Below are 101,874 nucleotides of genomic sequence, written 5' to 3' on the forward strand. Positions count from 1 at the left end.
CCACTAAGTCCCAGATCCTATGAAGACTTACCCACATGCTTAACTCTTTACACTCAAGGAGTCCCGTTGACTTGAATGGCCCTACCCATGTGCTTACAGTGAACTATATGCATGAGTCCTTGAAGGGCCAGAGCTTTCTTTAGGAGAATGTGTGTGCTGGGGGTGTCTCTTCTGGTCATTAGTCAGAGGAAGAGCTGCCACTTCGAGTTTGTGCAACACAACAAATGGCAGCTCAACATCACAGCATTGCATTGGCCCAGCATGCTGCAAAATGCTGACCTTGCAATATCAGTTTGAGAGTCTCTCTACCTCTCCCCTGACCTGTAAGGAAGGGACTGAGGGGTTGTACCACAGGCCAGGATGCTATATTACAAACACAGGTCACAGTGGATGGACGCCTTCTTTAAGGCAAGCAATCCACCCTACTCATCCATCCAGTTCAATCAGACACCCTCCTGCCTCCTCATCACCCTGAGCAAGGAAACAACCACACTCTTTTTACTTACTTGGACCATAAGCTCTTTCAGGATAGGGGCAGTCTTTTTGTTCTATGTTTGTACAGCACCTAGCACACCGGGGTCTGAGCCCATCACTTGTGGCTTCTAGGTGCTACCACGATAGAAATAATAAAAACTCCCCCTCCTTTCCCCTTATGTTTTGTAAGCTGGAAGGTGGAGGTACCATGTCCACCAGGGAACCCTTCAGATCTCAAAAGGTCTGTACCACTCCTCACACTCAGAACAATAGAAGGTAAAAATAGTTTCAGACAGAAGTCTGATTTTACATTGAATGGTCTCCCTTTAATTTGAGACTCTAACTGAGCCATTTTACCTTTCTGGGGGATTTTGTGATGGTGTTTTTAACTCTTCATTGGGAGATTCCTTTTCATCTTGTACAAAAATTATTTTTCACCATACAGGTCCTATGTTCTTTCCATTATGCCATAGTAGGCCTGACTCTATTCCTGCTCCCACTGAGATCAATGGCAAAACTCCGACTGATGTCACTGGGATATAGATCAGGCTCTATATTCCTATCTATGCCTGAGATAAAACCTCATATCGCTGCTTCTTTTAGTCTGAAGCATGCAAGCCTAACGCAGAAATGAAACAACTTGCAACAATGTGGTGCCATTTTTTTTTTATTTAAAACCACACTCCAATACCATAACTGTGGAATGAAAAACAAAGTCTACCAGTGAGTCTGTTGGTCTAGATTGTATGTGTTTAGAGAGAAAGCAGGTGAAAATAAATGACCTGTTGTTCCAATGCAATGACAAAAACCACAGTTATAATGGCAGGCAATGCACAGGGTTTTATATTGCTACGCAACATATTGCTATATATTGCTAACAGAGTCAATCTGCAACATCACTTGAGAAATAATGTGGATGGTATTTACAAGTGCATCCCATAAATTCTATTTTACTCTGTTGATTATAATTCCAAGAAGTTTCACTGGCATATATAGCATTTTAAATATATACAGTAGATAATAATTGATGGGTTACTATTAATTATATAGTTGTAGCAGTTTATGAAACCTCAGGAGCATTGATAGTCTTGTTCATATTTCCCCCATTATTTTAATCTTATATTATATTACAAAGTGTAGTAATAAATATTTGGTAAATATTTTATATGATTTAACACCTTACAGCTGTAGGCAGCATTAAATGTTACGTGCTTACACCGGCACTTTAGCACTGACATTTCAGCAAAGAGTGGCCAACTTGAAAAGGTTAAATGCCTAAAAAAATTATAATGAAGCAAAACATGAAGAAAAGTATAAATTACTGCATAACAATAGTAACAAGCCCTTCATCATTCGTCAGCTGTCTGCCAATGGCTGGGTAGATTGTTGAGTGCATTCCACTCAACGTCAGCTCTCAGATGGTTATGACGTGACCACTTCTCACTTCTAAATGTTTGTGTGTCATTTAATTGTTACCTAAAACAGTAAGCCCATGAAAACTAGCCCTTCAAAATGTGACAATACATCAGCCATCTCTTGTATTATGTACACTGATGGCAAACATTTATGGAAGCTTCTTCTTACTTCCACCACATTTTTACAAGGTCGTTCCATTGACATTGGCGAAGTTACTCCTGATTTATGACATGTAGGCGAGTAAAGAACCAGGACCAGTCTTCTTTCATTATACCATTAGGTTTGCATAATGAAAGCAGAGTCTGATTCTATTCCAAGTTGTATTGGTATAAGTTAGATGCAACTCCACATAAGCTGATGGAGCTGCTGTGGTGGAAAACTTATTTAGAACCATAGAATCATAGAATATTAGGGTTGGAAGAGACCTCAGGAGGTCATCTAGTCCAACCCCCTACTCAAAGCAGCACCAACACTAACTAAATCATCCCAGCCAGGGCTTTGTCAAGACGGGCCTTAAAAACCTCTAAGGATGGAGATTTCACCACCTCCCTAGGTAACGCATTCCAGTACTTCACCACCAGCCTAGTGAAATAGTCTTTCCTAATATCCAACCTAGATCTCCCACATTGCAATTTAAGACCATTGCTTCCTGATCTGTCATCTGCCACCACTGAGAACAGCCTAGCCCCGTCCTCTTTGGAACCCCCACCCCCTTCAGGTAGTTGAAAGCAGCTATCAAATCCCCCCTCACTCTTCTGCAGATTAAATAAGCCCAGTTCCCTCAGCCTCTCCTCATAAATCATGTGGCTCCAGCCCCCTAATCATTTTCATTGCCCTCTGCTGAACTCTCTCAATTTGTCCACATCCTTTCTGAAGAGGGGGACCCAAAATTGGATGCAATACTCCAGATGTGCCCTCACCAGTGCCTAATAGAGGGGAATGATCACTTCCCTCAATCAGCTGGCAACGCTTCTACTAATGCAGCCCAATATGCCATTAGCCTTTTGGCGACAAGGGCACACTGCTGACTCATATCCAGATTCTCGTCCACTGTAACCCCCAGGTCTTTTTCTGCAGAACTGCTGCTTAGCCAGTCTGTTCCCAGCCTGTAGCGGTGCGTGGGATTCTTCCGTCCTTAGTACAGTACTCTGCACTTGTCCTTGTTGAACATCATCAGATTTCTTTTGGCTCAATCCTCCAATTTGTCTAGGTCACTCTGGACCCTATCCCTACACTCCAGCGTATCTACCTCTCCCCACAGCTTAGTGTCATCCGCGAACTTGCTGAGGGTGCAATCCATCTCATCATCTAGATCATTAATGAAGATATTGAACAAAACTGGCCCCAGGACCGACCACTGGGGCACTCGGCTTGATACTAGCTGCCAACTAGACATGGAGCCATTGATCACTACTCGTTGAGCCTGATGATCTAGCCAGCTTTCTATCCACCTTATAGTCCATTCATCCAATCCATGCTTTTTTAACTTGCTGGCAAAAATACTGTGGGAGACCGTATCAAAAGCTTTGCTAAAGTCAAGGTTTATCACATCCACCACTTTCCTCATATCCACAGATCCAGTTAGCTCATCATAGAAGGCAATCAGGTTGGTCAGGCATGACTTGCCCTTGGTGAATCAATGCTGACTGTTCCTGATCACCTTCCTGTCCTCCAAATGCTTCAAAATAGATTCCTTGAGGATCTGCTCCATGATTTTTGCCAGGACCGAGGTGAGGCTGACCGGTCTGTAGTTCTCCAGATTCTCCTTCTTCCCTTTTTTAAAGATGGGCACTATATTTACCTTTTTCCAGTCATCTGGGACCTCCCCCAGTCGCCATGAGTTTTCAAAAAGAATGGCCAATGGCTCTGCAATCACATCCGCCAACTCCCTCAGCACCCTTGGATGCAGCGCATCCGGCCCCATGTGCTTTTGCATGTCCAGCTTTTCTAAATATAGACACCTTTCTTTCCTGTTCTTTCACCGCTGAGTGTTGCTCACCTCATCCCCATGCTGTGCTGCCCAGTACAGCAGTCTGGGAGCTGACCTTGTCTGTGAAGACCAAGGCAAAAAAAAACATTGAGTACTTCAGCTTTTTCCACATCATCTGTCACTAGGTTGCCTCCCCCATTCAGTAAGGGTCCCACACTTTCCCTGACCTTCTTCTTGTTGCTAACATACCTGTAGAAACCCTTCTTGTTACCCTTCACATCCCTTGCTAGCCGCAACTCCAGGTTTCTTCCTGCTCCCTCAATAAGGCTTCTTTCAAATACAGGCAGCTCTCCTGGACTCCTTTCCCCCTCATATTAGCCTCCCAGGGGATCCTGCCCATAAGTTCCCTGAGGGAGTCAAAGTCTGCTTTTCTGAAGTCCAGGGTCCGTTTACTGCTGTTTGCCTTTCTTCCTTTTGTCAGGATCCTGAATTCGACCATCTCATGGTCACTGCTGCCCAGGTTGCAAACCCCTTCTACTTCCCCTACCAATTCTTCCCTGTTTGTGAGCAGCAGGTCAAGAGGAGCATGGCCCCTAGTTGGTTCCTCCAGCACTTGCACCAGGACGTTGTCTCCAACACTCTCCAAAAACTTCCTGGATTGTCTGTGCACTGCTGTATTGCTCTCCCAGCAGATGCCAGGGAGTTTGAAGTCCCCCATGAGAACCAGGGCCTGTGATCTGGAAACCTCTGTTATTGTCTGAAGAAAGCCTCGTTTACCTCATACTCCTGGTCTGGTGGTCTATAGCAGATGCCCACCAAGACATCAGCCTTGTTGCTCTTGCCTCTAAACTTAACCCAAAGACTCTCAACAGGCTTTTCTCCAGTTTCATACTGGAGCTCTGAGCAATCATACTGCTCTCTTGCATACAGTGCAACTCCTCCACCTGTCCTTCCTGAGCAGTTTATACCCATCCATGACAGTGTTCTAGTCATGTGAGTTACCCCACCAAGTCTTTGTTATTCCAATCACATCATAGTTCCTTGACTGTTCCAATTCTTCCTGCTTGTTTCCCGGCTTTGTTGCACTCTCCTTGTGTTTCCTTCTGGTATCTCACTTCCCCACTTACCTCAGGTCTTAGGTCTCCATCCTCTGGCGAACCTAGTTTAAAGCCCTCCTCACTAGGTTAGATGCTCTTCCCTCTCTTCATTAGGTGGATCCTATCTCTTCCTAGCAATCCTTCTTCCTGGAACAACATCCCATGGTTGAAGAATCCAAAGCCCTCTCTCCGACACCACCTGAACAACCACACATTTACCTCCACAATTTGATGGTCCCTACCTGGGCCTTTTCCTTCAACAGGGAGGATGGACGAGAACACAACTTGCGCCTCAAACTCCTTTATCCTTCTTCCCAGAGCCACATAGTCTGCGGTGACCCGCTCAAGGTCATTCTTGGCAGTATCATTGGTGGAGAAGTAGGAAGGGGTAGCGGTCTGACAGCTTGATCTGTCTCGACAGACACTCCATCATATCCTGAATTCTAGTTCCAGGCAAGCAGCAAACTTCTTGAGTTTCCCAGTCTGGACGACAGATGGATGACTCTGCCCCCCTTAGGAGGGAGACCCGACCACCACCACCCATCTCTCTTCTTGGGAGTGGTGGTCATGGAAGCCCCATCCCTAGGGCAATGCATCCCATGCCTTCCAGTCGATGGGGTCTCCTTGTGACAAGAAACAAACATGTACGACCTTTGTTACATTAATAAAGCCATGTGTGGGAATCTGGTTATAACTCAGTTTATAGCTGGTTCAGATTCTCAGGTGTGGCCAAGTTGCACTTGGCACCAGACGTGGGTGGTGGACACAGGCAGCTTCAAACTAGTTTATGCTTCTCCGATACTTGTATAGCTTGTCACCTTTTCCCTGGCCATGCCCTTAGGCCAAGGGAGCTGGGAGGAAGTAGCGTAGGAGATGCTTTGGAAGCCTTGTGTTATTGAAGAATTCCCTCATACTGGGTAGGAATCCAGCAGGCTAGTTCCAATGGGTTTAAGGTGGTTTTGAACTGGTCAACTTAATCAAAGTAGAATAAATTAATCAAAATTGGGCTAATTGTTTCAACTTGTATAACGACTGGATGTTGGTCAGACTGTGATTCTATTCCCACTTATTTTTTGCATATCGTTGAAGTACAGAGTTACACCAGGGTAAACCCCCCGTAAGTGAGATCCAAATCATGTCTTTCATCTGGCCAAGGTCCAAGGAATATTAAAAAAATTGAATTTAGGACCCACTCCCGCCTGCAGACTGCCCTTATGACTAGGTTTAGCATTTCCCACAATGTCAATGGAACCCCCTCACAGTAGAAACCACTTCATGAGCCCGCACTTAATGGTGGCAGGCCCAGCCCCATGTTTAGAGCTAGGTTAGGCGAAGATTGTGGTGTAACCAAGTTCTGAGATGTGAATACATTTGTAGCATCAAGTCCAGGGCCGGCTCCAGGCACCAGGCACCCAAGCACATGCTTGGGGCGGCACCTGGTAAGGGGCGGCGGGGGGAGCGCGGCGCGGCATTCTGCAGGGGTGGGCGCTCCGGCGGCGCGGCGCTCGGCGGGCTCCGGCGCTCAGGCGGCACTCTGGGGGGGGTTCCGGCGTCGCTCGGGGGGGGGGGGGCAACGCGGGGCTCGGCGCTGGGGGTCCAGCGGCACTCGGCACGGCGGGGAGGCGGGCTCCGGTGCGCGGCGCTCTGGGGGGGGTTCCGGCGGCGCTCGGCGGGGGGTGGGCTCCGGCGGGGGGGGCAGCGCGGGGCTCGGCGCTTGGGGGGAGGTACGGCGGCGCTCAGCACGGTGGGGGGGGTGGGCTCCTGCGCACGGCGCTCCACGGAGGGGCGGCGCTCTGGGGGGGATTCCGGCGGCGCTCGGCGGGGGGGGAGGCAGCGCGGGGCTCGGCGCTGGAGGGGGGATCCGGCGGCGCTCGGCATGGTGGGGGGGCAGGCTGCGGCGCTCGGCGGGGGGTTCCCGCAGCGCAGCACTCGGTTGGGAGGGTTCGGGGGGGCGGCGCTTTTTTTTGCTGCCTGGAGCAGCAAAAAAGCTAGAGCCGGCCCTGATCAAGTCACAGTGCTTACGCCCATCTTCAGCTTTGCAGTAAAGACTAGTGTGGGATGTAAGTGGCAGAAAGGGCCTCGCACTGACTCTGTGGATTTGGGTGGATTTCACTGTTAAAGCAAAACAAGAGGAACACAAACCACACAATGGTCAGGAACCATCACAAAAACCATGCTCCTTTGTTTCAGGTTTTCAGGGTGAAATCCTGATATCAATGACAAAACTCCCATTGATTTCAATGAGATCAGGATTTCACCCTTCATGTGCAAACGCAGGGCCAGCTGAATTCTCTGCTGGCATAAATGGGTGAAGCACCGCAGACTTCAATGGAGCTGTATCCATATATACCAGCAAAGAACTTGTTCCACTAAATGGAGCAAAGAGGGAAGTTAACTCTCATCTCTGTGAGTTTTGGCTCTGATGCACTCAAGGTAGGATAATGGCATGACATTGAACTCCACGCTGACAGGTGTGCCACTACCTACTTCATTCTGTAACTACAAACCCGTCTGCCAAACTAAATCAATTAATAAATACATATGGAAACATTATCAATGTAAAACTATATTTAAATTACTTTCTGAATAGCTTACAGTGGAGCCTCTAGCACTAGGAATGATTCTATATACAGCATATATAGTTAAGTTTTGTAATGAAATTTGGATTTCACTTATCATTCACCTAAAGTCATGGTACATTTCCTATATTACTAAATTCTGCTTTCTTAGAAAAATATATCTAAAATATATTTTATATCGCTAAAATATCAACATGTATAACCACAAGCCCCTAGTAGTTGTTTTATATATATGCATGTCATTTTCTACCATTTATTTTCCCCTTCAATTATAATATACATGAGTCTAGTGGTTTCTAAACATAATATGCTGTACATATGCAATTGTACTCTCAACAGGTCACTGGCATTGTTGAAAATGTTCTGGTTTAAACATGTTGAGTTTAGGGATCAATGTCAGATGGGGCTATTTTTCACTGATGTTGGGGAGCTTTGTCCTATCTCACTCAGGCACATATCGGGGGGGAAGGTGGGGGGAAAATAGGGCTGTCATCAAAAACCCTTTGTCTACCTATTTTGTCACCACCTCCCCCAAAATATTTAAGTGTATCCAGAGCTGTGAAATAAGAAAAGTATTGTCTCATTATTTGGCTGTACTCCCCCGTCTGGCTGTATCCATTTGTTGTCTCTAGTCTTATACTTGGATTGTAAACTCTTTGGGGCCAGGAGGGATAGCTCAGTGGTTTGAGCACTGGCCTGCTAAACCCAAAGTTGGGAGTTCAATCCTTGAGGGGGCCACTTAGGGATCTGGGGCAAAATCAGTACTTGGTCCTGCTAGTGAAGGCAGGGGGCTGGACTTGATGACCTTTCAAGGTCCTTTCCGGAGATAGGATATCTCTTTTTATTTGGGACTGTCTTTTTGTTCTGTTTGTACAGTGCCTATCACAGTGGGATCCTGGTCCATGACTAGGACTCTTAGGTGGCAACACAAATAATAAGTAATATTAATAACAACAACTTCACAATAAGTAAAGATAAGTATCAGGCAGAGAACATATTTTTGTCACATTTCAAAGTAAGGGTTATATCATAAATTGCAATATTTCATCTCAGGCTGAACTACAGCTGTTGCATATTTGGCACTCCAAATAAATATCCTGTATGCAATCTGTGGAACTTTATTTAGAGAAACCATTTCTTTCACAGAAAAGTAACTCTAAGCAGAGTGAACCCTAACTGAACTGGCACACCTCAGTGCATTGCAGCAATCTCTAACCTTCACTCTACTTCACTATAAATGGAGTTTCACTGTACGCGAGTTCACAAGAAGATGACTTCACTGCATGCAATATAGCCACCTATACACAGGGGTCACTACTGACTCTCCTTATAATAAAGACACCACTGGTGGGTTATCTAATCTGTTCTGGAATATCCACACAAATGGTGCCCCAACGGCTTCACTTGGGAGCCTGTTCCATTGCTCAAGTGCTCTTGAGCTGAGACTGTTTAGCCTCAACTTTTCCTTCTTTAGCTTCAGGATTTGTTTGTTTTTCATTCTACCATCTTCTGAAACTGTGAATAATTCCCTGCCTTCATTGACATTATCACCTTAAAACTATTTATAGACTGACAAAATTCACTCCTAGCCATCTCTATGCTAGACTACTTCAACTTAACCGTATCAGCTTCTCCTCAGAGCCTCCAATGCTTCTACTGTAGCATCTTTCCCTCCCAATATCTTTGCTAAACCATGGGGACCAGAACTACATGCAAAGGGGAAGTCTCTAATCACACCATTGTAAATCAAAAGTAACTCCACTGAATTCAGGAAGCCTGGTTTTCCACTGTGTTGGAGAAGATTCTCAGCTGGTACGAATTTGCCTCTTGAGTGTAAAACCAAACCAGATCAAAATGGTTGGGTCAATTCTGACTACACTTGCAAGGTCGAAGGTAGAGGGGAGAGTGTCAAAAGTCAGAAACAGAATCAAAGGCATCAAGGACCTATGCTATCTAAACCGACAAAGCAAAAAGGGCCCTCATGCTCCTTCCACCCAGGACGGGAACCTTTGCTTCAATTCTGCTTACATTGCATGAGCAGACACTTTTCGAACTCTTCAAAGGCTGGGGATACTGTTAACTTTTTACATTTCAGTGCATGTCTTTCTTCAATTTTTTGGATACCATAAAAGTTTCTGTTTAATCTTCTGCCAGCCCTGGTATCTCTTGCTATATCAGAAACCTTGGCAGAATTCAATTTTTATTTTTTTATTATTTTGACAGATAATATTGGTGTTTATTGTTAAGCCTTTTTATCATTTTACATTTTCACTGATGTACAAAATGATGGGTTTTAAGCATTTTTTTTCTATTTTTATCAATTTAAATGTGCACAGTTGTGGGAAATTAGGGACAGGACCAGGAAGTACAGGGTTCAGACAGGAATTGTTTAATGACAATATATATTGAGATTCAAAAAGTTAAAGAGTTATAACTGTTAAAACACAAATTGTCAGCATCACATGTCAAAATGTACAAAGTCAATATCCTTAAATCAAACACTAATACATTCTCAAGCAGCATTTTTCTTACTTTGCCTATCTGTAAATGTCACCTATGGAAACATTTTTTTTGTCAGTTTATGTGGGTACGATGAAATCAACGTTTACGAATTAAAAGCTAATCCTTCCAAGCCTATCCATCAGAATGAGCTTGTCCCCTCTTCTAACCTTTCAGTAGCCTTTGAAATCCGTACAGGAGGCACTTACAGCCAGGGCTGGCTCTGGCTTTTTTGCCGCCCCAGGCAAAAAAGCCTCCCGCTGCCCCCCGCCCCCTGGCGGGGAGCGTGGCGGGGGGGCAGCGAGCCCAGCCGCAGCCCTGCTCTCCCCGGCTGGCAGGAGCACCGGGGGGAGGGCGGCGAGCCCGGCCGTGGCCCCACTCTCCCCGGCCGGCCAGAGTGCTGGGGGGAGGGCGGTGAGCCTGGCCATGGCCCCACTCTCCCCAGCCGGCCGGAGCGCTGCCGGGCGCCCCAACAGCCCCAGTATGTTTAAAACAAAAAACAAAAAAAACCCAACCCTGAGCGCCGCCCCCCTCCAGGTGCCGCCCCAAGCACATGCTTGGTAGGCTGGTGCCTGGAGCCGACCCTGCTTACAGCTTTATGTTTGGGTTCCATTTTCTCCATTGTCTATGTCTACATGACAAGCTAATCAAAAAGTCTTCACATCCATATGGCCTGTGTGACTTTGCCATCTGCAAGCTGAACTGTAACCTTGAAATAGACAGCAGGGCTAGATCTCACTGAGCCAACTGAGGTGCCCAAGATAGGTAAATATTAAAGAATAATGCTGTCCTGTTTAGGACTGGAATTCAATAATTTTCTTTATCCAGGAGGCATTGGAAATAAGTTTAAGTTTTCATGACTTTACCTGACATCACTTTGAATCAGGACAGTTTAATCTGAGTGTGCATATAAGGCATATAATGAGATATGTGAATATATAATATCATTTATAATATTTATTCAACATTTGTGTTAATGTTTATGCATAAAACCAAGAAGTTCCTTAACATAGCTAAGACACTGAATTACTGAAAATACCATAAAAAGATCTTTCAGAGTCATATTTCACACTCATTCATGCTGACTTACTTTTACTTTTTTCAGTAATTTGACTCAAGTATTTGGGCCCCAGCCAGGTTTACAACAATCACAAGTGTGGATCTTATGAGGAAGTTTTATAAGATTTTCATACACTGTCCTTGTGAAATATGAATTTTATTTTTAACGGTGAGCATGATCAACCATTGGAACAAGCAAGCAAGTGAAGTGGTGGAGTCCCCATCTCTTGTCATCTTCAGATCGAGACCGGATGCCTTTCTGGAAGATGTGCTTTAGCCCAACACAAATTGTTGTGCTCATGAAATACCATGGCCTGTAATAGACTAGATGATCTAATAGTTCCATCGTGCCTTAAAATCTATTAATTGGATGAGATCTACAAGGCCTTATTGGGGTTTACATAAGTTACCTGTATTTAAATTAGACGTAATGCTTAAGGCCCTGAGTCAGGAAAATATCCCTATCTAGAACATGCTTCACCTACCACCCGAAATGCAGCCACTTCTGGGGTGACACAACAACTATTTAACAATATATAGTAACACAGCTAATTGTTCAGGGCAAGAGATGAAGAAGAAAAGTTTGAAATTGAAGGAGAAATGTAGGCAGGAACCATGAACCCATCCTCGCTGGAATTTGGCCAGAATCCTGGTAACTCTTACTACTATCATGAACTCTGATATAACAAGTCTCCATTTGTAGGGCCACAATCTGCAGCTCTCAGTCCTTAGTTAGGCTAAACATCCATGGACATGAGTGGAAATATAGCCTGACTAAGGACTGATTAAGAGATGCAGAATTGTTTCATCGCCAAATACCTGCACCTTGCAATGGAAGCCGGATTTGGCCCTCAGTAGGTTGCACTGTGCAAATTGCAGTGTTGGTAACACTGAAATTATTAGGGAGGAAAAATCCCAGCTTCCCTTCCAGGACTTACTCAACTCATTTCCTTACTTAACTATGTTGAAAGGGGGAACTATATTCTCCCTCATTCCCAGCCCAGGATCTACAACATACACTTTTCAGTCCCTTGTCTGAAAATCAATCGATACAGTGAGAACTGTTTATAGTGCAGCTGTGGAATGACAATATGATAAAAGCACCACGTGTCTTCTGGGTGTAACAACTCGTCTCAAACAGGCTATTAGCTGAACTTCTCTCTTAAATGTTGCCTTTCCTTCAAGGATTGGTTTAGGGGAAATTTTTGACTCGTAGAATTATTTTAGGAATAACCACATTCTTGAGATTTTATATTAAATATGAAAGCTGCTTTCATTTGAAATTAATTTATTTTGCATTTTAATAAGGTTTTCTTGATGAAATAATATACAAACGTCAAATATTTACCTTTAGTGTCTGTCTGTGTAATGGTGCCTACATTTCAATGGTCAATCCAGAAAAGAAGCGGAAGGTGCTGTCTGAACCAAACTGTAAATAATTATTATGGAAGCTGTGTGTGGGGGTTTATAGTTAAGGTCAGGAGCGAGCTTTGCCATTGTATATATAAAACCAACATCATAAGGAATGGGTATAAGAGCGATGAGAGAGAGAGAGTGTGTGTGTGTGTGTGCGCGCGCGGTGGGCATGGAATATCTGTTTTATACATTTGACCTTCTGCTGGTTATCAGCATTTCTATAACATTGCCCAGCATTTTCGCGCAGCATTTCTAGTGCTTAGAGATGGGCAAACTATTGTACCAATAAATTACTGGACCAATTTAACCCCTTTTCTTATTTGTGGATTTTCCAGGAATAGACTTTGCTTCTCTTTGTTCATGATTCAAGATTTCATTTGCAAATGCATTTCAACCAGAGGAGCTATTGGCAAACACCGCACTTCAATTTTGGCTCTTTGTGGTGCATGATTAATTTCTGCTCCTTGGATTGGATAACGTTGATAAAGAGGAAGAGGGAAATCAAGTGATTTCAAGATAGCCTTACAAATGCATAGCATGAGTACTCATGAGACTTTCACTTTCCATGTAGAAAAGAGTCACTCATAGTACGTGCACAGAAAAATAAATAAAAAGGGGTTTGAATCCAGCCAAAGTGAATTCACAGTTTTCATTCAAATGAATATTCTCTGTATTTTCTTCTTCTATTTGCCCAGCTCTAATGTTGATACTCCAGTTAGGGTGAAAAATTAGATGGTAGTATGTTAGAGGGGAAAAGAAATACTAAAATAAATCTGCCATTGTATTTTACCTAATTTGCAAAGGAAGAAACTGAGAAGAAAAGGATTGTCAGCATGTTTCCATACGCCTGTCCATATGCCGTCACACCTCCAGGTGGGTTTCGTTCATTGCTGTTGGCTCTCTATTTCCAGATATCGTATACAGCCTACAGGAAGGAAATATATGGTCATATTGCCTGAAATAACCTGGCTTTATAAATGATTACAGTTCCATTCCTTCAGATCATTTTATTCATCACCAGACATACGGAAATCCTCACCTAAGGCTAGAGCAGCCCTTCTGCAGATATAAAAGCTGGGAGAGACTGTAAAAAACCTCCCTCCCACATGGAACCCCAGTACAAAGGCTAGACACACACTCAGTCCTTACACTCCCCAAGCCCTTCCACATGAAATATAAGGTCCAAAACAAATATATGGACTAGCAGAGTGGTATTGTGGCAGAGGGAGACAACCTCCATTAAATCCGGTTGATAAGGTGGTTCTTGTTTCCATGTAAAAGAGAGTTGTAGACTAGGGATGCATTCTAAGGCCTGGCCTACATGGCAAAGTTATATCGGGATAGCTATGTAGGTGAGGGGTGTAAAAAGCCATACCCCTGACTCATGGGCGGTGGGTATCAAAGGCAGGGGAAGGTTCAGCCTACCCAAACTGTCTGCGTGGCCCCACCCACACTCCACCCCCAGACTCCCTCCTGCTTCCCACCACCAGAACTGGGCAGAGCCAGGGGGCTATAGCCCTCCCACTTTTTGAAAGTGGATGGGCCTGGCCCGTCCACTTTTTGCCAGAGCAGACCCCACCCTCTTTCTGTCCTCTCCAAGGCCCCATCCCCAGGCCATGACAGCATGGAGCCCGGGCAGCTGTGGGGAGCCGCAGCAGACCCTTCACCTGCCTGGAGTGCAGGGGGTGGGGGCTGAGAGCAGCCCCCAACCCGTGTCCCCACCCCCTGGGCTCCCCGGCCACCTGGGGCAAAAGGAGGGTCCGCAGCTCCAAGCTGGCTCCCCACGGCCCAGCATTGGCTGGACACGGGGGCCTCAGAGCTGCAGCCCGGCCACGGTAAGAGCCACGCAGGCATCTGTAAGGAGTCACGGACTCTCCGTCTGCCCCGGGCGGGCAGGGAGTGGGATGCGGACCGGGGACTGCTCAGGCCCCCCGCACCATGGGCAAGTAGAGGGTCCGCCACCACAGCTCCCCACAGCTGCCCACCCAGCTCTAATCATGGCTGGACTGTGGCTCCAAGGCCCCTCCACCTGAGCCTGGGTCCCTCCACCTACCCTGGGAGGGGGCCTGGGACACAGGCAGGGGGCTGCCTTTGCCGCCACCTCAGGCAGGGGCCCCACCCCACCTCCCATTTTTGGCAGGGATCCGGTGCCCTTGCTCCGGGCTAGTGCTAATGGGGGCCGGCCTGCAGCTTGGGATATTTAAACCTAGGCTGGACAACACGCAGGAAAATGCATTATAGGGTTCAGTTCCCTAATTGGTAAGGGAATGGATGATGAAAAGGATCTGATCTGTAATTTCTATCATTCTGTGAAAAATTCCATTTTGTACTTCCGCACCAGAGGATGCTGTTGGAATCTGAAATGCTGATGCTTAAATCTCCCAGCATTGCTGGGCCCTCAACACCATTCTCCACAGGCTTAGTGGTGAACAACAAACTGACATTTTTTGTCAATAAGGAAAATAAAATGCATAGCTGGTGCCAACACTTTAGCATCCCATACAGCTAAGAGGCCAAATTCTGCCTAGGATACACCCAATGCATTCCCATGGACACTGCAGGCTTGTAAGGGCTGGTTTTGCCTCAATTGTATCATTAAAGCAAATACCTTTGAAAGATTATTTTTTTAATTAGGCACTTCTGTGAATAAGAAAAACACCTGCATTTAGGGATAGATCCTGGAAGGTGCTGAGGACACACAGCTCCCACTGACTTCACTGGGAATTGAGGGCATTCAGTACCTTTCAGGGTTGAGTGCTTATATTAGGTAGGATGGCAAGAGCATGTGACTGATTCAAAGCCCATTGAAGTGAGAGGGAATCTTTCCATTCATTTCTGGTTTTTGAATCAGGACCTACACAAACTACTTCTGTGCTTCAGATGACAAACTGATCACCAGTTACAGCCAAGAAGAAATTGTCCCTCATCTTATACTACAGATGTGGTACAGCTAAGTGTATTAGTGGGGGGGGGAGGGTGAAACCTTCCTATACAGTATCCAGCACTGGCCACTAGGTAAAAAAATAAGAAATTAGGCCAGGTGGACCATTCCTGTATTCCAGGATTGCAGTGCTTACGCTCTGTAAAGATTTTGGAGTAAGGAAATGAGTATCCAGACATTAAACTGTTTTCAGACTGCCCACTTTTTTCCAAAATTTACCTGGATTTCTTCAAAGAGCTCTTCTTCTGAAAGGAGCGGCAACAGGAAAATTTACAATCAATGACCTGGTAAATAATTGGGTTGTACATAGCTGCCGATTTTGCAAGCAAGGTTGGGATGACTGAAACTTGAATGGGCACTGAGTCTGGCTGTCCAAAAGCTGACCACACTGATACCACGGCATATGGGATCCAGGCGATTAGAAATCCTGCACAGATCAACATTGCCACCTTGTGAGAAGAAAAAGAAAGGAGAGAGTACAGTTACTTAAGCGAATGGTCTTTATTGATGCACCGCACTGCACATTACTCGTATTTCCCAGCGTTGCAGACAATGGGAGGGTGCATGCAACAAATGGAAAAATGACCCCCGCATCAGATAAGGTCTGCAGTATGAACCAATGCTGTAATTTATTTCACTTTTCCTTATCTATCTCCAGCTGTACTTTTGCTTGACATCTATAGAACAAATAGGGATTCTGTTGGCTCAAATCTTTCCTTGAGCTCATTAGGCCAGACTAAAACTGAAGAAACTGAACAAAAAGTCAGTGAATTATGATTCTTTGAAGTTAAATTAAATAAATATTTACTACATATATATATAAATAGAGAGAGAACAAAGAGGGGGTGATATGTAGAAAAGGATATTTATATATATTCTTTATAAAACAAAAATCACCTTGTTCTTGGGAATTTAACACCAAGAGAAATGATTTGAAATGCCAAAGTCCTGGATAACGTTCAAGTGATCTGGGCTCATTTAAAAATTTGTGCTGCTTAAGCCACAGGTTTGGCGCTTATCTGAAATACTTTTCACTTCTACAGCCTCTTCCCCCAATTGCTTTCCAGATACACATTCACTGAGCCTCACAACACCCCGGAGAAGCTGGAAGTATTGTTTTGTCTCTATTTCATAAATGGGAAACCGAGGTCCAGGGAGACTGAGCCCCAAAATTTCAAAGTGGGGTGTCTAAGGCTTGAAGTCAGTGAGAACTGGCTAGTGCTCAGCACCTGTCACTATCAAGCTACTTATTGAAAGGCCTAAAGAGGGATTTAGGTGCCCAACTCTGTACACCCACGTCTGAAAATTTTGGCCTAAGTGATTTGCCAAATCAGCAAATGAGCCAAATGAGCAAACCAGTGGCGAAGATATGAACAGAATTCTGGTCTCCTAGAGCCCAGCCTTACAGTGAAAGCTCAAGGCCATTCTTCCGACCACTCATTTGAACCTCTTTGCAATCACACTACAAACCTTGCAAGACCAAGGTCTCCAGAGAGATTTCCAGGACTGGGCTGAAGTATTTCCTGTTAATGTTTCAGAAAGAAAACTAGGTTGCTATCCAAGTGTTGTGTGTATGGGAGGAGCTATAGCTCTCTCCTCTCTCTGTCCCCCATTGCCAGTCAGTGCAGAGAGGACAAAGGACTAGGGAGAGGAAAACAGACTGCAGCAGCTGGAGTTAACAAGGATTCTACCTCCCTTGCAGGCAGTGCTGATGTTGTGTGACGGCATCACCAGCACCCTGGGAGCAGCTGGCAATAGGTAATGGTGGAGGGTTGGTTGTAATAGGAGGGTTAGAGTCAGGGCCAGCTCCAGGCACCAGCCTGTCAAGCAGGTGCTTGGGACGGCCGCTCCGGAGAAGGGCGGCACGTCCAGGTATTTGGCGGCAATTCGGCGGACGGTCCCTCACTCCCGCTGGGAGCAAAGGACCTCCCGCCGAATTGCCGCCGCAGATCGCGATCACGGCTTTTTTTTTTTTTGGCTGCTTGGGGCGGCCAAAACCCTGGAGCCGGCCCTGGTTAGAGTCCTAAGTCGGCCTCATCTTCTCCCTGTGCCCCGGATGGCATCCAGAGAACAAGAGGCTTCTAAGGCAGCTAATAAGAACCCTTCCTATCTTCCACTGAGAAAATGCAGACAATATGATTACTTTGGAGGGTGAACAGGTGAGAAACTGAATGTGCATTGGTCACTTGCAAAACACATGCATTGACAGACCTATAGGGATAGCCATAACTGTTGTATTTCACTGGTCCATTCCAAAATGACACTGCTGAGAATTTAACACTTCTATAGATTTTTTTAAACCAGCTCATAGCAGGGATCTCATTCTCTGTTAAATTCTGACGTTTTGTGAATAATTTCTATAGAATCCTATTTAATTTCTGCAGAACCTCATTGGTTACATTCCTATTAAATCGTAAAAGTTTTTCATAGGAGGTGAGGAAAAGAAGATCTACATACAATTTGTTCAAAAGTCAAAAAATACTCTAACTGAGCTAAAGTTTTGAGTCATTTATTTTACCTGAACAAGCGTGCCCATACCTATATGTAATATGATACAGGTTCCATATTGCATCACATGATATTGTATTCTGAAGTTCATGTTTGACAGCACTACCATAATTCATATGGTATTGCACAGCATCCTAATAGATAATAGTACATGAATAGTCATTTGGGAGAAGTAATTAGAAGGATTACAATACAAATCTTCAGTGAATGCTCTGTTCTCGAGCCAGCTAAAGCCTTTCAGATATTGTGTTATTCTCAACCTCTGTTCCATGTGTTGATATTCTTAGTGGATGTGGTTTCAATATTCTTGAAGAAGTAAATTACATAAAGATTTTAAACCTCCCCCCCCACCTTTTTTTTTTTTTTTTTTTTTGCCATCTAACATTCACGAACCAAAAAGGGAAACTCAAATTCAACCCCCTTTTGAAATTTTGAAGATGGATGATGGGATTCCACTTCCCAGACCCAAACCTGCCCCAACATTTTGGGTTCCAGATAGGATCCGGAATTGGATGGGACATAGTTTCCAGTGTACAGATCCACATGAATGTCTGCTCTTCCAGATGACAGAGATCTCATAACAACAGCTGATTTCATATTTCTGTAATACTGGATCTAAATCTTCGAGATTTAGAATCAAGATCTTTGCACAGAAGGTTCTATAGAAGTGCAAATTATGATTGTAAAAGCCGCACTGCAGGTATACTGTATCTCTGTAAATAAGGCCATCAGAATTTGGGGTTCTTTCTACTATCAAGGCAGCAGCAGCTAACTAACCAAAACTATTCCCATGGCTGTGTTAGCTTGACTGTTTATGCTGCAGGTGGTCTGAATTCCCAACGATGTTTTGGCTTTGTATACTATGTAGATACATGTTTATCAGAAGGAATTTTAAAAATATATTAGGAACAAACAAAATCTTGACAATAGTATTGGCCCGTGACTAGATGGAAGTGATAGAATTATCAATAGTAATGCAAAAAAGGCAGAAGTGTTCAATAAGAATTTCTATTTTGTATTTGAGGGGAAAGAGATTATATAGTCTCATCATATGGTGACGATAACACTCTTTCCATTACACTAGTATCTCTGGAGGAGGTTAAACAAGAGCTATGAAAGTTAGACATTTTTAAATCAGCAGGTCCAGATAACCGCATCCAATAGTTTTAAATAGCTGCCTGAGGAGTTCGCTGTACTGTTAATGTTGATTTACAGTAAGTCTTGGAGCATTAGGGAAGTTCCAGAAGACTGGAAGAAAGCTAATGTAAATGGGATGACTCGGGAAATTATAGGCCTGTCAGCCTGACATCAGTCCAGGGCAAAATAATGGAGTGACTGGTATGGGAATCAATTAATAAAGAATTAAAGGAGGGTAATGTAATTAATGTAAATCAGCATGGGTTTGTGGGAAACAGATCCTGTCAAACTAACTTTATATCTTTTTTTTTTTTTAATGAGATTAAAAGTTTGGTTGATAAAGGTAATGTTGACATAACATACTTAGACTTCTATATGGCATTTGACTTGGTACACACATTTTAATTGGAAAACTAGAAAGTTATAAAATTAACATGGAACACATTAAATGAATTTAAAACTGGCTAACTGATAGATCTGAAAATGTAATTGTGTAAATGGGGAATGATCATCAAGTGAATGTGTTTCTAGTGGGGTCCGCAGGGACCTACGCTATTTAACATTTTAATCAACGACCTAGAAGAAAACATAAAATCATCATTGATAAAGTTTCAGCTGAAACAAAAATTGGTGGAGTTGTAAATAATAAAGAGGAGAGTTCACTGATTGAGAGCAATCTGGATCTCTTGGTAAACTGGACACAAGCAAACTATATGTATTTTAATACAGCTAAATGTAAATGTATACATGTAGGAACAAAGAACGTAGGCCATACATACAGGATATGGGACTCTATCCTGGGAAGCAGTGACTCTGAAAAAGATGTGAGGATCGTGGTGGATAATCAGCTGAACATGAATAGAGTCCTGCGCAGATACAAAATTTGTATCCACATCGAATCCACGATCCGAAAAATGATCCACGGATATTGGCAGATATAAAGCGGATATCCGCAGATTTGCAGGGCTTTCGATATAAAATTTGGATCCGCATCCATCCACGATCCACAAAAATGGTCTGCGGATATCCACATCTGCATCCAGGGATGCGGATCTCTGTGGATATAAAGCGGATATCAGTGGATTTGCTGGGCTCTCAACATGAGCTTCCTGTGTGTCATCATGGCCAAAAGAGCTAGTGCAAGTCTGTAATGCATAAACAGGGGAATCTTAAGTATGAGTAGATATGTTATTTTACCTCTATATTTGGCACTGGTGCAACTGTGAGTGGAATACTGTGTCCAGTTCTGGTGTCTACAATTCAAGAAGGATGTTAATAAACTGGAGAGGATTCAGAGAAGAGCTGCATGAATGATTAAGGTATTGGAAAACAAGTCTTATAGTGATAGATTCAAGGAGCTCAAACTATTTAGCTTAACAAAAAGGTTAAGGGGTGACTTGATTACAATCTATAAGTATCTACATGGGGAACAAATATTTAATAATGAACTCTTCAGCCTAGCAGAGAAAGATGTAACCCAATCCAACGTCTGAAAGTTGAAGCTAGATACATTCAGCTGGCAATAAGACATGCGTTTTTAACGGTGAAGGTAATTAATCCCTGGAACAATTTGCCAAGGGTCGCGATGGATTCTCCATCGCTGACCATTTTTAAATCAGACAGGATGTTGTTCTAAAAGAGCTGCTCTAGGAATTATTTTGGGGACGTTCTTTGGCCAGAAGGTCAGACTAGGTGGCCCCTTATAATGGCCCCTTCTTGCCTTAGACTCTGTGAATCTATAAATCTATTATATGCATTGCAACCACTTGTTAATTTCAGTTCATTTCCAAACATGGAAAGAAAATAAATATGTAACTACTAGTCAGTGTGTTACAAGTCCCGTCCCTCCCCCCATATCCGAGCCACTGAAGATGTGATTCTATTTCTGGAAACTTTGTCTCTTTGTCTCAGGCTCTAGAGACTGATGGTTTTAGCGCTGGAGGTTCCCAGTTAAATCCTCCAGTGTCAGCCAAGCTCGTGGCTGACATGTTTGCCAAACAGAAAAAGGGTACAGTCAGATTGTCACACTACTATATTCCCAAGGTTCTGGGAGGGTTTCTTAAAAAAAGAACTGCAAAAATAAGGCCGGGGTAACCAAAAATTGTGACAACGGAGGCCATCTTGGCATTTTGTCCGGACCTTAATTTTTATAAAAAATGCATTGTGAATCTTAAAGAAATTCACATGATCACCACATTTTCTTGTACGTGTATCTTCTTTGATAGAAGAATACAAATTTTCCATAGTTTTATTTCACCAGTAATAAAAACCCGCTTTTCATCTATTTATTTTATGGCCCCCTTCACAGTGATACCTGAGTGCCTCACAAACATTTTTAAATTTATCTTCATGACCACACCTGTGAGGTAGGGAAGTATTATTATCCCCATTTTACGGATGGGGAAACTGAGGCACAGAACAATCAAATGATTGGTCCAAGGTTACACAGCTTCAGACTGGACCCCTCTCCGGGGTCTCATTTTAAGTGCCTTAATCACAACTCCATCCTCCCCTTCCTTCAACTGCGCCTTGCAGATACAGGGAGAGTAAGGGCTGCAACTAACATCGCAGGCAACCACAATCTTGTGCTTGTGACACATTAGAGCGTCACAAATATTCAGTACCAATTATAGGATCTATGGTTCTTCCCGCCTGGTTTTATGGTCTGACCGTTTTCTCCTACCTACCTTGGTCAATTTAATTTCCAGGACGTGATTGTTTTGAATCCTGGTGTCATAATGAGCAACTTCTTTGGCGGACGACTTGACTTTTGCAATGATTTTAACATAGGAAAACACAATCACTGCAGTTGGGAGCAAGAGGCAAAAGAAGAGAATATTCAGAATAAATGCCTGTCCAGCCACTGAAGCCTGAGCCAGCCACCAATCCAGAGTGCACGAGGTTCCAAATGGCTCGGGAGCATAGTTCCCAAAACCAGCAAATGGCACCGTAGCCCAAAACGTAGCGTAGGCCCAGATTATTGCCAGGCAGACAAAGGCATGATGTCTCTTAAGCCAGGTACCTGGAAGATAATTCAACAATTATAGTGGCAGATTATATATATTTGGCTAAAGACAACTTGAAATTCTATACCTGCAATTAAGAGCTAGTCAGACCATTTACGGCAAACCATTTCTTCGCTGCATTTGTCGCTGTATTATTGTTGTGAACCTCTCTTGGTTTAACTGAGAAAGGTATAGAAAGATGCAATGGCTGGAAGTTGAAACTAGATAAATTCAGACTGGAAATAAGATGTGTGGTTTTTTCCAGAGAGTTTAGCTAACTGTTGGAATAATGTACTTAGGGATGTAATGGATTCTACGACACTTGGGGTATGTCTACACTCCATCTGGGAGCATGCCTCCCAAGTAGACAGACTCATGCTAGCCTATGCAGAGCGTGGATGTTGCAGCATGACAACAGTGGCTTGGGCTAGCCACCTGGGCTCGGACCCAGGGGGTTGGGCAGAATTGGATATAGACAGCTAGACCAAGCCACCACGTGTAGCAACATCCATGCTGCTATTTTTAACATGTTAGCTCATGCAGAGCTAGTGCAAATCTGTCTGCCTGGGCTGAGAGGGCACACGGCCAGATGCAGTGAAGACATACCCCTGAAGTCTTTAAATCAAGACTGGTTGTATTCCTAAAAGTATGTTCTAGCTCAACCAGAAGTTATAGGCTTGATGGAGAAATTACTTGGTGAAATTCTATGGCCTATGGTATACAGGCGTCAAAGCAGATGATTATAATGGTCCTTTTTTACCTTAAAATCTATGTTTCTCAGTTACTACTCTCAGTACCATGGATTATTACAACTGAAATAATTATAAAAAATCTAAATTTACTAATTTACACTGTTCATATTATTTCTTTATTTCTCTTATTATAATATTTACTTGGACTATGAAAATAGATTAATCAAAGTAGTCAATTGTGTTCCTAATCCTGTTCACCTTCCTGGTGAACACCTTCAGTGCTGCAGTGTTTGGGTTGCAAACACTGCAAAAAATTGTTTCATAAATGAAATTTTTAAAAGCGCATGAAAGCATTTCCACTGAAACTAGATTTTGTAAACTAAATTACTGTTTGGGCCTAACCTGACCTATAGGGACTTTCCCACTGCTCTGTGGGATAGGTAGGATGACCATACATCCTTTTTCAGTGAGGACTGTCCCTTTTTTAAGCCCTGTCCTGGCCATCCCGACTTTGTTGGCAAAAGTGGGCATTTGTCCCATTTGCTCTTACTGACTTGATCAGTTGGCAACAGTAAACAGGACAAATGCCCACTTTTTCAAAAAAGTGGGGTGTGATGCAGAGGAATGTGCAGGGGGAGCAGTGATGCCAGTCATGCAGCGGGGGGCAGGGCTTGGGCAGGGGGCAGGCAGGCAGGGCTCAGGCCAGCCCCACGGGAAGGGCGGGGATGGCTTGGGCCAGCCCTGCACAATGTCCCGCTTTCCTTTTGGGAAATATGGTCACCCTAGGAATAGGGAACATGATTCTTATACATTTCAGCTTAATGCTTCTATACAAGTCTCCAGTGAGGATGGGGAAAGAAAATCGCTATATAGTGTCACTCAATGCAAATTTCCTTCTTACCGTAAGTTAAATGACAAATTTTCAGGTATCTATCCAGGCTGACAGCTGTCATGGTGATAAGGCTCCCACAGCCAAAGAAGAAGCCAGCCCATCCATACCAACGGCAGCCCAGCCAGCCAAACACCCATCGGTGAGAGAAGAAGGAAATTATACTAAATGGTTTTCCTACAACTACAAAGAGGGGAAACAATGGGTCATTGGAAAAGTTGATGCTGTCAAAATAATCTTTTAAAAAAAAAATCTGTACTCAAAATACAGGACACTGAGGGGAGATCAGTGATAATGTAGGCATCTTCAAACATAGGGTAGAGTGAGGTAATTGCCTTTTGCCCAGGAATAATATCAAACTTGTCAAATTTGCAAATATTTTCTGGTTGATTAAAATTGTATTTTTCAGTAAATAAACTATTCATCCGAACAATTTTGCCCTGTGCTAGTCACAGCATTACATAAGCATAAAAAGGCTGAACTAATCAAATTAATTATTTGTTGCAAAGTATTCACTCCATGTTAATTATAGGCCTTTTACACAAAGGTATAGGGAGATTGATTTGGTCAAGGGTCATACTCTATGTCTGGGAACGGGGACTAGAATTGGGAATAGAACCCAGAAGTCCTGATCGTAAAATGCTTGCTCTAATCACAATTCTAAACATACTGTGAGTTGCACACTACAGGCATGCATTATCCAGTAGATGGCATCAGAAATGAATGCATGTTTGCAAATGTCACCAGCAGGCTGATATTTCACTATTAAATGAGTTGGATTCACAGGGTATAATTGATGTATGAGACTGGAGTTGTTTCTTGCCTATCTGGAATTCGTTTGTTGCATTTCTAAGTGCTACAGATGGAAAACAGCTAATGAATCATTCTAGGGGGTTTATCTTGACACTAGAGCAGACATTTTTATGCTAACACTCTTAGAAACAAGCAAATCCCACAGCAGAGACTTATTTGTATATCCACAGGCTGATCACTCAGCCAGAAAACATGAGCTTTCACAGATCCTCAGACCCAATCATGCCATTTCCTGGAATGACAATGACTTTTCTGTAAGGGTATGTCCAGACTACCCGCCGTATCGGCGGGTAGTGATTGATTTATCGGGGATCGATATATCGCGTTTCGTTAAGACGCGATATATCGATCCCCGAACGCGCTTCCCGTCGACTCCGGAACTCCACCGGAGCGAGCGGCGATAGCAGAGTCGACAGGGGAGCCGTGGCCGTTGATCCCGCGCTGTGAGGATGGGAGGTAAGTCCGAATAAGATATGTCAACTTCAGCTACAGTATTCCCGTAGCTGAAGTTGCGTATCTTACATTGACACCCCCCCTACTGTAGACCAGACCTATGGTGTATTAACAAATGAGATATAACAGTACTGGGATCTAACAAAGTTTGGAGCCGCCTTTTCCTTTAAGCTATCATTTGTACCACACTGATGACACCCTGTGGTCAGTTGGGTGAATATCAGGTGTGGATTTCAGGTGGATGTCCTCAGGCTCCTGCAGTCCAAGCCATTTTTTTCAAAAGGGGTGTACAGTTCTTCTCCCCAGGTGTGTAAACCTCTCATGAGTGTAATGAGAATTGCACAAGCATCAGATTAAAAAATAAAGTATCACCAAGAGCTAGGTACCTCCACAGTGCTGCACAGTCTTCTAAAGGGTGTCTATTCTCACCCCTAAACATATTCAGATTGAGAGTTGGGCATATGGGTCTTTCCCTGGGTTGCTTCTTCTTTACAAATTGACATGGACAGTAGAGCATGGCTTTTTATAGGAAGGAAAAGAGGCGGTGTCCCAGTCTTAAAAGGGTAACTAGGTAAAAAATTATTAGATTTGAACATCTCAAAGCCCTCGACATTCCTGACCCCTCATTCTATGGGGTTTGTTCAGTATGTGGTTATATCCCTGATATATATAACATTTGGTAGAACTGAAATATAGCGTTCTTCAGCTGTTATGAAGGCTGTTTTGTATTGATCATGCCAAATTGTACAATGTGAGCTTCTGAGATTTGAACCTGCATGGGCCCTTTGCCTGATTCAAGATCGCTGGAATAGCTCATATTTCTCTTCATTTTCATTCTCTTTCCAGAGGATTTGTACCTCCCTAAAATTGCTCTGTTATACTCTTTCCGATCTTTTTTTAAATGTGGAAACAATGGAATAGAAACAGTATGGGCTGAGTTCTGTTATCACAAGCACACCCTGGGCTCCTACTGTCATATGGGGGGGTCCCATCTGCACAACGCAGAGTAGAATTTGGCCTCACATATCATGGCCAAAAAGAAATAAAAATAAAAAGGCAGGAAAACTAAAAGAAGAAATAAAACACTGAATTACCTGAAATCCCCAAGTCACACACGGCTAAATTGACAGTCATTATCTCAGCAGGTCTGAGCTTCTTCTTCCGTTTCAAGGACATATAAAGAACATAGCCATTCCCAAAAGTTGAAAGAACCCCTGTAATAAAAATATCAAAACAAACTGCACTTAAACAAAATTGCTGAGAAACGCTTCCCCACAATTCTTTGGCACAACAGTGTCATTATTTTCATTCTGAGCTTCACAGTTCCAGAGAGAGAGGTCAACAAACTAGAAGGAATTCAGAGAAGAGTAACAAAAATGCATACTGTCCAGGTGGGTGGGATTAGGGGACAATCACATGGAAGGCTGTAAATCAAAGAAACTGAAGAACTATGTGTGATAGTGCATTAAGAGTGACAGGTTGGAATTAGGTAAGGGAGAATTTAGATGCAACATCCACAAAAAGTGTTCTAACTGTGAGATAATAAGCTATGGAATAGTGAGGCATCATATCATTTAAATCTTGACAGAACAAAGTCCTGGAGATTGTAGTGCACTCAATCCAATCCCATTCTGGGAACTGCTGTGGTGGAAGGAAAAGTCATCCTCTGGGGGAGCGCAGGCGATATTTGAATTGCTTGTCTCCACTGCGGGTGATCTAAGGAAAAAAGCAGCTTTGATTTATAGCCAAGGGACTGTAAGAAAGTTATAAAAGACAAAAAGTGACTGCTACGTCACTGCCACCAAGCCCATTCAGCCAGCCAAACATAGGCTAGATATAAGTGGATGCCGCTCTTGTCTTGTTTTAAATTTCCAACGAGGACAAATTCAGCATGAAATGTGCCAAACATTGGTGTACAGTAGATGCCCCATATAAACTTGTTAGAAATTAATGTGAGTACAAAAATGGTGTAACTGGCTTTATTTATTTTTAATCTTGTCCCTCTGCAACTCACCACACCCCACCCCTCTTCTGAATCATAGCATCTGTCCTCCTCCCATTCCCCTACTGACTCCATTTCCCTTTCCTGGTTACCTGGACCCTCTACAGTTCCCACCAGAGAAAAACCAGTGTACCTCCCACCAAAGGAGAAAAGCAACGTCATGGACCATGGTAGCAACTAATAAGAGGATGTAACAAGGCATCTCAGTAAGCAATTTGAAACAACTTCAGTGGTGTAAAACTATACACAGTTTAATCCCAACCCCACCGCCCCAGGGATAAATCCACATTGACTTAACAGACAGTTTAAACACATTTTCCCCCCGTATACAATCATCCACAGCAGTAGACCTGCCTGCTCCACTTTTAGACCTCATTTTCTATTTCCACAGAGGATTTAGTTCCAAAACATGTGCGCACTGCTTCAGCTTTGGGTTTCCTGTTTCCATTTTTATTTGAACATAAAGATTCATTTCTGACATTCATAAAAAATACATAACAAGGAGCTTGATCATTATCCTATTTAAATCAATAAGATCTGGGCTGTGAACTCAACTAGAGTATATGAAGCCAATACGAGTAAGTCCAGGAGCATTAAAAATCATGTTAATTCATTTTTATATTGAGTTGAGCAGCTGAAGGGAGGTAAAAGGTAAAGATTGTGGTCAAAATTAAAGTGACCACAATCAAATGCTTAAAATATTTGAAAAAATGTAGTGAACATTATAGCATAAATAAATGTAGCAATTTAGAATACAGTTGTTCCAGTTATAGGGCTAGCTGCAGCTCTGTTCCCTTTCTGATTTCTCGAGGTACATCTCCGCATGGTTGGGTCTTGTGCTCTTACCTGCCTCAGGGTAGAATCACACGATTCCTCCACTCTCAGACTATGACCTGGGCTACAGTACGATGTGTATTAACTGTTCTTACCCTGCAGATCCGACTGAATTCTGGCACCTACGATTCTTCCCTTCAGGAGCCAGTGACCAGTGGTATATGGTGACCAATCAGCCTTTTTAAACAAAAGTATTGTTTATTTAGCAGTAGGATCAAAGCATAAGAGAAAAAGGATTTTAAAACAACAGTCTACATGTGTGTCTCTCTTACCTAAAGCCATCCCATCCCAGAATGAAGACCTAGAGCTCGTCTATACAGTGAGGTAATGCGCACTACGGGAGGGTGGGGGCGTGATTTGTAAAGTGCCCTAACTGGTCCAAGTAGACCCTGTAGGTATACTTTAACATCATGCTGTTTTTCTATGTTAAAGCACACTAGGGAAATTTTAGTGTACAACAGCAGAGTCTGCATGGACCTATTAATGCACAACACATTAGTACACTTTAGAAACCAGAACCCCCATACAGCTCATTATCCTGCCATGTAGACAAACCCCTAGCCTAACTTCTCCATACAACACCAGCAGGCTCCTGTACCTGTGTCTGAGTCTGGTCCCACCTCCACACCCTCCCACCCCCTTTGTCCCTGATCGACTGCCCTTCTTTAACCCCCCTCTGCCCAAGTCCTTTGCTCCCCTGCGTTTGGCAGGTCTTGGTCATTCCTCATTAAACCAGTTGAAGGCTGGTCAGAGACAGAGAGTCTCATCAAAGCTAATAGTTCTGCCATCATCCCTTAACAACTCGTAAGTGTTTGCTGATAGGAGGCTATCTTGAGCCGTTCTTCTCCTTCCTGCCTGCATCCAGAAAAATCTCTATTAACTTTAACCAATATAGTCATACACTAAATAACATCCCAATAACCAGGCTGTAAGGATCTGTGGACTACACCCTAGGTGTGCAGAGCATGGGTTAGCTGATGGTCCCACAATGCCACCAGGAAGTAATGAAGTGCTGTAGCCGGGGAGCACTGTGGAGAGTAAGCGCCACAGGAAGTACCGCCCAAAGGACCCAGAGTAATGGTACCCTGCAGCGTGCTGATTGGCCAAGTGCCCTATTTCACCCTGGAGGGTGGCCCAGGAAGTTGCCTGGGCAACGATATGGTTTTCAGGCTTGCTGGGACCCCAGATCTACCTCTGATCTCCGGTCTCCAGTTCTGGCCTGAATCTGATTCCAGCCTGGTACTGTCTCTGACCCCAGCCTGACTATGACCCTGACTTTTCTAGTGATTCCTCCAAACCCTGCTCACCGACTACTGCCCCGATGTGTGGACCCCAGTCCAGCTGCGATCTCTAAGCCAGACTGCCTACGCCCTGGTCCCTTATACAGGCCAACATATATTACTCATAAATTATCACAGGGCAGCTCCAAATCCATCACAATCACCTAGGAAAGAAAGAGAGGAATGGAAAAGACCCTAGCTAGAGCTGTGTGAATAACTGATTTTGGGAGGGGTTCTTCTGGCCATACAGAAAAAATAATAATTTTGGGTTGACCCTAAACAAAATTTCTGGTGAACCCCCAAAATTCTCTCTCTCACTCTCTCTCTCTCTCTCACACACACACACACACATACACACAAACCCTTTTGTTAAAAATAAAATTGAAATAAATTTCAAAATGAAAAGTCAAAATGTTTCCGTTTCAAAATCTTCAATTAAATATTTCAGCTTTTTTTGGAACACTTGGTTGGTTGGTTTTTCACACAAAATTCACTCAGTTTGACACTGTCACAGGGTAACTGGTGAGCCCAATTCAGACAATGGGTCTGGGATACATCTGGGACTATAAAAGGCCATCAGAGGACAGGAAGTGAGAGGTGGAAGGGAGTGATGGGGACAGGAAAGGATGCCACACCAGAGTGGAGCTAACACCTGTGGTGGTTCCCTGGAGCAAGGGGACAGATGCTCAGGGAAGCCGCTCTGGGTCGACTGCTCCAGGAAGGGAGCATAGCTGACTAGACCTGGGAAGCTGTCATGAGCAGAAGCCCCAGAGAATCCTGGGAGGGGTGGCACTGAAGCTAGGGTTGCCAGGCATCCATTTTTTAACTGGAACACCCAGTTGAAAAAGGATCCTGGCAGCTCTGATCAGAACGGCTGACCGGGCCATTAAAAGTTCAGTTGGTGTGGGACTGGCAGGCTCCCTACCCGGCTTTGTGCATCTCCCAGGAAGTGGCTGGCACTTCCCTCTGGCTCCTAGGCAGAGGGGTGACCTCGGGGTTCTGCGCACTGCCTCCACCCTGAGCACTGGCTCCGCAGCTCCCATTGGCCAATGGGAGCTGTGGGGGCGTCGCCTGCAGGCAGGGGCAGTGCGCCCTGGCCACCTCTCCACCTAGGAGCCGGAGAGACATGCTTTCTGGGAGCCACCTGTGGTAAGTGCTGCCAAGAGCCTTCACTCCTCACCCCACCTCCTGCACCCCAACCCACTGCCCCAGCCCTGAGCCCCCTCCTGCAACTCAAATTGCTCATCCCCAGCTCCACCCCAGAGCCCACCCCCCCATGCACTCCAAACCCCTCAGCCCCAGTCCAGAGCACTCTCCTGCACTCCAGATCTCTCATCCCCAGCCCCATCCCAGAGCCCACACCCCAGGATGCAGCCCTCATCCCCTCCCACACCCCAACCCCCTGCTCCTGCCCGGTGAAAATGAGCAAGTGAGTGAGGGTGTGGGAGAGCAAGCGACGGACGGAGGGATGGAGTGAGCGGGGGCGGGGCCTTAGAGAAAAGGCAGGGCGGGGCATGGCCTTGGTGAAGGGGTGGGGCAAGGGTGTTCGGATTTCCGTGATTAGAAAGTTGGCAACCCTATCTGAGGCCTGAAAGAAAAGAGGTGAGTTCGAAGACTGTTTTCTATTGGTTTACTTGCCTTTTTAAGAGAATAAACCTTCTTAAAGGAGACTGGGCAAGGCAGCTAGTGTTTGGAAGCCCAGCAGAAGCCCTGCCCTGCAACAGACATGAATTTGCAAATGTTTCAGATGTCCTGAATTTGGATTTTTCACTGAAAAAAGTTTCAGCTGAACATTTTCACCCAACTGTAACCTTAACAGAAATGTCAGACAGTACAAAAAATACTCATTTCTCATTGATTCCAGAGGAGTTATTCACAATGGGAAATGACACAGGATTAGAACACTTAGAGTATACAACGATTGAAGCATTGAAATCTGTTTTAGCTCATTGTGGTTAACTCTAGGGTTAAAACACCAACAAACAGAACTTAAAACACATCAGTTCTTATCTTCACTGTGCGTTTTACATTTTATTAGTAAACATACCTTCCAGATTAGAACTTGGCAACATTTTTCAGACAAATGGTTTAGTCACCAAAAAAAATGCACTTTCAGTCGACCCGAAACTGTTCATGGAATGGACACAAATTCATGGAATAATTTAGACTAAAATGAAGTTTTCAGATTAGCGAAGTCCCAGGCATGTAATTTAATCCCTCATAATAACAATGAAGAGTGAGTGAGTGAGACTATAGCCTGATGGCTACAGCACTCTTCTAGTCTAAGAACATAAAAATGGCCATACTGGGTCAGACCAATGGCCCAACTAACCTAGTATCCTGTCTTCTGACAGTGGCTGCTGCCAGATGTTTCAGAGGGAATGGACAGAACAGGGCAATTACTGAGTGAGAGATGCAAGCTCAAGTCCTTGCTCCATTGGCTATTTAATTATTATATAAAGTGGAACAGCTTCAAATAGGAAAAAAATTGCAAGGACTCTACCCAAGAGTATCACATAATCTAACGACTAGGGCACTGTCCTGCAATATGGGAGACCCAACTTCATCTCTCATCTCACAGAGGTGAGAATTGAACCGTGGTGTCCAAACATCCCAGGTGAGTATCCTAACCACTAGGCTAAGGGTTATAAAGAAGGGCACTTCAGCTTCCTTCTCCATCAGTGCCTTAAAAAAATCCATTTTGGGTTAAATGAAATATGTTTCATTAGACCAAAAATAGGATGGTTTTTTTGATTCACTGAAATTTTTCATAGTTTTTTGGATTTGGTTTGATCCAAACCAAAATATTTTTTTTAATTCTTCAGAACTGCCAGTGAACTGAAAAAGCAGTTATTTGCACAGCTCTGTTCCATATAATCCCCCAGTTAAGTACCTGATGCTATTTCAGTGATATATAAGTCCTTGTGAGACAGAAGGCATCCCCTTCCTCACAGTTCATTAAACATCCTTGTGCAGATGCCCACTATCTACACCATTTGGAGCCTTACTGTAAATAGTTAAATTGTTAATCTAATGCAGACAATAAATCTTCCCATTCTCTTTATCCTTTAATCCTTGCTAGCCTCATTTCTCATGTGGATGTGTATGCAACTATAATGATGAAATTCATTGTTCTGGCTCAGTCACAAAGACCTATATCTCTGAAATAACATCAGGTACTTAATATCAGATGAGAGGAAGTCCTTCACGCTAAGAAGTTCCTAGAGGGTGGTTCCACTTTCAATGGCATTTCACTCAGCATTTTGTTGTGAACTTCACATCTACTTTGTTGTGTACAACTGTCATAAGACAGTATCTGGGATTTGCTCAGTGAGGGAGAACTTGTACTATTCATAATGGCTATTATTGTCTCTCTCTGCTCACCAACTGGGGACTCACAGAGCCTTGGCTTGGAGCTGCCACTCTACCGTCACCCTAACTCCACTTATATTGACACTGTGGGGTAAGTGATTCCTTAAAGGGGAAGCCTCTCCTCACTATCTGGCCTTTCAGAGACCTGGTCTACCCATCTAGATTGCCCTAACTGGACATCCTGTGAAAGAAAATCATGAAAGAAGAAACCTAGTGTATCGGTGTCAGAAAACCACAAACAAATTCTACAAACTTGTGCCATTTTCATGAAAGAGGCACAAAGAGTTTAGCAGTCCTCCACCGTAGAAATAGCAAAGTCTACCAGACCATAAATAGTTTTGTGTACCCAAAGTGTCTCCATTCAATCCCAGAATACAGCACCTCCTGCTGCAAGGAATTATAATCCTGTTTCATCAACAGGATCACTCACATCTGGAATGGCTTCATGGGCCGCTGCAGATAACAAGCCAGTCACAGAACCAGAATCACATTGCCCTTCTGCCAAGATTTTAGCCCATTCAAACAAACAGAAGCCATGGAGACACCAACAGGAATCGGGATCACCATCCTGATTCTGATTCCTGCCTCTCCTACATGGTAGAAGAGTAGAAAATAACAGAGATCCTAATAATAGAGACTATCAACATCTCCTTTATGGAGCAGAATTTGACGCACTCCCTAAACATACAATAGTCCCACCAAAACTAAAGAGACCATTGACTGATGCTAGAGACCTTGCAAAATATTATTCTTTATCTAGCCCCCATTTTCTAAGTAATCTGATTGAAAAGCTAGCAAAATGCAAGTAGTCTCCAATGCCACCTGTGAACTACCCATTTCCTCTCAGAGAACTCATGACCTCCCATGATAGCTATGTTCAACAAGAACAAAGAAACCATCATCCAACCAGGGAACAGGGGTGCTGGAACAATTTTTATAGTGGGGGTGCTGAGAGACATTGGACCAAACTGTAACCCCTGCATATGATGGAAACCCCTGCAAGCCAGGGAGGTGGGAACACCCAGCACCTAGTCCCAGCACCTATGCTGGGGAGGCTCCTGAATGAATGAGACAGAACTCTGACAGGAGTTGGACCCTAGACTATGGAACTCAAGATCATAATAGATCTGAATGATCATGAAACTAACCACTTTCAGAATTGAAGGCAAATCTAATTTCTTTCATTTCCTTTTTCCCAGTCATGACATCCAGCTGTCATCATTGCCCTGTAGTTCTGTAACAATAATTATGTTATAATTATATATGTAAGCTGGGGAATGGTGGGGAACTTTCCTGGCTTCTGCTTTGGGCTATTTAGGTACCTGACTATGTGAACTAGTATTCAGAGGTGCTGAACACCTGCAATTCTAGTTGAAGTCAATGACGACTGTGGGTGCTCAGCACCTCTGAAAGCCAGGCGACTTACTAGATGCCTAGCTATGGATTTAGGTGCCTACATTTAGGTACTTAAATTTCAAAATTGTTCAAAATATTATGGGACTTGGGTGACCAATAACAGGTCTCGAATAGAGGATTCCAGACAACTAAACTCAAGTGACTTCTCATTATTAGCAGTACACAAACAACCCAGAGGCCAAAATGTGTTTGTATGTCAAATAGTTTTATTTACTTCAAACTATGACAATTCTCAAACAGGGAAAGGGCTAAATTCAGCAGATGCATTTTTTCACAATGAACAATTTGTATGTGTTTACTAAACACTTTTCAAGAAAGATAAAATCTTAAAAACCACTATGAAGTATTGTATAAGTTATAATGCAATTATATAAGGCAGTGGCTCTCTACCTCTGAGAGAGCTAGTTGGTTGCATGGTACGGATTCTCTTTCTTCGCAACTGGTAAATTGTATTAAAAGCACTACATTGTTTTAAACAATTTTTAGCTGTCTTAATATTTCTTTTATATGTAAGCAACTGTTGCAATTGCTGTGAGGACATTGTGTGAAAGTGAAGGAGAAAAGCGGCAGTCTAATGGTGAATGAGAAGGGAGGTCGGTCTCTAGGATATGCCTATCAAGATGTGGTCTACACTATGAACAAGTGAAACTCCTGATTTAACACTTTCATAATTGGGCAAAGATCATCTAATCAGAAAACACACTCATCTACAAGCAAAATCATTATAATTTGACAAATTGTATGTCAAATATAGTGAGGCGGGCAATATGGTTTTTATTTATGCGTACACGTCACCCCATATACCAACATTGCTATTAACAGAAACACAGGGATTGCCATTCTAGATCAGAACATTGATCCATCTAGCGCAGTATACTGTCCCTGATAATGGCCAGTAACAGATGTTTCAGAGGATTTACTTTAATGCTTCAGAAGCCGTTTGTACTGTAAACTAATGGACAAGATAATAGGTTGCCTTGCTGTTTACCAATCACTATTCAATATGCTTTACCCAATTGTTGACATTTAAATAATCATTACTCTAATCTGAGTTAGTACACACTGCCGTTAAGATACTATAGTTTAAACCTCAGAGATATTCTTTCTACACCTGGGCAAAATTTTTCGGACAAATAGTATATTCGCCAGAAAATGCAATCTTGGGCTGATGAAAACTATTCACAAATTCAGGTCAAATTTGGTAAATAGTTTCAGTTGAAATATTTTCCCGAAAAAAGTCAAAATGCTTTGTTTTGATTTTGACTTTTTATTAAAAAAAAGAAAATAAAGAAAATAAAATTCTGAAATGAAGGGAGATTTTTTTAGATGAAAAATCACAACGTTCCACTCTGGTAATGTTGAAATGGAATGTTTCAACATCACCAAAGTGCTTCATTTCAATGTTTTTCTAAGCCAAGTTTTGTAGAAATCCACACGTTCCCATGAAATGTTTCAATTACAACAAAACAGCATTTTTCAAGGGAAGACTTATGTCAGAAATGTTCTGGCCAGCTGTAGGTTCTATGGGCAAATTTAAAGAAATCCCCTTTGTAGGTTTTTAGAACAAGATCAGGGCCTTCAGGCACTATCATAATCCAAGCAACCCTCCTCTGGCACTGCCAAAGACAGCACCAGCAACCCTTCTGAGGGACTGAGATTTCAGCCAGAAGATTTACTTACTCACAGATCCCTCTTAACTGAACCAACGATAGCTTCCCCTCTTCCACGTCTGCAAAGTTGTACTCTGCAATGTGCTGGGGATATGCACTTTCTATTTAAGTTTGGGGGCAAATTATGGGAGGAGGGAGGCTTATGTCTTTATAGTCCTTATTTTTGTTTTGAAAGTACTAATATACCATGGGAAAAGACACCACAAAGCGGTGCACAGGGAAATGGCTGGCATGAGAAACAAAGACTTGCTCAGAATGATTTATTAGAGTGAATTTGGTGGAACATCCTTAAATTATTATCTTCCACATAAACATGGACACATGAGAAGCTGTGTATTTTAATACAAACAAAAGTCTACTGCAGTCTCCTATGATGACGAGCTAACCAGATCAGCTACAACAAAACCAGGTTCACTCAAACCTTGAATTAAATCAAAACCATTTTTATACTGTACAAAAATTTTGTTGAGGAACCCTTCCCGTGGTCTCCAGACAAAAGGAGATAAGGATAACCTGGCATGGCTCCTTTCATGATCTTTGTGAGCCCCGCAATCTCTCTGTAATACCCCGCATAGACATTCTACCTTTTTTGGACACATTTGTAGAGCCCAACATTTTTTAATCCCCCCCAGCCACATAATTGAAAGCTCACATGCTTGGAATCAAGTTAATGAACACTGGGGTCTATAGCATCAGAGCAGAAGGAATCTGAATTCAGAAGTGTGGTGTATTGAAAACTATTAAAACTGATCTATCACTTTAAATTCTCAGTGGTTTTCCTGGTCCTTCTTGCAGCCAGGGAGGTCTGCAGGGAAGCTGGCTGGGATCGAAGTCAGTCAGAAGACAGAGCCTAGAGTAAGGGGCGGGGGGCGGGTGCCTCTCTATTTTAGGGAGTCTGCTTTGTCTTTCTCTGTTTGGGGTTCTTCTGTGTTATTCTGAATTCTTAGAAATAAAGAAGTGTTACATTGCAACCGTCCAGCAAGAGTATTTTATGCTTCTAATCTAACTTCTCTGTTTGTTGCCATGAAACAATCAGAAACTCAGAGGCCTAATAGACAGTGTGTTGGCAGCATTTTCACTAACTCAAGATTACCATGTCTGAGGCGGGGCTGACAGGGTACAAGGGCCAGGCAGCACCTCCAAGAGCCCTGGGGGATGATCTGGATGCCAAGAAAGGCAACAACATTGGTTCAGAGTTAGTGTGGGCATTAACAGTAATTTTTTGAAGTGTTTCTTGCTTAATATCCTAATGACTAGATGATCACTCTACTTTAGTATCAGTAATTCCCTACTGATGCTAAAGACACAATGCTTTGCTTCTTCATAGAGGCCACTTTTAAGGGCCCCCACACTTCTCTGGGCCTCTACACATTGGCAAGAGTGCGTCCATTCATATATGACACTCACAGGCCATCTTTGTGGGCACACACTTTCAGAGGTTCCACTGAAGTTTTATTTGTAGAGGATTAGGGTTTGTGGGACCTAAGATGGAGAAATTCTGGTTGTGTGGCCTGGTTTATTTTATGCAAAGTTTGCTGCTGCTTTTCTTTGTCTTCCTCTGATAGTATTTTTTATTATTTCTCAAAGCTGCTTAGAGCCTGCGAGAGGTTTTTTTTTTAAAGTTTATATATTGAAATCTATATTAAATACAATAATTTTTAAAAGATAAGACAATGTATTTTGGAAGGAATACTTTCAACCACTCTGAGGCCTACATAGTTCCTGGGATCTCAATAAACGTAACTTACTCAGGAAAAAGACCCGAGGGTTTGTTTGTTTTGGACAACTCACTGAAGACATCTGTTTTCACAGCAGCAGGAAAGAAAAAAGTGGGGGGTAGCAAACAAAATGCTAGGATGCATAGAGAGCAGGGAAAGAATACTGAGAATAGTGTAACGGCACTGTGTAAATCAATGGTGTACCTTACATGGAATACTGGGTTCAGTTACTGAAACCAGGAGACCCATTCTAAACACACATTCTGAGCATACTCCCCTGATTTATAGAGTGACATTATACTACTGAATAACAACATATAGAAGAGATGCCAAGAAAGGCAACAACAATTACTCAGATCTTGAAGAGACTTTTGTAGCAGAAGAGATTGAAATATTAAGCTTAAATAAATAAATGGAGATATGTTATCTCCTAGAACTGGAAGGGACCTTGAAAGGTCAGTGAGTCCAGCCCCCTACCTTCACTAGCAGGACCAAGGACTGATTTTGCCCCAGATCCCTAAGTGGCCCCCTCAAGGATTGAACTCACAACCCTGGGTTTAGCAGGCCAATGCTCACACCACTGAGCTATCCCCCCTGAAGTTTGTTTTGGGAGGCGACAAATAAGAGAGGGTCTGATAGAGGTATATGATATAATGAATGATTATAAAGAAGGTAAATTGGAAGCCCCTGGTATTATGGAACCAGGGGAAATGCAATGAAAGACAATAAATATAAAACCCATACATGTAGAAATGTATTTCTTCAACACATGCAGTATCATTGAGACCAAGAGCTTAGCAAGACTCAAATATGACTGTGGATACTCTCATTATCCGTATAGTTATATTAGATAGATCTTTTTTAAAAATGAAAGGGGTATAAACCCCTATGCTATAAGGGCAGAAGCCAGCCACTAATTGTCCCAGGCTAGGAAACAACTTCTATGAGCAGCTTACCAAATAATTGTCCTTTAAGGATTTCTTGCATTTTCCTCTGACACATCTAGTACTGGTCACTGTCACAGATAGGATACTGGACCAGATGGATCATGGTTTTGATCCCGTCTGGCAATACCCATGTTCCTATTACTTAAGTTCCCCACCCACCATCCCACCACATCTTTCTTTTTACTATCTGGTGCACCACAAATATGACTGGCTGCAGCCTTCTTTGCGGGTGCCTGATAGACCATGTAGTGACTTACAACACCATGAACAAAATAATTAAAATAGCCTTACCAATTACTGTTAAATAAAATCCAGCTACTATGTCAGCTTCCCTAGAGAGTTTTGATGCAAAGGGGTCTTCATCCTGGAGGTAATGAGGAAGATGGTCATCTTGGGGAGAAGTGCTGTGATTTGATGCCATGCCACTCACGTACAGATTAGCAGTGTCTGAAAAGTGAAATAATGGAGTCAATAGTAGATTACAATTGCCACCAGGAATCACAATGGAATTTTTGTTTACATACAGAAGAGCGCAACCACATAACCCTATCCCCATCTATGGTCTACCAGCTCTCCTTTCATTTCAGAGTCCGGTTCAAAATTGCACTACTTGCTTTCAACCCTCCCCGCAGCCCCCGCCAGAGTCTTCCTGCAAGTTACTACTTGACTTTCTCTATGTAGGTACAGTACTTACTTAATATACCTCAGCAATGTCTTTACACTCCCACCCTTCTGTTCATGTGGCAATAGACTCTCATCTGCCTCTTCAACCACCCTTACAACTCTCAATCCAAGCACTTTCGCACAAGCAGCTCCTTTTATATGCAAAAACAGTAGTATTGATCCTACTTACACGACATATTTAGTAAATAATACTTTGCATTTGTATAGTGCTTTTCATCCATACATCTCCGAGCTGCATGCTAAGATGGGTTTGCATTATCATCCCCATTTTACAGATAGGGAAACCAAGGCACAGAGAGGCTGTCATAATGAGTGAGTGATGCAGATTCAGAACACAGATTTGAAGAAAGGTGCAATGCAAAATGAAGTTGTATAAGCTTTATTCTGAAAGTCAGATTTCACTTCCGTATCGATTATGTTGTGACGGTCCAAGACAGGTCCCTCACACTTGATGTCCGTCAAAACCATTTCATGCTAAAAGAGGGACCTAGACAAATTAGAGGATTGGGCCAAAAGAAATATGATGAGGTTCAACAAGGACAAGTGCAGAGTCCTGCACTTAGGACAGAAGAATCCCATGCACTGCTACAGACTAGGGACCGAGCGGCTAGGCAGACGTTCTGCAGAAGAGGACCTACGGGTTATAGTGGATGAGAAGCTGAATATGAGTCAACAGTGTGCCCTTGTTGCCAAGAAGGCTAACAGCATTTTGGTCTGTATAAGTAGGAGCATTGCTGGCAGATCGAGGGACATGATCATTCCCCTCTATTCGACATTGGTGAGGCCTCATCTGGAGTACTGTGTCCAGTTTTGAGTCCCACACTACAAGAAGGATGTGGAAAAATTGGAAAGAGACCAGTGAAGGGCGGGGTCAGCTCTAGGATTTTTGCCGCCCCAAGCAAAAACAATTTTGCCCTCCCCCCCCGTTTTTTTCTTACCCCACCCCTGGCCCCGCCTCAACTCCGCCCCTTCCCCAAATCCCCAGCCCTGCTTCCTCCCCCCAGGCTCTCAAGCCTAGGAGGGAGGGAGGGAGAGGGAGAAGCAGCGCGTGCACCACGGCCACTCGGGGTCTCCCCCTCCCTCCCAGGCTCTCAAACCCAGGAGGGAGGGGGAGATCCCAAGCGGCCGCAGCGCGCGAATCAGCTGTTTCGCGCGCCGCAACCGCTCGGGGTCTCCCCCTCCCTCCCAGGCTCTCAAACCTGGGAGGGAGGGGGAGATCCCGAGCGGCCGCGGTGCGCGAACAGCTGATTCGCGTGCAGCTGCTCCTCCTCCCTCCCAGGCTCTCAAACCCGGGAGGGAGGGGGAGATCCTGAGTGGCTGCGGCGTGCGAATCAGCTGTTTCGCAGGCCGCGGCCGCTCAGGATCTCCCCAGGTTTGAGAGCCTGGGAGGGAGGGCGAGCAGTGGCACGTGAGCGGCAGCAGCGGAGGTGAGTTAGGGTGGCCGGGGCACATTTTTAGGGGCGGCATGGCCCGCGCCAGAATGATGCCCTAAAAATGTGCCGCCCCAAGCACCAGCTTGTTTTGCTGGTGCCTAGAGCCGGCCCTGGTGAAGGGCAACAAAAATGATTAGGGGGCTGGAGCACATGATTTATGAGGAGAGGCTGAGGGAACTGGGATTATTTAGTCTGCAGAAGAGAAGAATGAGGGGGGATTTGATAGCTGCTTTCAACTACCTGAAAGGGGGTTCCAAAGAGGATGGATCTAGACTGTTCTCAGTGATACCAGATGACAGAATGAGGAGTAATGGTCTCAGGTTGCAGTGGGGGAGGTTTAGGTTGCATATTAGGAAAAACTTTTTCACTAGGAGGGTGGTGAAACACTGAAATGGGTTACCTAGGGAGGTGGTGGAATCTCCTTCCTTAGAGGTTTTTAAGGTCAGGATTGACAAAGCCCTGGATGGGATGATTTAGTTGGGGATTGGTCCTGCTTTGAGCAGGGGGTTGGACTAGATGACCTCCTGAGGTCCCTTCCAACCCTGATATTCTATGATTCTATGATAAACGGGAAAGCAGGGGTATTCCTGCTTATAAAGCTTCTACAGAAAAACTTGGACCTAATAGCCCCACTGAGACTATACATTCCCTACCCCTGACATCTCAAAGGGCTACTGAGTCCAATTCAAGTTCCTGGTTCTAGATATTAGAGCCCTTAATAATCTGGGATCAAGCCTCAGAGTTGGCCTCTGCACTGCAACCCTCCAAAACCACTGCACTCTCAGTGCCACAGTAATTTTCAGGGCCTGTTCGAGCTGTTAGCACCACCTTTTTAGTGACAGGTCTTGAGCTAGGAACACCCACCCTACCTGAGAAAATCAGAAATATGCTTGAGAGCCTGGCCACCTTTAGTGTGCCATCCAAACCTATCTTATCGCAGAAGCCAATACTCAATAACAGAAATGAAGGAGAAGAAAGAAGGTCAAGCTAAGGAAGAAAAAAAATCAACTGCAAATGGAAAATTCCAGGAAACCAAGGGAAAAGCCATTTTTGTTCTGAGGATCCATGGGGTTGCTTCATGTCATGCTCTATAGACTATGTGTATCAGACCATTTCTGGAGGAAAACTGGCTGAGGGTCCCATGGGAAACGGGGCTGACTAGGAAGTCTTACCAGGGGGAATGGCAGGATGGTAACATGTGACAAGCCTGACAGAGGCTGATTGGCTGATCATGGGCTCAGTCAGCGTATTTTTATTTTCACTGTCTCAGCTGACCAGTGGCCAGAGTCTGCAGTGAGTTAAACAGGCCAGGACAGCATCTTATGCAAAACTGGACAGAAAGTCAGGAAACTGGGATCATTCAATAGTTCCAGAGGCACATGGTAAATCTACCTAATAAGTAGAGCTGATTGGGAATTTTTCTGCAAAAACTTTTTTGCAAGAAACCCTGATTCGAAACCAAAATTTTTTGTGAGAAAGGGATGGTTTCAATTAATTTCTTGTCTTGAAAAACTTTTTGAAAAAAGTTTTGAAATAATCAAAACTATTATTTTGGCTTTTTAAAACAAAAAATGTCATTTTTCAGTTCAAAATTACTTTTTGTTTTGAAATTTAATATAATTATAGTAAAAACAAATACAAAATAAATAAAAGATTGAAATCAAAATGAAACATTTTCATTGACCTAAACCTACATTTTTTTTCTGAATGTCCTGTTCACAAACCTTTTCAATATTTTGACTGTAGGATTCCATTGTTGAAGCAGATCGTGGTGTCCAGGATGTTGATGCTGATGTGGGTGTGTTCCAGAGATGGTTTAGTGGATGAATGGCAGTTGTTGGAGTTTTGGTAGAAATCTCTGGGGGAGTTTAGGTTTCCTGTCTAGAGGATGAAAATATCATTTATGTATCTCAGATATGCCATTGGTTTCATGATGCATTTGTCCAGAAATTCTTCTCCAAGGTGGCCCATGAAGAGAATGACATACTGGGGAGCCATCCTAGTGCCCATTGCTGTTCCAGTGTCTTGGACAAAGTGTTTATAGTTTAATGTAAAATTATGTGTGAGGATTAAATGGATGAGTTTGGTGATGTGTTTGGGGTGGCTATTGGATGCTTGTCCATTATCTTATAAATATATAAGGCCAGCAACAATGCTATCATTGAAATGAAATGTTGGTATCTAGGGAGGTTACATCCACGGTTGCAAGGATGATGTTCTGAGGGAGGCCGTTCATATTGTAGAGTTTCTGGAGGAAGTTGGTTGTGTCCTGGAGAAAGTTGGCCCTTTGTGTGATGAGTGGCTTAAGTATGGCTTTTATGAGTCCCAGTATTCCTTCAGTAAGAGTGATGAGGCCAGATATAATAGGTTTGCCTGGGTTCCTTGTCTGTGTATCTTGGAAAGCATGTGAAAAGTCCCTGGGATGGGCTCATGGGGAATGAGAATATAAAATTTCTCTTGTTGTTTGGGGGAGAATTTGATGAGATCCTTAAATTCCTTGGTAAATTGTGGTGTGGGGTGTTCGTTGAGTTTATAGTAACTGGTGTTGGAGAGTTGTCGGTTGGCCTCCTTGACATAGTCATCACGGTCGAGGACTATGATGGAGCCCCCTTTGTCTGTTGGTTTGATTGCTATTTGGTAGTTGGATTTCAGAGGCTGTCTAGCTGTCGTCTCAGCAGTGGAGCGACTGTGGTGGATGTGATGTTTGTTAAGGATTTCACTGTCAATTTTTTTCCTGAAGCAATCCATGTAATGATCCAGACTGTGGTTCCATCATCCAGTCAGATGATTCTGTTTTCTTCTGATTGTTGGTGAGGATGTGATAGTTGTGGGTGGTGTTGTCATTGTTGTGTAAGAATTGTTTGAGGCAGAGTTGGTGAAAGAATTCTTCTAGTTCTCCACATGTTAGTACGGTATCAGGTTCTGTGAAGGGGCAGAAGATCTGTCCCCTGGAGAGATAGGCGCCGACTTCGTGGGTGCACCACGGCTGGAGCACCCAGGGGGAAAAATTGGTGGGTGCTCTGCACCCACCGGCAGTTCCCCATCCCGCCCCAGCTCACCTCCGCTCCGCCTCCTCCCCTGAATGTGCCACATCCAACTTCTCCCTCTCCTTCCCAGTGCTTGCTGCAGCGAAACACATGTTTTGCCTGGCATGTGCTAGGAGGGAGGGGGAGAAGCGGGAATGCAGCACACTCAGGGGAGGAGGCAGGGAAGAGGCCGGGCCGGGGCTGGGATTTGGGGAAGGAGTCCAATAGGGGCAGGGAGGGGGCGGAGTTTGGGCAGGGATTTGGGGGAAGGGGGTGGAATGGGGGTGGGGCAGGAGTGAGTTGGAGCAAGGCCGGGGCCGGGGGAGGGACGCTCGAGCACTCACTGGTGCCAGGAAAAGTTGGTGTCTGTGCCTGGAGATACAGATAACAACACTGGTTGGGGTAGTGTAGAGGTCTCAGGGTTCTGCCACACCCATCCCAGCAAAGAAGTAGTGGAGAGGTCCTCCAAGCGGCCTAGAGTGGTTGTGAGGATGCAACTAATCAGAGGGGCTGCTGGAACTGCCAATCAGGAGCCAGGAGGGCCCTATAAAAGGAGCTGCAGAACACAGCACCAGTTAGTTGCTGCTTGGAGCTGGAGAAGAAAGGACTGCATGCTTGGCAGGCTGGAAGAGCAGCAGGACCAAAACCAGTCTGCTGGCAGGGGCCAGGGAAGCGAGAGAGCTGGCTGCTGGGACTGAGTAAGGACTGAGCCCAGGGAGGGCCACAGGAAGATAGTGTCTCCAGGGAGGAAGCCCTGGGGATATGGCACCATACCAGGACTGGGACTACTTAAAGACTGAGCCCGGGGAGGGTTAGAGAGACACCACCAGAGGGGTGGACTGTATACCTCAGAAGGGGTCTGTTCTGGTTCACATACAGACAGTAAAAACAATGAGGAGTCCTTGTGGCACCTTAGAGACTAACAAATGTATTTGGGCATAAGCTTTTGTGGGCTAGAACCCACTTCCTCAGATGCATGGAGTGGAAAATACAGGAGCAGGTATAAATACATGAAAAGATGCGAGTTGCCTTACCAAGTGTGAGGTCAGTCTAATGAGACAATTCAGCTGACAACAGGATACCAAGGGAGGAAAAATAACTTTTGAAGTGGTAATGAGAGTGGCCCATTTCAGACAGACAGTGTGTGTGATTTGGGCGGCGGGCTGAGTCGCTGAAAAAACCATCTGAGAACCACCTAAAGGGGTCAACAGAACTGAAAGAATGCAGACACACCCAACCAGAGAGGGCACTCTCATGAGGTTGGTGCCAACCCCATTACAGGTAGTCTTGATAAATTGATAATGTTGGGGTGTCATGTAGTGTCCATGTGGTGGGTCCTGGTGCCATGGTTTCTCCCAGAGGTGATGTTCTGTGAACTGTGAAGTTGTTGTAATTGGTTCCACTTTTTGTTTTTGTATTAGTTGGCTTTCCTCAGGTTTTTTGATAGCTGTTTTGGGTTTCTTACAGTGCGTAGGAGCATGTAATGATTTCTTGTCTGAGGTGGTCCCTTCTGGAGTATCTGAGATGCAGTAAGTAGTTCCTCAGTTTTTTGGAAGTCCTTTTGCAGACCTGTTCAGCATATTTGGAGTTGTATGTAGTGATCGGAGGGTTATAGATGGTGAAACCCCTGCGGATGATGTTTGGGGTCCTACATTTGCTTAGTAAATAGATGTCGCTGTTAAGTTTTGCTTCCTTTTTCTTGATATTGTGGAATTTCTACTTCAGAAGGCAAAATTCGATATCTTCCATTGTACCATGCAGTGCTGTTGTAGCCATGTTAGTTACCGGATATTAGAGAGACAAGATGGGTGAGATAATATATTTTATTGGACCTTTTGTTGGTGAGGTAGACAAGCTTTCAAGCTTACACAGAGCTTGTCTTCAGTTCTGGGAAATAGACAGTCACAGCTAAATACAAGATCGAACAGATTTTTAACATAAGCAGTTAATACATAGTTCAATGGACCATTCAAGGTGAAGTGGCCCATTATCTCTCCAGTCATAGGGGGAAAGGAAAAAAAAGCTGGGGGGTGGTGGTTTAAGTGGGTTATAGATTGTTGTAATAACCCCTACAATCAGCGTCTCTAATCAGTCCATGTTTTATACCAGTGAAGCAGGTTAGGTGTTCATTACAAAGTAGCATGTTTCCCTAATGTAGACGGGACCTAAACTTTTTTTTTAAATTCACAGTCAATTCCTTGGGAAGTGCTTACTGTGTGTGCACTTAATCAAATCAAGAGGGGGGGAAATACCTTCTTTTACTTTACTCAATGTGCTCAGAAGATGATCGAGAAATAAACTTTTCTCTACAGATCTTTAACAGCTAACATTTTGTTTTTCTCCAGGGGAGACAAATAAGGGTATTTGTCTGGAAAAATAACTCTCCCTGTCTGGCTTTCAACATCGCTCTATATTTATAGTCTCTCCCTGCACAACCACCAGCTCAATAATGTGCTGCTAAGGATCCTGCAGTTCAGCGAGAATGAACAGCTTTCCGCTATCCATAACCCCCACAAAGAAATATGTTTTGTTATCTCACCTAGTCACTCTCTCTACGGCCTCTTCTACAACAGCCACATGTGATGGGGAAAAATGTACCAGACAAATAAAACGACGGTGGAAGTCCTCTAACGTCTGGACAACTGGTGTCCCATTCTCTAGCTGCTCCACACACACAAAAGACAGATCCATTCAAAGAAAATCAGACACCAGGAGCACACACTGCTCCATTATATACCGATAACCCCCTATTAATACAGTAATTACATATAAGTTATCCACGGGAGATGTGGTGGTGTGCATTTTCCAAAGTGAAAGAAGTTCAACATTGCATTATGAATTAGTCATCTGGCAGTAAGATTGTTATTCTGACTGTAGATGTTTATTTCTCTCCTGCCCCATGATGCGGAAATAAAAAGTTTAGAGTCCCAACACAAGCCAACAGAGGAAACCTTGGAGTGACTAACACGTGGCAAGAAGTCGAATGGTGTGCCAGAGATCCCAAACAGGTAGCATTACACCCTATATCTACGCCAGAGTTGATTAATTTTAGGAAAATATGTTGCAGATATACAGGCCATTTAAAAAATAATTTGATTTATTTTCTTTAAAATCAAAAACATAATGAAGGGGATAACACAAAAATTCAGGGAGTGGTAAATAATGAAAACGACAGGTCACTGAACCCTTCTTTACTTTCTCTCCTATCTCTGCTGTGCAGTGTTGCTTTACACTTTTAAACATCTGCTATATTTTAACCTTGAAGGTAGCTGCATTTATGTGAATGGGGAAATAATTTCCTCTGTGTTTGGAATCTTCCAGCCCATTTTGGTTGCAACCTAGATACATAATATCAGCATACATAGGGGCATATTCTCCTCATGTTCTGCTTGCAAAATTCCATCGGCATCAACAGCAGTTCTCTGTATGGCACACAGGAGAATATTGTCTAGATTTGTAAAGCACACTGTTATTCTTTCCAGATAAAATGTACTATAAAAATTAGAGATTATATTTCAAATCTGCAGCCCACATTCCACTCCACCAAGAGGCCCCCGTCAGTAAATCTGGTTCTTAAATCGTCACCGTAGGAAAGGTGCAGGTTTCCTGTACTTTATTGTGTGAGAGAGACCTGGATTAATTTTTAGACTCCTGCAATAGCAGATGAGAGCAAAGATACATATCTATTAAATGTAATTTGCAGCTACTTAATACAGTTAAAACTGAGCCTTGTCAAGTTAGCACCTATCACTAATTAACATTTTTTGTGTCCCCTTTCGCAAAGAGAGAAGGGTTTTGAGCTGTCGATAGCTTCTGGAAAAAGGCAAAATCATCTTCAGAAAACTAACAACTGTCCTCCTATTAAACAGCTTGAACTCTTTGGTCAGGACGAAGGAAAAAAATTTCTATTGTTTTCATGTATATTTTGCACTGCTGCTACTGATAAACAATTTCTGCAGCTGTTGGATAAACAGGTTTTAAAACAGTTATTAATTTTTATTTCTTAACCATTCCATGTAGAATCCTGTTTTAAAATGTGAACTTCTATTAAGAGCTCTAATTTTGGGGAGAATTAAATTTATGCGACCTGATAATGGCTAGCTAGGTGTAAAACTGTGATCAACCAGCTAAGATTTATGCTCAGCTAATTATATTTATTATTTTATCTTTCCACCCCTTCCAACCCCATTTGTTTGTCCCATCCACCTCTTACATCTTGCCTTTTAGATTCTAAGCTCTTTGGGGCACCGACTGTCATTTATTATAAATTTGTACAGGGCTTAACACAATAGGTCCCAAATGCTATTGCAGGATGAATCACAGAGGAGTAGGGCTCAAAAGGACTTCACAAATCCATCCTTCCATGCTGAGGCAGGATTAACTATACATAGACCATCTCTGACAGGTGTTTGTCTAACCTGTTCATAAAAATCTCCAGTGACTAGAATTCCACAACCTCCCTTGGTAACTTATTCCAGTACGTCCCCATTCTTATAGTTCAAAAGTGTTTCCTAATATCTAATCTAAATCTTCCTTGTTTCAAATTAAGGCAATTACTTCTTGTCCTACCTTCAGTGGACATGGAGAACCATGGATCACCATCCTCTTCATAACATCCTTTTCCATTTTTGAAGACTGTTATATACCCCCACACGCACACACACAGAGCCTTCTTGTCTCTAGACTAAGCATGCCCAATTCTTTCAACATTTCCTCATTCATTATTATTACTTTCCTTGAATTGGAAGTAAATGTTGCAAATCCACATTATATAAATGATCCTTGTTAAATTTTCAAAAAAGCACCTTTGTGCTTTCTCCCATGTTGTCCCTCACGTTTGAGAGGAGCTCTCCATAAACATCCACAAAACCACATCATTGCCCTCCTTCAAATCCCTCCTAAAACTCGCCTTTGCCATGCTGCCTACAAAAAACTTGACAAGGATTAGGTTTCAGGTGTATCAAGATCACTGTCTGTCATGCTAATATTGTCTCATTGTTTCTCTGTGCTCTCCCATCTGGCTCTATACATCTGTTGGTCTCTTGTCTTATACTTAGAATGTTAAGCCAGTTGGGACAGGGGCCATCTTTTTGTTCTGTGTTTGTACACTGCATAGCACAAGGGGATCTTGGTCCATGACTCGAACTCAGAGGTGCTACCACAAAACACAGAACAACAATAGCAATACAGAATGCTGGTGTGAATAATTTATAAAATAAGTATAGCAGATTCACCATTTTTCTAATGATACATTTTTCAGAGTCACTTTTTTGTAAGATTTATGAAAATAAAAGTTTTACAACTCTGAAAATGTGTTTTTAATCCTTATGGAACATGCCTGTAGCATTTAAAAGAGGTTACACCAACAGGATTCTATATAAATTACTATAAAAACTGAAAGGCCAGATTTTACCGAGTTCAGTAAGATATAGGTGTTGCACAGATGGAGCCGGTCAATAATTTTTTTTTTTTACAAAATATTTATTCATCAGATGATACCGATTGTCAAAATGTAAACTTTTGACAGAAATGTATCTGTTTTGACAAAAGTTTTGTTAAGCAGATTTCTCAGATTCAGGATGGAGTTTCTGATGAAAACCAGAGAGAGGGGCAAGACCTCCTCATCATGGCTACAATACTCATCTGAGATGTGAAAAACCCAGGCTCAAGTTTCTTCTCCGCCTGATTCAGTGAAGAAACTTGAACCTGGGTCTCCCACATCCCACGTGAGTTCCCTAAACATCAGACTACTGCTATTCTGGGTTGGGGCTCTCACTCACTTGTATTCAAACTGTTCCATCTTATGTAAATAAATATTCACTGGGGAGAGAGAGAGAGACTGACTCTATAGGCTAGTCCTTGCTCACTTTCTGTTTTTTCATGAAATTTTTTGAGAAGTCTGTAACCAAATGCTGAAACCTCAAAATTAACAGGGTTCAAAAAGGAATTGGATAAGTTCATGGAGGATAGGTCAATCAATGGCTATTAGCCAAGTTGGTCAGGGATGCAACCCTATGACTGCTAGAAGCTGGGACTGGACAACAGGGAATGGAACATTTGATACTTGCCAGGTTCTGTTCATTCCCTCTGAAGATCTGGCACTGGCGCCTGTGGGAAGACAGGATACTGGGCTAGATGAATCATTGCTCCCAGTATGGTCGTTATGTTCTTATGAAATTTTTCATTAAATGGAATTTTCCCAAAACCAGAACAGCGGGGAAGGCCCAGGCTGCACCAGTTCTTACAATGCTTTCACTGGTATTAGTGTGAGTCAGGTGGATGCTCTTTGCACTCAGTCATGAGCCTGGCTATGTACATGTGGAGCGGAGCAAGTGGCACCGTCTTCCAATACCAGCCGAACTGGCCCAGGGTTGGGGGGGGGCGCAGTCACTGCCAGGCTGCTACTCCCCACTTGAAGCAAGGGGGAAGCATGGAATAGATTGTGACTCTTTGGAGTCATTGTCAGCGTCCTGCCCTGCTCTTCGGATTGCAGAACTACATACTGTACCTTACTTGGGCTGGACAGCAAGGTGGAAATTCAGCCCTCAGAGATTTAAGAAAATGTCAGGAATACCGTGGTGTTGGTACAAACCGGGAAAGAGAAAAACCAACCTCATCTCATTATACAAAAAATGTAGCATTTTAAAAATGGGCTATTTTTTTAAAAAGTTTATCTTGTTGACTGGTGGAGAAGGGAATGCAGCCTCTTATTACAAAAGGCCTACATTATCCTAAAATAAGGAAACGGTGCCTTTTCTTACATCCAAAAAGGAACCCTAATATCAGGGGTGAAAGTAACTTGAAGGACTTACCGGTACGCTGGAATCCTGAGCAGGGGTCAGGGCTGGGAGCACTGGGCCCTTTAAATCACCGCTGGAGCCCCGGGCCCTTTAAATCGCTGCCAGAGCCCCGGGGCTCCTGGCCGCTGCTGCTACTCCGGGGCTCCGGCAGTGATTTAAAGGACCTGGGGCTCCCAGCAGCTGCTGCGGTAGTGGCGGTCGGAGCCCCGGGCCCTTTAAATCAGCACCAGAGCCCCGCTGCTGGGAGCCCCAGGGCTCCCAACCACCACCACTACCCCAGGGCTCCAGCAGCGGGGCTCTAGCAGCGATTTAAAGGGCCTTGGGCTCCAGCTTCTGCCAGGAGCCCGGGCCCTTTAAATCATGGGCCTGGGGAAGCTGCCCCTTCTGGTACGGTCGGCTGTGGACCAGACCGGCTCACTTTCACCTCTGCCTAATATAGAATTGATTCAAGAACACTAGAAACCGAAAGCAGAACAAATTAGTGAGCTTACCGTTCCTCTTGTCATTCAAAATCAATAGGAGTGGCAATCCTGATAAACAAATATTTCCCATTCAATGCTGGAAAAAACAAAGACTGAAGATGGTTTTATGGTATTAATACAAGGCCAAGGTAAGAATTTTTCAATTTCTATTCATATCTGTGCCTCAAACTTTGATATTCCAAATTTTGTTTTAAAGAAACGAAGGACAATATTGCAATGCGTAGAAAATGCATGAAGAGCCTGGTACAACGAGTCTTTGCCATTTCATCAAAGAACCATGATCCTATTATAAAATTGTGTATTTCCATCTGCCAACCCCTGTCCGGTTCTCAAATCCCTACAAATGGTGAACTTGAAAAAAAAACAAAAACTTTGACTACGTTACAATTTACTACTATAACACATGTGCAAAGCCAAGATTTGAATGTAATATTATCAGTGGATATTAACACAATTAAAATAATGCCCACAGAATTTCATGCATCCTTCGTTCCAGTTCTGTACAATGTTGTTGAAAACTCTGTAAAAATGGTTGAGTCCCAGCCACCGTGTGATGCAATCACTTAACCATATGAGCCGCTTTATTCATGTGAGTAGCCCCATTGATGTCAGTGGGACTAGTCATGCATTAAATTCATCCCTCCGCAGAAAGTCAGCATGAGGCCTTCTCACCCCATGTGAGTAAAGCTACCCAGGCAGCTTTCATTATGAAGAACACAGAATAACAGGAGGGAGTGGGGAGCTGAGACACCTAATGTTCCCCTTCTCCCTTCCCCGGAACCCCTAGACCTAGAAGCAAAATCTACAATAAAAACGCACTAACAAACCATTTGCTGACCATCGCATTGCTCCCTCTGCTTGTGTGTTATAACCCTTTCCTCCCAAATCCGGGCCTGACTTTTCTATTTAGACTGCAAGCTCTTCAGGTCAGAGAGTACCTCTTATTCTGTGTTTGTGCAGTGCTTAGCAGAAAGGGGTCACAATCTTGTATTGCACTAGTGTAATATTAATAACAATAACATCATGTGAGTACATGGCAGGATAGGCTGTGGCACAAAATAGGACAGGAGAAGAAGGGATCTATCAAAAGACTCGGCTAATACAGATATAAGCTTTGGAATGGCTGTAGTCACTTGTTCAAATCAGTGGTGATGATGGGATTTCAGGGTAACTTCTTGTGACGGGGTGTACCAACCCTGCTCTGAGCCAACGGGGATGGACCAATCACTGTGGGCCCAGGAGGCCATGCCCCTCAAACCTGCTGCGCATGCTCCAGGTGGAAGGGATGGATAAAAGGAGGCAGCCCAGCTCAGTCTGGTCTGGCTGAGGAGAAGGAATAACATGTGTTGCAAGCTCCTGTGGAGATGCCAGAGACTCCTCAGGGGGTGGAAACCGTAGACCAGGGCTATGCTGTGAGTGACCAGACGACCACACAGATTTATAGGGACGCTGAGTCACTGCCAGCTGGAGAGATGCATGAGAAGCACCTTGTGGTAGGAAGTGAACCAGGGAGTTGTTAGAAGCTGATGCTTAACGGGGAACCGTCCGGCTTCATAGGGCCCACCCAGCTCCACCAGATTCTTAAACACCCCCCCACCCCTGCCCGAATTGCCACTAGGCGTGGCTACTGCTGGTTTCCTCTGCCCCAGCTGGAGGCTACAAACTGACTGTTTGTTCTGCCCTGCCCCAAGGGTCAGAACTCCAGCTGCTGTTTGCTTCCCCCAGCCAGGAGGCTTAGGGGCCCTAGACTACTTGTTTGTTCAGCCCTGCCTAGGGGCTATAGACTGAAGGTTTGTTCTGCCCCACCCAGAAGGGCAGAAACCCTAACTGTTACTGTCGACCCCGGCCAGGAAGCACAGAGGCTACAGACTGCTCGTTCTACTCCGCCCGTGGGCCACGGTTAGATATTTGTTCGACCCCGCCGGGGTCCCGAGACCACATCATTCCAATTATTTGATCCACTAGGGAGTACAGATGATTGTGTGATGGGGTGTGCCAACCCTGCACTGGGCCAACAGGGACTCCCCCTGCTGACAAACAGGGCCCCCATCACACTTCTGACATTGGATAGAGGGGATATATTCTGGTCCTATGGCTGTTATAATTGTGAATGGGGGATAAATCTGCACATTTTAAGATGGAAAGGAGATGAAGGCAAGGAGGGCCACTTTCACCAATTTTATAATATACTATCCTTGAACCCCAGGTCCAAACACCAAGACAATGACCATGTCTGCACTAATGAACTTACAGCGACACAGCTGTACCAATGCAGCTGCACCCCATAGGATGACTTGTGTAGACGCTCTATGCTGACGGAAGAGAGCTCTCCCATCGACATAATAAAACAACCTTATGAGAGGAGGTAGCTATGTCAGCAGGAGAAGCTCTCTCACCGACAGTGCTGTGCACATAAGTTTTGCCGGCATAAGTGCTCATGTCATTCAGAGGGTGTTTTTTTCACACCCCTGAGCGACATACATTTTGATGACATAAGTGATAGTGTAGACATGGCCTAAGACCCTGATTCAGGAAGGTACTTAGGCACATACATAGTCCTGTTGAAATCAGTAAGACTGCTCACATTCTGAAAGTTAAGCACATACTTAATTACTTTCCTGAACTGGGATTTTAATGAAGGCATCAAGGGTAACCAATTTGCCAAAGTTCCTTTTTGCTTTTGTTCTCCATACAGATGCTACGCCCTCCTGTAACAAGTAGGCTTAATTCAATTTTTTTTCTGAGGAATTGGGGCAAAACATCTCTGGATTTCAAGTAAAGACAAACAAATCCTCGGTAAGAACTGGGAAAAGGTATAGAAAGCACTGCCCTTTGGGTACATCTACACAGCAGGTGGGAGAGAGAGTCCCAGCTTGGGTAGAAATAAATGCAGGAGATCTGCTCGAACTCACGCCTAAAAATAGCAGCCTGGGCAGCGATTTGGGTTAGTTGCCCAAGTCCATACGCAGGGGTTGGGTGGGATTGTATTTGGGCAGCTAACCTGATCCATCATCCACAACCTGTGCTGCTGCAGCCACATGGCTATTTTTAAGCACTAGCTTGAGCAGAGCTTCCATGTGAATGTCTACCCAAGCTGGGACTCATCTTCCCAGCAGCTGTGTAGATACATCCTAAGTGTCCCAAAAACGGCTTTACGGGCCTTATCTGAAGCCCACTGATTTAAGTCTTTCGATTGACTTCAACAGACTTTGGTTTTGGCCCTAAGTACTTAGATACCAGTGTAAGGCTTGAGGTCAAGGACATATATACCACCAACATCTTACTGGAGCAAGTTATGGAGGATTTTTTAAATGGTCTAATCCATTAGGGTAAAATTCACTCTGGTACAAAAGGCAGCACAAAGTTTAGGCCCCACTACATCAGCTCATAAATTCCAGATAAGCTCACAAAATAAAGTGGTGGATAACCCTGTGTTGACCCTTTGTACTATATTCCCTCCTTCATTATCTGGCTTGGAAGAATTAACGTAGTGAAAATGGCTCCCAGCTGGCTTCAACGGGAGTTATGGGCAGTCCACACTTTACGGAATGTTCAGCCCTTGCAAGTTCAAGCCCCTACAGCCTCATGGGACTTCGGTTTGTGATTCCTGCGCTCCTGTGATTTCTTTCCCTGTTCATTTGGAAATAATGATAATAACAATTGGAAATAAACAAAAAATAATGATGAAGCAACCTTTGCTTTGGTCAAGAGCTGCAAGTCTCTAGTAGTTCACAAGACAATGTGCCTGTGATGGTACACAAGCATCGTCTGCGTCTCCCTGTCCTGACTGTTAAATCCACAATGGAATTGTAAAGGAGTCCAACACTTGTCATGAAAATCAGTGCCGTATCCCTTAACGGTCTGCTTCTCTTCATTCAATCATTTTCTCCAATTAGCACCACTGTCTCTAAGCTGGTTTCTACTAGAGATGTACATCCTTAATCACACATTTCTCTGATAGTCCAAGTAATAACCACATTTGCGAAGCTAATCCAGAAAATATATTAATTAGTTAATCCTCATAATCTCCCGGTGAGGGAGGCATGATAATGTTCAGAACCGTCTGAACTTATAACATCTTTGGGATGCATCCTTATGGCTCAGCAAAGAACATCAAAAAATATACTTTGTAGTGTGACACCAGACTGAGATGTGGCATGAATCAGGTGTTTTGGTGTATTTGTTATATTTGAAAAAAAATTAATAAAAAATATAAATGAACATAAAAGATGTGGCAAGAATGTTTGTCCCCCACAGGTCAGACTCTGAATAACATGCAATAATATCTCAACAGTGGATGCCTCTGTTATGGAAATACTAGTGCGTCAATAACAGCGATATGATTTTAACCCTTCACAACGGAGTCTGCTTTGCAAAGTAATAAAATCTGCAAATATTTACCATTGGTTTGCTATAGTTCCCAGTACTTTAATAGGGCTATTCATTGTAGTAACCCCTACACCGAGTGTTTGCAAAACCGAGCTTTAAATCAATTACAGTGATCAAAAAATTAGGAAAAGTCAAAGCAATAGCAATCAAGTGCTGATTGGTGTCTCAATAGCAGTAGTACTAATCAACAAACAGTGAAGGCTGTCCAGACAGCAAGGCGAGTATTTGGGAACGGAAATGCCCACAACATTATAGCTCTGATTTCAGAAACCCCAGAAATCAGACCAAAGACAGAGTAACAGCAAAGTGACAATGTGCACAATTTTCACAGGATAACACCGAGTTATTGCAATGATATTCTGTGTTGTACTTTCCTATAGGAGAATGCAGGAGAAAAATACAAATACGAAAATCTCTGTGCGCAAAAACAAAACAAAACAAAAATCAATAAAACTGAAAAGAAATTCAAGTCCACACAAAAAAATATTGTCTGTAATTATTTAACTTAACAGGCCTTTTATTATTTAGGATTGTTATGCAAACAGCCTATCACTCTTTCAGGTAGAGGTCTCCTATTAATGGAAACAACGAGGAGTCTGGTGGCACCTTAAAGACTAACAGATTTATTTGGACCAGGGCCGGCTCCAGGCACCAGCCGACCAAGCATGTGCTTGGGGCGGCACCTGGTAAGGGGTGGCCAATCTTAGGGTGGCGGCGGGGGGGGGGTGCTCAGGTTTTTTTTGGGGGGGGGGGTTGGTTCGGTTGGGCGGCGCTGGGGGTGGGGTGGGTTGTTTTTGTTTCAGGAGCTGGGCGCGCGGGGGGCACTGGGGGGGAATTCGGCAGCGGCGCTCTGCGGGGAGGGTGGCGGCGCGGGGGGGCGCTCCGGGGAGGGTGTTTGGCGCTTCGTGGGGGTTCGGGGGTTCGGCGGCGCAGCGCTCCGCGGGGGGCTGGGGGTGTTCGGCGGCACGGCGCTCCGCGGGTGGGGGGGGGTGGCGGTGCTGAGGGTGTGTGTTATGGCGGCGCTATAGCGGGTGGCACTCTTTTTTTTTGCTTGGGGCGGCAAAAAAGTTAGAGCCGGCCCTGATTTGGGCATAAGCTTTCGTGGGTAAAAACCTCACTTCTTCAGATGCATCCTATTAATGGGTCTATTCCACCTTCGATGGGTGAATGGAACAATATGCAGAGTGCCTCGTCTACATAGCTGTACTGTATATAATTATCAATAGAGAGTTACAGTTGACAAAGCGAGGGAAGTGTTGAGCAGCCTATAAGGTCACATGTATTCACTTCTCACACAGAACAATGAAGTCTTTCAAAAGCCCTATGAGTTAAGTATTCACATAACTATTTTCTGATGTGTAAATTTAATTACTGAGCAGTTTAGTGACTTGCACTACAGCAAGTCAATGGCTGGGACTGTAACCCAAGAATACTGATGCCCATTCCTCTGCTCTCCCAACTAGAGAACTCTCGCCCCCAATCACGGGATATAGTGTACATTAAAATTGTCTGTCTGCTACCTGCCGGCCACTGAAACAGCAACCGTTTCAACCCTCCAAATGTGCATAATATGTGGACATGCAAATGTGTACTCCAGAAAAACAAAAACGCAGGCTCATTACATTCAAGCTGTCCATAAACATTAGTATTATTGTCCTGATATACTGCTCCTAACAAGCACTTTGGTGTTCATTCTTGATTAAAAATGGGGTTTTAAAAATTACAATAAAGATTAAACAGTCACGTTTTTTATAATTCCTATAGACAAAGGACCAGATTCTCAGCTGGTGTAAACTATCACTCCACCGAAGTCAATGGAGCAATGACATTTTACGCCAGCTGAGGATCTGCCCCGAGGTGTATCAATCTACATATAAGAGACCCTATGTCAAACCTAATAGAGAGCCTAGAGGACGGGATTTTTATATCTTCTAGATCCTCAGAACAAAATCCTTCAGCAAGCCCGTGAAGTGTACTCCAGTGATCTCCAGCTTTGCTGTTGTTGTGACACATTCACTATTTCTTACTTTGAAAACCGTCAATCAATATTTCACATTTCTAATGTTGCCTAGTGAAGGGATTGCTCACTCATCTCAAACAGACATAATAGACATGATACCAGCTAAAGGGGGAAAGAGAAACCAACACCATTGCTATATATCAAAACTTTCATTTAGAACCACAGCTTTGAATGCATTAGATACCTTTCTAAGAGCCAGATTCTGGCACCCTCACTCATGCTAGGTAGTACCTTATTTTGTGGGGCATCCCATGGAAACTGATGGGACTCCTTGTCTAGTAAAGAGTTACTCAACATGAGCAAAGGTCATCCAGATCTGGCCCTAAAAGAAGGATATACATGCATAAATGAAAAGTGGATGAAGAGTAGACCTGCAGAGTAAATATCTGACAGTGTATGTGCACACATTACACACATTGCATGCACACACACATTTTTATTATTCAATTTTCTTCTTAATACGAGTTATAACAGAAGAAGACAATACCTCGTTCTTGAGCTCTGTATAGTGCATTCCCTCCACAGATCCAATATTCCTCTTTATGTCAATGTCTGGATCAAAGCAATCTTTCAGCAAGCATAAATCCACAGCATGTTCTGTGTTGCTTAAGTGTTCCAAGTTTTAGAATTCGGGGGGAGGGGGTTTGTTTATAAAAATGATCACTCTCTCCTCCCCTTTCTGACTTCTTAGGCTAATAGCTCTGCATGTTGCAGTATTTGTTCTCTCTCTCTCTCTGATGTGGTGCTGCTGTAGCAAATAGATCTTATCACATGAAACTATCATTTTCTAGAGCATCCAACCCCCTTGGTTCTTCCCCAATCAGCTTGCTATGACATCTTTAGAGAAAAAAATAATCCTGCTAGGGTACTTATGAATGAATGAGGAGGAGTGTGACTCAAAGATTTGTAGGAGCAGATAGAACTAGATAGAACAACAACAAAAAATCACAAGCAGGGAATGATAAAGTCCCTCCTGTGTAAATCAGAGACCATAATAATAATCCTGTGCATTGTCTGTGCCACAAAAATTAAGAATGCTTTTAAAGTTTAAGGATTAGAGGTTTTTCTCCTCAACAAGTAATGCTTACCCTATTGGCAGGAAAACATCCTAAATAGTAAAAGGCTTTTTATTGTCGTTATTATTATTAATAGAAACATCTCTTGCTATTCTGTTTCACTGATGTTTTCCCCCTCCATTGGTTGGCAAAACTGTATTGAGCTTTAAAATTCAGGGTTTGACCCTCTGCTTGTGTTAACTAATGGAGCAATGACTATTTACAGCAGCGAGGATCTGGCCCTCAGAAACCACTAAAGAAAATTTTTAAATTAAGTATCTGTGAAAGAAATGGAAAGTCATGACATCTCAGAGTCAACCCCAACCTTTCAGCAGAATAGAGACAGATTTTTCAGGAGTCTGCATGGCCTGTCCTGCAGAATTACTTTGCTTTCGCTAGGGTAGGTTCACGTCTAACAGCAGGTTAGGGAGGGCTCTTGCAAGATGAATCTGACCCCACCTATGGGAAGGATAATGACCACAAGAAATATTTTTATATGCTCTCTAACCTTGGACTAATTCTGTCTCTCAGCCAGACGCTAAAAATGAGGAGACTTCAGAAGTTACCGAGAGATTTTCATAAAATACAAACTCAGTGTGTTGACTTTACACTGCAGACTAATTTTTCTATTTCTATTTAATACAGGCTTTTTCCCTTTCTTCCCTTGTTTTAAAAAGAAAATGTGAATTTCATTAGCCCCTTGCTCTTCTGACCTGCAGTGGAAAAGGCTCCATCATATAGGTAGAAAGATATAAAAATTGGAAGAGTAAAAGGAAGAGAGAAGCTGGCAACTGATGTTCTGAAATTAGGACAGCTGCCTTTCTTAGCCTGAGGCAGAGAGGGATAGTAGATTTCCACTCTGGCTGTTATTTCTCGATGGTTAAATAAGCAGAGAAGAAGAAAAGGGGCATGTTTAAGACAACAATCAGAAAAACAAGACAACTAGGAAAGCATGCCCTGAGGGGGTCATATACCTTACAGGGCAGTAAAGACTTACCACTAACGTAATGCTTTTCAGCTGTATAATTCAAACTGTTTTACAGAAGAGGAAATCATTATCCTTATTTTTTTTTAGAAAAAAATGAAGAAACTGAGGCAGTAGCATAGCTGCGGGGGAGTGGGGCAGCGGTCGCTCCCCCACTGAGCATCTTAGCGCCTTTTTAATTTTTACTCACCCGGCACACAGGGGGAAAGGCCAACCTTTTCAAAAGAAGCCGTTAATTCGGAGTGTTGTTTGCGGTCAGGTGGCCAGCTTGAGACACCCTAGGGCCTGACATCACAACTCCATGTTTCAGAGGTGCTCTGGGTGTTGAAGCTCCTCACGCTTCATAATTAGTCATCTCATGAACCCAAATCAACCAGGAGTCAGAAGTTAAAGCGCTCAAGAAACTGGCTGCCCTCCAGTTGGCTCACCCTAAAAACAGACATCACACGGCAAGCACCTCTCCCCACACATATACACTTGGCGAAAGAGAGCCAGACAAGATGTCCTTAAGGAAAGAGTATTCCAAAGGACGATGAGGGGAAGAGTCAGGACTGGGGTAAGGCCTAGAACAGTGGTAGGAGGAGAAGAGGTGGAAAGGGTCAGTAGGATTGACAGCAGCAGTTTGAGACAGTGGAAACTAACAAGAGCATAGGTCTGCTCTACGCACAGCAGAGACACAATGTAATAGACGCAAATTTGGTCCACACCAATGTCTGCGTCCCACCAAACTATCCCTCAGGTTATTCAGGATTGTCGTTCCTCATTCAGAATAGTGCAAGTCCCGGCTGATGGTGTTATATCAGTGAAGAGGTAGACATTGACACTGGTATACCTTTAGTCCTCCCACTACAATCCCATTGCACCACTGTCTTCGGCAGCGACCCATCTGGTAAACTATTTTATCTCCACCGCCCAGGGATCAGAGTCGCCGTAACTTTTAAAGGGCTGGTGCTGGCTTTACAACCACTGCTGCAGGTGCAGCATTACGAGCAAGCCAGCCCCCAAGAGATCAGCACTTCTTACCAACAGCAAGATCATGCCTTGGGTTTCTGATCAGACTGAGGCTTCAGCATGAGCCAGAAAACTCTGCACCGTCTCTCCAGCTGCCACCACACATGTTTGAACTGGGCAGGAATATGCCTCCCATGGATGTTGGCAGAAGTGGTCTCTCTCTTCATTCCATTCCCCTCACACTAGTACTAACTCCATCCACCATTTCACCTTCCAGCCCCAATAAGGGCTTTCCCATTCTCCACTGCTCCCAAACCACCTGCCAACCCCTTGATTTGAGTCGCAAGAGGCCCAAGGTCCACCAAATTCTATTTTAAACACTTTGCAATTGCCCAGGTAACCCATTCCCCTACCCCAATATGGCCAAAAAGTGGGGTGCGGGGATATTGGTAGTTTCTAAACAAAGGAATTTTCTTCCATTGCAAAATGCAGGTGTTTTTAATTGCTAAAGCAAAAGACAGGGATGGCCACACTTTCACCTCACTTATACAATACATCACAGCACATAGACTTTTTTTTAAGAATGCAACTAAATCCATTCATGAAATATAGCAAAGACTGTTAATTGTTTCAAGAGCAGCATTATGTGGTATTCATAGTGTGGCAGATATGACCAATTTAAAGTAAACATCATGTACCAGAGGTAGAAAAGTGCATTATGTGGCAAATGCATGTAACACATGCTCATTCACAAAGTCACATGAAATAAGGTGATGGCTTGCTGTTTGACATATACACAGTAGCTGGGGCAGCACACAAAAATGATTTTGCGGCCAACTTATACAGTTTTTTTACACAACACGATTTTCTTTGGTGCAACAGCCTCACCCACAAACACACCCACATTGCTTTTATGGCAAACCCACCATCTCTCGTTCAGAAATACATGCCAGAATTAGTTATACAGCATCCACAAGGCAGGGCCATGTGAACCACAAAACGGTACATCATGCTGTGTGCCAGCCAATAACAGCACTAAGCTTAGACTGCTCTGTGCTGGGTCTGCACTGTGCCATGTCTTACAGCAGGAAAAGCCTGTTAATGTATCATGAAATCTTCTAATGTCTAGTGGCGTTATTTCAGAAAATATTTTGAACATTAATACTTCAGTTCTCCCTTCTAATGTGTGGAGAAAGATAATTTCCCAGAGGAAGCATGTCGGACATGTTCCCAAGCTACTCTGCCAGTATTTCAGATGAATCATCCAGGAAAAAGCATTGCTGATTATTTGCCGGGATGGCTTCTGGACTTTTTACAAAGCTCCTTTCTTTGCCACTTTGGGATCCTTCCGAGGACTATCTCCTCCAGGGTCACAACTGCCTGAAAAAGGTTAACTTTCTTTACTAAATAGATTGCCCTTATATGCAATCCCTGATTTTCCCTCCTTCCCCCTGTATCTTGCCAGGAGAGGGATTTCAGCAAAATGCTGAACTTGCAAAGCAGTGCAAACAACACATACCATCCTGAGGACTTAAAGACAATACTCACCCAAGAAAATTTTAGTAGAAGCTACAGATTTCTAAGTGGGAATAATTAAGGCTTTGAAACATTTAAATCCATCATGGAATGCACATCTGCCCACATTCCATAAGCTAACATGTGTCTGTCATGCTGTCTGAAGTGGCTCACAACTGAGAGTGCCTACCTCAGGGCAGACTGTCAGAAACAGGGCAGATATCCCATGCTGGTGGTGTGTTCTATAATTAGATTTTACCCAGGCAGGAACAAATGTGAACTCCTGGATCACTGGACCAATCTAACCATGGAGTCACAGGCTAGGTCTATATTGGGGGGGTTGGGGAGGGGTTGACCTAAGATACGCAACTTCAGCTACACGAATAGCATAGCTGAAGTCAGCCTATCTTAGGTCGATTTACCTGGCCGTGAGGATGGCAGCGACTCAACCGCTGCCGCTCCCCCGTCGACTCCACTTCCACCTCTCGCCATGGTGGAGTTCCGGAGTCGACGGCAGAGCGATCGGGGATCGATTTTATCGTGTCTACACTAGACGTGTAGTATCTGGCGGGTAGTGTAGACGGTCCCCTTAGATTCTTCAGCCTATCTTGCCACTCAGACAAACTGGACTTTGTGATAAATGGTGACTCAAACGTAAAACCACATCACATCAGGTTTCTCCCAGTCCCAAGAGACCAGTCACTTATCCCAGATTAATTGGTACTCCAGCTTTTACACCTAAGATAACGCTTGCAGCCAATTCTATAGTAACCTAAAGATTTATTAGCTATGAAAAAAAGGATAAGAGTTATTGAGAGGTTAAAGCCGGTAAAATATATCACAGCTTGTAACCCCAAATGGTGGCAGTGATGTAATAAACTGCCAGTTTCCCAAAAGTCTCTTCAGGGTACCCAGATTGTATCTGGAGATTTCTACTTTGCGTCTGCTACACTTCCCTGTAAGAGTCCAAACAGTCCAGAACAGAACAGTCTTTCTTTGAATCCATTCTTATATCTCCTTCTGACAGAAGACAAGGTCACATTGTCTCTACCCATGTGGGCTTTTCCTTTGACGATGATGATGAATGAGGAATGCACTTTGAGTCTCTAACCTCAGGTCATCACAGACAATGGCCACTTGCTTTGGAATTAACATCTTTTCTGATAAAGTCCTTCATTAACATTCCATAAGGTTTCTTTGATGTCTGATGAGTTCTTTAATTACAGGGGTATTTACAATTGTGACGGGGCAAGGCCAGATGGGTATAGTAAAGTAGTGAAGAACAGGTATGTCAACCCCAGGCTAACCAAATCCCTCGTACCATGGTAACCAAATGGCAGTTGCTCCAGGTTAATCAAGACACCTGGGGCCAATTAAGATCCTTCTAGAAAACAGTGGAGAGAGCTAGGTTGATTGGGACACCTGAAGCCAATCAAGGGCTGGCTGGAACTAGTTAAAGCCTCCCAGTTAGTCAGTGAGGCGTGGGTGTCAGGAGCTGCAGTAGGAAGCTGTGCTGTTGGAGGAACTGTGTAGTACAAATCCATATCAGGAGCAAGGAAGGAGGCCCTGAGGTAACGGTGAAGGAGATATTGAGTGGGGGCTGCTGTGGGGAAGTGGCCCAGGGAATTGTACATGTCCTGTTTCCAAAAGTCAGCTTCCATAGCTGCTACTATTAGGGTCCCTGGGCTGGTGCCCGGAGTAGAGACAGACAGGACCGGTTCTAGGCACCAGCAAAGCAAGCATATTCTGACCTTTTTTTTTTTTTTTGCTTGGGCGGCAACAGAGACTGTGTGAGGGAGAGTTGCTTCTCCTCACCTCCCTTACTGTCTTATGATGAAAATGGCTCAGTAAGCTGTGACCCTTGCCACTAGAGAGAGAAGGGCTATGTGGAGGGTCACAGTGAGCCTCTGAGGCTAGCAACATCCGCCAGGAAATTTGGGACCCACGGAGACAAAGACAGAGCTTTGTCACACAATGTAAATGTTTGCTATTACATTATGACAGGACACAGATAAGTAAAAACAATGCATGTAACCGCCCATCAATTTTACAAAGTTTAAACTCCCAAAACACTAATTGCTTTGATCTATATTTATACACAAGTGAATTGACCTGAATACACTCTGACATAAACTGGTCTGACAGCGTCATAGTGTCCTTTTTTTTTTTTAAAGTACATCTACACATACCACATCATCATCTTCGATTACACTGACTATGGTGAGAGATTGTGCCACACACTCTCAAAGAAACTGAGGAACCACCTGATCAGCATCCTGTACAGCAAACAAGAGAAGATCAAGAATGAGCTCTCAAAACTGAAGACTCTCATACAAAACCAACCTTCCACTCAAACTTCCACGTGGCTGGACTTTCCAAAAACAAGACAAGCCATTGACAACGCACACTTTACTTTTCTATGGAGGAAAAAGGACAGTAAACTATCTAAACTCTACATGCCACAGGGGGCTACAACAGTGGTACCTTTCACTCACCCAACAATATCAATCTATCCAACCACACACTTAGTCTGGCAAAAGAGTCAGTCCTATCTCGGGGACTCTCTTTCTGCCTCACCACCCTCACGTACATGATACAGTTCTGCGGTGATCTAGAAGCCTACTTTCGCCATCTCCTACTCAAGGAATATTTTCAACGCACCACTGAACAGTGCACTGACCTACAGGAACCCTCCTATCAACACTACAAGAAAAAGAACTCTGCGTGGACTCCTCCTGACGGTCAAAATGACAGAATGGACCTCTACACAGAGTGCTTCCACAGACGTGCACAGGCTGAAATTGTGAACAAACAGCATCACTTGCCTCATAACCTCAGCCGTACGGAATGCAATGCCATCCACAGTCTCAGAAACAACTCTGACATTATCATCAAAAGGGATGACAAAGGAGGTGCTGTCGTCATCATGAACCGGTCATATTATGAACAGGAGGCTGCCAGGCAACTCTCCAACACCACATTCTACAGGACACTATCCTCTGATCCCACTGAGGAGTACCAAAATAAACTACACCATCTACTCAAGAAACTCCCTGCTACAGCATGGGAACAAATCTACACAGACACACCCCTAGAGCGCCGACCAGGGGTATTGTATTCTATCTGCTACTCGAGATCCATAAACCTGGAAATCCTGAATGCCCTATCATCTCAGGTATTGACACTCTTACAGCAGGATTACCTGGCTATTTGGACTCTCTCCTCAGACCCTACGCTACCACCACTCCTAGCTATCTTCGAGACACCACCGACTTCCTGAGGAAACTACAATGCATTGGTGATCTTCCTGAAAACACCACCCTGGGCACCATGGATGTAGAAGCTCTTTACACCAATATTCCACATGAGGATGGACTACAAGCTGTCAGGAACAGTATCCCTGATGAGACCATGGCACACCTGGTGGCTGAGCTTTGTGACTTTGTCCTCACCCACAACCATTTCAGATTTGGGGACAACTTATACCTTCAAGTCAGCGGCACTGCTATGGGTACCCGCATGGCTTCACAGTATGCCAACATTTTTATGGCTGACTTAGAACAACGCTTCCTCAGCTCTTGTCCCCTAGAACCCTCCTTTACTTACGCTACATTGATGACATCTTCATCATATGGACTCATGGGAAGGAGGCCCGTGAAGAATTCCACCTGGATTTCAACAATTTCCATCCCACCATCAACCTCAGCCTGGACCAGTCCACACAAAATATCCTTTTCCTGGACACTACAGTGCTGATAAGTGATGGTTACACAAACACCACCCTATACCGGAAACCTACAGACCGCTATACTTACCTAGTAACAGAGGGGTAGCCGTGTTAGTCTGAATCTGTAAAAAGTAACAGAGGATCCTGTGGCACCTTTAAGACTAACAGAAGTATTGGAGCATAAGCTTTCGTGGGTGAATGCCCACTTCATCAGACGCAAGATGATGCATCTCACCCACGAAAGCTTATGCTCCAATACTTCTGTTATACTTACCTACATGCCTCCAGCTTCCATCCAGGACACATCACACAATCCATTGTCTACAGCCAAGCCCTAAGATACAACTGCATTTGCTCCAATCCCTCAGATAGAGATAAACACCCCTAAGATCTTTATCAAGCATTCTTAAAACTACAATACCCACCTGGAGAAGTGAGGAAACAGATTGACAGAGCGAGACGGGTACCCAGAAGTCACCTACTGCAGAACAGACCCAACAAGGAAAATAACAGAACACCACTGGCAATCACAAACAGCCCCCAGCTAAAACCTCTCCAGCACATCATCAATGATCTACAACCTATCCTGGAAAATGATCCCCCACTCTTACAGGCCTTGTGAGGCAGGCCAATTCTTGCTTACAGACAACCCCCCAACATGAAGCAAATACTCACCAGCAACTACACACCACACCACAGAAACACTAATCCAGGAACCAATCCCTGTAACAAACCCTGTTGCCTTCTCTGTCCCCAGATCTACTCTAGCGACACCATCATAGGACCCAACCACACCAGCCAGACCATCAGGGGCTCATTCTCCTGCACATCTACTAATGTGATATCTGCCATCATGTGCCAGCAATGCCCCTCCGCCATGAACATTGGCCAAACTGGACAGTCTCTAGGTAAAAGGATAAATGGACACAAATCAGACATCTGGAATGGTAATGTACAAAAGCCAGTAGGAGAACACTTCAATCTCCCTGGACATTCAATAGCAGATTTAAAAGTACCCATTCTTTCAAAAAAAAAAAAAAAAAAAAAAACACCTTCAAAAACAGACTTCAAAGAGAAAGTGCAGAGCTACAATTCATTTGCAAATTAACACCATCAATTTGAGCTTGAATAGGGACTGGGAGTAGCTGGCTCACTACAAAAGCAATTTTCCCTCTCTTGGTATTGACACCTCATCAATTATTGAGAGTGGACTACATCCGCCCTGACGAAATTGGCCTTCAACATTGGTTCTCCACTTGTAAGGTAACGCCCCTCTCTTCATGTGCCAATATATATTTATGCCTGTATCTATAACTTTCACGCCACGCATCTGAAAAAGTGGGTTTTTTACCCACAAAAGCTTATGCCCAAATAAATCTGTTAGTGTTTAAGATGCCACCAGACTCCTTGTTGTTTTTGTGGATACAGACTCCTCTGATACTCAATCACATCATAGTTCCTTGACTGGGCCAGGACTTTCAATTCTTCCTGCTTGTTTTCTAGGCTTCTTGTGTTCATGTATAGGCACCTAAGATAACTAGACAATTGCCCTACTTTCTCAGTTGGAATCAGGTGGCCTCCCCTGTTGTACCATCCTCCTTGTATTTCTTCTCGGTATCTCACTTCCGCACTTACCTCCGGGCTTAGGTCACCATCCCCCGGTGTACCTAGTTTAAAGCCCTCCTCACTAGGTTAGCCAGCCTGCCTGCAAAGATGCTCTTCCCTCTCTTTGTTAGGTGGATTCCATCTCTTCCTAGCAATCCTCCTTCTTGGAACAACATCCCATGGCTGAAGAATCCAAAGCCCTCTCTCCGACACCACTTGCATAACTACACATTTACTTCCACAATTCAATGGTCTCTACCTGGGCCTTTTCCTAGAACAGGGAGGATGGACAAGAACACGACTTTATGTTATATATGTTAAGACTCTTTCATTTCCACAAGTATCTCAAGAGAATGTTCACAGGTCCAGCTATTTTGCACAAGAGTTTTAAAAAGCTGCCTAAGGAGCTTGCTGGACTGTAAATCTTTATTTTCAATAAGCTTTGAAACATCAGGGAAGTTCCAGAAGACAAGAAAAAAGATAATTTTGTGCCGATAATTCAAAAGGAAAAATGGGATGTCCTGGGTAATTATAGGCCTGTCAATCTAACATCGATCCCAGGCATGATAATGGAGCAGCTGATACTGGACTTGAATAATAAAAAATTAATGAATGGTAATATAATCAGTGCCAATCAACATGGGCTAATGGAAGATAGATGCTGTCAAACTGACTTGATATATTTTTTGATGAGATTACAAGTTTAGTTGATAAAGTAGTGTTGATGTAATAGACTTAGACATCTATAAGGCAGCATTTGATTTGGTACTGCCATGACATTTTGATTAAAAACTAGAAATATATAAAATTAATATGGCACACATTAAATGGATTAAAATCTGGCTAACTGATAGGTCTCAAAATGTAATTGTAAATCACCATTGACCTGGTGTGTTTCTAGTGGGATCCCGCAAGGATCAGTTTTTTACCCTATGCTGCTTAACATTTTTATCAGTGAACTGGAAGAAAATAAAATCATCACTGATAAAGTTTGCAGATGATGTAGAAATGGGAGGAATGGTAAACAATGAAGAGGTTACTGTACAGAACAATCTTGATTGGGGGGAGGGATAGCTTGGGGGTTTGAGCATTGGCCTGCTAAACCCAGGGTTAAGAGTTCAATCCTTGAGGGGGCCATTTAGGGATCTGGGGCAAAAATCTGTCTGGGAATTAGTCCTGCTTTGAGCAGGGGGTTGGACTAGATGACCTCCTAAGGTCCCTTCCAACCCTGATATTCTATGATTTCTTGGCAAACTGGGCATGTGCAAACAATATGTGTTGTAAATGTAAATATACACATCTGAGAACAAAGAATGTAGGCCATTCTGACAGGTTGGGTGACTGTCCTGGGAAGCAGTGACTCTGAAAAAAGATGTAAGGGTTGTGGTAAATATTCAGCTGAACATGAGCTCCCAGTGTGATGCTGTGGCCAAAAGAGCTAATGCAATTCTGGGATGCATAAATGGGGGAAACTCAAGGAGGAGTAGAGACGTTATTTTCCTTCTACATTTGGCACTGGTGAGACCACTTCTGGTGTTCACAATTCAAAAAGGAGGTTGATAAATTGGAGAGGGTTCAGAGAGGAGACATGAGAATGATTAAAAAACATATTTTATAGTGATAGACTCAAGAAGTTCTGTCTTTTTAGCTTAAAAAGAGAAGGTTAGGGGGTGGCTTGATTATGTGTTTTTATATTCAAATAATCCACTTGTCTTAATAATAATTCATTGCTAGTCACTTAATCTTTATTAGATAGATAGTTAACATATATACAGAACATCTTAACTCAGGTCTATCTGGCTATCTAACCTAAAACTAATTGCCTCCTCCATCTGTCAGCTCCCACAACCTGGTTTCATTCCCTTAACACCACATGTCTTTTCTTTTTAGCACAAATTTGTTTATATTATATATGAGAATTATCTTAATCGTTCTCCTTTGACACAATGTCCATTTAACTTTTATATTTGCTGTATTATTGAAGTTGTTCTCATTACTTAGAGGAATGAAGTCATTTTCATTTTCTTGCTGCTCTTTTTGCCGTACTATATTGTTTGTTCTTTCAGCTGAGCTTGGTAACAATTGCAAATGTCTCCAATTTCAGCTATATACTTAGTCATGACAGCATAAGATTGAGGTGCTACCTCTTTTGTTACAGAGTCTTTCTGAGCCCAATTTCTACCATTATACATATTCTAACATTTGTTTTCAAATAAGGTAGTTTATGTACTCCTCTATCGAAATAATTATTTTGATACAAGCACGACTGATATTTATACTTATTCCTTTCCTTATAGCCTTCTTGAAAAAAATAATAATCTGTTTCTAAGCTTTCTGTTAAGCAACAACTATGCAACTGATAAACCTTGTTGTAATAACAATGGTCTATAATTTAATAATGCCAAATATAAATCAGTATTCATTTCTTCAGTTTTTATTAGTAATCTTTTTACCATTTTAACACCATTTTAGACTAGCCCAGTGGATTGTGGGTAACCTGGACTTGATATCATAGGCATGGACTTCCCCTCTTCCCTGTGGGTGTTCAACTCCCCCTGTCCCTACCCCTGCCCCACCCCACTACACCCCATTCCCCCCTTCTCCACCTCCTTCCCCTCCCTCCGGGAAAGTCCTAATCGCCACCAAACAGCTGTTAGGCGGTGGAAGGGCGGGAAGCGCTGGGAGGGAAGGGGAGGAGCAGGGACACGGCGCGCTTGGGGGGGGAGGAGGCAAGGCGGGGGTGGAGGGAGCTTGGCTGCCAGTGGGTGCTGAGCACCCACTAATTTTTCCCCATGCATGCTCCAGCCCCGGAGCACCCATGGAGTCAGCTGACTTACTAATTGTAAGTCCATGGCTGTCAATTAGTTTTAATACTGAATCTGTTTTTATTAGTTGCTTAAGCTGTTTAAATTCTTGTTGGTGTTGACTGTAGGCCTGAGACATGATCAACCCCTCACCCCCATATTAAACCAGTCTTGTGTGAAACTCAGGGAGTTCACCACTAAAATTGAAAAAAACAATCAACAATGCTGATAAAGCACCACCACCTCAGGGATGTCTCTAACGAGAGTTACCGCCAAGGTTGTAAAGTCGAGACACCCAGCGCTGGGAAATTAGGGAGGATACAGAAAGAGACTCAACAAATGGTAAGATAAGCTCTGATGAGCATTTTTATGCTGACCCTCTGCATAAACAGAGAAGGTCACAAGTAAGTTACAATTTGGGCATGAAAGATAAAATGTAAAAAACATGGGCAGGAAGAAGGGCACATCGGTGCCAGTGTGTAATTGGTTAAATGTTTGTTATTTAGGAGTGTGGGATAACGTGATAGGTTTAGTAAGTTTGAAGGCGGGAGCTAGTTTTACCTCTATAATGTAAATGAAAAACAATGCTCTTTGGGAATCATATCCGGACTGCAGTTCAACATCAAGCTGCCGGAACTCTGACCCCTCTGCATGACCGTGATGTACAGAGGAATCACCAGGAACCCCCAGATGAGTGGATCCTGACTGGCCATTGGGTGAAATCTGTATGTATATTGGGAATGGTGAGCATAAGAGATTTGCTTGGTATACGTATTCTGTGTATGTTGCTAATAAATAGATGTTTAGAGCACAGCTGTTTAAGGTTCTTTCACTGGGAAAACTTCCCGCAGACCCATAGAGCCCAGAGCCCAGAGGGAAAGGGCGGGTACTTACACTGATCAGGTTTCCTCCCAAGCCCCGTGCATAAGGATAGGTGAATTACACCCTGAGTTCTCGGAAGGGAAAGGGTGGAGGTGCCTAAATGGACTGGATCACGCCTTGAGTCCTCTTTAGGACGTAGGCAGGGTGCCCTAGATTTTTGCGGATAACAGACAGTTCCATTTCCATTGATTGTTTTTACAAAGTAAAGTCTTTTTTGGGAATGGGCAACAGGGGATGGATCACTTGATGATTGCCTGTTCTGTTCATTCCCTCTGAAGCACCTGGCACTGGCCACTGTTGGCAGACAGGATACTGGGCTAGATGGACCTTTGGTCTGACCCACTATGGCCGTTCTTATGCTAGATTAAGTATATGTTTTCCTACAAAATTAACCATACCCCAAAATTTCTGTAATGATGCCTTATCTTTTGGATACGCAATACTTATCAATGTCTTGTATTCACCAGGGATCAATCTGTAATCCCTGACTGGTCAGTTTTCTCCTAGAAATGTTAATTCTTGCACTCTAAATTTACGTTTATTTTTGTTAATGTTCATGCCTTCTTCTTTTTATTCTATATAATACTTTAGTTTATCTTATACCAGGTTCTTCTAAAGTTCTTCCCCATATTATTATATCAGCTATGTACTCTTGTATGCCATCTATATTTTCAAAAATCTTTTGTATTGCTCTGTGAAATATCTCTGGAGCTGAACACAATCCAAAAGGTAATCTTTTATAACAGTAACATCCAAAAGGTGTGTTAAACGTAAATAGCAATTGACTTTCTTGCTCCAAAGGTATTTACCAAAATCCATTTGAAGCATCTAAAGAAGAAAAGTATTTTACCCCTGGACATTTGTCCAACTATCACTTCCCTGATAGCTATTTTAAAATGTTACCTTTTAATATAGACAAGGTGGGTGAGGTAATATCTTTTATTGGACCAACTTCTGTTGATGAGAGGGACAAGCTTTTGAGCTACACAGAAGCTCTTCTTCAAGTCCCTTTTAACATACTTATTTAAGTCTTTTGGATCTAAACATAAATGTAAGTATCCATATTTCTTTTCTGGTATTACTAATGAATTCATCCACTCAGTCGGATCTTCCTCTCTTTTAACTATATCTATATTAACTTATCTTTCCAATTTCTTTGGTACCCTATTTCTTAAAGCTAAGGGTGTTTTTTTAGGGTTTCTTTGTTTCATTTAGCGCTATTTTATACATTGTATCCAATTTACCAATGCCAGTGAATAATTCTATATTGATGTTCTACTTCCAGTGTTTCAGAATCCTGAGTAGTCTGAATTCTACCAATTAGATTTAGTGCTAAATTTGTTTCTAAACCTAAAATAGAAAATCCATGTCCCGTAACTACTATATATCTTATGTTTTCTAAATTATCTCTAAGTATGACCTATAATTCACAAGTACCCATAACAGGAATTTTATCACCACTGTAAGATTGTAAATTATTATGTATTTGTTCTCTCACTAGAGGTTTTATTTTTAGACATTTTATAATCTCTTCTAAATTACATTAGCTTGTGCACCTGTATCTATTAGATATGAAATAAATGTTCCATTAGTAGATAGTAGTATCTGTCCAATCCTCCTTGTAGTTCACAGAGTGACTATTTCAAAATATTCTGAAACAAATTTTCTTCATCTGTAATGTCAGCTCTGTATTTGGTATCTTCTCAGAGACTTGAATTTTGAACTAAATGTATATTTCTAAGTTTTTCCAGACTTCTTTGTTTATAAACTTTTGCTACACAATTGTGTTTCTTGCAGGTATAACAGGTTGGACCATATGCTGGACATTGTCTGGGATGCTGCCTCCTTCCACATCTAGAACACTCTTTCATATGGCTATATGTTTTCACTTTAATACTTTTACTCTGTTTTCCTCTATGTCTGTTTTTTACTTTTTCTTATTAAGTCTATAGTCACATCAGTTGGTTTTCTTTCTAAAATATGCAACCATTGATTACATTGAGCAATTAGGCAAATTCTCCCTGTTTTTTCCAGATGTAGAGCTGGCACTTCTAACAGTCTTTTTCTTACACAGCTCTTTTATATCCATCACAATTTGATCTTATATCATTCACTCAGATGGATTCTGGAAATTACATGTCTGACTTCTTGTGACATTCCCCAGGGTACAATCTGGATTATTGAACAGTAGTGTCCCCTTAACTCTATAGCCTGAGGTGCCATTTACACTGCTTTGCTGTCAGAACAACCACACCTGGTCTGCTCACATACAGCCACTAGCATGTATAATCACTCCCAGCTATGTTACATGAATGTTCTCCCAGCCATTCATGAATTAGAGACAGGGCAACACCCCCGTATTCTTCAGTCCCAGCCTTGTTCCCCAGAAATGTGTCTTGCACTGCTCAATATCATCCAGGGCAGTGTAAGATCATCATAAATCTGTGATCCCAACACTGGGTAATGATTATGCACCAGCCTTGTATTCTCAAGTAGAGGTTCGCCACACATTGGTTAAAATAAAACAATAAGATAGGCTTATTAGCTGCAGAAAGATACACGTAAGTGATTACAAGTATAGATGCATATAAGACAGGATTGGTTACAAAAGAAATAAAAGGATAAACATTCAAGCTAATTCCTAAATGAAAGTAAAAGCAAAATGGCTCTCTGACCATAAACTGTAATACATTTCACTGGTTGCATCCCTTTCCAGAGTCATTGTTGTCATGAGCACAGATGGAAGGAGGAGAGGTGAAGTGAAGTGTTTTCCTTCCCCTTTATAACTCAATTTCTTGTGCTAGAAACTTCCTTGCTGAGTCATGACGACACACAGTCTCTGATGCATGTGAGGTTTGAAATGTTCACGCGATATATATATATAAAAACAGGAGTCAGCAACCTGCGGAATATGTGCCAAAGGCGGCACGCGAGCTGATTTTTAGTGGCACTCTGCTGCCAGCCGGGGCCCGACCGCCGGCCCCGCGCAACCCACTGCCGGCCTGGATGAACGGAACCCCGGGCCAGCAGTGGGCTGAGTGGGGCCGGTGGTTGGGACCCCGGCTGGCAGGGGCCGGCGGACGGAACCCCAGACCGGCAGCAAATTGATTTTGTGCTAAATGAGTGTTCATGTGTTAACATAAGAATGGCCGTACTGGGTCAGACCAAAGGTCCATCCAGCCCAGTATCCTGTCTACTGACAGTGACCAATGCCACATGTCCCAGTGAATCTAACAGGTAATGATCAAGTGATCTCTCTCCTGCTGTCCATCACCACCCTCTGACAAACAGAGGCCTAGGGACACCATTTCTTACCCATCCTGGCTAATAGCCATTAATGGACTTAACCTCCATGAATTTCCCTCTTTTCAGCCACCCCTTTTATATTAGTTTAATGCTCTCCTGACTTAGGGTGACCATACATCCCATTTTGGCTGGGTTTTTTAAGCCCTATCCTGGCCATTCTGACTTTTTTGGCAAAAGTGGGCATTTGTCCCACTTGCTCTTGCCAACTTAATCAGTTGTCAAGAGCAAATGGGACAAATGCCCACTTTTGTCAAAAAAGTGGGATGCAATGGAACATGCGGGAGGGCAAGCGGGGATGCCAGCCCCACACAGGAAAAGGAGGCAGGGTTCGGATGGGGGGCTGGCAGGGTTCCAGAGGGCTTGGATGAGCGGCAAGTTGCGGGGTCGGAAGGCTTGGGCTAACCCCACGTTATGTCTCGTTTTCCCTTTGGGAAATATGGTCACCCTATCCTGACTAGTCTAGCCAGCCAGTCACTGCAGGGATTGGTTCTCCTGCAGCTGCTCTCCCCATAGAAGGTGGACTAATGTTCCACAAAAACAAAATCCTCTACCTTACATCACTTTCCAAGTGTTCACTTCCAGAATCTTCTGTCTTCATTTGGAAGACAGGAAAGGATCTACAAGAAAATTACTTTGATGTTCTTCTCCTTCAATACCATTCTGAATTCCTTGAAGTTGTTTATAATCTATGAAGTGTCCCATGAAAAAATGTCATTTGTGTCAATATGCACCATCACTAGTGGATCTTTGCCTGCTGACTGCAGAATCTTAGCATGGTGTCTTGTGTCTCAGTTCCAGGAAGACAGAACACTGTCCTGTTGTCCACCAGTCCCTTGTGGAATGTTCTTTCCATTCTTCTTAGTACAGAATCCTCAACAAGAATCATCTGTTTTCCCTCCCAGCCGAAGATCTCTTTGAGGGCACACATGATTTTAGTGGGGATTGAGTTGAGCAGTCATCCACAGTTAGGTATCTGAGCAATCTCTCCATTCCATTTGACCAGATGGATCTTCAGAAGTATCTTTGGCAGCTTCCATACTGAGGACCTGGTAGTGATTGGAACTTCCAGTTCTATGGAAATCCTTCTAGTGCTCTTCTCTCTGGTAGTCACAGCCTGCCCTGCCTTGTCCACCTCTAACCATGTGGAATGACACTTTGTCCTCTTGTCTCTGGTGGTTATGAACTGTAGGGCCTTCTATCTGATTTCTTCTCTGATTCCTTGGTGGCCAGTTTCTTTCTTCCTTGAATCTGAGGTGATGAGACTTCCCAAGCCTTGTGGTCCAAGAACTCCTCTGCTTGCTGAGAATCTGTACTGTCTATATTTGCCCTTCCAATCCAACAATCTTTTCTTCCAACATAGACACCAATTTGCACTTCAGACACTTCTGGCTTCAAGCAAGAGAAAGAAAACACTAATGTGAGTGGGGCCAGGATCAGATGCTTTGGGAGTGTATGTCTATGAATATGTCGCCCTCTAGTTATAGGCTTTTGTGTATGTATGTAAGAGGAAAAAATTAATCAAGCTATTTTCCTATAGTCTGGGAAGGCAGAAAGAGAGATTACCCCAGGTGGTGTTAAACCTGCAGCATATATATAATACAAAATTCATATTATTTGCTCCTTCTCTACTGCCCAGCCCAAGACACTTCCAGCACTTTTTCCTCATTTGGCCAAAATGAGCATGAGCCAATTCAGTCCTCAAACTACGAAGGGAAGTGGTGCATTCTCCAACTTTTGAGGTCTTCAGATAAAGACTGGATGACTTTCTGGAAGATATGTTTTAGTCAAACCAGTTATTGGGCTCAATACAGAGGTATTCTGAGTTATACAAGAGCTCTGACTAGATCTAATTGTCCCTTTTGGCCTTAAAATCCTTGGACGTTCAAAGCAGGAACTACCTTTTTGTTCTGTGTTTGTGCAGTGCCTAGTACAATGGGTCTCTGGTCCATGACTGCCAAAAAATAAATAATAAACAACAAAAAACAACAAGATCTCTTGGGAGCTTAAATAGGTTCAGAAACCCAAAGCCAGCATATATACAGATAAGATGACTATTATGGGCATCAAATCTTTTTTTACTGGCATTATTTCATCTTGAAGTAAAAGGCAATAGAACACCAAAATATCAATTTTCATAGCATAGCAGATTTATTTCAATGCATCCATCAATTTTTATTATATGACTTGGTTAATCCTTTCCTTATTTTTAAGGATAAAAATGTGGAAACTGAAATATTTTTAGCAATTTAACTTGTTTATTCAACTCCTATAAACTCAAAAAAGGCAAATTTAACTCATATAACACAATTAGGCTGAGACTGGCAAACTCTCATGAAAATCTGATGGGAGTTGGATGACTAATCTCTGTTAGCTCTTGAAAATCCCCACCTTAATTATTATTTGTTGAGTTCCCACAGCATAGTGTACCAGAAACAGATGGAGCCATGGCCCCTGCTCTGAGGCAATTAAGGTCTAGGGCCCTAATCCTTCCTCTATGAAATATTTTGGGGATGTTCTACAGCCAGTGTTATACAGGAGGTCAGACTAGATGATCACAATGGTCCCTTGTGGCCTTGGCATCTATAATCTATGACTCCTCCCATCAGATCCTTTCAGAGACCAATTGAAGTCAGTGGGGCTGTACACATGGATAGGAGTCTGCCTTGGCAGATCCAATTTTCTGACCATTCAAATATTTACTAGCATCAGTAGCACTTACATGAATAATCCCATTCACTCCACTATCCCTGGCAATACGTGTTTGTAGGCTCAAAATAGAAACAAACAATTAAGGCAGTAAATACAACAGAACACAGCTCAGCTATGTACCAGAGACTTTCTTGTGGTCCATAATTACATTAATTTTGTGGACTACAACCACATTTAATTAATATATTTATGGACCAACCAATTTTCATCTTTATTTTATGCACCGTCATATTTATAGCCTAGGCACGCATCCTCTAGGTTTCAGGAATGCAGTGTGGCGCTATGCAGAGGAAAACGTGAAGCCAAACTAACAATTTAATTACAGAACAATAAATAAATCAACCTGGGCAGTTAGCAAGGGCTCACCTGATAATTATAGTGGAGCACCACTATATCTAAGGCTGAGACTAGCTTACTGTTCAACAACTGATTTTCTTTAGTGTTCTAAACTTCACATGCTTATTCACATTTTCTTGAAAATTGCTGTGCTTAATAGGGATCTGGAGTAGAGTTAGTGGTCCAAATGTTTGATCATGGGGTTTCTGAGAGACAGCCTCCCCATCAAAAAATTCACATAACATCCAAATTTTACAGGTTTCTCTCTCCCTATCCACCTCCCCATACACACTTAGTGCCCAAACTATGGTTCTGATTCTCCCCAGACTAACATAACCTGTTCATGATTGATCTCGGTTAGTGTCCAGCATCCACTGACCCTTTGAGGAAGCAATATTTAAAACGTTATTGAGGGTCAAAGTTGGCTCAAGTCACATTGGAGATCCAAGTCAATTAGCTAGAGAAAGTCATTTGTTCATATGTAGCAGGACTAGAGTTCTGCTGCAGACCACAGTGTTTGCATGCTGTGGTTACTGAACCAAAGGAGTATCTGTGTATTGCAAGTCTGAGTCCTCCCTTCCACAATCTTTCTCTGAACGTGTATTGTATGCATTAGTTGCTTGCTGCCTGCATTCTGCAGGGGCTGCTTCTGGAAGTTTTGCCTGAGAGCAAACTTGTAGTTTAAGAGCCAATATTTCAAAGTGCTTTAAAATCCACAGGCATAGTCAGATTTTCCTTTAGAAGTATTGTCAAGGAAAATAGTATTCAGATAGCAGGAAAATTAAAGACTCTAATAAGCATTGGCATTAGGTCAATGTAATCATACCACATACTCTTCACCCCTTTCTTGAACAATGGGAGTAAGGGTGATCCAAAAAAGCAAGTACTTGGGACTTCCATCAATTTCAGCACAATTGCTGAACAACAAGAAACATTCATATGAGCGAGAGCTACACTACGGATTGGCATACGGTCGACAGAGCTGACTGGAGGACGCCAAGTTCCGTTTTGTGGCAACTTTTGAGATTTTGAAATTGGAATGAAAATAAACCTTTTACAATGTTTTCATGAAAGGGCGTGCTCATTTGTATTCTCTCTGCACTGGTGATTAGGGTACGGGCCTGGGATACGGGAGACCCAGTTTCAAGTCTCTGCTATGGAATGATCTAAATCAGGCAACACAGGGACTTGAATATTAGTGGTCTCCCACATCCCAGGCTAGTACGCTAACCACTCAACTATTAAGAGTCTCTCAGTTTCAAAAACCTTCCTGGCAATATATACACCTCTGCAAAACGGTTAGGCATATTTTTGCAAAGAAAAACATTCCAACCAGCTGTAGTTAACACTGACAAATGCGGTGTGAAGACTCTCTTCTCAAAGCAGTACCTTGTATTTATCATGAACAATAAACACAGAAAACAACTTTCCACTTTATACAACAGTTCATCCAATCTACACAAACCAAGGGATCACACCTACAAGTTCCACACCTCCAAGTGCTGTCACTTCTGTGAAAAAGGAGTCCCCAAAGGAATGTCCTCCACTATAAAAATTTTAGTCACATAGCCCTTTCTTGTTTTAAATAGACATGGAAAACCTCAAGCGATATTTTCCCTCCACAAGCGACTTTAGAAAAAAAATCAAGCCGGCCACAATTTACAATAAACATTTAAAAATGATACTCACGTAGAATTTTGTAGACCTTTTCCACCGCTCTAAAAAATGGAAATCCTGGTGCAATATCTCCCCTATGTGATATTCGATGTATTTCAAGAAGGAACAGAAGGATGAGCTTGGTTTGGCTCTGTATTAAAGTACACTATATAAATGAATACAGTACAATGTATTTGGAATCATTGACATCATCTCCAAGGGGTGACACAGATTCCATTTTGATCATTCAAAACTTATTTGGCTGAAGTGGAAACTTCACTCAGCCCACCGTAAGCTCTGGAACACTCTCCGATGGACATCAAAGCAACATGGATAATAAGCTAAAACTGCTCAGATCTGGTCAGAATAAAAGCAAAGATTTTTCAAAAGCAGATCAGTCAGAATTGGATCAGAACTCCATCTGACCTCCCATCGCTAACTGAATGCCTCTGCTGCACAGTCAGGCTTCAATACCGGGCAGCAGACCTCTGCCTATGCACTACCTCTCCAACCGGCCCGTGAAACACGCCAAGTCATGTGTTTAATTTCAGTAAGCAAATGCTACAGCAAGCATGGCTGAATACAGTCACGCAGCCTGTTTTTTTGTTATGTAAAACTCCTTCGCAAAGGTATGCAGTGAGGCAGTGGATGAAGCCAAATGCCTTCTGCCTCCTCATTATTACGCACCCACAAAATGTGCATTCTGCTTTGGCTTGCATATACCCAGCGGGACTAGATAAGAGCAGAGTCCAAACGCTCCTTTCCGCCTCTTTGTTATGGCACTGACCAATTTGGTATAGCCTGGACTCGTTTCACCACCAATGACACAAGTGTACATCCCGTAGAAGTGGCACTTCTGATGGCGAGCTTCCTGGCCAACACACCAGGATTGAATTGGGGTCCTCCAGATCTAAAATCATGAGCCACTACAGCTTGTAGGGAAGAGCCAAGGCTCTGTGCCTGGAAGCGGTAAGAACTCATATCCTCTGTGGATTGGCACAGAGGGGGACTCATAACACATACTCACCAGTGGGTTACACACTCCCCTAGCTAAGGGCAGAACTGAGCCCTTTTGAACCAACTATACCTTCAGTTTTGTGTGTGTAACTTTAACCCTTCTGCTGGGAATCGATGGCAGCAAAAAGAGCCAGGTTTAATAAGTTTATGGGACCCTTTCTAAAATAAATAAAACATACAACTCAAGCCCCCATCCAAGACCACCCTCCATCTTCTGGCTCTAAAACTACAGTTTAACCTCCTTGATCACCTTTCCTCTTTGGACAGATCCTCTAATCTCCCAGAGTCTTTCAGATGTCCTGCCCCTCTCACATCTTGAGCACAGTAATCAGACACCTCTACCCTATAGCTCAGAGCAATTTACCTTCCCCAGGTTATACCTCTCCTAATTTCTCCTTCCCTATGTAAATACACCTGCATTCACCATGTCATATAATTTCCAAAAGCAGAACATTGCCAGATTCCAAATAATGCAACATAAAACATTGGAGAGAAATGCTCAGCAGTGAAACAACACGGGAATTAAGCCTGCTGGAGCTAGCCTTCTCCCTTTCACCCATAGGGGGAAAAAGTCTCATCCCTAAAGCCTTCCAGCTCTGGTACTTAGATTAGAGTAATTCCAGAGCAACTCCCCCTCAGAGTGCATTTTTAGGGCCACATTGTCAAAAGAACTTAGCAATAATCGAAAAGTTTATCCCAGACTAAACCTAAGTTACAGTGAACTAAAACCAGTTTACTCCTAAATTAGAGCATCCACACCGGGGATTCGCCTTAACTTTCTGAAGTGTTCTCATGTGGGCACACCTTAAGTGATAGTTGATTTATCTATGAGGTACAGAGGCGCTAGTCTGTGTCCAGTTTTAAAAGGAGGGGAGTTTTAAACTGGAACTTGGGATGAGCAGAATTATTTGAGAAAGGAAGGGGAGGAGGATGCTATCTGACTGAATGTATTTGCCTATTTGCATTGCATGTTCTCCACTTCAGAGTCGGGTCTAAGGGAACATTCGCATTGAGTGATTCATTGTCAGAAAGACTTTTCATGTGATGGGAAGCTAGGGAAATTAGGTCTTCAGCCCATCCTCAGAAGATTTAATGCAAGTGACTATTGGATTCTTGGGTGCATTAAGATTCCGGAATTGTCTCAGACTATTTTTTGAAGTAATACACAGTTCTTTCAGACATTTCCTTTAATAAAAGCATCAGTTCTGAATTTGACATCATAAACCCTGCGGCAATTTTGACAACTATTTTGTCTTTTAATTGCCAGAAAGTGCAGCATCTTCTGGCTGTTTGTCATTTCCCTTGAAACACAAACAGCTTTCAAATAAAGCTGTCGATGCCAAACTGTGAAACCCTTTGATGGCATTTTGAGGAAGAGAGAGAACTGCAAATTGCCCTGACTCTTCATTTTCCCCAGCTTTAGGGATCTAGTGTGCTAGGTGCTGTATAAAAGAATAAAACAGAAAAAACAACCACCACCGAGGAGAGCTCAAAGGCTAGGATTAAACAATAAGAAGGGTCTTCTACTACTATTAAACAGCCATTTCCTTTCCATAATAAAAGGCGATTTGTTATATTTTGCCATGAGCTTGTTGGAATGTGATGTTTCTTTAGGCTGTTGTGATCCATACATTAGACACTTTCCACATTTCCAAACCATAACAGGAATCTGCAGGTACGTTTACACTGCAAAAAACACCCTCGCAGCAGTAAGTCTCAGACCCCAGGTTAACTGAGTCAGGCTTGCAAGGCTCATGCTATGGGGCTAAAAATAGCACACAGAAATTCCCACACTGGCAGGAATGTGGGCTCTGAAACTCTTCACCCTCACTGGATCTCAGAGCCTGGGCTCAAGCCAGCGTGGGAATGATGTTCTCATGGCTGGTTATACCAGCTCCAGGGTCAAACTTTGTACAGGTGGCCTGGTGTAAAACGGGACAGGAGACAATCTGGTCCAATATAAAAATGCTGCACCACCAAGCAGTATATACAGAATATTTGATTTTATTATCACTGACTTAGATATTAGCAAAAAGTAGTGAATAGCATTTAAATGATCCAGCAAGGGAGACCCCTGCCTCCATTTGATGGGATCTCATGTGATGATATTTAAAAAACCTGAATTCGTTCACCAGCACTCTGACTTTAAGTGAGAGTGTCCACATTTTGAAGACACCACTTTGACTGCCAGCCCTGTTTTCATATTTAATGCATCCTGAAGAACATTCAAATTATTCTGGCCTCCAGACACTATTAGAGGAGCGCCTGATGACTATTTAAAAGGCATTCCAAAGATAGCTCCTTTGGATACATTGTGTGTCTACAGAAGCTTTTTATTCCATGTTTGAGCAGAGTGTACAGTCTCCAAAGAGCGCAATCCTTGACACCACATAAAGTTAATTATGTCTGCATATCAGGCAAACAAAAAGTTGCTGTCCTCCTTCACAGGCATACAGAGAAGCATTACCACCCCACATCTCCCACATCTTCACACAATCAGCCCTGGGCTCCTATTCATTTCAAGATCAGCCCTGATCATAAAAACATTGAGTGGTGGGAGCAGAAGTCCTGTTTAGATTTCAGCTCTCCCCACAACCCCAGCTCTCAGAAAGACACACAAGGGGCATTAGAAGAAATCCATGGAAATTACTGGGGCATGATATGGGTTGACAGTGGCTAGGAATAAGGATAACCGGGTGATTTCCACAGATCTTTGGGCTGGTTGAACTTAAGTCTTCAAGTGACACGAAGGGGTTCCGACTCACAGCCAGACTTTCACAAACTGATATACATGATCATCCATTCTCCCTACTTGAATTTGCTGTCCACTTACCACTGGGGATGGCATTTCCAGTCACTTCCTGGCCTTATCTATCTTAGATCTTTAAAAAGCATCCCTCCCTCTGGTACCCAGACACACTTTGGTATAAACAAAGTGCCTTAGCATTTTTTCAAAATTAAATACACGCTTTTGATGGATTATATTAGAGTATAAAAATAAAAGTTGGAGAAATTGCCAATAATCCCAGCCTAACTGTTGTCCCCTCACTGGAACAGAGGAATGGCATTGGGGTCTACCCTCAGGCAGCTGTGTTCCTTCCCACTGCAAGGGGATGAGATCTTGACATGACTTTGGGAGGATGTACAAAAAAAATACCAAGCCATATCCTGCAGTTTTAGCCTTTACGGAATTGGAGGGTCTTTTTGCCTGAGTAGCAATTGCAGAATTGCCATTTGTTATGTAACAGAACATTTGCGTAACAATGGAGATAGAGCATCTATAGAACACTTCACTATTCCGGGCCAAATTTTTCAAACACAGCCATTGATTTCTGGGTGCCAAAAGCTGAGAAACATGAGGCCTGATTGTCGTAAGTGCTGAGCGACCACAAGGCCAGCTGAAGTCAGTGGGAACCAGAGGTGGGCTTTCAGCATCTCAAAAGCAGGCTCCCCGTGTCTTAAACTGGGCACCCAAATTCAGCGCCTACTTTTCAAAGTTTTGGCCAAACTAATTAACCTTCACAATTCCCCTCTCCCCTCTGAAGCACGTTGGCAGCTATTATTATCCACATATTATAGATGGGGAAAGTGAAACACAGAGGTGGAGTGACTCACCCAGAGCTGCATAGCCAGTCAGTGGCAGAGCCAAGACCTCCTGACTTCTAACCTACTGCTCATTCCTCCAGACCACTATGCCTTCTGGTGTAGCTTACATACCAAGAGGGGACTCGCATATAAACAACTATCAAGTGAGTAAGTAAGGACATTAGGGCAATCTTCAAATGGATAAAAAGGCTAAAGCAATATAAGCAAAGGGTTTTATATTTAAAAGCCACTATTTGATTTATTTGCTCTTAATGCAAACTGAACCACGGCCAGTGCACAGTTATAGCAAGCTCCCAGAGAGAACTGCTGAGTGAGTGGCATGCCACCTTCTGTACCAGCTGGAGTTTCCAAATGGCCTTCAGGAGCAGCTTGGAGTGGTTCTGAAGTGCTGCACATTGAATGTAACCTTGAGTACTTATCACCCATGAGCCGGTTATAAAACTCACAGCAGTCAATGCGATTCTTTCCAATGATTTCAATGGGCTTTGCATCAGGCCCTCAAATCAGATTGTATGTTTTAATTATTATTGTTTGTACTAAATTAGCAGCTCCTAGCCCCAGCTGAGATTAGGGACCCAGTTTACTAAGTGTTGTACATACACACAACAAGACAGTCAGTTTTGCCCAGAGAGCTTAGGGTCCTAGCTAGACAAGACAACCAAAGGGTAGACCACAGAGGGTATTTACACCCCACTTTACAGGTGGGGAACAATTTAGCTGCAGGAAGCTTCACAAACTCTAACTCTTTGTTGCATTTCCTTATTTCCATTAAGGAGTCTGCGACTGAGAATCAGCTACTCTAGGGGTTATCAGTCTTTTCATAGGATGGATCACTTCTTAATAAAAGAGCGTGCATCTGGTCAATCACTTCCCATCTCATTCAACAGTGTGCCCTTGTTGCCAAAAAAGGCTAACGGCACATTGGGCTGCATTAGTAGGAGCATTGCCAGCAGATGGAGGGAAGTGATTATTCCCCTCTATTCGGCACTGATGAGGCCACATCTGGAGTATTGCGTCCAGTTTTGGGCCCCCCACTACAGAAAGGATGTGGACAAATTGGAAAGAGTCCAGCTGAGGGCAACGAAAATGATTAGGGGACTGGGGCACGTGACTTATGAGGGGAGGCTGAGGGAACGGGGCTTATTTAGTCTGCAGAAGAGAAGAGTAAGGGGAGATTTGATAGCAGCCTTCAACTACCTGAAGAGGAGTTCCAAAGAGGATGGAGCTCAGCTGTTCTCAGTGGTGGCAGATGACAGAACAAGGAGCAATGGTCTCAAGTTGCAGTGCGGGAGGTCTAGGTTGGATATTAGGAAACACTATTTCACTAGGAGGGTGGTGAAGCAGTGGAATGGGTTACCTAGGGAGGTGGTGGAATCTCCATCCTTGGAGGTTTTTAAGGCCCGGCTTGACAAAGCCCTGGCTGGGATGATTTAGTTGGGGTTGGTCCTGCTTTGAGCAGGGGGTTGGACTAGATGACTAGTCTAAATTAGCTGTTACCACTCAAGAAAGAGATCTTGGAATCATTGCGGATAGTTCTCTGAAAACATCCACTCAATGTGCAGCGGCAGTCAAAAAAGCTAACAGAATTTTGGGAATCATTAGGAAAGGGATAGATAATAAAACAGAAAATATCATATTGCCGCTATATAAATCCATGGAAGGCCCACATCTTGAATACTGTGTGCAGATCTTGTCACCCCATCTCAAAAAATATATATTAGAACTGGAAAAGGTACAGAAAAGGGCAACAAAATGATTAGTATGGAACAACTTCCATATGAGGAGAGATCAATAGGACTGGGACTTTTCGGCTTGGAAAAGAGACAACTAAGAAAAGGAAGTATTTCTTCACACAACGCATAGTCAACCTGTGGAACTCTTTGCCAAAGGATGTTGTGAAGGCCAAGACAATAACAGGGTTCAAAAAAGAACTAGATAAGTTCATGGAGGTTGGGTCCATCAATGGCTATTAGACAGGATGGGCAGGGATGCAAAACCATGCCCTGAATTGTCCCTAGCCTCTGTTTGCCAGAAGCTGGGAATGGGCAAAAGGGCAGGATCACTTGATGATTACCTGTTCTGTTCATTTCCTCTGAAGCACTTGGCCATTGTCAGAAGACAGGATACTGGGCTAGATGGACCATTGGTCTGAAACAGTATGGCCATTCTTATGTCCTTATCTTTTGTATGTGTGCTCCCTCCCTACTGGTTGAGTAAAAGTACCTGGAAAGAGCAGAAAAACTGCACACAAATGAAAGGGGTGAGGGAAGCACAGAGAAAGCAGAATAAAAAAGGGGGTACATTTTTAAAAGGGTAAAAACCATGAAAGAAAGGAATAAAAGACAGACGAAGAATGCAGGAAATGGATAGGAAGAAAACAAGAAAAAAGAAAAGAATGAAGGAGAAGAAAGAATGTACTGAGAACAAGACTTTCATGAAAATAAATGGATGAAACATGGTAGAGTGTTTTAATTTAGGGAAATTACTTCTAGATAGATGAGATGATGACCAGGGATGTGGGCTTTCCTTCTAGGTTTCCTTTAGGGTAAGGATGAGCTTTTCCCCATTATGATTCCTTTATTGTGTCTCCAGCTGCTGATTCGATATTGCTTGTTTCTTGCTCTTTACACTTCTTTCTCCTGTTGAGGGTGCCAGGCAGCGAAGCTTCACAGTGCATCTCACACATTTTAGTCTTTGGACCAGAATATCTGCCTCTCCCTAATCCCATAGGAGTCAAATTGCAGCCTTCACTTTACTGAAGAAGAAAGAAAAAGGAACAACATTTCTTCTCTTCTGCACTACAGAAATCACAGCAACATTGCAAGCACACATGTAACAGCTAGGAGAATATCTGCCTGTAATAGAGAATTAAAAGTATATTCTACAGCTGTATGTTACAAAAAGGAACCAGGTTTCAGAGTGGTAGCTGTGTTAGTCTGTATCAGCAAAAAGAACAGGAGTACTTGTGGCACCTTAGAGACTAACAAATTTATTTGGGCATAAGCTTTTGTGGGCTAAAACCCACTTCATCGGATGCATGCAGTGGAAAATACAGTAGGAAGATCTATATACTGTGACAGACCCAGACCAGTGGGGTACAGGAGGCTGGTAGAGGGCAAATATACTGGTCACTGGATGAGTAGTTTTCTGTTTCCTGAGTGACCAGAGAAGTAATGCACTAGAGTAATCAGGAACCTGCTAGAACCAGTTAAGCCAGGCAGGCTAATTAGGACACCTGGAGCCAATTAAAAAGAAGCTGCTAGAATCAATTAAGGCAGGCTAATCAGGGCACCTGGGTTTTAAAAGGAGCTCACTTCAGTTTGTGGTGTGAGTGTGAGGAGCTGGGAGCAAGAGGCGCAAGGAGCTGAGAGGGTGTGCTGCTGGAGGACTGAGGAGCACAAGCATTATCAGACACCAGGAGGAAGGTCCTGTGGTGAGAATAAGGAAGGTGTTTGGAGAAGGCCAAGGGGAAGTAGCCCAGGGAGTTGTAGCTGTCATGCAGCTGTTACAGGAGGCACTATAGACAGCTGCAGTCCCCAGGGCCCTGGGCTGGAACCTGGAGTAGAGGGTGGGCCTGGGTTCCCCCCAAGCCTCCCAATTGACCTGGACTGTGGGTTCTTCCAGAGGGGAAGGTCTCTGGGCTGTTCCCCCAACCCACATGGTGAATCTCTGAGGCAAGAAAATCCCCCAATAAGCGCAGGACCCACCAAGATAGAGGAGGAACTTTGTCACAATACACAGAGAACATGAAAAAATGGGTGTTGCCATACTAACTATAATGAGAGTAATCAGTTAAGGTGGGCTATTTTCAGCAGAAGAAAAAAATCTTTTGTAATTAATCAGGATAACTTTTTGATAATCAGGATGGCCCATTTCCAACAGTTGACAAGGTGTGAGTAACCGTAGGGAAAAATTAGCATGGGGAAATAGTTTTTACTTTGTGGAATGACCCATCCACTCCCAGTCTTTATTCAAGCCTAATTTAATGGTGTCCAGTTTGCAAATTAATTCCAATTCTGCAGTTTCTTGTTGGAGTCTGTTTTTGAAGGTTTTTTTTGTTGTTGTTGGAGAATTGCGACTTTTAGGTCTGTAATTGAGTGACCAGGGAGGTTGAAGTGTTCTCCAACTGGCTTTTTAATGTTCTAATTCTTGATGTCTGATTTGTGTCCATTTATTCTTTTGTGTAGAGACTGTCCAGTTTGGCCAATGTACATGGCAGAGGGGCATTGCTGGCACATGATGGCATATATCACATTGGTAGATGTACAGATGAACGAGCCTCTGATGGTGTGGCTGATGTGATTAGGTTCTATGACCAGTACTTCCTCCAGAGCTACAGCAGGTAACAGGAAAGAGAAATGGCCTCAAGTTTCCAAGGTCAGTTGGAAGGTAATGTTTTAAATAGCACAAATGGTCCGAGATGGGCAAAGTTGCCTTGCTCTAATTTTGATATTGTACTGGATTAGTTACAAGCAAGAAGGATCCAATTTCTTTGAAAAGAAACAGGAAAAAAAGATGTCTTCCAAAATAATAATTCTGTCCAGATTTTCAGACAATTGAGGCTGCATGAAAATGCTAATCTAATTTTTGTGAATAACTGTGCAAAATAAGTAATCCCTTTTGCAAGTGCTTTATTCTGGTCAAATGATCAAAATTGGATTTATGCATGCAATTATAGGTAACCAACTGTGCACATTTTCATAGGCAATTTCAAACACTTGTGAATGCATACGTAGGCTGGCTGAAAATCTAGCCTTTTCATCTAAATAGATGACTACAATGTTTACTTTTATGTATAAAAAACAGGGCTCACTCCCATTCACCCATCTTGATACACTGGAGACAATTCACAAATAAAATACAGAACCAGGAAATTATTTTGTTCCTCCTGAAACTGGGATTGATCCTGCCACCATTACTCACCTGAGTAGTCCCACTGAAGTCAATGGAACTACTCACTTGAGCAAGTGTTGCAGGACATCGGCTCAAAACATGTCAGAATCCCATAAACGAATAATTTCACTTATGAATAGCCCTGCTGATCACAGCACCTTGAAAAACCAGAACATAAATCCAAATGACAATTTTGTTTTTCTTTTAAGATGTAGTAAAACCTATCTTGCATCTGAGTCCCAAAATGAAATAGTTCAGTTCATTCTTGACCTTTACCAAAAAGATAAGATGCCTCTGTCTGAGCCATCCTCAGTCATATTTAGGTCTAACTACAAAACTCACTTCCATGACAGTCTTTCCCAGTGACATTTTTGCAGGATCAACCTATAATTGAGAAGGAGTAGAGGACAAAAAATAGGGTGTGGTGGGGGGAAGGAGGGGGAATGCCATGATGGAGGGAAAGAGAGAGAAAGATTGAAAAGACAAAGTGAAGTACACATACACACACCAAGAACAAGGGGATATAGTGAGGATAATGTCATTTGGGTGCATGATCTGTGCTCTCTCTAGTTGTTTGATTTATGGATATCCCAGTGACAGGAACCTTAGAAATACCCTGTAGATTAGATTGGATAAACAGATTCTAGATTCTTGACAGTGTCTAATTAAAGAGCAGTAAAGTCCAGATGGAGGGAGATCAGAGTAGGAAGAAGATGAACATTTATCAACAGCTTGGTGTAGACAATCTGATCCCATCGTGCACAGGTCCCAGCTTCAAGAAAATGCCCTGATGTCAAGAGAAAATGCAAAACTAGGCAAGCCTCTGGAAATGCTCACTCCCCTGATGATACTGAGTGTGGTAAGAGGTGCTAGCAAGACGGCTCTCAACACCTTATATGAGATCTGTACAGCTGTGCATGGAAAGAATCAGTCAGAAAAACTAAACAAAAAGCACATGCACCTCCCAAAGCAAATATCTGTTAGCACATATGGAAGTGTAAACTGGCTTATTAATTCACAAAGCTCTTCTGTGGTTCATTGTGGAGAAGAAGAATAAAGGAACAAAGTAAACCTTTACTAGACAGTGTAATCTATTATATACTGCTATTGTAACATGGAATATGCATGATCAGCAGTCTGATATCTCCCCCAGAGGCGCTCTAAATGCAGATACATAACAAGTTCTGATTTTGTAAGCTACAGAGACTTGTGTATCAAATTATTTCTTCTCGAGCTCCAAAACCAGCACGTTAAGGTGCAGCATTACCCCAGCATATAATAGGACACTTCATAGTTTGTTATACAAATGTCTAATGCTGTGTCAAAGGAAATCCTTTATTGCACTTTCATTCAGCACATCTCCATGATGACCAGACAACAGTAATCCAAACAAGAAAGTGACTTAGCAGCCAGCAAGGAGTTTCATAAGGATACATAATATGACATGATATTACTACCACCATGTTTATGTACTTTATTAATTATGTTTGAGAGTCACATTAACTAACCATTCCTAACCTCAGGAATACAAATATTGTTATCCTTAATGTTTAGAGGCTGCTCTACGGTTTTAAATAGTAACTATGTACATGTACAGTACTGGTGGATGGGTTGTCTCCTATACACAGCATAACAATGCATCCATGACATTACACAAAAAATAGATCAACATTTAAGAAGTTTTGAAAATTGCAGCCACAATTTTGTACACACACAACTCCATGTTTGTACATGCCTATTAGGTACGTACACATTTCCCCAATATACACCTGTTAAAAATGCAGGATTTGTGCATTCAAATAATAAAATGATGCACAATTCAAGGGTCTCTGAAAATCTCTCTCAATATGATTACTCCGCACAAAATCCAATCCTAAAATTCATCTTTGAGGGTTTAAATAAAACTTAAGCCATACTGGCTTTTGGAACAAGAGTGAATTTTACCCTAAAACAGCAGATGAAGTTAGGTATAGAACTGTGATGATAGGAGGCCAAGAAAACCTGCCAATCACCTATAGAAATACTGCCATCAGGAGATTAAAATCGTATACGGGGAACCTCATGGTATATATCTGCCTATACCCATGGGTCAGATGTCCTAGAGTGTCACCTTTCAGTGGTACTGAAGAAACTGAATGTGGAATATTTCACAGACCAGAGAGGGGGCGGGGGAATAGGTTTAGAGCCGGGGGATATTTTGAATAAAGGCTAAGGAAGGGACAGGGATCTTTGGACACATGTATGCAAATTATTGCCATTGTCAGTATGGCAATATCACTGCAATTTAACTGTACAATGAGAAAGTATTGACAAAGTTAGCAAAGTCAAGTGATTATAACAGCTACTACAAATACTGCCATACAGACATTTTCATGTCTTCCTAATCAAGCTACTATAGCATTTATCAGGGAAGACTTTTTATATGAACTTTAAAGGGAAAGGATAAACGCTACAGAGTAGACTCTCTAGCATTATTAAAAAGGAACATTTTATCTTTTTTCAAAACTGAAGCCTATAGATCTGGTAGTCAAGAAGAGTTGGGTTTGTTTGTGTTTTGCTTGTTTTTTAAGTTGTCCATTAAAATGATAAGTTTCAGAGTAACAGCCGTGTTAGTCTGTATCCGCAAAAAGAACAGGAGTACTTGTGGCACCTTAGAGACTAACAAATTTATTAGAGCATAAGCTTTCGTGGACTACAGCCCACTTCTTCGGATGCATTAAAATGATGTCCCCAAATAATCCTGAGTGGCATTTCTGGGTCATTCCAAAGCAATACTATACAAAAGGTTTAAAGGTAATACAAAGAATCAACTTCCATTGATTAAAAGTCTGATTTTCAAATAGGTGTTATGTAATAAACATCCACCTTTTCATGTTCTCTGGATGTATAAATATCTTCTGTGTGTTCCATTCTATGCATCTGAAAAAGTGAGCTGTAGCCCACGAAAGCTTATGCTGAAATAAATTTGTTAGTCTCTAAGGTGCCACAAGTACTCCTGTTCTTTTTACAATCCAAGAGTTACTTTTGCCAGTTTGAGAGCAGCATCTTTGATCACTTGCCACTCAACAGCAATAAGTAAGTATTAAATGATCTGATTACATAAAGGTTGGATTTCTAAGGACTTATTGATCATTAGGCTATAAATCTGTCATGGAGGTCACAGATTCCATGATTTTATGAGACCTTCATGACTTCTTGAAAATTCTAATAATTCAACCCCAGGTGATGGAGCTCAGGCTTCAGCTTCAATACATCTGTGATTTATTGTTTATTGCACATGTTCTGTCCATAACTTTTAATAAAAATACCCATGCCCAAATCGTACCTTTATTGACCATCAATTGAATAGGCAAGAATTGTGTATCCACCCCTTTGTTATCTCTGTTCCTATTTACTGTGTGTAGTGAACCGGTGTGGCACCCCTCCGCCTCTGACAGGGCCGAGCTTCTTCCAACTCCAGTGTGGGCAGAGCCACCGGGTCCGGAGCCTGACCCGGAAGTATAAAAGCCCACCAGCAGAGCTCAGTGAGGCTTAGACCGCCTGAGAGAGCAGACATCCCGGGCCGAGCTCCCACTTGGGAGACAGCCGCAGGCCGCGAGCCGCCTGCTATCCCCCCGCGCCGGTCAAGCCTACCTCTCGCCAGCTACCCCGAGGAGGACTGGCCCAGCCTGCCCCGTGCCAGCTACCCCGAGGAGGAGCCAAGCTGGCCCCCAAGCCCCGCACCCGAGGAGCCGATGCTGCTGGACTGGCCCGAACCCAGCATCGCCACCGAGGTAAGCCCCGAGGGGGAACAAGGAAGTAGCCCGGGGGTAGCCGACCCCGGTCAGGCTGCAGAGGCCTGTGAGCCGATGTCAGTGTGTTTCAATCAGGACACCCCACTGAGCGGCAGTAACCACTGCTAGGGCCCCGGGCTGGAACGCAGTGGAGTGGGTGGGCCTGTGTTCCCCCTTGCCACCCCACACGGGTGGCAGGCTTCCCCCTCACCCAACGCTCAGGTGTAGGACCCTGGGCCCCTTAACTGCTTGTTTGCGCAGCCCCTGCATCCAAGGGCCTGAGCTGTGACTGTTTGTGGCCCCCTGACCCAGGGCCTGGGCCCCTTAACTTAGGGTTACCATACTTAACAAATAAAAAGAGGACTCTCCACTGGGTCCTGGTCCCGCCCATTTCCCACCCCCAGGACCGCCCTAACTCTGCCCCCTCCTCCTTCCCACTCCCAGCCACGCGGAAAGGGCTGCCCGAGCACTACCGGCTTCAGGGTTTGCCGGGCAGACCCCAGACCCTGCGCCCCTGGCCGGCGCTTCCCCAGCACAGCTGGAGCCCGGGAGGGGAAGCGCCCAGCCGGGGGCGCAGGGTCTGGAGGCTGCCCGGCAAACCATGAAGCCGGTAGCACTTGGGCTTCGGGCAGCCCCCTTGCCTCCGGACCCTGTGCCCCCAGCCGGGCACTTCCCCTCCCGGGCTCCGGCGGCGCAGGGTCCGGAGGCAAGGGGGCTGCCCAAAGCCCGTAGCGCTCGGCTCTTAAACAGAGCCGAAGAGTCAGGGGAGGAGCAGAGCAGCCGCGGGAGGGGAAGTGCCCGGCCGGCATTTTCCCAGACATGTTCGGCTTTTTGGCAATTCCCCCCGGACGAGGGTTTGCCAAAAAGCCGGACATGTCTGGGGAAAAAACGGACGTATGGTAACCCTACTTAACTGCTTGTCTGCTCAGCCCCTGCATCCAAGGGCCTGAGCTGTGACTATTTGTGGCCCCCTGACCCAGGGCCTGGGCTCCGTAACTGCTTGTTTGCTCAACCCCTGCCCCAAAGGGCTTGAGCTGTGACTGTGTGTGCCCCACCCTGATCCAGGGCCTGGGCCTGCTTAAACTGCCGATTAGCGTTCACCCCCTGCCTAAGGGCCTGAGCTCCCTGAACTGCCGGCCGCTCAGCCCCCGCGTAAAGGGACCTGAGCTTTGACTGTCTGCGCTATAGTGAGCCAGTGTGGCACCCCTCCGTCTTGGAGGGTAGAGCCCCGGCGCGACCCTCCTACACTGTGCCAATGTATAAAACTTGATTGCAGAATGCAGGAAACAGCCATGAAAAATGTATAGAGTAATGCAAAGACAAAAGATTATTTCCTAAAGAATTTTTGTATTCATGGGTTTCACAGAGAATGCTGTTCTCCTAAGACTGTGACCTCTCATTATAATTAACAAAGACTCAGTGTAGACCTTACAAAATGGATTAATAGGACAGAGACATCAAGTGTCAAATGCAATGCCTCAGAAAGCCAAATTGAAGTGTGGGGGTAGAGGAAACTCACAATTGACTGGGTTTGCTGTCTAATGTTTCTGAAAAGTGCTGGGCTGGCAACTCTGCCCCCTAAAGATTAATATCCAGAGAACAAGTACAGCACAGAGAAGTGAAAATATTAGTTTACAAATACTCCTCTTGCTGGAGGGACCATTTATAGAACTGAGAGCAATTCACGCTCCAAGCCCATTCAGAGGCCATATCTGTTCTCTGTTGAGATGACTTGCAAGTGAGTAAAATCCGTATTAAATAGAATTCTTTTTTGTATGATGTTGACAATTCCCACAAAGAAATGATCTGAGGCCACTAACTCATCAGGAGCTAATTTTGGGGGGACAGCATTTCACAAGACCTGTAAAGAATATGGCTGTCTGACTCCTGGTTTCCTCAACCTCCACCCACTAATCCTCATGAATTAAGGGCTTCCAGGTAACTAAACCATACCTTTCTGTCAGAAATTTACTAACTAGATGAGGGGGACCCTTTTTTGTTGTGTTGTAATGAATCCTGCTAGGAAAAACAGAAATGCCAAATTACCCAAGTCTGAGTCTGCAAAGAAAGGCAAGACTGAGGAAACCCAGCAGAATCTCACACAGGACTTTGGAGCTATGAAGGGCTTTCTAACTACCAAATTTGATCTTTTATCTTTAGATATACAGGAGCTCTCTAAAAATGTGAGGAAAAAACTGACAAAGAACTGAAGGAGGATCATAGAATCATAGAATATTACGGTTGGAAGGGACCTTAGGAGCAGGGCTGGCTCTGGCTTTTTGGCCGCCCCAAGCAAAACAAAACAAAACAAAAAAACCCGGGGTGGCCAGAACGGCAAAGCAAAAAAAAAAAAAAAAAAAAACTGCAGGGGAATTCCCTGCGCTGCAGACGTGCCCTGGCTAGCGGGGGGGAAGGGAGAGGGAGCGGGGGAGAGAGAGAGAAGGGGGGTGGCCAGGGCTTCAGCAGGGCGCTACCACACGGCCCCGATCACCGCGCCGCCTGCCAGGAGGCTCAGCGCCACTCCAGTCAGCTGGGAGGGAAGGACGCAGACTGCCCTGCCGGGCTTGTTGCAGGGCGCTCCCGTCCGCAGCGCCGCCGCCCCCTACAGCGTGGCCGGAGTGGCAGAAAAAAAAAAGCGGCCGTGCCACCCTAGGATTGGGCAGAATGCCGCCTCGAACAATCTGCTGCCCCAAGCACCAGCTTGCTCAGCTGCTGCCTGGAGCCGGCCCTGCTTAGGAGGTCATCTAGTCCAACCCCCTACTCAAAGCAGGATCAACACCAACTAAATCAGCCCAGCCAAGGCTTTGTCAAGCTAGTCCTTAAAAACCTCTAAGGATGGAGATTCCACCACCTCCCTAGGTAACCCATTCCAGTGCTTCACCACCTTGCCTTAAGAATGCTCCCTTAAGGCAAAGACTAACCAGTCTTGAGGAGAAACAAGATCTTAACAGATCAGGCTGTAATATTTAGTGGTTACTGGGTATCCCTGAAGGGCTGGAAGGACAAAATGTTAAGCTGTCTCCAGAACATACACACTGACATACTGGGATTGTCTCCTGGTTTACATCCTCTGGAGACTGAAAGGATCATTGAGTGGGAGGGTCCAGAAGGAGAAAGAAAAACAATAACCCCGGACTCATCTACAAATTGCTAAAATTTCATAACAAAGTTAAGCTGATGTCTGCTGCTAGGCAAAAAAGGAACTCCAGTATGTAAATGTTCTTTTCAACTAGACTAGAGAGCAGCATTTAATGGTATCAAACGAGCTCTCAGGGGATCAGATATTAAATATAGCCTCAAATATCCTGCAATCTCGATAATGAAGCTGACCGATTCTATGAAATACCTCACTACCCCATCTGATGCTTGGCAAGCACTACAGGACTTGAGACCAGATCTCACTAAGGGTAACAGCATGATCCCCTCATATAGGAAAAGAAAATAAATCCTGAAGAGGAGGAACTATGATTGAGAAAACCAAGCAACTCATGTACATATATTTAACATATTTGATATCCTTAATAGTATATAGTTAAGGTATAGTTAGTACTGTTAGACAAGATATTTAGTATAGCTTGATAATCAATACTTTCAATATATTGATAAGACAACATAAGCATATTTATATATTCATAATAAATGCATTACTCTTATCTCCTTATTTCTACTTACATTTATTAGTCGGTTTATAATATATACATGATGCTAATTCACAACTAGTGACTTGTGTCTTATTTGTGACTACCTTATCACTTTATATGGGCACTTGTATATTTATTTTTACATTTCTACCCATAATTAATGTTTATATATTTAGCATATTTGTATGGTAATATATTCATATTTATTTGCACACATTTATGTCACTTCATGTTTACCTTTTTCATTAGTCCATTAGTATAAATGTTTATATGCCATGTGCATATTAGCATTTATATACTATATACTATTATCTATGCATTGTGATCTATGAAGCAATAGGTTTCATTCATTTATATACATTGTAAGTATTTTGGTAAATATAAGTATATTTCTTGCAGATTCCTAATTCATTCTTATTGTGCGTGGGGGGAGGAAGGCTGGGTGCAGATACATGCCATCTGGGAACTGAACAGGCCCGTATTGGAAGTCTGGGATTTTAAAGGTAAGGTGGGTGTTGTACAGGGGTTTGCGTGTGTGCGCGTGCGTGTGTGTGTCGTGTTGTTTTGCTTTGTGTTGTGTTGCATGGTGAGGCACTCAGAGGCTGTCAATCTATTGGGCATCAATTAGCGGATGAACAATCACTGATTTCTAATGAACTATTAAGTTTTGTTCCTGGAATGTATGGAGCGTAATGAAGCCTCCAAGAGAATCAAAACTTTGAGGCACTTAAAATCAAATGGATGTCACATAGCTTTCCTTCAGGAGACACTTAGGGAATGAAGATGCAGACAGAATTAACGAACTAAGGGTGGGACCTACATATCACTCCTCTTCCAACTCCAGGAACAGGGGAGTAGCTAGTCCACAAGAGCCTAATTTATCAATGTATTCGGTCATGGTCAGCTCCAGAGGGCAGATACATGATAATTGAAGGCATTTTCAATGCTAAAATTAATTCTGGGGCGTGTATAATCCCAGTAGAGGTAATGCACCCTTTATTGCAGAAATAACTAACATTTCCAACAGAGTTGTTGTCCCAGTGGTACTAGGAGCAGTTTGGAATGCTGTCATGTATGATACCATAGACAAATCTCAGTTTTCTAGGCAAAAATCTCAGGCCTTTGCAAATAATCCATTATCCCTATGGAAGGATATTGCACTAGTGGATATTTGGATACCGGAGCATCCTACGAAGCATGACTACACATTTCTCATGATTCTTGACTCCTATTCCAAATTAGATTTTTAATAAAATATAAGGGGCTAGCTCCTACTAAGGTTGCTAACTTTCTAATCCCACAAAACCGAACACCCTAGCCCCACCCCTTGCCCAAAGCCCTGCCCACCGCTCACTACATTCCCCCTCCCTCGGTGGCTCGCTCTCCCCCACCCTCACTCACTTTCATTGGTCTGGGGCGGGGGTTGGGGTGTGGGAGGGGGTGAGGGCTCCAGCTGGGGGTGCAGTCTCTGGGATGGGTCTGGGGATGAGGGGTTCAGGGTAAGGGAGGAGGCTACAGGTTGAGGCAGGGGGTTGAGATGCAAGGGGGTGAGGGAGCCATCTGGGGGTGCAGTCTCTGGGGTGGGGCCAGGAATTTGTGATGCAGGATGGGGCTCCAGGCTGGGGGGTGGGGCAGAGGGGTTCAGGGTGTGGGTGGGGGCTCTGGGCTGGGGCGTAGGATGGGTGAGGGCTCCATCTGGGGGTGCAGGGTCTGGGGTGGGGGCCAGGGATGAGGGGCTTGGGTTGCAGAAAGGAGCTCTAGTTTTGGGAGGGGCTCAGGGCTGGGGCACGGGCTTACCTGGGGCGGCTTCCGGTCAGCAGCACAGAGGGGAGGCTAGGCAGGCTTCCTGCCTGTCCTGGCACTCCAGAAGTGGCCAGCAGGTTTGGCTCCTAGGTGGAGGCATGGCAGGCGGCTCTGCACTGTGCTGCTCTAGCCTGCAAGCAAAGCCCCTCAGTTCCCATTGGTTGCAGTTCCCGGCCAATGGGATTGTGGACCTGGTGCTCAGGGCAGGGGCAGCGCACAAAGCCCTGTGGCCCCTCCGCCTAGGAACCGGACCTGCTGGCCACTTCCGGGGTGCAGCACAGTGCCAGGACAGGTAGAGACTAACCTGCTTTAGCTCTACAGCACCGTCGACCAGACTTTTAACGGCCCGGTCAGCAGTGCTGACTGGAACTGCCAGGGTCCCTTTTCGACCGGGTCTTCCTGTCAAAAACTGGACATCTGGTCATCCTAGCTCCTACATGTCTGGAGGCTGAAGCCAGTAATATGTGAGCTGATCATACTCCACTTCTCTTATAGATACGGCTTATAGTGCTACAAGATCCTCAAGATGGAAGTTAAACACACATCTACTTAGCGATCCTAAATTTCTTCAGATGACAAACATCCATTACCAGATTCCGGAGGGAAAGTACAATTACTGTCTCCTCTATGACAACTTTATAAGAAGAGCTGAAGGCCACTTCAAAGGGAGAATGCATAAAATTTGCATCCGAAAAGAACGTACTTAATTCTATTGCAGAGAAGATTGCTAAATTTGAAAACAAAAAACAAAAATGACTCAAAATAATGAGCTGCTGCTCAGAATGCAAATACAATGAATGTATGTCCACCCAAACTGAGTTCATGCTTAACAGAGTTAACCAGAGGCATTAAGAATTGAGGGATACAGTGGGCAAACTCCTAATGAAGAAAATTAAATTGGCTTCCTCCAATGACACTATCATCTTTGCTACAGGGCAATCTTCTTTCTGTACTAGAACCTGATAAAATAAACAGAATTTAAAGACTTAATCCTTTCACACATCTGTTGGTGAGTGTAATTCCAATCTATTTGACCAATTCATGGAGGCACTGCCCCTAACTACATTGTTGCTCCCTCAAACTGATTATATGGAGGAAGATCTCTCTCTACTACAAGTTAAGTATGCAATTGGCTCACTCAGTTCTGGCAAAACGCTTGGGGGTGATGGCTTTTCAGCTGTATTTTAGAAGACCTTTATCAACCAATTAGTGCCAGTTCAGTCAGAAATTTACAATGGAATATTTACAAAAGAAATAATGTCATTGGACATGAGGAAAGACAAGAACACTCTTCATTGTGGTGATTACAGCCCCATCTCTGTTGAACACGGATTATAATTCTGACAAAGATTTTCACTTCATACTTAAACAACATTGCTACATCTATCATTCATGCAGACCAACGGTGCTTTATTCGTGACAGATTAGAGGTGGACAATACTCAGAAGATGTTCCATTTAGTCTACTGGGCACAAATAACTGATGCTCCAGTTACTATCCTATCATTAGATGCTGAAAAGGCCTTTCTTCAAGAGGAATGGTTCTACCTGCAAGCAATCCTGAGAAAATTAGGATTTGGACCAAAATTTGAGACTTGGATTGATATTATTTACAAATCACCCCTTGCCCCTGGTCTGACAAATGGTGTTAGTTCCTCCACAATTCAGTTAAATCGATGAATGCATCAGGAATGCCCTTTCCAGTTTCTATCAATTGATAGAGCCAGGGAACTGCTAGCAGCATATATCAGACAGACTGCTTCCACTGAAGGAATTACCATCCAGGATAAAGAGTACAAGATTAGTCTACACAGAGATGGTATTCTGCTCTCTCTCAAAAACCCCTCCTCTTCAATTCCACTGCTACTATATGCAGTAAACAACAACAGTGAGATATCGGGATTTCAGATAAACTGGAACAAGTCTCTAATGACGGATATTTCTCATAGATCAAATCCATCTAAAACATAATCATTCTCCTTTCATTCATGCCAAGAGATATCCTACATAGGCATCAGGATATGCTCTGATTCATCTGCAACATGTAAGAGGGGTAGCCGTGTTAGTCTGAATCTGTAAAAAGCAACAGAGGGTCCTGTGGCACCTTTAGTCTTAAAGGTGCCATAGGACCCTCTGTTGCTTTTTATCTGCAACATGGATGTCATACTCAGAGAAATGACAAAAGACATGGAGAAATGGTGTTCACTGCCGGTATCTTTACTGGAAAAAGTAGAAGCTATTAAAATGAATGTAGGACCAAGAATAATGTATATGTTTAACTTAATTCCACTTGAAGCAGGAAATTTAACTTTCACAGGAATTACTAGAATTGTACAATATTTTTTATGGAATACAAAGATGCCACAGATATCCTACAAGATACTTAAGAAATCATGGCCAAGTGGGGGAGTGTGGGTATTACTTGATTTGTATTTATGTCACCTGGCTTTTCAATCAAGATTTTGAATAAGATGATTCCGTCTCACCAATTCTTCCCAAACCCCAATGCAGTTCAAGATTGAAAACAAATTAGTTAACCTTGTCAGCTGTCTCTCTGCACTTCCATTTTTTAAGTGATTGCCTGCACCTTTAAGGAAAATTACAATATTTATTTCCTCTTGGAGTGTTCTTCAGAAAATCAAGTCCATTACCATCTTTAATCTCACCAACCGGAGCCGGTGAATTGTTAGCAAGCCTCAAATAATACTCCGCTTGAAAAGCACTGTAAAATGTATGCTAGCCACAAAATATTTGTGGCTAACTCATACAAATGACTGAACTCCTTGATTTATCCTACTGACTATACCATAAAGGAACAATTGCAGAATGAGCTACAACATCTCCATTTCCTAAAAGAGATGGGGAAAATATCTGGCACAAGATATGCAGAACACCCCGGTCTCTGTTTTTGCATTTCTTTCAAAACAAAATTATACATCGATATTATTGGACTCCTGAGCAATTGCATAAAGCTTGACTAGCCCCACATAGTAAATGTTGAAGATGTGACAGCTCTAATGCAAACCTCTCTCATATAGGCTTTAATGTCAAAATATATCCCTATTTTGGAAGGAAGTACATAGTGCTCTAAGGTGACTGGGGTAGAGGTTTCTCCTACGTCAAGCCTCTTCATTTTCGGCATTCTAGAAGATCTATCCTGGGTGAGTAGAGTAACCAGATAGCAAGTGCGAAACATTGGGACGGGGGTAGAGGGTAATAGGCGCCTATATAAAACAAAGCCCTGAATATTGGGACTGTCCCAATAAAATTGAGATCTACGGTCATCCTATGGGTGAGGAATGCCAGGAAATGGATTGCTGCACTTACAGTGACCCAAAGTGTCATTTTATGAAAATAGGAATATGCTATCCCCCCTTGTAACACTGGCAGGCCAACTCATGCCAAGGTTGCCAGATATCAGTTGAACAATGACAAATGGAGAGATCCTATCTCCTAGAACTGGAAGGGACCTTGAAAGGTCATTGAGTCCAGCCCCCTGCTTTCACTAGCAGGACCAAGTATTGATTTTGCCCCAGATCCCTAAGTGGCCCCCTTGAGGATTGAACACCCAACCCTGGGTTTAGCAGGCCAATGCTCAAACCACTGAGCTATCCCTCCCCCCCAAAAGCAGATTAGTAGAATAGAACCCAGGTCTCTTGATTGCCAGTCAAGTTCCCTATCCACTCGGATACATAATTGGAATCTATCTGGCTCACCTGAGTGTTAGTATTGGTAAAATAGGTATTGGAATTATAAGAATGTGTTTAGTGTGTAGATTTTATTGAATGCTTGCGAATTGCTGCCTGCATTAATCTCACTCAGAATATCTCTATCCCATATTGTAAAGTAATATTTGAGCAGTTGTACGGTGAGCCTTTGTGGCTATGAAAATCATCAGACAGAAAAAAGACATTAATTAATTAGTGTGAAGGTCCATTAATACCAGACCATCAGTAGACAAAAGACTTTTGTTGTTACTCTGCCTCCTCCCCATGAAGATGAGTCATGCAACAGACTCCTCCCATCAGCTCAGTTTTTTAGATGAAAGCCTGTGGGAAGAAGAAAATAAAACTCTATCAGTGAATATGCCCCTGTATTCACACCTTATACACTATGGTAATAATCTTTGTATAAAATATGCCTTGTGAGGTATCATTTGAAAGCTAATAAATCACTGGTCAATAATATCATGATGTGATGTATGTAGCAACATTATCTGTAAAGTTATAAACATAAGTTGAAATCACACAAGTCTGGGGGAGTGGGTAAACCAATTTCTCAAAAACAAAGGACAAGCTGACACCTGGCTAGAGGTGTCAATCAAAGTTGATGGGCAATCACCTATCAAGTGGTCCTTCTTTGGCAAGGAAGTGCGGCAGGAACAAAAACAGATCTGCATCTTAGCAAACAACAGCATGAAAGCTGTGGGGAGAGATAGCTCAGTGGTTTGAGCATTGGCCTGCTAAACCCAGGGTTGTGAGCTCAATCCATGAGAGGGCCATTTAGGGATCTGGGGCAAAAATCTGTCTGGGGATTGGTCCCCCTTTGAGCAGGGGGTTGGACTAGATGACCTCCTAAGGTCCCTTCCAACCCTGACAGTCTATGATTCTTTCACCATGAGTTGTCTTGT

The 101,874-nt window shown here is 43.4% G+C and overlaps 1 protein-coding gene across 1 annotated transcript; it reads right to left on the reverse strand.

Moving 5' to 3' along the window:
- Positions 1–9,961: 9,961 nt before the first annotated feature.
- On the reverse strand, positions 9,962–57,643 carry OPN5 (opsin 5). The gene is made up of 7 exons (XM_054023586.1): positions 57,469–57,643; positions 38,439–38,594; positions 26,003–26,122; positions 23,655–23,825; positions 21,744–22,078; positions 15,631–15,860; positions 9,962–13,395 (listed from the first exon to the last, which is right to left on the reverse strand). Exons 2-7 carry the CDS (start codon positions 38,566–38,568, stop codon positions 13,332–13,334), a joined length of 1,050 nt encoding a protein of 349 aa, XP_053879561.1. The 5' UTR covers positions 38,569–38,594; positions 57,469–57,643; the 3' UTR covers positions 9,962–13,331.
- Between the last annotated feature and the right edge of the window lie 44,231 nt (positions 57,644–101,874).

Source organism: Malaclemys terrapin, chromosome 3 (assembly GCF_027887155.1).
Source record: "Malaclemys terrapin pileata isolate rMalTer1 chromosome 3, rMalTer1.hap1, whole genome shotgun sequence".
Lineage (NCBI taxonomy): Eukaryota > Metazoa > Chordata > Testudines > Emydidae > Malaclemys > Malaclemys terrapin.

What these genes read in the sequence shown, in the direction of transcription:
- OPN5 (XM_054023586.1), bottom strand. Translation starts at nt 38,568, where the DNA reads ATGGCATCAAATCACAGCACTTCTCCCCAAGATGACCATCTTCCTCAT. An exon ending in ATTTTATTTAACAGTAATTG is followed by an intron (nt 26,123 to 38,438) that starts GTAAGGCTATTT and finishes TTTTTATTACAG; the next exon opens with GGGTTCTTTCAACTTTTGGG. An exon ending in AGCTCTTTGAAGAAATCCAG is followed by an intron (nt 13,396 to 15,630) that starts GTAAATTTTGGA and finishes TCCTTCCTGTAG; the next exon opens with GCTGTATACGATATCTGGAA.